We start from the raw sequence: 144,179 nt of genomic DNA, 5'->3' as shown, positions 1-144,179 counted from the left end.
TTCGAAAATAGATTTCATTTTTTAAAAACTCCGGAATTTATGCAGATTTGAAATAGTTTCTCTTTTCTGGGCGAGTTTTTTTTTTCTTTCTCTCTTCCCATGCACATGCAATATTCAGTTGAAACGATGTCTGACATTAGTCCGGTACTAAGTCATACGCGTGCCGTGTTTATTGATTCGAAACCTCACGCTGGAAAAAACACACATTGGATCTAGAGTCCAGACTCTTGAAAACATTGACAGGAAAAAGTACTCTTGATTCAATCGGATTTTTGCTTGAATCAAAACGAAATCCGCTTAAATTAAGAGGCTTGGTTCTTGATTTAAGCTGGATTCTGATTGAATCAAGAGTACTTTTTCTTGTCGATGTTTTTAAAAGTTTGGACTCTAGACTTCAATGTGGTTTTTTTTTTTTTTTTTTTTTTTTTTTCAGTGTACAAGGGAGGAAAGCCAGAGGAGTGACGAATGGTATTCTTTGGGACCAGACTACATTCAAAGTTAACAAAAACAACATAATGCATGACATTTTTACGAGTCAGTTTTTCTGGTATGGGTGTGTGCTATGTGACAAACTACAGGTTGCCCTAAGAAGGTTCTGGATTGGGTGCTTTCTGGCAGAAAATCTAGAGGATGCCCTGCCAAATCGTGGGTTGAAGGAATAAGCACTGGGAAAAAAAACACATTGGATCTAGAGTCCAGACTCTTAAAAACATCGACAAGAAAAAATACTCTTGATTCAATCAGATTTAAGCTTAAATCAAGAACCAAGCCTCTTAATTTGAGCGGATTTCCTTTTGATTCAAGCTTAAATCTGATTGAATCAAGAGTCCTTTTTCTTGTCGATGTTTTCAAGAGTCTGGACTCTAGATCCAATGTGTTTTTTTTTCCAGTGAGGCAGGAAATTAGGAGATGCGATATGCCGGAGGAGCTCTTTCATATTCCTCTGGGTTTTGGGGCGCTGTGAAGACTCCAGCACAGAATTTCACTCCAAAATTTTAACGGCGTAGGTAGATAGAAGCGAATGGACCGAGAGGGCGGTTGTCTACTCCGCCGTGCTAAGGAGGAACGCCGTATGAACCATCGTGCGTTGTCAAATTCCTTTCGGAAAAATACGAATTTTCAGGGAAACTTGTGAAAATTTTCCGTCGAATTTTACAAGGGATTTTCTTCGCAATGTGATCCGAAGTATCAGAGAATTTCAGATGGGAATATTCATTATTCGCCTCAAAAATTAATGTTTTGAGATGAGAAAGGCAACTCTCGGATGTTCATACGGCTTTTTTCCTAAGCACAGTACTACTGTGCTAAGAGAAAACGCCGTATGAACTTCACCCGTTGCCAAATCTTTTTTAACAAAACACAATTTTTTGGGAAAGTTCGCAAGTGTTTGTCCTTCGATTCTTCAGAGAATTTTGTTCGCACTTTCATCTAGCTCATCGGAAAATTTCAAGGGGAAACACTCGTAACTTTCCTCAAAAATAAATATTTTCCGAGAGGCAATTTGGCAACACTTGAATGCTCATACGGCGTTTTTCCTTAGCACGGCAGAGTAGTACTATCGAGTCCTCTTCTTCGGGTGTGAAATTCCTTCGTTCCACGTGGCAAGGCTGAACGCCGAACGGGAGTAAAAATAACAGATCCTCCACGACAAGTCGTGGGTTCCGCTCTGCTCCCCCTCCCCCCTCCCTCCCTCCCCCCAGCTTGTAGCGGGAGTCGGGAATCAAAGGACCCGCCTCCCCACCCTCCCGTTCGATTCCGGTTTACTAATTACGAGAGGGCAGGTAAGGGGGCGGCGGTGGGCGGGGTGAATCTACCTAGCAGTTTATTATCTGGTCCCCCGCGACTTAGCGGATCCTCCACCCTGCGCCCCCCGCCCCCCGCCCCGAGGCGCGCGACCCACCTAGCGCCTCCATTGATACATTTACCGGAACGACCTCGAAAAAGACCGCGGAGGCGGGACTTGAGTTCTTTCCTTTCATGAGCCAGCGCTCATGTCGTCTCGCTTGACTTGTCCGGAGCTTTCCGGCTTCCTGGAGCTTCCTTGCGGATGGGTTCCTGCGTTTAAAACGGATTTGAGGCGCGCGTCTCACACGATGGATCAATAAGCCAGGTGCGAAATCAAGGATTCTGATATGGGCTGTTTCCTCAAAATCACAAAGAACACTAGGAGTGCGCGGACAGTTCTTCGGCCTATACGCGATTCCGAGCAACCGGGGACTCAACCTAAGCATTATGACCTTGGGTGCAGGTTTGCAGTAATTTTCACTGAGAGATAGCGCGTTCGCAGTAATTTTTACTGAAAATAGGGAGTTCACATTAATTTTCACTGGAAATAGCGCGTCCGCAATAATTTTCTGAAAATTCAACGCCTCCGCAGTAGTTTTTCCAAATGCAGCTCTTTAAACAATAATTTTTAAAAAGTTCATCTTTTAAGCAGTAATTGTCTTTAAAAAAAAAAAAAAAAAAAAAAAAAAAAAAAAAAAAAAATCAACTCTTACGCATGGTAGTTTTCTCAAAAATTCTACGATTTCAAACTAGTTTCGTAAAAATGAGAGCAACCCCACTAATTTTTACAAAATATGAACATCCTTGTCACAACTTTTCTTAGAAATCAGTGTCTTGAGCATTCACTCTTCAGAGTAAAACATATTTTTTTATTCGTGTACAACCGTACTTCTTTCATCAGTTCTTTTAACCTGATATGTTCGATTATACAAAAGGAACGTTCGGTTACACGGCCTGAAAGTTGAGTTCGACGAACCAAATAGTTGGGATGATATCGGACACCATGTTCCCTTTCATTTTGTGGATATACGATTTTATTTCTTGAAAGTCAACATAGTTTTATCACGTGTTTCGCCCCTCCTAACTTTTCTACCCCGCGTTAAAGTCTCTGAGTCACCCGAAAAGAGTTCACGTTCTCCTTCATTTCGTGGACATGCAACTTTACCCTCTTGGAAGTCAAAATAGTAGTAACTAATCAGGCGTTTCGCCCCATCGCTCCCATATGGCACAAAAAGGGGGGGGGGGAGGGTGAAGTCCCTAAGTCATCTAATGTTCAATGGATTTGTATGTTACGTAATTTTTGGCACTGACTATATAAGATGTCGTCCAAAGTATTTCCTTGAGCTCTATTCAGTACGTAGATCTGTTACAGCACATCATTACTGTTCCTCTTTATTTTGCAGTGTAACTAATAACCGTTTTTCTAGGAATTTGCGCAAAAATATCCTTATTCATTCCACAATGTTTTCAGCAAATTTCAAGAGGGCGTTTTTGGGGTATGTTCTTTAAGAGAAAAATTAAAAAACCAGAGAATTTTAAACGTCAAAATGGAGTTACACATTTTCTTTTCTTCAATTATTTTCTGTGGGTGTGTTTTCCGAAAATTTCATGGCATATTAAGGGTTTTTCGAAGGTTTTTGACCCATCCAGAAAAATTCATGGTGAACTCCAAGTGGACCAGACCTGCAAGAATGTTCACTTTCATATGGACTTCATTTTGCAATGAGGAACTACGATTTCCGGCTCACCTGTGAAAAGACTTATGTGCATGAGGAGACTGATGGTACATTCGTTATTTCTAAACTGTGCCAGAAATTGTGATGCCTAATTGCAAATGTAGCCCATATTGCCCATTGGTTCTAAAGTGTGGTTGCGTGTAAGGCCTTATTGTAAAATGCAGTTCAGATGAGACTGGAAGTAGTATGTTATTACAGTGGCCTCAAAAGCATGTTAACATGAAAGGTTATTAACTTCTGCGCCAGACTTAGCATGCCCTAATCATTTGGCGATAAGGTGAGCACAGATAGTGATTGACTATCATGTGCCAATTTCTGAGGTGGCTATATAAACATTGCATAACAGAGGATAAAATTGTAATTGAACTCATGCAGGCGTAAAATGGTTCCTAATTGGCCTGAACGCAGTATATTCCATTATGACTTCCCACTTCTTGCGCCGTTGTCAGTTAGGCTGTGTGGACAAATTATGGATTCTCAAATGCAGCCATACATACGACTTAGATTTTTAGGTCACTCTTCAGATACTTACAACTGTCCCGAAAACTAGTCGTCCCATTTTTACGATGACGGTTGGTAAAAAAAATACCTGAAGGTGATTCGACGGTTGCCATTTTTTGTGTCAAAGCGACGTGCGATTTATCGCATCAATTCGTTCCATAATTTCAGCCACTTGTCATTTTTTTCGAATTTGGAGCTCGCACCTCTGTTGTCATGAGACTTAGTTAGTCTCATGACAACAGAGTAGTCTTTGAATATTTTAGTCTCAGAGACTAAAATATTCATGTACCAAATTCGACAAAGGAATTCAAGGTATTAAAGGCAGGGTTTTTTTCAGAGGAGAAATATCGCATTCGAGCAGTGCAGTTTGAATTTGACTAAATTACTAAATGACAGTAATTACTAAAACCTTATGGTTTTAGTAATTTTTGGATTTTGAATACACTCTTCTAGAATTCATAAAAGTTCCACTTACCTCTATCCTTTAAGATACTCCTCAAATTTGCAATCGCAATTTTTTAGGGATTCTACATTTCGAGCTCCTTGCAACTTGGGAGAAAACGGGAAGTTTTCAACTCTCATACCTTTCATGGTAACTTTATGTAAGGACATATTTTTTTATTTACTAACTTAAAAACTCAAGTACTACAACAGTACAGGAAAACAGGACCGGATTTATCATACGCCTATATAGACTATAACCTTAGGGGCGCAAATTTTTTGAAAATTCCAAAACGTAAGTACCTACGCGTCTTTTGTCACATTTCACTTTTAAAAAAAAACAGTTCTTTTTCCTTGCGTTAAACTGTTCGAAACGGATCGCCTTAAAATATTTTGAAATCGTGTTTTTTGATAGTAAATTAAATATTATAGTAAATTAATATTTTGAAATCGTGTTTTTTGATAGTAAACTTTTTTCCTATTACCTTACATCTTCCATCTGGGGAGGAGAGTTGTTTTTCGGACAACCCCCCGCGATAGCACCTGCCTTTAGGGGCGGCAAAGAAAGTTCAGCCTATAGGAGCGATAAGAATGTAGATCCGGCCCTGTATGACAGTGTGGCAACATGTCATCTTTTCTTCGATAAAAGTCTGCAGACATTATTCAAACTTTGCGATAACCTCTTCTCAAAAGTTGAAAAAAGTGGAGAGGGTCATCATGACAGTAAAAATAGGACCCAATTAGTTGAATAGAATGAATTCAAAAACTTGTTCTCGGCTCTAAGCATGTGCGGGTAATTTTAAGATAGCGGGAATGGTAGTGTCGTCAGTTTGATTTTTAATGATTAAAAAAATGTAAGGCACATTAATTGAAATCGTTGAAAATTAATAATCATCGTTAAAAATTGTTGAGGATAGTGGCCTAGCTTGGGTCATAAGTTCATGCAGAAAAGTGAGAGAAATAGTCAATTGGACTGCATTTTGCAATTTGGACCTATAAATTCCGGCCCGGTTTAAAAACAACGTATGTGCCATTAGTTTCCCTATGCACATAAGTGTTTTTTCAGATGAGCCAGAATTTATAGATCCAAATTGCAAAATGCAGTCCAATTAGTCAACGCAAATCGACACATTTATAGATCACAAAATGTCCTGTCAGTTACGTGTAATTAACAGAAAAAAATTGTGTATCAACGTGGTTACCGACTTTCCTGGATTTCATTAAGAAGTCATTTTCTTCAGAGGTAAAATTATTTGCAAAGGTAATACAGTTATATTTTTCAAATAATTTAAAAGAATCAAAATTTTCAGCGTCCTCACATTGACAACGATGAAAAATCAACGCAGTCAAACTATGATACTGATTTGACTGGTGCACTATGACCGTAAATATTATAAAAGGATAAAGAAAATTGATATGAAAATATAAATTGATAAACAATGTATTTACATAAAGTAATCGTAAAAAATATATAATACATAAATCGCAGGTAAAATTGTTCTCTTAAGGCTAAAAATTGATCGTCAGCACAATTTGCAATGAATTGAAAAAAGACAAACAGAAAAATAAAATTGTACAAAAATTTCTCGCAATTATATTGCAAAACTTATAAAATAAAGTTACAAGTTCGTTCTTTACTTCTGAAAGTAAAAAAGTGAAACAGTAACCGAACTAAAACCTAATTAATTTTATATTGCCACACAATAATTATTCTGATGAGTTTTTGAAACCAAAAAATGAAGGAAACTTTTAAAGGTTGCCATAACGCTGTAACAATTTCACTGTAAGGGGCACGGAATAATTCATTACTTTGCATTGTTTCGAATAGCTAAATGTTGAGTATTTATGGGGTCATGCTCAATATGATAAAAGTTGTACAGCAACATAAACTAAACGTAGCATTATAACAGAACCGAAAATCGATTTTAGTGAGGCAAGCTACTTCACCGAGAATCGATTGTTTTACATACATTTAAATGGTGGAAAAACAGAGTTTCCAACCAGTGGCGTGGCGTGAAGGATCGATTATCGATATTTCTCCATTTGAAGCTGTAGTATAGAATCGATTATCAAGGTGTTCGTTGAGAACACCTTGATAATCGATCTTTTTCTATAGATTCAAATGGCAGATCAATCGATGTATCGCAAAGCACGCCACGCCACTGTTTCCAACCCTTAAGAATCGTCCCTGATTGAGCGCAGCGTTTACAAAAGAGAACCAGGCTCTGGGACCAAAAAGGTCACCTTCGTCAGGCAAGGAGATCATAGGTTTTTATCATAGGTTTTTATGGGTTTTTATTTTTAGGTTTAGGTTTACAGTGGCGTGACGTACTTTGCGATCTATCGATTGATCTGTCATTTAAACCTATGGTAAAGGATCGATAAACAGAGTGTTTGCGACGAACACCGTAATAATCGATTCTTTACCATAGCTTCAAATAGGGAAACCTCGATAATCGATCAATTACGCCTCGCCACTGATTCAATGAACAAGCTGAGTCGGACTGAGAAGAAGGTTCCTCCATCATCATCATTCAACTGGAGATTCCTAATTATTAAGGATCATTCATAAAATAATTACGTTGGGATAATGTTGAAAATAAGAATTTTAGATCCCCCTTTCCCTTCCCTCATTTGCATCACGAACCTACCTCGCGGCTGTGCATCCCTCCTGAAAAATTAAGTCACTCTTTGATGGACCCATCCCTTCTCTATTAATGTCATAAATCGGTTCTCTTTATGGGAACTTTCGCTGTTCACCGACATACGTGGTTTCAGAGTTTAGCAATCAACATAATTAAAATGAACGAATGTCAATCGATGATTTGGCTCCCTTACTGGATATGAATATCTTAGGACGTTAAAAAAAAACTTGGTCCCAGAATGTAAAATTGTAAACTACGAAGTTTCGGACAAACCTTGTGTTTATCAAGTTGACGTAGAAAGAAATGCTTTGGATTGGTGCATTCAAAGAACAAAAAAAAATCTCACATAAATGCATTCATCTAGAGTTTAACGTATAGTGAGCAATCTGAGCAAGGCTTTTCATCAAACGGAATTCCTGGTCATAAGGGTGTTTCTATACATTTAAAAGGGATTTCTGTTGGTGGATTAAGTTTTAGGGCATTTTACCACCTTCAAGTCACTAGGCATCAGTCACGGGATGTTCAATAACTGTCCTAAAAAACAATACCGGGGCTCTCAGGGAAACTGAACACTTTCCTCAAGGAAGAATGATTGAAAAGTGATGGTGGAAAAATTTGCCTGTCTTTTGTTGAAGTCGTTATTCTGCTAAGGTAACTTGTGTGATTTTTCGACGTTTCACACAGAAGGAAGGGACATTGAGTAAAAATAACCGATACAATAAATTTTTCAGAGTAGATATCCCCATAACTTAAACCAAACATAGGCAATTGAAACGTGAAAAATTAGTAGGAACCTTGATAAAGGGTACAACTTTTAAGAAATAGAAAATAATCAGATCTGAAAAGTCCACAAGTCATTTCAAATAAGAAAGGCCGTAATCTTGCAATGATATTCGGCCTGTATTTATAGCTGTGGTAACTTTACGGTCTCTTTAGGCCATGAAAATACACTAATTAAAAAAACATCAAAGCTTAACGGAAAACTATGAAAACAGCTCTAAAGCGATCGATACAGATCACTTTAAGGCACACGTAAGGTCACTTTAGGTTTTAAATCTCCTATAACATATTCGTTTCAATGTTCGAGTACACTTTGGTAAACATAGGCGTAGCTAGGCCATTTTGCTGGGGGGGGCCTGGCCCCCCACCACCGGGGGGTCTGGGGGGTATGGAATACCCCCCAGGTCAGCGGGGGGTCCGGGGGGCCTCCCCCGGAAAATTTTTGAAATTTTAACTCTATTTGAGCGCATCTCGAGGCACTTGTGGCGTTAATCTTCCTTCAATTTCTGCATAAAATTCACCCAGTTTTATGCATTTTAAGGTTAAAATACTTTGAAATTGTTGCATTCAACAGGTTATTCCATTTATTTTCTCACTTTTAACCACTCATTTGTGTGAAAATTGCGAAATAAATGTTTAGTGAATGCCAGAATCATTGTTCTGTATTAGGAAAAGCCCATGCAAAGTAAAATATAATATAATGAGCAAGACGTAACTATGAACGAATGAGCATTTGTCATGTACCAAAAAATAAAGATATGAATTATGAATTAGAAAAAAATCGATTGCATCCAGATTTTTTAGAGCAATTCAACTGAATAATGAACAGAGAAGAAAAAACTAACCGTTCGAGCGCGAGATTTTAAGTAAAAACTATGTGCATTAAGAGTGATAAATTTCATTGATTCATAATTTTATTTTACACTCTGATTTTTCCTCGTTAATTAGAGGTAATTGAATAAACAAAGCAGGATGGAATTAATGTTAAAGATGTTAAAGATGGTGTTTTTGCACCATCCAGAATTTCTGGGGGGGGCCAGATGATACTATTTCCAATTTTGGGGGGGGGGCAGGCCCCCCCTGGCCCCCCCCCCCTTCCTACGCCACTGAAAAAACATGTTGATTTATGATATGTTACTCTGATGCAATCAGTTACTTACGGATTCAATATGAATATGATGTCTTATGGGACTGGGACCTGAGAAACAAATTCGTTCCAGAAAATAATCGTAGCAGATTGAATGGATGTTAGAAATCATAGGCGGATCCAGACACCACAAAGGGGGGGGGGGGAGTCAAGGGGGCTTCTCCAGAAATTTTTCGAAATTTTACAGCATCCGATATGCAGTTTGAGCCAATTTTGACAGGAATATGTATAAAATAAGGGTCAAATATAAGGGTCCTTCATCTCTCCTTTGTTCCTTACTTTTTTCCTCGCAATCATTTTTCTTTCTCATTTTATCAGGCGAACGGGGGGAGGGGGGCCCCACTCCCCCTACCCCTCTGGATCCGCCTATGTTAGAAATACTGTTCTTAACGTTGGAAACTGCAAGACAAGACTGAAATTGTGTCAACGTTGGATCAACGTTTTGTGCATTTGTTTCATTGGGTCGGTGAATCGTTTGCTCGCAGATATCCAATAGATGCCGGTTATTACCGATCCAATAGCTTTCGGACCATTCAACTAGATGAGAATTTCAGATGGGGACGCAAAGTAAGAAAATTAACCAATCACGTTACATCATTAACAGTTAAATCCTATCACGCCTTACCGACAAATTTTAACTTTAGGACCTGAAATAGGCCCGTTTTCAGTTCTGATGAAACTCAACGGGGATTCTACCGATGCTTGCCTTTAACAACGACCACATTTCGGTTTTAGCCTCGGTGGGACCGCAACGTCGCACTCTCGTGCGAAGGGAAAACGCGTATAAACATTCGAATGTTGGGTAATTTACTATGATAAAACACATATTCTCTAAGAACTTATGAATATTTATCCTCCAATTTTTCAGAGAATTTCCCTGGTAATTTAATCTGAATCATCTAAAACAGTCGCAGAAATCTATACTATAAGCTCCGAGACCTCCTAATTTTACGAAACTGGTGACGCTTAGTTCCAGCGTTCTACCGGGCCGATTTTCATGATTTTTGCGGCAATCGACGGGCAATTGTCTCTAGATTAGCCAACTCTTTTCAGATTTTCAAAATATGGCCCAGGTTTTTTTATATTACGTGGTAAAGTTGCGAATTCTCTCATAAGAACAATGTAAATTTATACTTTTTGTCATAGTTCGTTTGAGCGTTCTACCGGGCCGATTTCCATGATTTTTGCGTAGATCGTCAGGTAATTGGCCCTAGATGTGCCCGCTCTAATTAGATTTTGGAAATAGGACCCAGGTTTTTTCAAAATCACGTTATAAAAGTGAGTAACTTTACAGAATGCTCCGGGACTGCTGCCGCTATGCGCGGGAGGATGCGCAGTGGTCGAGGAGGTTGCGCAGTAGCTGGGTAGCCTGCGCATCAGCTCTACACTTATCTACACAAGATTCGCACCTACGACTTCATGGCGAGCGGTGGCCGAGTCGTCTAAGACGTCGAATGCGTAATCTATATCCGCAGCGTGGGTTCGATCCCCGACACATGAAATCTGAATTATTACCTGACTATCATTGTTCATTGTTTTATTGCAATATTTCATCAAGCAGTCATTCCAAAACGCGTCCTTTTAATTTTAAAGTAATTTAAAGTAAAGTTTAAAATTAAAGTATACCTCATATCGTATTTTTTTAGGAGAAAAATAAAACTAACACTGATAGGAGGGTAAAAATGGGGCCGCGAAGCGGCCCATTGATGGCGCGGAGCGCCTTCAGGGGGTTGGGCCGCGTAGCGGCCAGGGGGCGTAGCCCCCTAGTATTATCATAATTTCCTTGAAAATGCTCTCTTCATCGAGAGAAATTCGGCAACATTCGAATGTTTATACGGCGTTTTTCCTTGGCATGGGAGCACAATTCTATCGAATTCTCTTTAGCCTGGGTCACACGATCAAATTAAAGTTAGTCAAACAAGCGAGGTTAGAGTTCTGGTTGGTTCTGCGAATACCAATCAGAGAAATTGAAACGCTGGGTGCAGAAAGGGCATTTCCTGATCACAGTGTCTCAAAATCTCAGCTAAAGTTTCATGCATTATAATGAAAGCAAATGTATGTAATTTGTCGCAGCAATTTTACAGAATATTTTTTATGATTTTACAGTGCTGAAAATGTAAAATTTCAGAAAATTCACTCAATAGTTTTTTCTCTAAAATAAAAATTAGCCTCGGAGATTCTGAAACACCGCAACCAAGAAATGTCCTTCCCCCAACGCCTCAATTACTGTCCCCGGTATATTTCGAAAGTCTAGAGATCTCAGATCGGTATTCGCAGAACGAGTCAGAATCCTGGCCTCGCCGGATTGACGGCTCAGTTTGATGGTGTGACCCAGACGTGTGTTTTTCTACTGGTCGGAGTCGTTATCACAAAAGAAGGGGGAGTGGTACCCCTAACTAGGAGGCGGCGCCTGATTAAGGTACATATGGTGGTAATAATTCTGCGGACTAGTGACACCGGGCTCGGAGCAGAGGTGCTGCTGCTGATGGTGGGCGAGGTACTCGGACATGGCATGCGCGGAGTTGGGCCAGTAGGGGGTGCGGATGGATGAGCTAAGCGAGGGGGCCATCCCCATGGACGTGGGCGAGTGAGCCGTCGGGGCGTAGGGGTTGTACGTCGGGTAGATGGAGTTGTAGATGGCGTGGTGGTGACTGTGCTGGGCCACCTTGGAGCCGATCTTGTTCCTCAGGATCCGGCTGATGGAGGAGACGGAGGGGACGTTGGTGCGGTCGCAGATCCCGCGGGAGAGGAGCCGGTCCCGGATCTCCCAGGCGAAGATCCCGGAGTCCTCCTGCTTGAGCTTCTTGATGAAGGCCACCACTTTGGGGGTGGTGACGCGGGGCTTGCTCCCGCCGATGGCGCCCGGGAGGATGGAGCCGGTCTCGTGGTAGCGGGCCAGGATCTTGGAGACGCACCCGTGGGAGACCCGCAGCTGCCGCGAGATGTCGCACGGTCGGATCCCCAGGTGGGCCAGCTCCACGATCCGCCGTCGCACCTTGTTCGGCAGCGGTCGACCGTTCACGAACAGGCCGCCCAGTTGGTTCACCTCGCCATACGACTGCCCGCAGCTATCGCCGTTTCCTGAAACAAAATAAGAAAAAAAAACCCGGTTAAGAATATCATTACTGAAAGCTCTTCGGACCCCTAAATTTTTCATTTCATTTTCATCACCGTTCAGTGCATCGTTCAGTGGAGCTCTTGCAGAAGGCGCGATGCGGTCTGTTTGTTCCAGTGGCGTGGCGTGAATTGCGATATATCGATTGTTATGCCATTTAAACCTATGAAAAAAGATCGATTATTAGGGTGTTCGCAGCGAACACCTTAGTAATCGATTCTTTACCATAGCTTCAAATGGCGAGATATCGATGATCGATTATTCACGCCACGCCACTGGTTTGTTCGGCCGCGCAGTAATCAGGAGGCGTACCCAGGGCCGGATTTACCGACTTGCCGCCCTGTATTTTACCGCCCCCGTCTCATTCGTTAAGTGAACGTGCCGGTGGGGGAGGGGTGTATGAGACGCGTTTACTGGTGTTGGGCACGTTTTTTGTGAAAGCCCTGTCAACACTAACAAAAGTTCACGGAACATGATGCGAAATTAAGTTTCGTAAACCCATCCCTGCTTGGACAAGGTCTTCTATTTATAACAAACGAACGAAAAAATTATAAAAGAATAAACATAAATATGGTTTAATAATTTTAACTTCCGCCGCTGCGCCGACCGCACTGTGTTTGGCGCAATGCGTGAAGTATTCATGCAGTCTTGAAGGCGCTATGCGTTTCACGCCGACTACTGCTGACCGCACTGTTTGACGCAATGCGTGAAGTATTCATACAGTCTTGTAGGCGCTATGCGTTTCAAGCCGACTGCTGCGATCGCAGCGCGTCGAGGCACTGCGTGCGTATTCATCTCAGTCCTCGTCCTCATTGCTCTCCGCGCGCGCCGCTCCGTTCCAGGTCAAATTGCGTGTTTGGATTTTAAAGTGATTACTGAGATCAAGCGCTAGGAAATCAGTCGCCAAAACTGTTGAAGAGCTTTACATGTATACAGAGGATTCAAGGTTAAACGGCCAGACTGCATGAGCATGTTCTATGGTTCAAAATAAGACTTTTTTGATGTATAAAGGTTTTTCCAAAAGTGCCCCCAGGTGGAGCTACGCCCCTCCCCCACCAAAAAAATCGAAAGTAAATCGTTTTTCCTGAATTTTGGCAACGGTTGTGAACCAAATCTCACAAAAATGTATACTCCCCTGTGCGTTTATGCCCTGAATTCATGAATGATCCAAAAAAATTCGAAATCTCAATTTAAAGAGGGAGTTTGGGGGTGTTTCGGCTCCTGCAATCTGGCCGTTTAACCCTGGATCACCTTGTATACACTGGCAGCTAAAATTTTATTTCAGAAAAGGGAAGGGCTCCTGAAGCAGCTGCAATGTCTTTCAATTAAAGTACAAAACGGTGGAACCGTCATAACCGCCGCGACGCCACCAAGTTGTTGTTTTTCATCGCCAGGAGAGCGCCAGTTGCTGCACGCAAATCAAATTAATAGTCAGGCAATAAGTTGTGAGTGCAAAGTTGCGATAAATTAAAGGTGCATGGTCCATTGATAAAAAGATACGTAAATGTGAGAGGAGCGGGTAACGAGTGAAATTCGCATCAATAACCCACAATGACCCCTGGCCGCTCCCTTCCCCGCGCATCCTGTGCCTTGACCCCCTTTTTCGTTTTCACGAGTTGCTGCCTTTGCGCTCATCCGTGATCGTTCTCTGATCTCGTTGCACCTCTGCCCTAAGAGCGTATCTCAATTGCCATGTGAGCCTTAATCTCCGCATAACTCTATATGCTTTCCGCGGATCATGCTTAAGTAGAGATACGCTCCTTATGTCAGAGAAAGGACGTTGTAAGCTGCATAGTGTCACTCTTTCCTCTCATCTATCCCCTCCCCCTCTCTACTATTTCCTCTCCCGGTTCTATCTCGTACACCTCCACTAGACTCCTCGTTCGAGATCTCTGTGCTATGCTGCTTTAACTTCCGGTATCTAAAGTTATTGCGCTAATAAGAAATGTAGATGCTCTCAATTATTAATACGTACCGCATATTCCACACGCAGCCGGATCCGGACACCTCAAGGAGGGGGGGGGGCGGAGGGAAGTTCCGGGGGGCTTCCCAAAGAAAATTTTTCGAAATTTTAAAGCATCTAATACGCAATTTGAGCCCATTTCGTCGAGAACAATTTATCCTTTGTCTTCTTTGTCTATTGCTTTCATAGGCTGATCCAGGGGACAAAGGGGTGTCATACGCCCCCCCCCCCCCCCGCGAAAAATGACACAGAAAAAGAGAAGGAAAAAAGAAGGAGGGACCGGAGGAAAGACGTTTACATTTGGTCATTATTCGTGACAAAATTGACTCAAATAGTGTATTACATGTTTTAAAAATTCAAAAAAATTCTGCCCCCCCCCCCCCCCCGTTCGAAGTGTCTAGGTCCTCCTGATTGCGTTGCCTATCAATTTCAATGATCAAGAGGGGTTGGGAACAATCAAGTAAAGTCCATTTCTAAGTGTTTTTTCCAAATCTGATGTGAGAAAACCCCTCTGCCCCCCCCCTTCCCTTCTTCTTCTTCCGCGCGAGTCGGACACACGAATGTTTGAACGAGGATATCGCGCGGATGAATCGCCGTAATCCATTAATAACTTGAACCCCACGAGAGCGTAGAAATACACGCTCACCAGGGGTCACCATTCAGTGGCGTGGCGTGAATTGCGATATATCGATTGTTATGCCATTTAAACCTATGGAAAAGGATCGATAAACAGGGTGTTCGCAGCGAACACCTTAATAATCGATTCTTTACCATAGGTTTAAATTACATAACAATCGATGTATCGCAATTCACGCCACGCTACTGAGAGTGTCGTCACGTCTCTTCAGCGGGAGAGGAACGCAATGAGGCGCATCAATCCACGAGTGAGCTGACTAAACAGACATCATCGTGGGTTTTACAAATTAGAATCCATGTTTTATCGAACGGAACCTGTTCGGGTTTTGGCGAGGAGCGGCGGAGCGGGCAAGGCACCCGATTTAGAGGGCGGGCGACCAGCGGCCCGCCTCCTCCGAACGGATTCAACCGCCGTAAATCAGATCCGAGGAGTTTGAAGAATGGCTGCTGTCCTGTCTTGTTTCTTGTTGCGTCCGTCGGGCCATGCCTTCGGACGTGCTGTTGCCGTTCCAAGACTCGTGGAACGTAATCGGCACTTGATTTACACTGAAAGTCGCTCGTTTTTAAATGAAATGACAGGCTCAGAAGTTGGAGCTGACGAGAAAAACCTCGTGCGTGGGACCCGAAGTTTAGGTCATATGGATCCCTGATAGTTTTCGGATTGAGCATCTGAACACTTAAGGTCTAGCTGTCGAGGTTCGGATCACACATCTGAAACTTCAGTTCTTACATCTGAAGTACTTCAGATGTGAGAACCGAAGTTTTTCGGATGTGAAACCGAAGTGCTTCAGATGTAAGAACTGAAGTTTCAGATGTGTGATCCAAACCTCGACAGCTGGACCTAAAGTGTCCAGATGCTCAATCCGAAAACTTCAGAGATCCATATGACCAAACTTCGGTCCCACGCACGAAGTTTTTTTTCTCCGTGTAAATGAAATGACATGGCCCAGAAGTTGGAGCTGGGTGCTTTCCCTCACTGGGAAAAAGTATCTCAGATCCAGAGTTTTAAAAAAATTGACAAGAAAAAATATTCTAGATTCAATCGGATTTTGCTTGAAGCAGAAGGAAATCCGTTTGAATGAGAATATGTTCGGAAAAATTTTAATGGGGGGGGGGTTGCCACGTGGTATATTTTTTAATTTTTTAAAAGCGTTAATTTACAATTATTCTTGGGTAAAGTTTACGCGCTGCGTCAAACTGGGGAGTTTTCGCGAGATGAAACTCACGCAGTTAGTAATTAAGCACCCCATTACCTCAATAACCTATATCCGGAAAAAAGTGTAACGGGTTATCCCATTATTTGTTGGATCATATATTTGGACATTTCCAATTAATTTTGGTGGTACCGCAACATAATTGGTTTATCGCAACATTTGGGGTAGTAATCTAATTCATTGGGGTGCTAGGTACCACAATTAATTGAGATCGCATTTTGCAAAAGGAACTAAGAGCATTCCATATGTTGCTAGAATTGTGCAACTTACATCCTTCGCAATAAAATTACTGAAATCATGCAAAAAATGAAATTTGAAAAGGTAAGTTTCCTTTTGAATTTATAGTTTATTGGAAGGAAAGATGAAACTTGTTTAGAGGATCAGTTTACATTTGCAAGGTAAAAAAGTTGCACAATCCTAGCGACATGGGTATGCCCTTTTTTCCTTCTTGCAAAGCGCAAATGCAATCCAAGTAGAATCGTCCGAGTTGGAACTTACCAGTACCTCCTTTTTTCCGTGAAAAATATGAAATTTTCATATTACAAACCTAATAGGTTTTAATTTTAATTTTCAATAATTTAATTTTTAAATTGAATTTTCATCTAGCTAAGCTAATTTGAAAACTATAAAATGAGGGAGCTTTTCCGCACAAGCTGTCACGTAATTAAAAATTTAGAAAAAAAATAAATAAATTATCTCACTTGCGACGAAATTCCTTGGTGACGGCAGATACGTTTCGAGCTACGGCTCATCATCTGTGCGACTCGCGCGTGGTCAACGCGCGACACAATGTCGCATGCGTCTGCTGATACCAAAGAACTTCGCCACAAGTGAGTTATAATTTTTTTTTTTAAATTTTTTAATGAATTCGAAAGCGTGCATGAAACGACAACAACGGCTCTTGCCCACGGTGTGAAGGGTAGTCTCTGTGCCCGGACCATGTGCCGAAAAATGTGTGTTGGCGCGAAACGCAGCCGCAGTTGCCGGATCGGCCCCAAAATTCGAACGATCATCCGCGGAGCCAGGGATTTCCCAGGGAAACGTGGCAGGGGCGGGCAGGAGGCAGGACCAGGGATCGCGGGCGCTCGGAAGGAGATGATAAATTAATTACGGGATCCGGCTCCCGGGCTCCCGTGTCTGTGCGAATGTTCCGATCCGTGTCCGCGCCTCAAACGATGCGCACATTTCGCACGGCGAAACGAAAACAACCCACTTGCATACTGAAACATAGTGTAGATACGCGGTTTTGGTTCGGTTCGGCGGAATGTTCCTTGGTGAACCGGGCGGGCGGGACGGGTAAACAAGAGGTGCCCACAAGCGTGTCCCTGTTTTACGGCTCGTCAGCTCCGAATCCAAGATTTATCAGGCACTTGATTTCGTCTCCTCCGGCTCGATATGACAGCGGAGTGGCTGGCGTAGGGATTGCAGCAAAGTGGACTCGAGACTGGAGAGAATACTGTCGTGCTAAAGAAGAACGCCGTATGAACATTCGAGAGTTGCCAAAATTCCTTTGATAAAACGTTTATTTTTGCGGTAGGTTATGGATATTTTTCCTTGACATTTTCAGGAACTTCAGGTAAAACTGCGAACAAAATTATCTGAAAAATTGGAGGAAAATATTCATGAGTTTACCAGGAAATCCGTGTTTTACCATAGGAAATATGGCAACGCCTGAAGGTTCATGCGGCGTTCTTCCTTAGCACGGCAGAATACTCCCGTGCTGAGGAAGAACGCCGTATGAGCCTTCAGACGTTGCCAATTTTCCTCCGATATAAACCGAAACTACTGCGAAAATTGCGTGCATATTAGTTTCCAAAATTTTCAGAAAATTTTGAACGCAATTAATTCTAAAATATCTGAACATTTCAAGTAATTGTGAGCATTGATGTTGTCAAAGTAAATGTTTTATCAAGGGAAATTTGGCAACTCTTGAATGTTCATACGGCGTTCTTCCTTAGCACGGCAGAATATACGTAGACGAGATCATAATTGAATGACTTTCTTGCCGAATTCGTCGTTCTCCTCGCGAAAGAACGTAACTACACTTCAATGTTGCCGAATTTCCCCTCGCAAATTGCATTTGTCCCAGCAGAATTTAGGGCGTTTCTGAGTGAAAATTTCACTGATTTTTTCTCTGATCACATGCAAAAATCAGAACAATTTTGGACGAAAATTGCACAGGTGTATTCTTGTAAGGAATCAAATTGTCTCGGTCAATTTTGCAACCTTGGAATGGAGTTGCGTTCCTTCGTGCGGGAAACGCCGCATTGAGGGTAAGGACCGGAGACAAAGAGAGACTCTTCACTGGCCTCTGGACGATAGATGGAAATTTTTTCTTTCGGGGGAAAAAACTTCCTTGTGGACAGTTATAAAGGTGCAACAAACGTCATCGCCCTTTTTTCAGCTGATGACCTACGCACTAGGTGAGTCAGACCTAAAAAGTGGAAAAAGAGGAGGAACCGAATGTTAAGAGAATTATTTCAAACAACTACACCTAGCGATCCCAAGCAGGGTTAAATTGACCAAAATATGGTGCATACGAGCTTTAAATAAAAGCCTACAAATACAAGCCTAAAAAAGAATCAGGCATCAAATTGGAGAAAAAATAAAAATAAAAAAACGAATGTCAACACAACCGAGAATAAGAGAGACGTATTCAGACCTCGTTTTTAAACATTTCTCCGGGGTCTGAGCGACATCTCATCGGCAGTATGGAGCGAGGCATTGCGGGTTCACGCATGCCGGCACGCCTCACGCCATCGCGCCTTCAATTTCGCAGATGCAACAAGGACATCCATCAAGCACGAATAGTTGTATCTCTGCGCCGGCGTCAGCGCAAGTCCTTTCTCTTGCTCTATTTCCATGTTGTGTTGGTTCAGTTTGTCTCAAATTAGTATATACTTCCACGTTTTTTATGGAGGTCAATTTAATGCGCCCGCCTGCATTTTTTTTTTTTTTTTTTTAAATGTTTTGAGTCTTGTTTGCTTGAAGGACGTTTCAATTTTCCTTCCTTTTAATCTTATTGAACTTCCAAAATTTTACCTAACTAATTTATAATTTATTTATGAATACTTAGTTAACATCATAACATCACTTACAGATTCTTTGTGAACGAATGCATAGAGTTAAAGTTTACCTCTACATAAAGTGCATACAAATGTCGACAACTGAATTACGATTTATGCGAATCTTTCAAGCAACGCTCAGCTTGATTTCTCAGTAATGTAAAAAATCAGAACTCGCCACGAGTAGATAGCCCACATCTGCTTTAATTTTGACTCAAGATTAACATCACTACGGCAATTTTATATAGTACAAAAACTATCGGCTGTCATACGAGTTTTCAAGCAGCGCTTAAATTAATTTCTCATTAAGGTAAAACATCAATTACCAGAACTTAACACAAGGAGATCGCCTACACCTGCTTTAATTTTGACTCAAGATTAATACTACGGCAATTTTAGTAAGAAAATTATCGGCTGCAGTTGTAGAATTTTGCGGGCTCCACGGATTGTAAAAGTTTGAGCGAGCGCAATCAGAGTTGGGCGTTAATAAGCGTACCAGTGCCCCATTAGTGCCGCGCGCTAATTGAGTAATGACTACGGGATCGTAATGGCTCGACTCTAACGAGCCAATCGACTGGAATATTCGCACGTTCACGCCGCGAGTGCTTACCTGCAACAGCCGTTACGAGTTTTATTCGAGGATTTTATGATTGAAATACGGCGTTTTGCCGATCGATAATAGTGCAGCGCCCAGCCACCGGCCGGACTGGGTCTCAGATTAGGATTAGACCTATTGAAAGAAAAACACGGCTTTTCTCTACCAAGGCTCCACCTAAAGTGACTTTAACCTATTTAAAGTGGGATTTATTTTCGGCAATTTTCGGAAATTCAGTGCACCCATTACATGTCCGTCAAAAGTTCCGGAATTCGGAACTTTTTTGTTTCGATTTCTCCCACACTGGAAAAAAAACACATTGGATCTAGAGTCCAGACTCTTGAAAACATTGAAAAGAAAAAGGACTTTTGATTCAATCAGATTGAAGCTTAAATCGAAAGAAAATCCGCTCAAATTAAGAGGCTTGATTCTTGATTTAAGCTTAAATCTGATCGAATCAAGAGTATATTTTTTCTTGTCGATGTTTTTAAGAGTCTGGACTCTGGATCCAATGTGTTTTTTTCCAGTGCATTCCATGACCGTCAAAAGTTCTGGGATTCTTGCTAATTTTTTTCGAAAGCTCCAATAAAGTTCCGGGAAATGCGAAAGATCCGGAACATTTCGGGAATTTCAAAAGTCCCGGGAAAAATTCCGGAAAATCTCGAAAGTTCCGAAACTCGGTGCTAGTTCCGGAAAATGGGAGCACTGCGGGGATTCATGAAAGAATGTGTTGGATTTACAAAGGCATTTCCGGTTCAGAGTAGAAATAAAGCTAATTGGTGATACATTTTATGGAGAGCGAAGGTTACTTTATTTTTTTGATTGCTATTTCTACCTCAGTTTATGAGGTAGGCAAGAATAAGTCCTATATCCATGATACAAAAGAAAATAAATTCGAAGAAATGCAGGTTGCGTCGTTCTACGCTAATAACACACGACAATATGACATTCTCGTGAAAGATTTGCGGAAAATTTCTAAACTGGGCTCTTACTCAAAAAAATTAATCGATATTTTTCAAAACTCTCAACCATCTCAAGAAAATGACCGAAGATTAGATATTTACATTTTACTATCCAAACTAAATTAAGTTTTTCCTTAGTAAAATTTGTAAAAAAAATTGAGCTAGAACAAATAATAACAGAGCGTTGGGCGTTGGGGGTAGTTCATGAATTGTTTAACGATTTATGGGAGAGGAGGGAAGTCTTACGCCTGGGTTACGGGCAGCATCACTGGGTAGTAAGCGAGTCCAGAGCTACGTTATGTACCGCTAAAGTAATTTTTCGAAAATTCAAGATGGAAACTCGACGCCAGGAGGCGATTTTTCATCCGAAATTCATCAATTCCAAGGGAGGAGGGTGTGCGGGACAGAGCTTTCCGTAATTTTTTTAGAGGGGTGCTGTCTTGTTTTGGCACAGTTAAAAAAAAAAATACACAAGCTTAAGTTTATACGGGAACTGGGTCAAATGATTTCACAAGCCTTGTGTCAGCGTAAAAACTCGCACACATCCCCGAGTATATACTTGAACAGATTTGTGTTAAAATAGTCCATACTTTGATATTCATACACATCATTGTAAATGTTTTTTAAACAATTTTTTCCACAATTTTTACTCGTGTTCCAGAAAAAAAAAACCCAACCCTGTGAATAAACACACAAAAACACCGAAGTTTATTCCTAGTATTGTGTTTTTAGAAATAGTCATTGAGTTTGAATAAACTCGGAAGTTGTCGATTTATTCCTAAACTCAAGAGAAAAAAAATACAAAATTTGAGTATAAACGCTGATCATTTGTGTAAATTCAAGCGAGTTTTTTTTTCAGAAATATGCAAGGCTTGTGTAAATATTTGACCCAGTTCCCATATAAACTTAAACTTTAGTTTTTTTTTCACATCGTTGTGCAAATTCCACTGAGCACAATGGAAGAAGTTAGTGTCCCTCCAACAGTTATCAAAGAATTTCAAACATCACAAATTCGTATCATACTCATAAAAAAATCAAACAAGTTAGACTATAGAAACAAATCTTTGGATAGAAGATAGCACTACAATAGTAAAGGCGTTCTATATCTATCGAATGTTCAAGTGTTCAGGAAGCAATTAAATAAATATTCACCATAATCTTGAGATTTATTTATTCAACAGTGCATACATAGATGCCGCCAAATGACGGCTATGATGCATGTCAAAAAGCAGGCTGTGTTAAAAGATTAAGAAGAACAATCACCTATAAGAACTCTTTTGAATCTTATGCATTTCCTACTAAACAGAACGTTTTCAATTGATAGAAAATTGCTACTAAGTTACCTTCACGAGGTAGATCCTTAAAATCATTAGGAAGAGAATTATACATCTGTACACAGATAAAACGTGTCCGAAAAATTTCTAGGTTCCGTCCGGATGTACGCTTCTCCAAACTCGACAGTGTTGCCATGTGGCTACACTGTTAGAAATTTTAGAAGATTCCGGGGTGAGAATCACTCTTACTTCGCCTCTATTTTGCCCATGGAAAAATCGAGTGAAAATACGAACGAGTGACCGACGGCGCGGAGGGAACAACACTCCTGAACTCGGCGTGTAATGCACCCCGACCACAGGGTGCTAATCACCACACAAAGGAGTGATTTCAGGAGAGGTGAGGGGAGGCTCGAGGAAGGGGCAATATGCTGCTACAAGAATTCACGCGACGCTACCGCGCAGGGTTTCAAAATTTCACGAAATCACGCCGATAGCGCTATCTGTCAATTAATGACTGAACTACTTTCTACGACATACTCAGCGCACGCTGTCAAATAGACATGGAAGTTCTTGCCATGAACATTAGTTACGGGTTTCTACAAGTTTATCACAATTGAAATTCGGATTACCTTAGTAATGACAACATTAACCATTTACCTTAGATCCTGCGACGATTTGTAGCGTAAAATTCCGAGCGCTCCCGTGTGGATTTGGACCCGAGCCGCGTTGGTGATAGTCCAGTGCTCTGCCACTGAGCCTCGAGGGTCGGATGGTTGATAAGGCTGAAATCACGCCTCTTATTCTCATGGGTCGCGTTTGTGCAGTAGTGCGCGCAATGGCGCACTCTCTGCTCGGGGTGAAAATCACTCCAGGTAAAAGTGGGGAGTTAACAACTGATTCGCTGCAGCGACATTGTCTCGCTATCGCGGCAATTCACTTTCATGGAGAGTTCCGAACTCCTCGACGGAGTGATTTTCACTGCGCATCTCAGGTCACTCCGCATTTCACTCCGGGTTTCCCGAAAGATTTTTAACAGTGTATGCTAGTTGTTCATTCGTCTTTCCATTCGTAATCACTATAAATCACTAAGTATAAGGCAGCGGAGCCTTTTCGTAACGATGCTATCGTTCAAACACAATAAGTATATCACGCAATGGAATGCTTAATACGTTAAAAATATACAACGGAAGAACACTCGACCTGGGTTGCACAATTCACTTGGACATGGGTCTCGCGGATCGCGCACGCTCTAACTGAGGATCATGGGTATCTGCGTTGCGAGACGGGGACTTACTGCGCATGCGTGAACCAAAATATATACACAACCACTGTGTTTTTACACACGAACAATGAGCATTAACACACAGAGCTGTTAATTTGTGCACAAACTCGTGCACTTTCATATACAGGGTGATCCAAAAGTCCCTTCCACCACCTCTAACTTTTCACCTAATTGAGGTAAAGATTTGAAACTTGGGGGATATTCCTAGGTCAAAGGGAGCTACTTTTTGGCCCCCCTAAAATTTTCAGGGGGGCCCCCCTTGGGGGGGCAACGGCCCCCAACTTTTAATTTTCAAATGGGAAGACCCCCTTTGTGATAGCTCGTTCGAAAGAGCATAAAAAAAGAAAACTTTTCGCGCAAACCCGAAGTCAATATCTCAAACCGTTTCAAAATGGCGGCCGGTTAAAGTTCAAAATGGCCGAAAATTCACACCGGTTATTTGTCGATGGATTTGCGCGAAAATCGGTATGTAGGGGTATTTTGACACGAGAAAAACGAATTTGACGTTAGATTTTCAAAAAAACTGAAATTTCCAAAATGGCCGCCGGTTAAAGTTCAAAATGACAAAAAATTGATTTTTTTAGAAATCTAAGTTCAAATTTGTTTATCTTATGCCAAAATACTCACAAATTCCAAGTTTTAGGCAAATCCATCAGCAAAAAACCGAGGTGACAATTTTCGGCCATTTTAAACTTTAACCGGCGGCCATTTTGGAAATTTCGGTTTTTTTGAAAATCTAACGTCAAATTCGTTTTTCTCGTGTCAAAATACCCCTACATACCGATTTTCGCGCAAATCCATCGACAAATAACCGGTGTGAATTTTCGGCCATTTTGAACTTTAACCGGCCGCCATTTTGAAACGGTTTGAGATATTGACTTCGGGTTTGCGCGAAAAGTTTTCTTTTTTTATGCTCTTTCGAACGAGCTATCACAAAGGGGGTCTTCCCATTTGAAAATTAAAAGTTGGGGGCCGTTGCCCCCCCAAGGGGGGCCCCCCTGAAAATTTTAGGGGGGCCAAAAAGTAGCTCCCTTTGACCTAGGAATATCCCCCAAGTTTCAAATCTTTACCTCAATTAGGTAAAAAGTTAGATGGGGTGGAAGGGACTTTTGGATCACCCTGTATTTGTAGTGTGTTTCTTTACATCATTTCAGAACTTAATCATACTAGTAGAGTATTTTTTCTCCCAATTGGTTAATTTATTTTAACACACAGAGGTTCTGGTGCCCAACCGTTTTGAGTTTTTTTCTCGAGATTGCCTGTGTTTTATTTCTCTTTGCACCATGATGTTTTAGTCTACGAGTGTGCAAAACAACACCGACGTAAGAATATTTTCTTAGGACCGTAAAAACATTCTCTCTCGTTAATGAAAAGAAACACAGAGTCGTGATATTATTGTGCATCTTTTCTTAAGAGCTCAGAATATGTTGCAAGTGTTGTGTTTTTATTTTGAAAACACAAAGTTCTACGATTTCACTCAGTCAGAAGAGCCCTTGAGTAATTTTTGTATGCATTTTTTTGTTATTTGTGTTTATTCATCGAGATTGTGCACTTTTTCTCCACCTCGAGTATTTTTACTCCAAGATTTTCAGAAGAAGTACACTGAAATTTCTAAAAACAACTACACAATAATACACAAGTCCATTTTTTTTAACTGTGTGCGGGTACGCGGGGAAGGGGGAACAAGGAATTCAATTTTTGGCATTATACCCATTTTACGAATGATGCACTTCTCCAAAGGAAAATGATGCACTTCTGAGTGGAAAATGCACTTCTCCAAAGGAGAAGTGCATTTTTCCACTTTTGTATTTCAAAACTTTAGCCCGACACTTTGATGCTAATTTTACGAGCACGTCGTAGAGAAGGAGAAGGCGGTTATCATATCCAGACACTAACTTGGCCACTGTAAGACTTGGTCGCGTTAAGCAAAAAGGAATCAAGCCACATCAGCAATTGCCAAGTTTATTGAGCAATTCAATTTTTTTCATGAAAATGGTTGTGCGGATTTTTGTGCAAATTTCAGGATATTATCTGCACAGTACGAAGCAAATTCCTTAAAATTTTCAAAGGGATCCGTACAAACGTTCTCTTGTAAAAAACTAAATTGTCCAGTTATATTTGGCAATAGCTGATGTGGCTTGGTTTCTTTCTGCCTAACCGGTCCATTTCAAACTTCTCAGAGCCTCTCTGCCGTGCTAAGGAAGAACGCCGTATGAACCCTCAGGCGTTGCCAAATTTCCTTTGATAAATCACGAATTTTCGGGAAAATTTTCGAATATTTGTCTTCCGATTTTTCAGATAATTTTGTTCGCAATTTCACCTAAAGTTCCTGATAATTCCAAGGGAAAACATTCATAACTTTCCTGAAAAACGAACATTTTACCGGAGGAAATTTGGCAACTCTCGAATGTTCATACGGCGTTCTTCCTTAGCACAGCAGCTCTGGCCTCTTGCACTAGATCCCCCTCAAAGTCTTCCCCTCGTCAAAGTCGCTACGCTTCTTGCACGGAGAGCGCACGTCAAAGTCATAAGCACAATTTTGATTCATTCGCGGCGTCTGCGGAAGAGGTGGGGGCGGGGGGCCCCTGTCTAATTCCGTTTCCCACGCTCGACTTGACGCCGGGATGACGTCCGACGTCAGGACGCGAGCCGGGTTCGACGTGACGATGCGTCGAGCTAATTGAGATGAAAGAGCGGCCGAATAAATAAACGCACCGAGATTTCGAGGCAATTTGTTCGGCGATTTGGTGCCCCCCCCCCCCCCCCCCCCGCTCCCGCCCCGCGACGCCGCGACACACGACAAGAGACATGAGACATGGGACATCATCTCCACTTCAAACTCGAGCTCCGGATGAAACCTTGTCATGTATAACACAGATGACACGCAGTAAACTGAAACAATATTCCTCCTCTGCGCGGGCCTTCCCGATGTTGCAAAATTCCTCTCGTTTAATTCGAATATTTTTGGTGGATCTAAGGAGGGCCGTGGTGGCAACCCCCGCCCACCATTATCACCACCACCCTCTTCCTTACAAAGGAGAGAGAAGGGAGGGCGGGAAGTGGCGGATCTAGGGAGAAGGGGCATTGTAGCACACCCTCTCCTCCTCCCCCCCCCCCGTTCGGTCGAAAAAGGGAAAAAAGGAAAAAGGAGAAAAGGGGGAGAAGAGAGCGAGAGAAAAAGAAAAGGCTCCTATAAATTTACTGGAATGGTTTGAACTGATACCAAGGTGTGAAAAATGTATCACAAAGAGAGGAAACTACGTCGAAAAAAGCCGCTGAAAGGTTTGTGCTACGCTTAATAACTTTTACAATTTTGCTCGTGGTCCTTTTTCTTTTGTTTTTCATGCAATTCTCATGCACCTCGGAGGTGGCGGGAAATTCTTCGAGGTGGTCGCGGAAAAATGCAGTTTCTGAGCGATTGGTTAGTCAAAAAACAAAAACCAATATACCGTTAGAAAGCTGAAAGTATAAGCTTTTCAGCCATGTATTTATCATTTGTGTAGGTTTTATAGTTCTTGAGAAAAAAAAGTAGAGAAACTTACTTTCTGAACGACCCTCGTATATTTAGCAATTATTAGGGAATTTATAATTCCTGCCCCATCCGTAAACACACTCGTGTGCGTAGGGAAAATAATGGTAAATACGTTGTTTCTAAACCGAGCTAGAGATTATAATTCCCAGTTGCAAAATGTAGTCCAAATGATGTGTGATGCTGTATGTAGATATCGTGCATTTGCATCCCGCCTTCAATTTCAGCGTATAGGCAACATATCAACGGCCCGCGCGCGGAGCGCGATAGTTATCTATTCAGAAACTTACAAGTATACACCTCCATAAACTTTGAGTGGTAGATATTGTTAAATTACATTCAAAATTAGGCAATAAGGCAAGGCTTATGACACTGAGAAAAATTGGATTCATTATGAAAGGAAAACCCATTTCCGTTACTTTTTTTCGTTAATTTGAGGAAAACACTTGTTGCATTAAAGCAGCATCTACGCAACAAGTCGGTTCCTTGTTTTCCCCCGCCACAATGATAAAGTATCATGCACGGTAGAAAAAAACTTCATATACATGGGACCCGAAGTTCAGGTCGTATGGATCTCTGAAGTTTTCGGATCGTGCATCCAAAAACTTGAGGTCCAACCGCCAAAGTTCGGGCCACGCATCGGCACTTCGGTATACGTCGGTTGACTCCCTAAAAGCTCCAACCGAAGTACCGAGGCACTTCAGATGTACGATCCGAACTTTATTGGCAGCTGGAAATCGAGTTTTCGGATGCGGTCGGAAAAACTTCAAAAATCATTCTGACCTAAACTTCGAGTCCCATCGCTGAACTTTTTTTCCGCGCGGAAACTGGTTTTTTTGGTACGATGAATCCAATTTTACTCAAAATACCTTATTTTGACCCGAATTTCACCAAATTCAAAGCTGAATCCAAATTTTTCGTAAAACCGGTTCGATCGAACTCGACTCGGGATTCCTCCATAGATTCACCTCGAATCGATGGCGGTGTTTTATTGTTCTGATCTAGGTTGTAGAACGGCAACTGTGATCAGATTGGTGAGCTTTGCCGGCTACGTGCACGGCGAGGATACAGAGGGGGGAGGGGGGGCAGAGGCAGGGTCCCATAAAGTATTTGTCTGAGACAAGGCATGGCGTGTCTATTTGTCTTGGTGATCAAAGCTCCGGTCCTCGCTGCCAGCGTATGACACACCTCATTTAATTCCGCGGGATCCCGCTGCCCGCCACCCCTTGTCCCCCTTCGACCCCCTCTCGACCCCCCTTCGACCCCCTCTTCACCCCCCTTCGACCCCCTCTCCATCCCCCCTCGGACCCCCTCTTCACCCCCCGCCCATCGCCCGCGCGCGCTGACTCTCGGAGCTAATCGGAAAGGCAGTTTTTTTAAACGCCCCGCGAATCCCGATGACTGTGCCGAGATTTATGGCCGCCCCCCCCCCCCCCCGGCCCGCTCCCCGGTCTCCCGGGCCTCCTTTCATCAAAAATGAGTTATTAAACAAAACCGACGCCTATTAATTATCCGGCCGCGGCTTTTGAGCTCGGCTCTTTTGTTTTCGTGAAAATATTTTTGAGAACGCGCGTTCGCAACCACCAAGCAATGGTTCTTGTCCTCCCCGTCTCGGACCGGTGGCGAGTCGTGTTCGTCGAATTTGGCAACGTCGCGCGGATGTATTATTCGGGTCCCCCTTTATTTTTACTCCTACCTTGCGGGCTCCCGAGACATTTTGACTGATGCAAGTTTAAACTGCGCCCCGTGTTTCCGTCTTCATTATCGCCCTTGTAACTTTTATTGAAATAAGTTCGGGGTCTCCACTCCTCCGTTTTGTGCTTCTCACTCTACTTAAAGTCTCTTTACTTCTCCGTGAATCCGCCGCATTCAAGTCTATTCCAGCATTCTTTATATTTCCTATGCTCCAGTAAGTTCATCATCCTGCTTATCGACCCCCCCCCCCCCCCTCACCAGATTAACTCCCTGAAAATATGGATTTTTATGGAAAATAGGTATGTTAGTGTCGAATACGTGTCATATCGGAGAACCGTTATTCTTTGAGGTGATTTGATGGACGCCATATTTTGTGTCAGAACGACATGCGCGATATATTGCACCAATTGGTTCCATTTTTTCAGCTACTCATTTTTCTCGAAGTTTGAGATCGCAATTATGTTGTCAGGAGACTGAAGAATTCACGTACCAATATTTTTACAAACAAATTTTACAAAAAACATTCAAGTGCAGTTTCGATTTCAGTATCGAATGCTATATTTTTCCTCTGAAAAATCCACGCCTTTATTACGTTGAATTTGTTTGTCAAAATTGCATGGTAAGTGAATTTTTTAGTATCCTGACAACAGAATTGCGATCTCAAAATTCGAGAAAAATGACGAGTGGCTGAAAAAATGGATCCAATCAATGCGATAAATCGCAAGTCGCTGGGACACAAAATATAGTGTTCATCGAATCAACCTGACATATGTTTCAGCAATTTGAATTTTCAACTGAAAGAGAGGATTATAAAATCATTTTTTAAAATCTTGAAAAATCAGTTCGGAATTTGCAAAAAAAGCTCTAAAATTATTTACCAGAGATCTCCATTTAATCCACAGTTACTTGCGCGGTCCCCTTTATTCAATTTGTGCCCTTTTTTTAGTTATTCTTTGTGATTCTGAAACTTTTCAAACCAATCAAACGATGACAACAAACATTAATCACCAGAATAAAGAAATCGTTTCTTAATTAGCCTGCACTGGAAAAAAAACACATTGGATGTAGAGTCCAGACTCTTGAAAACATTGACAAGAAAAAGGACTCTTGATTCAATCAGATTTAAGCTTAAATCAAAAGGAAATACGCTCAAATTAAGGAGCTTGGTTCTTGATTTAAGCTTAAATCTGATTGAATCAAGAGTTTTTTCATCATTTTTTCTTGTCGATGTTTTTAACAGTCTGGACTCTAGATCCAATGTGTTTTTCTTCCAGTGTGGGAGAATTTCCCAATGAAGGCGCTTGAAATGTACCTAGATTCAGGAATATCCTTTCTCTCCCGTTGAACTATCTCATAACCAATAGTCTGGATTCAGAAGCATCTCCCAATTCCGTAATCCTCGTAAGATACTACCTACGAAAAATCATCTTCCATCAATTCTAGAAGACCCTGAAAGCATGACAGCGTTGTATCTTTGTACGATTTTAATGAAGCGCGTCGTTGCTTCATTCTCAGAATAGACAACGTCGAATTAAAATAAGCATTTTATTTGTGTTTTGGCTCGTTAGAAAGAAAGTTAGAGCGATGATCAGATACTGAATCTCTATAAATAGACATTCTGTCTTATGTAAACTTGGGTTTTCCTTTTCTTCCCGACAGCTAGTTTGAACCGATCATCAAGTTTATGGTTACTTTTGATTACTTTGAGGTCATTCGTTCTTCGTCCAAAAGAACCCCGGGTAGAATTTTTCGACGAAAAAATTTAGATATTTTGAAATAAAGTTGCGATTTTGTTACGATTTTTTTGCGATCAGATCGCTAAGATCATCAACATCTGAGCAATTATCCTCAATCTTGTCTGAATATTATCTCTGTAAAATCAAAACTTTCTCTAAATTTGTCATGATTTTTTGTCCAATATACTGCTATCGTCGTTAGTGCAATTTCATTGCAAAATGCGATGAAATTTCAATTTATTTCAATTTTTTGTCCGATAATATTATACAATAAATCTACATCGATTAAATGGCGATACACACTCTTCGGTCAAATCGCAACTTATCGCGGTCACTGCTACTGGGGACTTGGTTGATCGACAAAAATTTTTGGTCAAAGCGATCGAAACCGTGAGTTACTTTGAGACATCTTGGGATGAAGAAAATGCTCCGCTAAACTAATGTACTCTTTTTTTCCTCGATGTCACTCAGAGGCTTTGCCACCTAACTTCACTCCTCGATTTTTAACAGTGCACAACCCAAAAAACAATAACCAATAGTAACCCTACGTCTAGGTGACTTTGAGTTCCACTTCCCATAAAACACAAAATTTCTTTTACTTTTTCTTACCATGCACTCATGAAAAAGGATCTTTTTTTTTAGAAAAAAAATATGCAATGGCCTCATTTCAGCCTTGAACACGCACATCTGACCTAAGTTCCATTTCGCTCTACTAAATCCACTAATGCAATCCAAAAGTTGCTACCTCTGCGTTGGCGTGTCATTAGAAAGCAAGCCAGTTATGCGTATAAACAAAGAGCAGTTCATCAATTGTCATCTCCGAGAGGCAGCGGGTCTGTGGAATGTGAAATGTTCCGATTTTCTCGGGGGCAAAGTCGAGGGCGAGTGGCATCTCAAGGAGCAAAATTAAGAGTCAGCTGTCGGACATCCCCGAGTGCGAACCTCTTTCTCCGCAAGGGATGGTGTCAGTGTCGGTGGCTTCAACCTGGCAGAGACGACATGTCCTCGAAGGGACAGGGACACGTGGTAAAGGTGAGGCGACTTCCGACCTCGAATACTACCCCGCTAAGGAAGAAGGCCGTATGAACCTTTAGAGGGTGCCAAATTTCCTTTGACAAAGTATGGATTTTCAGCGAAACCTTTGAATATTTTCTTTCGAAATTTTTAGAGAATTTTATTCGCGATCAGATCTACATTAACTGTTCATTTCAGGTGAAAATATTCATAATTCTCCTCAAAAATAAACGTTTTACAGGAGGTAGCTTGGCAACTCTCGTATGTTCAAACGACGTTTGTCCGTAGAACGGCAGAATATCCCGGAATATGTTGGGTATGTCGCACAATTAACGCGTGGCGCGCCCTCGCTCTCGGTGTGTAATTAGTGACAACAGGGGTCACGAATGTAAGATAAATGAAGAATCCCTGATTGCGTCCTCGAGGTATTTTTCTCCGCGGAGAAGATCAGGCGTTCGGGGGCCTAAGAATAGAAGTCATCGTTAATTTGGTGATACCTTCAGCAAACGCTTCTTTGAAATATGTATATTAACTCGGAATATCTGTGTAAAAATAAACAGCTCAAGTAATTTATTTGGTCAGGAATTTGAATTCGTCAAAATAATTTTAAGCAAAAGTATTATTTTTTTAATATCTAGCAAATTTTTCTTATCGCCCACTCTATGGGTGAATTTCCCCAAAGTTTCCCCCAAATAGTCGAAATTTTTATGTCGAACTCAGACTCAAAATCAAAGCTGGGTCACTCATGGAATATATGAACAACAAAAGGGCATTATACACCGATAGCCCGTTGGTGAAGAACACACATTTTTATTCACTCTCAGCAGTGCATAACTAACGTTTAAGGACCACCCGTTGCAAATTTTTCTTATAGCCCACCCTATAGATGAAAGTTTCCCAAATAGTCGAAATTTTTATGTCGAACTCAAAATCAAAATCAAAGTTCGCTGGATCATTCACTTAATAGACAAGAAAAAGGGGCAATATACACCGATGAACCGTTTGTATAGAACACCAATTTTTATTTATTCTCAGTGCATCACTAACGTAAGGATCACCCATTGAAAATTTTTCTTGTCACCCCCCTTATGGACGAATTTCCCCAAAGTTTCCCCAGGGAATCGAAATTTTTAAGTCGGTCTTTGAAGATAAACAGTCAGTCAGCTGCAATATCAAAACACTCAGCTTATTTTCTTATTCTACGATACCTAATCAGGAGAGTACCGCGTAAAGCTTAACGCCTCAAGCGCGCGACGGAGAATTGGACCGCGAAGCAGTCAAGGGGCGTAGCTCAATAGTTTCCTCATCAAGTGTAACTTCTACTTCGATAATTACGATCAAAACTATGCACCGAATTATCAGACCGAAAGTTAAACCGAATCAGTCAACATTTTTCCCGATCTGCGTTACCCGCGCTTTATTTAAAAGCGCGTTAATAGGCTGGCATAGCGTCTCGCTGAAGTCCATTGGAAGCTGCGACTAGATTAATGAAGGCAAATTGTTAAAGTCAAGTGCGCTATCAACCGAAAACGAAGTGCATTTTTCGGCCGGTTAATAATAGTAACTGCACTGCAGTAGTGAATGCGGACTTGAAATTAACATTTTATTGAACTGGGTGGGTACGGTTAAGTTTTGAACTTCAATTTAGCACTCTAATCACAGTTTTCTGCACCCTCATGGCCAATTTAGACGTCATTCAAGCGGGGTGTAAACTTGAAATTGCGCTTTGTCATTTGACCGCAGCGTGAAGCTTGTTAGTTGCACCTTTCCTCCCCGAGAACACGGATTTCAGTAATGACTCCTCGCTCCATTTTGGCAACTTTACGAGCAGTATATTCTTTCATCACCCTACACCGATAAAAATTGGGTGAGAAATTGCTACTATAGTGGTCAGCATTATGCTAAATGAAGAGTTATTTACAACTGATTCGTTTGGAATGCTATTACGATCGTGCACTTTTAAGATCAATATGTTGTTAACTTGTTAACCGAATAAGCGCACATGATTTTGATCACAATGGACCACTAGACAAGGTACGAGTTTAAGCATTCTAATACATGTTTCTTACCCAGAATTTTACGTAGAACACGATTCGCGCAACGAAAATTACTGAAACCAACTCCTAATGGAGATATTAACATTTTTAATTCACATTGGTTACGAGGAATTTGAACTGCCTGCTCACAAGAAACTCAAAGCTCTGCGTGAGTCAAAACGCGCACTACAACGGTTTCGGCAATCTTCTCAATCGAGCAATATTCATTTCTCACCATGTGTTTTTCAAACTATAAGTAATTTGCTATAGCTGAGCCAAAGTGTCAAGATTGAGGTTGCCAGATTTTTATATCGCAGAGACAGTCATGATAACGTTTAGCGCGCGATGTGAATCACGCAGAGCATTGAGTTTTCATGAGCGGGTGGTTTCAATTCACGCACCAAGAATCATTAAATATCTTTGGATGGAGTCAATTTCGGTAATTTTCGTTGTGCGCATCGTGTTTTACGTGAAATTTTGGTGGAGAAACATGTATCAGAATGCTAAAATTCGTACCTTGTCTAGTGGTCCATTATATAATAAAAAAAAAAAAAAAAAAAAAAAAAAAAAAAAAAAAAAAATTGATAAAAAGTAGGATTTTTTGAAGGGGAACAGGAAGAGTATAATACCTTCAAAAGGAATATAGAGAAAACATAAAAGCCGTACGAACCTGTAACTGGAAGCAATACTAATTCTCCTTTTTCCTGGGGGGTCAAATCCATTTTTTGAGTAACATTTACGATTTATTTCATAAATCTCCAAGCACAAATCTGGAACATAAAACGTGAACATTGTGTTTGAAACTTTTGGCAGGACCAAATTAAAAGAAAAACATGTTATTACATATTTATTGCTAAAAATTATTATAGAGTGTTTAATAACAAAATTATTTTTGGTTTTTATGATGTCCTTGGCGTACCGATGAAGTTAATAAGTTGAGAAGTTAGGAAGTGAGTTAATATAATAATTGGCCAAGTTCGCAATCATGTTCCCCCTGTCGAGATTTCGAGACAAACAGCTGCAGTATTTTATGCATGGCATTGGCGTACATTGCGTCTTGGGCGCATTTTCAGTGTGTTTCCCGTTCTTTGCTCTATTTACTTCTAACGCTTCCGTGACAAAAGTTAGAATTCCATGTAAGAATGGCGTGTAGCGCTGAGCAGAACCCTGTGCCTCACTTTTCATGGATTTTTCTACGGAAAATATCTAAAAAATAAAACTTCCAAAATTTTTGAAATTGTTAATTGACCCTGGGTTTTAGCCCCTTCATCTCCTCCCGTAACGAATCGTAACGCGTAGCGACGGTGAAACTACCAAACCACGTATCTCGGTTTGCGACGTCGCAGACTTCCTGTCATACTTTATTTTTTAAATGAAAAACTACTTAACGTCCAATCTTGAAAATTTCTGTGATTTTTCCTCTTCGTGCGGAGAAAATTCTGTGAAAATTTCAAGGAATGATATTGATTTGGTCTACTTCAAAAAAATAAAATGCGAGCGTAGATTTTTAAACACCGCAAACGAGATACGTGGTTTGGTAGTTTCACCGTCGATAGTCAGATTCCACGAAGTGCCTTCGTAATACTTGTGTAAAAGCTGCCCCCGGAAAAAAATAAAAAAATAATAATTATTGGTCTGAATGGCAACATAGGACGAATTTTAAAGAGGTCTTTAAAATCGAAACGTTCACAAAACGTCAAAGCAGGAACACACCCAGCCCAATTCGTTTAGCATGTCGTATAAATTTGTAATTGATACCTAGAATTTACGGCCAAGAACTTAGATCTGTATTTAAAACTGTCACATCGAAGAATAATGAAAACAACGGTTCGTAAAAATTTTATGCCGCTCAAAATGAAGAACGAGTGGTCACGCTCGAGTAGAAGTCAAAGCATCAGTCGTAAAAGTAATGAAATTAAAATTGTGAGGGAACCATCAAGTGCCTCGTCTCAAACGGAGAGACAATAAAGACCCACTTGTAAGTGGTTGAGGCGAGGTTATTCGGTCGTTCAGGCCCTGGGGATGAGACTCCAGATGTTTCAAGGCAGTATCAGAGTGAGTCCCTCATTCCGCGTCTTGTTCTACCAAAATCAAACATAACCACCTGATTGTGGGATTCGAGTCATTCAGTGTCTGATTAGTAATGATTCTCAGCAAGATCAGTCGGAAGTATACTTTACAATAACTTTGACAAGTTCGCCTTCAAAAATTTGATAGGCAATACAAGCGTCTTAGTAAAAATTGTCAATTTTGTAGTAAATTTGAGGTAAACAAATCGTCGCTTGGCTGACATAAGGGCGTAACTACACATTGAGGTGAGCCCGGAAAAACATTGAGATGAGCCCGGAAAAACATTGACTTGTATGAAGGGCAGGGTTCATTTCAGAGTGGAGTTGTGCTCCAATGTCAGGTAGGCAACGAAAATACTACTGCCGGCTACCATATAAACGAACTCGCTTCATTCCGAATATTCATCTCTTGATCGTTTTTACCCAAAATTAGAATAACGTTCGACATCAAAATAAATGATTATCAAATAAAGATCACATTTTCCTAAAGTCCACGGGGAAAAAAGGTTACGGGCTATCCCCTAAAATTGGATGAGTACTACACAAATTTGTTGGATGATATGGACATTTCCAATTAATTGTGGTAGTAGCGCAACTCAAGTTGAGATAATATCGCAGCATTTGGGTCAGTAAACAACTAATTAATTGGGATATTCAACCCCGCAATTAATTGAAAATGTCCATCACATCCATCAACCCCGTGCTCTTTTTTCCAATAGTGTCGTGATCGTTTTCCATAAAATTTTCATCGACTTTCTATCCTCGCATATAGTGCGTGACTTTTGCCGTTTCCCCACATCGCAAGATGGGAGCTGAAATGAAGTCATTCATTCTGGAGTGTTGACGCCCGATTTTTTTTCAGTCATGTTCCCACGCAATTCGGATTTCAGCGTGTTATCAGAGGTCCCATTAGGAGTCTCCCGCCCCCATAATCGCCGAATTTTTTCCCCAAAAAGAGCACTGAAAAAAAAAAACCTGGACCGTGGAAGGAAGCCGTACTTACGGGCTATACAGACATACCGTCCGCGTTCCGGGCTCAGAGGCCGAATGTTCCGGGCCTAGCATCGAGAGCAATTAAAGCTACGGCTCCAGCACCCGTAACCTTCGGCGTCTGAGCCTGGAACGGACAATATGTCAATATAGCCCGTAACATATTTCTAGTGAGTCTATCTTTCTACGATTTTGGAATATTTAAAACACTGGGGGAAAAAAAACACATTGGATCTAGAGTCCGGACTCTTGAAAACATTGACAAGAAAAAATACTCTTGATTCAAGCAGATTTAAGCTTAAATCAAAAGGAATACGCTCAAATTAAGAGGCTTGGTTCTTGATTTGGATGACGTTACACAGAAAGGAACTAAGCCACATCAGCTGTTGCCAAATTTAACTGGGCAATTTAATTTTGTACATGAAAGCGGTTGTGTGGATTTTTGTGCGCATTTCAGTGAATTATCTAGATAGTGAGAAGCAAATTCCTCAAAATTTTCAAAGGAATCCGCACAAACGTTCTCTCGTAAAATATTAAATTGCCTACTTAAATTTGGCAATAGCTGATGTGGCTTGGTTCCTTTCTGTTAAACGCGGTCCATTTAAGCTTAAATCTGATTGAATCAAGAGTATTTTTACTTGTCGATGTTTTTAAGAGTCTGGACTCTAGATCCGATGTGTTTTTTTTTCCAGTGAACCTTGGGATTTCCCTACCCCTTAAAAAATGTTTGAGGTTATACCCCCTTTTCGGGAACCCGACATGGGTGCCAAGCCATTGGCTGAGGACCATGTGCTCCTATTTCCCTGATCGGAAACGGGAAGCTCCGGTCCCGGTCTCGGCTCAGGAGTTTATGATTATATAAAACACATGCGATTCTTTTGAGTTGAGCCGCAACCACCTAATTATAGCAGCTCCTCCTGCAGAGGGAAAGACCTGGAGAAATTGTCTCCGTTAGATAAATGTCTGTCGTCAAATTAGTCTTCCTCGAGTCCAGCGCGCCGCTGCGGAGATTTATAACGCTCCTGCACTGGAATCCCCTCAAAGAGCCGTTTTTGTGAACATTAACTTTTTAATCAAACACTTTACCCATATTCTCGCCCGTTCCAGGCGCCCTCTCTTATTCTGTTCTCTTCATTAGTGCATGCAGTGTCGCCAATACTGCCGTTCTAAGGAAAAACACCGTATGAGTCCTCAGACGTTGCCATATTTTTTGCAATAAAAAAAATTACTTCTTAATTAAACACTTTACCCATATTCTCGCCCGTTCCAGGCGCCCTCTCTTATTCTGTTCTCTTCATTAGTGCATGCAGTGTCGCCAATAATGCAGTCCCAAGGAAAAACACCGTATGAGCCTTCAGACGTTGCCATATTTCGTGCAATAAAAAAACGAATTTAGTGGGAAAATTTTGCATTGTTTTCTTCAAATTTTTTTCGCAATTTTGTCTAAAATATCTGAAAATGTCGGAGAAATACATGAATTACGTCTCTCAAGAAACATGTTCTAGTTGGGGAAACTTGGCAACTCGTGGATATTCGCTGGGCGTTTTTCCTTAACTCGTCAGAATAATTGTATTAATAACATTACTGTTGACCCACTATCTCTTTACTATAGCGTATATCGACGGTGAAACTACCAAACCACGTATCTCGTTTGCGGTGTTTAAAAATCTACGCTTACATTTTATTTTTTTGAAGTAGACCAAATCAATACCATTCCTTGAAATTTTCACGGAATTTTCTCAGCACAAAGAGGAAAAATCACAGAAATTTTCAAGACTGAATGTTAAGTAGTTTTTCATTTAAAAAATAAAGTATGACAGGAAGTCTGCGACGTCGCAAACCGAGATACGTGGTTTGGTAGTTTCACCGTCGATATAGCGTATGACACGTCCCGACTTCGTGGTATACTCTGACGCGTTAAGGCAGCACATACTGTATTGGCCTTCAGACGGAGGAGGGGGGATGGGGGAGGGGGAGTTCCAGACCTCCTCCCCGGAAATGGAGAATAATAGGCGTGTAAGATACCGGGGGTAATGTATCAAATCCGCACCTCTGAAAAAAACATGATTTTAAAAAGTTAAGAGTCATGTCTCGCCTTTCATTGAAAATTGTACATGGATTTTAATTGCTCATTGATTTTAATAGATATTGTTGGTTGAGTAGGTAATCTTACTTCAATTTCAGTTTGAGAGGCAGGGGTTCTGTAGGGTCCACGTGGGCTGTACTCCAATGCCATTACACAGTGAACTATCGTTTTTACCTCTGTATGTAGAGTTTTATGGCGAATCTAAGCGCATTCCGAGAGGGAATTTCTATCCTTAATTTGAAATTAAAATCCTAACTAATTTAACATTTAGATTTGGACCGCGTTCGGCATAAAGGAACCAAGCTACATCAGTTATTGCCAAATTTAACGGAGCAACTTAATTTTTTACAAGAGAACACTGGGAAAAAAAACACATTGGATCTAGAGTCTAGACTCTTAAAAACATGGACAAGATAAAATACTCTTGATTCAATCGGATTTTTGCTTACATCAAGAACCAAGCTTCTTAATTTGAGCGGATTTCCTTTTGATTTAAGCAAAAATCTGATTGAATCAAGAGTATTTTTTCTTGTCAATGTTTTCAAGAATCTGGACTCTAGATCCAATGTGTTTTTTTTTTCCAGTGAACGTTTGTGCGGATTTTTTGATAATTTCAAGGAATTTAATTCGTACTTAGCAGAAAATTCACTGAAATTTGCACAAAAATCCGCACAACCGTTGCCATGTAAAAAATTAAATTCGGCAATAGCTGATGTGGCTTGGCTCCTTTCATGCTTAACGCGGTCCATTGAAATTAAACCTCCGAAACCTCCAAAGCCCACACTGAAAAAAAATTATCGGCGTTTTTACCTACGTCCGTTGGTACCTTTACCATCTCATTTTTTTACCAATTATTGGTAATTTTAACAAGACAGACTGGTAAGCTTATACCTAAAAACCGGTATTTTTACTGCTTTTTTCAGGTAAGAATACCACTTTTATTGGTAACCAATTTCCGGTAACTTTGCCATTTTATCTCGGTAATTCTACCACAGTCGATAAAAAATATTGGCGTTTTTACCAAGATCCAGTAAAATTACCAATGCCATAAATGGTAATTTTACCAAAAAAACTGGGATCAAATTGAACCCTGATTTCTTGGTAATTTTACCCTTTTCTTAGTAAATACACCGAGACTTTTTTTCAGTGCAATCGTGGATTTAATTGAAAGATAAAATTCGCAAGTTGACAGCGTCGGAACTCGCCACTGTTTTAATAAGCACTCCTCCTAGTTCTAACTAATTTGCTCTCTGATTAGAGCTCGGGCTTCTTGCAGCCTCTCACTCGCCGCTTATCGTCTCATAAATCTCCCGCGAGGAAATTTCAGCCCGGAGGGTGTAACTCGGAACGGCGGTAAATTGGCGCCCGAGCTGCGAAAATTAAATTTTTGCCGTCGCTAAACAGGATATACTCCCCTCATTTTCTTCTTTTCGCCAAACGCGTCGTCAAACGGATTTTTCCAGCGCAACTTGAAGTACTTTGTCACTTCGGAATTCCTAATGGAAGGTAGAGGTTTGGTTTTGGCTTGTATATACGCAGCTACACGCTGTACAGAACAAGCGGCATGGTGTAACGTTAATTAACAGCATTTGTTTGTTGTTAGGACGATAAATAAATAACGATATATGGATATATAAGGACTTTTCTGTAACAATGGCGGATGTGAAAAATTACCTTTTCGAAACACATTCAAAAAACTGTTTTGGCATCGAGAAAATTTTGAGAAAATACTTGAGATGTGATCTTCGAGATCTGTGCTTTACGCCAGAGCCAAACATATTAAATTTTTGTGTGAACAAAACAGTTTTTTAAGCGTGTTTCTAAAAGGTAATTTTTCGCATCCGCCATCGTTACATATAAAGCCAGTTCAGGAAATGTCTTCTGATGTGAAAATTTTCAAAATGTTGCGTACCACAGTTCGCGTCAATTTAATTGGATACATACATTGAAAAATGGCAATACCAAAGTACGGAACGTTGTTGGAAGAAAAAGGGAGCGCCAGACAGTGGATCGAGTCAATGCGAGAGGTCGGACAAAATTTGGAAACTTTAAACGCTTATAACTCCGTTAATACAAAACTCTGAGGTTCTAAAAGTAGTTCCATTGGTTTCCTCGTGGGATTTTCTCTAAGAGCCATGCACCCCTTTTTAAAATGTGACGAGATGAACATCAAAATTTGCAGTATCAGTCGAAAATTTCATGTCCGATTTCTTCAATTGACTCGATCCACTGTGCGCCGCTAAAAGTTCAGGGATAGTCTTTCCCTTTTCTTTCTTCCTAAGTATAGTTTTTAGGGGCGGTCTAATTTTAACTTTTTCAGGGAATATATCTATAGACTCTGCTGAGAGAAGGCTTGAGGTCTTTCCTGCTAAAGGTGAAAGGCTTAAAAAATCCTGAAAGGCTTTGCAAGATTTTTTTAAAAAGTACCAAAAGGGAGGTCTCTAATTTTGCCTAAAGAAGACCTTACATGCAAAGAGCTGGAGGAAGTCATCGCCCCATTTAGCCCCCGCATATGAAGATGGCATTGAATGGAGATCAAAATTTAGAACGGATTGTTGAATGACGACAAACATGTTGTTTATGATGTAGAGAGGAGAGACCAATGATGTGGAGAAGAACTTATATATACGATATTACGATATTCGGGAAATATCGGAATTTAGAGAAGATTCAATTCTCCGTCAATCCATGGTTTCCTGCGTATTTTGGCTGCTGGATCCCGAGCTGACCTTAGTTTTTCTCTATAATGCATATACATTTTACAGATAGTTGAATTTTTTCTAGTGAAGCTCGATTTTAAGGGAAAATTCCGATTTTTCCGAGAGAAACCAAACTGATCTAGAATAACGGAGCACATTTTCGGAATTAGCGCTTAAAAATCTATCCAGAATCAGTTATCAAATTTTGGGCAGACCCCAAAATGACTTTAATTTTCCTCCGTAATGCACAACTTTTACAGAAAATTGAATTATCTCTGGAAGAACTCGATTAGAAGGGAAAAGTCCGATTTTTCCGGGAGAAACCGAACTGATTTAGTGTAACCGAGAGCATTTTCCGAAATAGCGCTAAAAAATTTACCCAGAATTAGTTACCAAATTTTAGGCAGATCTAACAAAACAAAAACAAAAATTGTTTGACCAGCGTCATATTCTCTTGGTTTATCCATAAACTTAAGCCATTGAAACACGATTCTATGACTCTACGAGTAGTACAACTGGACTATATTTTTCAATTTGGAACTATAAATTCTAGCCTGGTTCAAAAACAACGTATAAGCCATAAGTTTCCCCATGCATATAAGTGCTCTTCCAGAAGAGCCGGAATTTATAGTTCCAAATTGCAAAATGCAGTTCAACAACTGACCCATCTTATTTTTTGAGCGGGCGGCAACACGGAGAAGTAATCGGATTCCAGATGAAACAAAGGACGGCTGCTACCGGTTGGTGCGGGGCCGGGGTTGGGAGCGGCACCGATTGTTTGCCAGTCGCAGCCGCGACGTAATGCAGGTCACAGACCACTCGAAGCGAAGGGGCAGCGCAGCGCCGCCGTCCCAGCCCTCGCTGCGCTGGCTGGCGCATCCAGCTAAACGCGCTAAGTAGCTGCGTCTGCGTTTCCTAGCGAACACTCTTCAAAGAGAAAACAAAGGGGACAAGCAAACGGAGGCTACTGGAGCGCAGTGCACAGGTAAAGCCTCGTTTACCGCCGCGCTAAGGAAGAACGCCGGATGGACATCCTCATGTTGCCAAAATTCCACCGATGAGACATTGATTTTTTAGTCAATTTATGAATATTTTTCCTTGAGATTTTTGGGGTGTGTAGATGAAATTGCAAATTAAATTCTCTGAAAAATTGAGAGCAAAATCTTCTTAAGTTTCCTTGAAAATTCGTGTTTTATCAGACGAAATTTGGCAATGACTGAGGTCTCATACGGCGTTTTTCCTCAGCAGGGCAGTTTAAATACTAACGCGCCCCGCCGCAGCGAGAACGTGCCATTGGACGTGCAAAGATTACAGAGCGGCATTGCTCTGGCTACCCGATTCGGGGTGTCCGGTTACGCCTGGTTAATCTTGATGTTTTAAAATTGGGCTCATTCATGCCAAAAGGACCTATAGGAGCGTTCATTAACGAGACGTAACGCATTTTGCGGCATTTTTGACCCCCCTCCTATCACCTTTATAACGCATCAACCATCACCGGACCCCCTAAATGATTACGTAACGCTTAATGGACTCCAATATCCCCCAAGGCCCAAAAACTTGTGGGAACCTGTTGAATATATAACTCGTATATTAGCAACTTGCTATGCAAAGAAAGTTGCAACTTATTTCAATTTTATTGCAATAAATTCTAGTGTCAGGTGTTCCTTCAATCAATAGATATGCAAAATACACAACACCCTGATGCAATAGCAATAATTTTAGCATGCAATTGCAATTTATTGCAAGGGAACTGAGTGCGAGTTGGTTTATAGTTCAACCAATTATTGGAGGGTTCATGACAAAATGACCTAATCTACTAAAATTTGGTTATTTAAATGGGAAATGCCGCCCGATTACTTTACATATGGATACATTTTCTTACTTTTAAACCTACTTTTCTACAATTCCCTCTTTTTTTGAAAAAATTAAAAAAAAAAATGCGGACTTAGCTCATTGAGCACTCTATGGATGGCACAATAACATATTTTAATGAAAATTATCCATTTGATGTAACGAAGAATTCTACACGATCCACGACCAGAGGGCTGATTATTGAAATTAATAGACAAATCGACAGACGAATAGTCAGGCAAATGGAAAATGGAAATGGATCTCGTTGATGGAAGTGGTTGAAATGGATTTAGAAGGTAAGTAATGGACTGACTAACGGCAATTCACGATTCATAGCACTTCCTGACGCTCTACGACTCCTGATCGCCATTTCCCCTTTTCGAACCACAACCTTTTGGGAATTGAGCACATTGAAGTTTCTGCTTCGATCTCATCCCTCCACACAATAATAATTGAGCGCCCTTTGTGCCGTCTCCAGGGGGAACCCAATCCAGAATCTTCTTGCTTTGTCGCCTTTCGCTATATTATGTCTATCAATTCAAAAACCAGCCCGGTGAATAAGTTGTAACCTCAGCTGATGACGAGTGTCGGTCGCCGGTAATGTAATCTTTGGAGCGGTTTCGGGAGAGCAAACAGGAGGCTAATGTGAAGTCGAGGGCCCGGGCGACGGAGACAAGCGTTCGACAAACAGAAGACCGGAGGCGCTCTCCAGTCATCGCTCCATTTGTAGTCCTTTAAATGACAAACATACCCCACAGAGTCGGACTGGCGTAAAAAAAGTTAGGCAGCTACTAGGATTTTGGGCCCCTGACGTAAAAACTGGGCCCCTATGGGGGGTTTGGGGGTCGCCCCCTAGGAATGGAGGAGGGTCCGGGGGTCCTCCCCCGGAAAATTTTGAAAATTTAACCCCTGAAAATAGAAGTTTTAGGCTCTTTTCGCATTGAAATTTGATAAATAGCGCCTCCGAAAATGTCACCTATTTTTTAGATATTTTTGAAAATTCGGCGATTTCTCTTGTTGATAAAGAAGCACATAACCTCCTCAAACTTTACGCAGGGGCCTCTGCTGGTATCTTTTCAGAGGCCCCGCCCCTGAAGTTCCCTTCTCCCGGCTGCAGGGCCAGTAGGGGCGCCTCAAAAAAGAAGTCATCTTAAAGTGGGTAACCTTCAAAGACCGGAAAAAAGATCTTTCGAGACCCGGAAGGGCCCCTGAAAGTGAAACTCTTTTTTTCGAGCCCAGGGTCAGGGGCCCCTGCTGACATCTTTTCAAGGGCCCCAGAAGTGACCTTCTTCGGACTATAGGGGTCTCAGAGAAAGAGTCATGCTGTTTAAAGTAAAAAACCCTTAGAGGCCGGGAAAATATAGCTTCGAGGGCCGCTCCAGGGCCCTTGAAGCTCATATTTTTCGATCGCTGAGGGGCCCTTTCAGGGGCCCCTGAGGTTACCTTTTTCCGGTCGTAGGGGCCTCAGAGAAGGTTTTATGAGTTAAACCCTCAATGACTGGAAAAAACGAGGTTTTTCAAGGATTTATTTCATTTATTGAAGAATAAATTCAAGGATTTTTCACTTTTTCATGGATTCATTTCATTTATTGAAGAATAAATTCAGGAATTGTCGGCTCAGGGGCCCCTTCGGGGCCCCTGAGCCAACAATTCTTAGGCAGCGATAGCTGCCTAGCTGCCTTAGCCAGTCCGGCCCTGATACCCCACCCCCTCCCGACCCTTAGTCTCGTCCGACGCAAACATACAAATGATCGTCAACCTATATGCTCCTATGCACCGATGCCTTTGCTCAAAACACACCTTCGTATGTCACCGTTGCAGCGCGACGCGATGTTTCAGAATTTCCTCTCGACTACGACTGACTTGAAAAACGACAAGACGCCACGGGTCGTGCCATCAGCAGGGTGAATATTGAAATTGATAGACAAAGCTATAGACAAAGAGGAGGTTGGGCGATTCTATGGGTGGGAGCGGGTCGTTGCAATGGACAAAGGAGGCAAATATAACGGAAACCCACGGGAGACTCTAAAGTTAGTCCATTGTTTTCCCCCTGAGCAGAGCCGGATCTGAAGGCAAGTGCATGAAGTACACTTGCACTGGGCGGGAAGTTATGTTATTTTTATTTATTTTTTTATAATTTATTAGAATTAAGAGTATGATGTCTTCGCCGAGAAGACGACAACGTGATTCCAATTTGTCTGTCTTAAAGTATAACCTATTAAATTATTCGGTTTGGGGGGAGGGAGGCGCAAAAAAATTTCTACACTTGGCACGAAAAGACCTAAATCCGGCTCTGCCTTTGAGTCCAAAAACCACCCGTTTCGATTCATAGGATCGATGTATACTCCCTGTGTCTTCATTGTCTTTCACTTTGTCTACCAATTTCAATGATCAGCCGGCCGGGCCTGATTTAAGAGGGCCCAACGGGCTGTGGCCTATGGTATCAAATTATGGATACACAACGGCAGATTTCAAAAGCCCCCCCCCCCCCCCCCAGCAGTCTTCAATCTAGTCCCTCGCAGGCCCGCCACAAGGGGGGGGGGGATACTGGGTCCTTGGTACCGGGGCCCGGGCCCTGGAGGGGCCCGTGACGCATGGTGACAAACCACTACGAATTCATGTGTAACCCTTGTCTCGTAGGGAAAAGTGAAAAAATTACCCTAAAAATTCCGCAAAAGGTGAATAAAGTTTCAAAAACACGCTAGGGCACTATAACATTTTTCTTACTTTTTTAGAGATTTTCAAGATTTTGAGCATATGTAGAATGATATTTTTAGTAACTATGTTTCATTTTCTTCCGTTGTCGGATGCTAAGAGGCTCCTTTCTGGGCATCCTCGACTTCAATGGCTTAACTCCCTTGCCATAGACGTACGAAAGGGGAGTCCAGGGGGGCCCGGCTCCCCATAGAATTGAAAATTATCATCTGCCCCCTCAAAAAAAAATTTATAGATGTTTTGAATGCAACAATTCGAAAGTTTTTGGTGCTGAAAGTAAACAAAACGGCGTAATTATTCTGCAGAAATTGATGGAAAATCTCCATCATAAGAGCTTCATAATGCGTCCAAATAGATTAAAATTTCAAAAATTTTCCGGGGGAGGCCCCCCGGACCCCCCTCCCCCCTGTGCTAGGGGCCCGGGCCAGAAAATTGGTACCAGGGCCCGAGATGGGATGTGGCGGGCCTGGATCGGTATCTCGAGGTGACAAAACAGCTGATCATCGTCATCGGTCAGCACATTGAAAAAATTAAGGTGCATTTTACCATACTTTGACACAGTGATACGAACACGAGTATGATAATAAACAACAAACTCAATGGTCGCATCTATCATGTCATGGTAAGTTTCATGAGAGTGTTGATGAATACCACCATAATTCCGGTTATTTTCACTAACTAGTATCACTGTGTAAAAAATCAAGTAGCCTTATAGTTATAGTATGTGTTACCATAAACACTGGAAAAAAAACACATTGGATCTAGAGGCCAGACTCTTGAAAACATTGACAAGAAAAAGGACTCTTGATTCAATCAGATTTTTTCTTAAATCAAAAGGAAATCCGCTCAAATTAAGAGGCTTGGTTCTTGATTTAAGCTTAAATCTGATTGAATCAAGAGTATTTTTTCTTGCCGATGTTTTTAAGAGTCTGGACTCTAGATCCAATGTGTTTTTTTTCCAGTGTACTTTTTTCAGTGCGAGAGAATTTCGTTCTTTTTTGAAAAGAGTGCAGTGCTGGAGGGAAAGTGAGCGCGACTCGCGGAAAATTTACTTTCGACGAGGCGCAGAATGCCCCGATAAAAATGTTATAACTTTATAAGCGAGTTAATGGTAGTACGATCGTAAGTTCACCACCTCAGTTCCTCGTCCATGGGTATCACCTAGCGAGCATTGCTCTATGCCTCCTCACAATGAGGCCATAAAACTGACGCCTCCGAGAGGTATTTGTGGCAATTCGTCGCCCGGCTGACAAAAGGGCGTAACTGCACACTGAGATGAGCCCGGAAAAGCATTGAATTGTATGGACGACTGGGTCCATTGCAGGGTGTAGATACGCCTTTATGTCGGGAGGGCGACGAATTATTGCACACCAGAATAATCAAATCCCCTTCCGCGTGCACCAATCTTTTTACACCGACATGATAAGGGGCTTTCATGAGTCTGAGCGGAGAAATTGAATCACTAGCCGCGGATACAGCAAATTGGCAACATTGTCTCTCCATTTAAGCCTATGGAAATGTATCGATTCTTGGAGGGGCCAGGTGCTCCGACAATCGATTAATTAGCATAGGTTTAAATGGAGGAAATCCGCAGTTGCCAAATTGCTAGATCCGCCTGACTGTCCGGTCGTTCTCGCAGCCGTTCGCCGTCACCGCTCCACGCACGATCCTGTTTTATGCCCTATGCTCTGCTGTCGTATCAAGAGGAAACTTGGTATGAACTTCAAATGTTGCAAACAATTTTACAATAAAAGATTTATTTTCGACGAAAGTTATGCATATCATACCTCGACACTTTAAGATACGATACTCCGGATTAAATTGCTGATAAAATTCTTGCAATATTGTAAAGAAAAATATTCAAAAGTTTCCTAAAAAAAATACGTTTCTTATTAGATGAGATTTGGCAACGTCCAAAGGTTTATAAGGCGTTTTTCCTTAGCACAGCAGTCTGCCTCCAAGTTCATAGTGCTCTTGCAGGTGGTTTTTACAACCGATATAGTTGAATGACACGGGCAATGTTGTGACGCGTTTCCTATTCCTGTACCGATTTAAACTTTCAGCTGTTTGAAACTATGTGGTCACTAAAAATATGATAAATATTTGGGTTTCAGGTATTTGAGATTTATGAAAAGGTTCAACCAAATGCAATGTGAATACCCGGGCCCCTGTGGCGGTCTTTCAGCTGGAAAAATAGGAGTCCAATGGGTCTCCGAAAATGTCCAAAATTGAAGGTACCAGAGATGCAATTTTGAGCTTACTCAATGTAAATTTCAAGGGCCTATCGAACATGACTAAAGAGAATTAATAAGAGAGGAAATGGGCTAATGGGTCCTTGTGACTACGAGAACGAGAGAGCCCCCAAATTTGAATCAAACGCAAAAAGTGTGCTCCGCTCCGAGACGGATTAAGAAATATTTCCGGTGCCTCAAAAATTTTAGAGCCAGTTCGACCATGGCCACTGTGAGCATAAAAGTATTCAGTGTCCATAAAGTTGGATCAAATCCACGCTAACCTTTTCAAAAGCCATTTTTGCTATTTACTCTACTTTTTTTGAAGTAGGTAAGTAGATAGATACTTCAAAATATGACATATATAAAATCGCAAATGTATGATTGCTCAAACTTGTTGTCTACTTTTCAAAACTTTGACAAAAGTGACATTATCATGAATCAGCATCATATCAGGCAAGATTTGTGCACTTTGAAAAATCAAAATTTATGAAAAAACCCGCAAAATATCCCAGCGGGCGGCAAAATTGTAAGCGCCAGCGGGAAGCTATTTTTTAATTATATTTATTATTTTAGATCAATGAAAATAAATATCGACTGAGTTGCCGTAAAACTGAAGTTGAAGACTTTCTACTATACTTTTCACCAGAACTGAATATTTTAAATGATCAAAGTTTCGGATTTGGTATACAAATATATGTTTTTGAATGCAACGAATCAACCATGAATTCACAGCTCCGAGTCACATACCTACGTTATGTTATTTGTGATTGATGAAATTCAAAGGAAATTCACAGGTCATAATTTTTGTAATAGTTTATCATGCAAGAATGGCAGGCAGCTCCATGCACAGGACGTTTAATAATTCATCCGAGAGGTGAAACAAATCAAAATAGAAATTAAATAGGACGTTAAAAAAAGTTTAAAAAAATTCCGAACAGGTAGAGTAATTAGTCCGATCTTACTGTGGCATCAGTTGATAATTTTGCGAGGAAAAATGTTAAAACTGAAATTCAAAGTTGAAAGTATGCTTACAAAAATAAAAATTTTTTGAGAAATGTGTCCATTTTTCTTTCTTTTTTATATATGTCATGACACTCTTAATTATACTCAAAGCTTTGATTTAGAATTAATTTTAATTAAATGAATAAAAATTCCACAAAAACATACCGCACAAAGAAGCAATTAAGTAATAAGTAATCATAAATTAACTGAAGTTGCACGCACAGCATGTTCGTATACACCACACATCACTGACATTGCATTATTTGCATCGCTGCATTATTTTGTCGTTACATGTCAAACTATTGCACTTTGATTATGATGCCTCAAACTCTCCTCTCGGGTTTCAAGTTTACGGAACTAGCAAAGTCTACGGTTCACAATTCAAGGTGGAAAAGAATATCATGACTTCTAGAAAAGAAAGAAACGAAATCCAGGAAAACCATGAAGAGCAAATCTAATTTTTAGTAATTTTGTGAATCGTTGAAAGGAAGCACTGGGTAAATTCCTGGAACACATATATTGGGATTCGCGGGTTAGGGATCGCACTCAACATCAAAGAGACCTAAATTTTTTCGGGTAGGTACTAAGACGTTACGTACCTAGAAATTATTAGATCGTGAATAAGTGAAAAATTTTAAAAAAAGAAGAAGAAAAAAGAGATAATAGTCGTTGAACCGACACCTCGGACTAAAATGTGCGCACGTGCTGTTTTGGGCTCATTGAAATTGATATGCAAGTAGGTATCGCACATGTTTTAAGCATTCAATTAAATATGAATGGAGAGACTTGAGTAAATGTTACGTACTTAGATACATTTTCAGTGGATGCACGATAAAAGTTTTGATCATTTAAACCACGAAAAACTGCGAGTGCGCGTGAAAAACGATTGCCACTGTTCTCAGGAACCCTCTTCTTTTCCTAATCCGCCCCATACTGTTCAGATTTGTTCCGCCGCGCCGCCTTAATGCGGAAACGTCTCATGACAACTGACAACATCTATTCGTCACGATGGATTCAAGAGTATGTCGTTTCCTGAGCGGCCAAGGACCTTTATCAAAATATTGCAACTGACGAACAGAGAGATATTTCACCAAAGGGATAAAAGGGAAAATATAAAATATAATAAAAAGACATTTTTTATCATTAAATCACGGAAAAAGATTTTCGCGAAAAACAATGATAGCACTGTACTCGCGAATCCTTTTTTCTCCTGATCGGCCTCATTTGGTTTCAATGTTGAATTTGTTCCGCACCCCTTCGAAGCGGAAAATGTCACATTGTCACATGCATGCATGACAGCATCCAGTCACAATAGGTTTGAAAGTATGTCGTTTCCTGAGCACTCAAATACTTATTTCAAAATGGTGCGACTGACGAACGGAGAGGTAAGATATCACTTTTACGCCAAGAAGGGCAAAGAAAAAATTTAATAAGAAGAAGGTTTTGATCATTTAATCACGGAAAACTGCGAGTTGGTATATGTATGCGTGAAAAAACGATGGTATCACTTTACTCACGAACCCTTTTTTCTCCTATAATCCGCCCAATTTTGCTCAATTTAAATAATGTTTCGCACCCCTCCATGCGAAAAGTGTCACCATGACAGCAACCAATGACCATTGGTTCAAAAGCATGTCGTTTCTTGAGCACTCAATGCCTAGGTCATCAAAATGATGCGACCGACGAACAGAGGGGTAAGATGTCACTTCGACGCAAAAATGAAAGAGAAAACAGATCGGGAGGACACCCCCCAAGAAGGAGGAAACGGTACAAGACGTGCATGCGGAGGAGATAACACAAACATCGACCACCAACTAATGGGTTTAATTGGGTGGAAAGCATTGAAAGTCTGGGCGGTGTCTGGGTCGAAAGCTCGTTTGAACTTGATTTGGCAAAGTTGTACAAGCCTCAAAAGGCGCTGCGAGCTCGAGCTGACACTGGTCGCGCGCTGCAAACGAGGCGTCAGCTCCGTCGCCCGAGCGTGTAACCGGCGGCGCGGCGTGTAATTCGCTAATTGATCGAATCGGGAGCGGAAGAAGGGATTAAGCAATTAAAATGATCGACTTACGAACGGCAGGAGCAACGAGGCTCGTCCAAGAGAGCGGGAGAGAGAGAGAGAGAAAATCCGAATAATCGGCCGATCACTGGGCGGGAGAGAGAGGGGAGATCACTACTGAGGACGCGAGCGGCGGCGCTTGGCCGGAACCGTATGATGCGAGGCGAAGCGGGAAGGAATGCCGCTCGGACCGGCAAATACCGTGCGGGAATAATTCGGGGCCCTTGTCAACGGCTCCCGGTGACGGCTTCACGGTTGGCGCTTCGCGTTGGCAGCGAGTGGAACTAACCGGGGTCGGCGGGACCGGGCCCGGGGTCGAGCCAACCGCGCGGGAGGCTCCGCCTCCCGCGGCTCCAACATGGCGCGCGCCGACCAATCCCGGGCCGCGCCCGCCGTCGCCCCGCCTTCCGCGCTGCCGGTGCCGACCGCGGGTCCGAGACCGGGCCTCCTCCATCGCTGATTTGACATCGGCTACGGTGTCGTATCCTTTGGTGGCAGGTGGCAGGAGATAGGGAGGGCATGGGTGAATTTTCCGGATTCCCGATACGTAATTACGTAACGCACAGGACTGAATTAGCGACCCCTAGCTGACACCCCTGCTCACCTGATTTTTTATGTTTTTGTTTTTGTTTTTTTAAAATAAAAAATCACATGCTGTAGAGGTCCTATACTGCTGTGCTAAGGAAGAACGCCGTATGAACATTCGAGAGTTGTCAAATTTCCTTCGATAAAACATGTATTTTTGACGAAATTTATGCACATTTTTCTCAGATATTTTAGAGTAAATTGCGTACAAAATTGTCTGGAAATGTTGGAAAAAAATATTCAAAATTTTCTCAGTAAATTCGGTTTTTTTCGAATAAAACTAGGCAACGTCTGAAGGCTCATGTGGCGTTCTTCCTTAGCACGGCAGTACAGGAGTCTAAAAAACAGATTTAGGGAGGCCCTTATATTTTAGGACTTGGAGCCCCTCATAATCAGCACCGCGGACCCCTGAGCGCTAATCCAGCCCTGAACGCGGAACCGTTCACAGAATACGTGACGCTGAATTTTGGATATTTTGACCCTCTCCTCATATAGTTTGTTACGCTTTTTTGACGTAGAACTCTATCCTTCGATGCGTGTAAAAAAAAAATGTCGTCGCCGCTAAAAACGATACCCCTGCTGATCCGCCTATGCAACTGGCAGCGCCCGTAAGAGTCGGTAGGATGCGGAAAAAGTATCGAAACCATTTTAAAGGGGGAAAGCGAAATATGATTTGAAATTTGAAGCGTCTTCACGAATAACTTGTTATTTTTTATACACCGCATGAAAGTAGGAGTTTCGAGAAAGAAGAAAAAGGAAAGCTGGCGTCGGCAATTGTGAGAAATTGCATTCATCTCTAGTCTAGTCGATGTATGCTTTACTTTGATCAGAAATTGGCCATTTTTGCAGAGATATGAGTTTATACTGTTATGAGTCTTGCTTTTTTGCTGTGATAATCACATCATAAATTTGCAGGCCCTCGTTGACAGGTGCGTTGTGAGAGGAAGACAATCAATTTTATGACTCGTGACCAATCACTTTTGTGGGATTGCGAATACCTGCTAGTCGTCATCGATGTTGGTATACCTTACACGTATCCATAACAGGATGCCAAAGCAACCTATCTCGGCTTCCATACAACAATCACAAAGAAACCGTTTAATGAATACATATTTGGTTATAAAATGGTATATATTTAAGTAATTTTGTTTCGGGCCGAAATATCAGTACTCCAGGAAAAAAACCAAGAAGCAACGCAATCTTTAGTTTTAACCAATTTGTACATCGATCTTTTAGAGTCACGTATGTCAAATTTTGAGCGTTTGGTTGCGCGTACACCTCGCTGCAGCACAATAAAAGCACAAAATGTAAAAGAAAAAATTAAAGTGCTTTGGAAATCATTAAATTTGACACGGAACCACCAATATTTAAAAAAAACACACATTATATTATAATTCTACTTTGATAAACTGCGATACATAATTTTTTCCCATCAATTTAAATGACAATAATCAATGCAGAGTGTGCAAACATTTCAAAATCCTGTGTTAAAAAACGCTGACAATGCGAGTATAAATATTAAAGCCTAAGAGAGCGGAGCAGGCGTGCTGCCAGCGCGAGAGGCTCACTGGCGCCTACAACCTAAGTGGATACTTCACGCATTGCACAACTGGAGGGGGGGGGGTGCATGAGATGCGTTTAATCGTGTTGGGCACATTTTTGCGAAAGCCCTGTCAACACTACCAGCAAAAGTTCACGAAACTTTGCGCGAAAGTTAAGTTCCGTAAACCTATACCTCTGTGTACAAGGCCTTCCATTTATAAGAAATGAACGAAACAATTATAAAAGAAAAAACATGAATGTGGTTTAATACTTTTAACTTCCGCCGCTGCACCGTGCTGACCGCACTGTGTTTTAACGCAATGCGTGAAGTATTCACGCAGTCTTGTAGGCGCTATGCGCTTCATGCCGACCGCTGCTGACTGCACTGTGTTTAACGCAATGCGTGAAGTATTCATGCAGTCTTGTAGGCGCTAATATGTGTTACATGCAAATTACGCGACCGCCGCGCCGAGGGCTTTTGGCGCGTATACGTAGTATACCGCCTTTGCGATCGTTTCGAACCCTGCTCGATACAATAACCGAGTCCCTTAGTTCCTTACCGAAAAGTGACTACCGCGAACTTCTGAGATTTTCCAAAGCGTGTAAAAAGTTTATTTATCCATCAATAATTATGATTTAAAGTTGTTTCTCATTCTGGGGGTCTCTAGTTTATGTGCAGTGAATACCAAGAGTCTACGTTACTTGGTTTTTTTAAAAAAAGCCTAAGAATGCGACGCGCTGATTTAAAATATGCATATATAAGAAGAATCAAGCGAATTGATTCGAGGATGGCTGAGCAGGTCGGCACTCTCGGAATGAGAATTTAACTCCTCCGTTTTGTTCAAAACGTTGCTTTGACAGATCTGTAACCTCGGTTATACTTTTCAAAAGTTGGTACCCGTGCTCTGATAGTGCAATCTGTGTAAGTGCAATCTGTGATGAGCCTCGAGACTCATTAGACCATTAGCTAAACGTGGCTCATACAGGAATCCACTTACCCTTCTCTTCCCCACGCTCCTGCTCACTGCGTCGGCGTCTCGACGAACAATAGCTAATGACGGTCGCCAAGCGACGATCCTCAGCCCCTCGCCCAATTACTTACGCTTCATTAACCATTTCACCGTCACGCTAGGATTCGTCCAATTTTCAAAAAAAATTGTTTCGCGAGTTTTTAGCAATTTTTTCCTTCCTCTCCGTTAAAACACGAATTAAAAGAGGTCTCATTCATAAAAATCGGCCAAATAGAAGAGAAGTTACAGTATTCGAAATCCGAAGAAATCAACAAAACTTCTCCAAACAAAAAATAAAATGAAGGGGGAAAAAAGAAATGTATAAATTACAATTTAATATGATTGACCTCAGAATGTGACAAGCAATTCAATTATAAAAAGGAGAAAAAATTGAGTGAAATTACAAAAAATTAGCCTCTTGCACGGGGCTTCCTTGTATGAGTTTTGACCTGAAGACAAGTAAATCCCGTTATATTATTAAAACGAAATTGACTCCATAGTTTAATGCCTTAGTTTCTTGAATACAATTATTTTAAGCACTCGAAAATTTATACCAGCAATTTTACCCATGGGGTGATTTCCTAAGAGCTGATAATATCACGAATTTCTCATAGAGCCCTTCAAAAATGGCTTGCTTTTTGGGCAGCCGATTCGGCCATCAAACCAGAGTTTAAATGGAAGCTGATTACAACACAAAGCTCTGAGAAAAATTTTGAGATGAGTATAGGAACGGTTTGTAAATTACGAGAAGATGCGAGCATTCTGTTCAGCATATCGATACATAAGTATTTTCACACGTAGAATTTAATTTTCACGTCAGGGAGTCGACATATTTTGATTTTTTTTCGATTTTATACGGAAAATTTATGGTTTTTCGGGATTGAAATTACTAACAATTGTTTCATGAAAAATGAATGCACCCAAAATGACTATAGCATTTTGACTTTCACATACGTGCACTCACTAAATCGATTGGTAAATTCAAATTCGGGATGTGGATTGCTTACATTCAATTCATGAATGAATAAAGCATGGACATGGTTGAGCTTCTTTGCATGAAAAGGCGTTTAAAATAAAAAAATCAAGACATATTTAATACAATTGCATTTATATCGAGTCAATTTCTTTTCAATAATATAACGGGATTTATAATAGCGGTGATTTGCGTATTTTAGCCCCAAAATACCTTTAAATCGACTTTATCTTCTAGGAGTTCGACAGAATTTTTCCTTTCTTCGCTTAAATTTTTCCGTAGCACTTTTCTTCAAGAATTTGATAAGATTTTGCTTGAGGCAGATCAAAAAACTTAAATTTGTTCGAATAGCTTTCTAGATTCACAATACACGGTCTCGTCAAGGTGCGTCGTTGACCTTGCAGTGTTGGATCGTGAATTCTCTTGTTGTGCTGCTTGCCTTTTTTGAAATCTCTGTAAATGAAAACTAAAGGGTTTGATATGTGCGAGTTAATGACGCGCCTTATCAACACATTGTGTTGGAGTTCACTGCTTGTTTTTTTTTCATCTCAAGTCCTCGTCATCATTGTTCTTTGCGCCGCACCATTCCAGGCCAAATTGCGTGTTTGGTTTCTCTCTTAACTCGACTAATTAAAGGTGCTGTCTCTTGTAGCACCGAAAGACGGCAAAATTAGAAATTACTATACTCCCAGGAAATGAGAGGTTTTGTCGCCTTTTCTCGTTTGCAATTTTTTTTTCTGAATCCGATTTTTTTTTATACTTACATTTAAAAAAATTGCAAAATTTGCCGCCCCTTTTGCAGCCATTGGCCGCGGCCCATATGGTCACCCCCTAAGTCCGGCGGAATAAAATTGTCTGAAAAATCGGCGGCAAAATGTTCACAGGTTTCCCGGGAGTTTCTTATTTTATTGAAGGAAATTTGGCAACGTCTGAAGGCTAATACGGCATTCTTCCTTAGCACGGCAGTACATCTAAGTTCTTTTCCCTGTCCCGATCACCATGCATGATTGATATTGAGAAGAGGAAGGGGAAAAAATGAGTAAACGTAAAATTTGCGCAGAACAGGATGATAGAGGGTAAGAGACGTACGAATGGACGGCAGACGCAAAATTTTCGTTTCCATTACGAAAAGGCGAAATCACAATCAATGTTGCCAAATTTACCTTTGCAAATTTCATTTTATCAGGAGAATCTTGGGCATTTCTCACTGATAATTTCACTGATTTTTCCTCTGATTCCATATAAAAATCAGAACAATTTTGGACAAAAATTGCACAGCTAATTCTTTTAAAAAATTGAATTGTTTGAGTGAATTTTGCAACCTTGAAATGGAGTTATACGTTCCTTCGTCCGAGAAACGACGAAGGAAATTCGCCTCTGAGAAATATCTATTCGTCGCCCCCGGACGAGGAAACCTAACTCTATTCCAAGGTTGCCAAATTGACTCTAACAATTAATTTATTTTACTAAAATATACCAGTTCAATTTTTATCAAAACTTTTCTAATTTTTTGCATGAAATTTAAAGAAAAATCAGTGAAATTTCCAATTCGAATTGCCCAAGATTCTCCCAGTTAATATGCGATTTGCGAGGGGAAATTTGGCAGCAATAAAATAAAGTTACGTTCTTTCGAGAGTGAAACGATGTATTAAGGATGGAAAAGGGTCTGAGCCCGGGTATATAAGAGAAAAAAGGAAGAGGGTAAGGGACGTAGAGAGGAAGAAAGGAAGAGCGGAAGAGAGAAAGAGAAAGAGGAGGGGGGAGGAAGGGAGGTAGAGAGGAGGAGGACGCAGAGACGATGGAGTTTGAGGAGGAAGAGAGAGAGAGGAAACAAATAGTAGAGGGAGAAGTTCTGGACTGAGCAAGCGTTTTTTGCACGCTCAGTTAACTTCGGCACTAATAAACAAGTTACAGCTAAAAACAAACGCAACAAAGCAGAGCGGCGGCAAAGCACACTGGAGCGATGGCGGCGCGGGCCGCGGGCCCCGGGCAAACAGCCGCTCAAAATTGAAATCAAGACGCGAAGCAGACCGTGAAATCAACTTATCACCTTGCCGAGAAAAAAAGGAAGAAGTAAAATAAGATCGACTACGACTCCGGCTTCTTGGATTGCTTGGGCAGAGCCTGTGTAATTGGGCGCACGCTGCACCAAGGCATAGTGCAGTCCCGGCTAGAATGTTGCCAACCCAATTTCCACCTCGGAAATTGGGTCCGGATACATTTATATCGTTCTTTATCAAACGCGTGCCTCGCTGGCAGTGGCGTGGCGTGCTATGCGATGTATAGATTGATCTGCCATTTTAAACCTATGGAAAAGGATCGATAAGCAGGGTGTTCGCAACGAACGCCTTAGTAATCGATTATTTCCTAAGCTTCAAATGGGGAATATCGATAATCGATCCTTCACGAATCACGCCTCGCCACTGGCATGCTGACCGCACCTGTGATTATTTCATAACCTCCGAGAGAAATTGCTTTACACCCAAATCGTCGTTTTCCTCATGAAAGACCGTAACTACATTTGAGGGGCTTGGGGGACAAGGCGCATAAGTGCAGTTTTTGAAAAATTAAGATATTAATGATTTCAAGTAAAACTTGTCTTAATGCATATTCTGAGAAAAATTCGCTCCCGAATTCCAATTCTTAAGCATCAAAAAGTCAGTTTGAACTTTCCTTTCCACCTTCCACCATAAGGATCCATGTATAATTTCGAAACCTCAAACACGTATTTCTCGAAATAGCGAAAACTGCACTTAAGCGCCTTGTCCTCCAAACCCCTCATTTCATGTTGCCAAAATTTTCGCTTGCGAGTTGCATTTTTATTGAGAGAATCTTGGGCATTTTCAACTGAAAATTTCACTGATTTTTATGTGGTCTCATGCTAAGATCAGAAAAATTTTGAGCAAAAATTGCACAGGTATACATTCTTCAAAATATTGGATTGTTTGAGTGAATTTTGCAACCTTGGAATGGAGTTACATTCCTTCATCCGGGAAACGACGAAATGTGGCCAGAACGTTAAAAATCTCTCGATAGTTAATTGTTCTGGTGTGAAATTGTGAGCGGAAATGATGGAAAATTACCCCAGATACTGGCGGAAAAAGGAAACGCTCTTAGTAGTCGTAAACAGAAAAACTAGAGTAGGTATCTATTTAGAGTGTACGGAAACTGATGAAACTATATCTGATAGGCTCAACCATCTTACGCTCCATGGAGCTCTTAGGATTAAAATAATGGTGGACGTTGGATACATAATATGATTGAAAATGATAGAACCTGAGGGGTTGTATACTTCTATTATCGTGGGCTCTACTTTAATATCTAAAAATAAGCGATATTATGCAAAAACTAAGTGAAATACGCGCGGTCGTGGTGCACGAAGGATGGGTCGCAACAATCTTAATAATAAATCATTCTGAATATTTTGAGTTCATAGGTTGGCCTTACAAGCTTCATGGCCCAACCTCCAAAATTACCGACCTGTCCGCCCTCTCCCCATTTTTACATAGCGTCACACTTCTCTAACGTAAGGGCGTTTCTCGATTTCCAAGTGAGCCCTGGCGTCCATGCTACTCCATGTTCTCCGGGCTCATGTGGAAAGATGAGATACGCCCTTACGTCAGAGGATCGACGATAGGTACTCCACTACACCAGTCTGTTATGAAAGATTATTGAGTGTACAAGGAGGTCCGCCCCCTGGGCCCTGGCCGCTGCGCGGCCCAACCCCCGCACAGGGGATCGAGTCAATAGAAAAGATCGGACAAAATTTGGAAACTTTCAACGCTTATAACTCCGTTTTTACAAAATTTTGAGGTCTTAGAAGTGGTTTTATTGGTTTCCTCGTAAGATTTTCTTCCAAAAATACCCCTCAAAGTTCAAAATGTGACGGAATAAACATCAAAATTAGCAGTTTTAGTCAAAAATTTCATGACCGACCTCTCTGATTGACTCGATCCACTGTGCCCCGGGACGCTGCGCGCTCCCAAGAAATCTCAGACGAAAAAAACCACAATGTTATTCAGAATTTAAGGGGGGAAAAAAAGAAACCCCAATCAATCCACTTATGAAAATTTCCCACTTATGGACGTTGCAAATCCCCCTCTCACTCCAGCCCATCGACCGTCTCACTCCCCTTCCTCACCCCGTCCATCGAGCGCCTTAAAAATGATTTTATTAGAACAGAGAGGACATGTTTTTACATTAAACGAGAATCAGTGTAGCAACGCTGGAGTGCCTTTGCATGGAAATTAGTTTCATCGATGGAAGGATTGGAGGAACGGGCGAAGGGAGGAAGAGAGAGAGGCGGAGGCAGAAGGAGGAACGGCCAGAGAATGAAAGAGGAGGGCGGCAAATGCAGCAAACGAGAGAGCAAGCGCGCTGCTCGTTAGGAGCGGAGCAACGGAGTCATTACTCAAGTGCGCAGAGCCATTAAAACCAGTGGCGTGGCGTGCTTTGCGATATATCGATTGATCGACCGTTTAAACCTATGGAAAAGTATCGATTAACAGGGTATTCGCAGCGAACACCTTAATAATCGATTCTTTACCGTAGTTTTAAATGGCATAACAATCGATACATCGCAATTCACGCCACGCTACTGATTAAAACCCATAGATTCTGGCCTCCCTTTGGCCTGCTCCTGTTCGACAAGCGAGGACCGACGACCGACAAGCGACGAGTGACGGGGCGATGGTCATAATCGGAAGCCATAAAATTTATGGGCGTGCTGCTCAGACTCCGAGTGCTCCGGGCTCGACCCTAATTACTTAATCTCTGCTCTCATGTCACATGCAAATAATTTCAGTCATGCGTGCCCACGCCTTCGTTGTTCCGTCTGTGCAGACCCCGCGCCGCGCAATCTGCGTTGCGGCGCAAAAATAAAAATAGACGGCACGGCACTGCGCAGCCCGAGCACAAAAAATTCCTGTCCCCGCCGCAACACGCTCGAGTTTTCGCGGGTGACTGGGGAGTTGGGGGTGAGTCTGGGTCAGCGAGAGGCAGGGTTGCACCGTTGCACGGGTGAAATGAAAAATAAGAAATATGGGGCCGAAATTACGTAACGCTCTGGGGGGGGGGGGGGGGGTCGAGGAGAGCGTTACGCCATTTTGTTTTTACACGTTAAGGATAGGGACCTGCGTTACAAAAGCGTTACGAGAGGGAGGGGGGTCATAAATGCGGAAAAGTGCTTTACGTAATTTATGGACAGCTCCTATTGAAAATTTCCGTGAAATATTTCATAAATTTCGCAGAGTTGTGAAAAATATATTCTCAGGGGCTGGGTATGCAACACGCACTTAGGAACACCAAAAAGCAAAAACCAGTCGCCTCTCATTTAATTTTGCATTCAATTTCGAAAAATATTTTCCATATTTGTCATATTTTTCTGAAATTTCATGAAATATTTCATATGGAATTTCAAGATTTCATTTTTCGCATTAAAAGTTACAACTCTAAGAAGAGGTGAGGATAGGTATAGCAAACAAGTTCCAATGCACTCGTGCTCAGTATAGGTAAAGCCTGCGTACCTCATAATGATTATTTTTATTGGTTATTTGCAGTATAGACGAAAAGTAATGTGCAAAAATCGAGTTTTCATGTTAAAGAGGAAGGGTGCTGGGTGAAAGTACCTAACTATGTTTCATTGACCGCAAATGTCGCAATGTTATGTCTCATTTTACTTCTCAAAACATAGGTCGATCCAGAGGAGGGGGAGGGTCATAGCGGGGCGTAAGCATTCCCTGTTCGCCCGAAAAAAAGAGGGGAGAAACGGAGAAGAAAGAAAGAAGAAAGGAACGGAGGAAAGGAGAAGGAATGCCGCGCTCATATTTGGTAATTATTCATGATGAAATTGACTCAAACTGCATTTTGGTTGGTTGGTGGTTGCATTTAAAATTTCAAAAATGTTTGATGGGAGCTCCCCGGCCCCCTTCCACCCTCAACCCCCTCGTTGGATCCGCCTAAAAGTAGTCCTGGTCATTGCTATTGGCACCAAATTTCGTTTGCTTTTGCTTCGTCATGTCGCCAATATTCTCTGAAAATGTTGCGCAGAAAAGCAAAGCAGTGTTCCTTCAAGGAAATAAAATATGAGCAAAAATTCCAAGAGCAATTGAATTATATTTGGGGGTGGTGGCTGGAGGGGCAGGGGAAATCCCCCCCCCCCCCTTTCACCGTTTTGGACCATCTATTCGGACTGCTTGACTCAATTAGTAGCATGAAGCTTTTTTGCTTCATTTTAGTCGACTTAGACTTTCAATTTTGACCCGAAAGTTTTAGTTCATGTAAATCCTGTCGATTTTTCTCGACTTTGGGCGGGAAAAAATTTCGAGGTAACCAACCTATTCCTACGCAAAAAAGAGAAAAGAATCGATTACTCATTCCCGAGGCTCGGGGAAGCTCGCCGATTCGAGAAAGGCTTTTGACTGCATTGAGCATGGTGATTTTGATTTTCCCCCCTTTTTTTATTTCTTTTTAAACCATAAGTTGCAAATAGCCTTTTGGCTAATCCCACGCTTATTACCCCAGCCCCAGGGAACTAACCGCGCATAAGCTGATCGTGAGAATGGAAATCGTGAAGCGATTTGAACCAAAATTTGAACTCCTCAACTCGTTCTACGGGAGACTTGCTTCATTTCAGCCGAATCAGAGAACTTTCGATTCTGACCCCAAAATTTTACTCCAAGGAACTTTAATTCCTCTTCTGCTTGCTCTTGTCTTTTCCAGCTTACCTACTCTTTCCTGTTTTTACTTCGTCCTTCCTCCCTGTTCGCCTTTCTCTCTCCATCAATGTCCAGTGCTGTCTACGACGATTCCGCCGACTGAAACCGCTTTACCGTACTAAGGAGGATGATACCACTATTCGACCACGAGGGAGCTCGGGTTGCCTACACAAAAAATTGAAGGAAAACTGACGGGCCGCGGCTTCCTGCGTCCTGAGTCAAGAAACTTTTTTTTTTTTGCAGGTTTTGAGCATGGTGCAGAAACTGCGATTATGCTAATTGCGAGGACAGGTCGATTCGTTGTGCATTTTGGACTGGAAACTCAAACTCCTCAACTTGTTTCACGGGGGAATAGCTACTAAGAATTCAGGGTCAAAATCGAAAGTTCTCCGATTGGGCCGAAACCAATTTCGTCCCCTCAAGTTACCCCAGGAGCTCCATTTTCTGGTCTAAAATGCTCCATGAGTTCACTATATAGTTCACAACTATGGAATACGGGCGTGATTCCTCAGAGACGGTCAAAACAGTCAACAACGGTCAAAAAAAAACTCGTTTGTTCGGCTCAGAAGTTTCGCCGAGCCTCAGGACCGTGCGCGATCGATTCTAAAAAAATTTCCCACTCAAAATCCAGACAAATCGACAGAGATTAGGTACATGGACTGACGTTCTAAGGTCAAAATCGAAAGTTTTCCGATAGGGCTGAAACTAAGAGAGGGAAATGGCCCCCTGAGTCCGATTCTTTGGTCTAAAAAGTCCGATGGTTCGCGAAAATCGCGCATTTGGTGAACTTTCAAAAACACTCTTTTTGACTGTTTTTCGGCTGAAAATTCGGGGTCAAATTCGAAAGTTCTCCGATCGGACTGAAACCAAGCTAGTCCCCTCGCTCGGAAATGAGCCGCTGAGTCAGATTTTTTGGTCTAAAATACTGCACGAGTTCTTTGAAGCTCATAACTGGCAAGTAAGGGTTTGAATCCTCGAACACGGTCAAAACAGGAAAAAATGGTCAAAACCACTCGTTACTCGGTTCAGAAAGTTTCGCAGCTTTTTTGGACTATATAGGCGCAATCGATTCAACACGTCAAATAACCAGGCTGAGCCCATTGTTTCGAAACGTTTTTTACCCGTCTGAAATCGAGAAAAACCGATGAGCTTTACTTGGAGTAAATTTCAGCTGTCTCAGAGAACTTTCAGTTTTGACCCTAAAATTTGGGTCCACGTAATTTTACTTTTTCTTTATCTTTCCTCTTTCTGCCCTCCCTACTCTACTTTCTTTTTCTGTCGATGTCTCATGTTGTTTAGAACGATCCCGCCGACAAAGAACGCCTGGTATACGGAGGATGATACAACTATTCGACCACGAGGGAGCTGGGGTTGCCTACACAAAAAAGTTGAAGGCAAACCGACATGCCGTTAAATTGGACTCTTCCCGTATGGTAAAATGCCATATCACTGAAGTTTTCTGGGTAAGGCAGCGAATTTTCGATGATACCATTACTACATATTTTTCTCTCTTCTTCTCCCTCATACGCAAATCTTAATCTCCTTTCTCATTTCTTCTTTGATTTTCTCCCCCATCTTTCTGTTTCCTTCATCGTCCTCCATTGCACTCTCTCCTTTTATTCTCTATTTTTTCTCTCTCTGTTGTCTTCATGTTCCCTCATCATCCTCCTGCATTTCGTTCTTTCTTCTTATTCTTCTCTTCATCGACCTCTTCCTCTCTCCTTTCTGCTGCGTCCTTCTCCTTCTACTGACATCTTGTTCTAACCTTCATCCTTCCCTTTTCTAAACCTTCCTCCACCTATCCTCTTTTCTGTGAACTCCTTCCTCCTTCCCCTCTCTACTGCATTCCTTCTTCCTCGCTATTCTTTCCCTGCATCTTCTTTATCTTTTCTTTTACTTCTTTTCCTTTTTTTTCTTCGTCTTATGGTATCGTGCTGCTACTGATTTCGCCTATGGGGACCGTGTGACTAATAAATGGTGGATGATATGATACCAATATACGACCATGTGGGATTGTGGGGGTCTGTGTTGCCTGAAAACTAACAGGACGTTGATTTAACCACTACTCAGGGCTGGATTAAGGGGGTGGCCACACGGGCCGCGGCTCATGGCGGCAAATCTAGGGGGCGGCACATTTTTTTAAATGTAGGTATAAAAAAATTTGGATTTAGGAAAAAAATTACAAACGAGAAAAGGCGACAAAATCTCTTATTTCCTAAGAATAAAGTAATTTCTAATTCTGTCCTTTTTCAGTGATACAAGAGACAGCACCTTTAATTAGTCGAGTTAAGAAGAGAGAGACCAAACGCGCAATTGGTTTGGAACGGCGCGACTGAGAGAGAAATGATGACGAGGACTTGAGATGAAAAGGAGAAGCCCTCGGCTTGGCGGTCGGTATGTAACACATATTAGCGCCTACAAGACTGCACGAATACTTCACGCATTGCATCAAACATAGTGCGGTCAGCGTGAAACGCATAACGCCTACAAGACTGCGTGAATACTTCACGCATTGCGTCAAACACAGTGCGTTCAGCAGCGGTCGGCGTGAAACTCAGAGCGCCTACAAAACTGTCGGAATACTTCACGCATTGCGACACGGTGCAGTCTGCGCGGCGCCGCCGCGTCGACACATCAGAGAATAAAGAATTGAACGATTTAGGTATAAGCTTGTAAATTCCAACTTCAGACGACCGAAGTCCACTAAATGAACCAATTTGGCCACTAAATTAATTTAAAAAAGGATAGAAGGTTGGGTGTTCAATTCTTCTTGGAAAACTTAAAAGAGCTTGCACTAGAATATTTGAACAGAGTTTATCAGAAAGGAACCAAACTACATTTTCGAAAAAATTGAGTTACGAATGTTTACGAGTTCTATTAGCCGTATATTTTCTCCTGCCAAAAACTGGAAGTCGAAAAACAGAGATTAGTTCTGTAAAATGAGGGGTATGAGTTTACTTCCTACATTGAACCTTCTGCAGAAATAACACTTCAAACCCTTTTTTCTCGGTTTGAACTTAATGTGGGTTGGTTCTTTTCTGATGAACTGGGTCCATTTCTCTGAAAAACCTCTGTCCTGTTGCTGAACAATTGATTAGCTTTCATTGACCAATAACAAGTTCATTGATGGACTAATTTAAAAGTCAAAAATGAAGGGTTATCTCCTCTCATTTGTGAGATGATTCAGGAAGTTTTCTGTTTGTTTAGCATTTTTAATTGGTAATTTTAATGAGAGAGCACAATGATGGCTAAAGTGCAAAGCCACGAATCTCCATTGCGTGATTCAAAATGTTCAATCCCGCATTTTATTTTTTTGAGGAGAAAAAAAGACAACTGTGTATCTTGAAATTTTTACCGAATATTCTACTAACGGAGAGAAAAAATCTGAGGTTTTCTAGAAATCGTGTTAACTAATTTACCAAGGAATCAATGAAGTATGACAGGAAGTCTGCAACGTTGGCAACTGAGATAAGGTTCCGCATTTTGGCTATCGATACCTCATGATACTTGAATTCGAATATCATTATCTCTCAAGTTTCGTTTCACTCGAGGTTTTGCTGGCATGGCCGATACTTGGTTAAGAAGGATTAAGTTAGTTTGAAATTAAATTTAAATATGGCTTAATAAAAAGGTATTAACATATTAGAAAATAAAAAAATCAACACGGGTTAGTTTGAAGGGTTTGATAATTTAATTAACAACAAAAATTACGGTAGATTTTTCAATACATTTTAATTATTTTTCGCACTTATTATTTTTTCCTTTACTTGAATTCATAATACTGCAAATACGATCAATCAGAAATGCACTTATTAACTTCAAAGAAACTAAAGAAACAAAACCAAAAATTTAGAGATGTGCAGTTAGATCTTTTTGATTAGATAAATTACACAATGATACAGAAAGCATCAGGCAAAATAAAATTAAAGAGTCAGGATAGAAGTACAAGTATTGAGGATTAAGAAGTACTGATTGCTCTTCAAAAGAGAGTTGGAGATCCTGTTAGGAGAGGATTAGAAAAATATGTACGACTGATGATGAAAGGTCAATTGCTATCTTAATCATTTTAACACTGTTCTGCTCTTAGGCTTTCAATGGAATAAAAACTCCTAAACCGGTATTCAAAATTACTTGAAGTTTAATTCTTGGAGGCAATGCTTCGAGACAAAACCCCAAAAAATACTTATGTAATGTTCACATAGAAACGTAAAAATAAAATATGCAAATTTACTTCTCAAAAAAAAAAAAAAAAAGGAAAGAAAAAAGAAAAAATAAGAGATAATTATGGGAAAAAAATGAAAAAAACTAGCATTGCATGTAAGTTGCTAGATAGACTGGTGGAAAAATAGTCTTTGCGCTAATGAAAAAGACAGTTTCTTAAAATAATTGATTTTGAACAGCTAACATGAACTCTCCTTAATTCTTGCAAATCAGTAGAAGTTTTAGTTAAGCTTATGTATAAGAAGACTAGATTATTGCACATCTCTAAAAAGAAGAAAAACAATCGAAAAAAAACTACTGAGAAATTTTTTTTTAAAAGGCAAAGATTACATCAATACATCCAACACTGAATACAAGGGTCGCTATACATTGACATTGTCATGGGCATGAGAAACAACGCTAAGGTTTGTTTACATTTGGCGAAGAACTATAAATTTGGAAATGCAATTCAACCATGACAAAGAAAGTGGAGGGGGAACAGCCCTCCACAAAATACACGTTCGTCAGCCAGAGGAGGGGTTTCCAATAATTGAAAAAGAGATGAAGGCCAAGGTCAAACGGGATGCTACTCAGCTTCAACACCAGATTCTACTATAGTCCTCATTCTTTCACAGGGTTGATTTTCGAAAAATTTTACGATGAACGGATCAAAACAATACATAATTCGAAAGCAATCCGTCGACAGAAAAATGACCAAGAAAACCTACAAAATTCTGCTTAGTAGATAATGGTATCCCCACCAACAGGAAAGGCGAGGATGGATTTTGCTGTTACTGTTAACAACTGAACTGAAGGAAATTATTTCCGCTATTAAATTTATTGATACAGCTAAGGTACATGAAGTAACTATTGATTTGAACAAATACCTCAAAATCTGAGTACATTAATACGTATTACCATACATTAAACTTTCATCTTCCAAGAGGAAAGGTGGATATAATATATCAATTCAAAACAGATGTTCCACAAAACCAATGCAAAACATATCCTATGATCACCAGACTAAAGAAAAACTATCCTGGCGAATTAAGACAATTCTTTTAACTTCTGACAAATATTTAGTAAAATTAGAATAATTAACAGGACGTTGAAGACACTTTTATTCCTGCTGTTTAATATCACTATTCTTCTGCAATTTTTTTTGTACATGTATCCTATTTCGTAAAAAATTGAAAAACGATGAAAAAGTTTTTTTCCTTTTTCTTTTGGAACGATAAAGAAAATTATCTCTCGTTAAACATACTTTCAGCTTCTGAATTGGGTTCAAGATTAGAAAAAAGATGGGTTATCCATGAAATAGGTTTGAAATCAACATATAAATTAAACCACCATTTGACCCAATGCAGTGAAACAATAGGTATTCCTGTGCCAAAATGAGAGGCCAAGTTTAGAGTTTAGATACCCACGACTCGATGGTCGGAAAATAAATATTTGGATGAAAACTTATTGGGTATCATTAATTATTAGAAGCTTAAGACACAAAATAATAGTTGAGGATGTTTGTTTCAAGTAAATAAGGAATATTAAAATTAATCAGTCTTTGAAAAGAATGGAAAGGGGATTTAAACTGAAAGGGCAAAATGCTGTTCATACATACGAGAGAAAAACTGATCGTGTGTAGTCATCGTTCTTGGTTCGTTTGTAACAGCTCCCATTAAAATCAGATATTCAGTTGCGGAAGATAATTTCCTACATCTTGTCTAAACTCATCAAGTTTTGTCTCTAGCTAAAAATTGCTTAAAAATAGTGATACATAAAAAATGAAGTCAGAGCTACAAAATTCTAGTTCTGCAAAATGCACACTCGCGTTAAGATGGAGACAGCAAACGCGAATCGCTTTAGAGATACTACAACCTTTCTCTTGGACTGTACGAGTAGAAAGATGAAAAAAAATCCTATTTGAATTTAAAGTTTAACGTTTAACATTAGTCAATACATATAATATCACAGTTTCTAAGTGTAGAACAATAACAAGCATAATAGAAATTAATTTGCGATTTCCACAATTTAAATTCACAGCCAGACATGATATAAAATTAACGTACATATTGGTATGTAAATAGAAACATTTCTATACCAATATATTATCATCTCGCTCGTACAAAACGTTTGAACAAAAATAAATTGATAATTACATTTTATATACATGAGAAATATAATTATTTAAATAATTGACAACAACAACAATAATAAAAATAGTTGAGTTTATGTTCCAGAGAAAATAAAATGAAAAGAACAAAATGCAGACAAAGAAATACTGCTTCTGTTCAGAGAAAAGAAAAAAAAAGAAACTAACAAAAGAAATCAAGTTGAAACTCGAGGGCGGATGAAAAAAGGAAAAAAAAAAATATTTACGTTGTCAATTAGTCAAGGAACAAAAAATGAAGAAATAAAAAAAGAGGAAAACTCAACATTTAGTTGATTTGCACGAATAGAATTTCCTTCTCTTTCAAGTGATGTTTGCTTTTTCATGTCATAGAAACTAAGTTCGAAAAAACTTTTAAGATTTAACTGTGAAAACACTAACATCAACGGCTATAAAAAACAGTGGAAATCACAAACAGTAAACAGTACAATTGAAATAGAAGACAAAAAATATTTCAGAGAATCAGTTGTCTCATACATGAGCACAGGGCTGCCTTATAAGTTTCATTACAAGTCAAGAAATGTCAAACTGAGATGGAAAATGGAGTAGAAAGATATCAACTCGTACGACCAAGGACCACAGATGGAGTCAGGATGTAAAGAGGTAATAGACGGATTAAATGAACGGTAGCTTGAAGGTCGACCTATGTACAATATTCAATGAACACGTTTCCGGTATTTATAATGTAACAATCAGAAACAAGTCTTTGGCTTTATAACTATCAAAATTGGCCAAAAACTGGCTGTACACATGACTCAAGCAGACACTAGAACAAGAGCTCCACATTTAGTCAATTTTCATTTAATTAATATGATAGAGAGTTCCTTGAGCAAGGTTTGCAAGAAATACTTTTTACTTACATATTAACGCATGGAACTTTTTACAAAACCAACCCTGTACTTCGACATTTGTTTTTAAAAATACTTGAATTGCAAACACCTTTGAAACAATTTTAAAAAAATAAAATCAGTATCTTAATGGATCTCAAACAATATTTCTTGAGAGTAAAGAAAAGAAATTTTTTCCATTTACGAAAAACACCAGATGAAGAAACTGCAAAATTCTCTGCCGAATATAAAAGACATTAAAAACTTCCGACTTGGTTACGTCAGCTAAGTACAAACAAATTTTGATTCATACAAAAATAAACTGAGAAGAAAAGTAACAAAGACCTTCAAAGATGCAATTATGATCTCAATGCTAAAAATAATGTTGAAAGAGAAAAGAAAAAGTACTGTTGAAGAGATTTAGATAATGACCGTTTCAAGACTAAAATAATCATAAAACTGATAATATTTCAAGACTCAAAAGGGGTATAAATCACCGATGTGAAAAAAAAAACCTTACGAGTCTCTATTTTCAATTTAGACTACTTCCAAGCTCAAAATGGAGAGTATGAGATAATTCGAAAAAGAAATGCATTTACAAATCACACTAGTCAAGTTACAAAGAGAGTAAAATCGAACTGACTTTCACAAAAATAAGAAAAAAGGCCTCAACGTTTTAGCTTGAGGATGAAGAACTTGATATGTCAAACATAAAAATCTAAGACTAATGTGGAAAATAAATGAGCTTTGCATTAGTTGATTAAATTCGTAGAACTTTCATGTACGAACCTGTATGATCTCCAAAAAAATGTTTGCACGAGAGTAACCACTAGATTATCAGTCAGAGAGTCAAAGACAAAAAGGAAAAAAATAAAAGTAAATGAATGATCGACAGAGAATTCGTATACCTTTCCTTCTTCTTGGTAACAAAAGTTATACCTACGAGCAAAAGAAATGAGGGCTACCCACATGAAAAAGTTGTTTGAAAAATTAACGCTAATTTCCTTCATTTGAGGGGGGGAAAAAGCACGACCCTTGAACGGTGGATTTATTAACTAAGAGATATTTAACCATAGCGACAAAAATATTACATACAAGACATTACGATATTTGGTACTGGTTTAAAACCAAGAGGAACATCAAAAATGTTTCAACAAAATAAATTTCATTTTTATAAATAATCTTTCTTTTTGTTAAATACATTTCGTTCATTCTAATGACCAGAGAAACCGTTTTCAACCTCTTTCCATTACCGGAACATTTTGAAAATACCAACTAGTTAGATCTTGCTTTTCATAAATCTATGAAAAGTTCATTTAACGTATCACAGACCTTACAATATGAACCTTCTTCCAACGCAGAAAATGGTTGCAAATCGCTTACAACGGTTTCAACAGATATCATGAGACTAGGCATTAAAATAATATGTGAAGAATTTTTCTCTTCTGAAGTACACGACAAGAAAAGAAAAAATATTGAGAAACAATGAACGATGAAGTTGGCTCTACGGAAAACGGAATATCGACTACTTGGAAGTTCCTCTTAACAGCACCAAAGGGAAAAAAAATTAAAATTTAGGGGGCAAGGGAAATGAAACTGTGTGATTTCTGGCTTTTAAAATTTAAAAATTGATCAATTTTATGTGCATTTCTAACCAACATGATGGAGTTGAAATTATCGACTTTTCATCCTACATTAAAGACTGAGGAGTAAAATAGGACTTAGACAAGACACAAATCTGGAATGTTAAAAAAGTCGAAAAAGAAAGGGAGAGCTTAGTTATTCAAGTTTATCTGAACTTAGAAAGAGGGGGGAAGGCGATAAATAAAAGAAGCGTTAATGGAGTAAACTAATACACAATTACTACATGTAATGACATAAATCCCACACCTAGATTTGAAAAAAAAATAAAAAATAAAAAAATAAATAATGAATGAATGAATAAAGTGCACACATTAAATAATAGCCATAGAAAGAATAGTAATTAGGAGAAAATAAAATACAGACGTGAGTTCTTAATGAAATAAGAAGTGGTTATACTTCAAAAATATCAAGGACAGTTCCTTCACTGCTGAACTGCTTGCGGTTGGCTGAAGGTATACTGAGGGTACGACATGGGCGCAGCGAACTGTGGGTGGTTGTAGCTACTTTGGAATCCACATGCATTCATTGGGGGTGGACGGTTGGGTTGGAAAAATTTGTGGTTCACCAGGGAATTGACTGAGTCATCGTTGGATTGCACCGAGTAAGATGATGCAGATGGAGGGGGCAACGAGTACATGTCACCACCATTTCCGTAGTTCGAGTTGTTTTTGCGATTGTATGACTGCCTAGGTTGGTAGTTTCCATTTGCATATCCTTGAGAGCTGTTTCTCTGGTAGCCGTTTTGAGTTGTATCCACCACCAAAACCGCCCTAGAACAGAAGGACCAAATCGGAGTCATAAATGCTACAATGTTGAGTGGTTTTCCGAATTATTCAACAATGAAGAATACCTTGGTGGCGCTCGACGCGACTCTAGGATAGTAGACAATTGATCCTCATAAAACAAGTACCAATAAGAGCTAAGAGAAGGTAGAGACAGCTGAAATTCAAAATTTTTCACCACCATAGAGTCCTTACAAGAGACGTTAGTTAGAAGTATACGAAAACCCAGTGCCTGTAGTTTTCTGTAAAAATAGGGTTTGCTCCATTGGTTCATGATGTCAAAATAGTTGGCATTGACATTTCGAGTTATAGAAATTCAATTTCTGTCAAGATGTTAGCGGTTGTCTCAATATTTGCCTTTGAAAATAAACTTCAAATTGGTTGAGGAGAAAAACATAGGGAGGGATGAGGAGACCAGGTTGTTCAATTATTACTTGTGACATCATGAGCAATTCTTAAAAACAAAATTAGTCTTCTCTATGAAAATTCTCAAACATATTTGAAAGTATTAATAGCTTATTTTTCAGAATTCCAAAGTTGGCAAGTGACAAAAAAAAGTTAAAATTAAGTCAAGAATATTCAAGTGTTTTCAAATAGTAGCTCAAACCATAATTACTTACTTCACACTATTGAAATTGTATTAATAGAATCAAAACTCAGAGTGATAGGACAAAAAAATTAAGAAAATTACATACTACTGGACATTGCTTTTGTTTTTTATCAGGTTAACTAGTGACAGTCATAATTTGAAATAAAATGAAAAATAAGACAGTACTCCGAAGAAACGGGGAGCCGTGCTTCAGTTCTTCAAATAAATAAAAACTTGGTCATTGGCAAACTGACACATGATGGATGGATCTTCCTACAGTATTACATTTTTGTAGGTACAGTTGAAATATCTCATTCTTTTCTTCTTAAACCTTTGGATAGGTACCGAATTTTAAGATCTTGCTTACCTGATAACCGGGTTGATTGCCAGAATTCTGATATGAATTGTTGTATCCGTTGCCGTTTTGGTACGTCTTCGGGTACATCTGATTTGGAGTCCTTTGATTTTGGTTGTAGCGCTGTGGGACTTGTTGACCGTTGTTGTACCTTGGGTTTTGGTATTGGGGTCCATTACTCCAGTTATTTCCTTGGCCGTTAAATTTGTTGAAAGGACCTCCTGGTCCGTTTTGCATCTTGTTCATCCAGGGTTTGTAGTTGTTTTCGCCGTTCATTTCAGGTCGGTTGCGGTTGTTCCATCTGTTGCGGCCTGCAATAACGAGAAAAAAATAATTCGTGAATTCTACAGAGAAAAAGACTCAGTAAAAATATGGGAAAATAAATTTAGCTTTGTGAATCATACATTCCGATGCCATAAAAGCAAAAATTAATTTTAATATGATAAAATGTGAGGAAAAAAAACCAAGTTTGACAAGGTACAAGGGAAATTAGAATAAAAAACTGGTCATATGACTGAGTACAAGTCTGCTATTGCTAAACGATGCTCAATAATTGAGGATTCATGTAAAAAACATTTCTCTAAGACCAGGAACACTCAGACATTCTATTAATTAATGATTGATTAAATTCAGGGTTGCCACAGAATTTAGAGAATGAAATTTCTTGATTTCCTTGATGCATTTTGGTAAAGTTCTTTGACAATCTAAGATGCACTAGATGGTTGAAAAGACATAATTTGAAATAGTTTCCAGGCAAAATTTGTTGTTCAAAACATCAAACCTATTCTAGAAAGCAAATAAAGATGACTGGGCAATTTCCTTAACATTTTGAGGTTTTCTCCGATTTTCTAAAATACCCTAACTAGCAATCCTGTTAAATGCTTTGTATTGGGACTCTTTGCAGATATCTACAGCTCACCTGTCAAAAAAATTGCAACAAAAAACAATTTACTTCATCATTATTGTATCACATAGATTGAGGCAATCTGGAATGAACAGACTAAGTAGGAGGTAAAAATTTCCATGATATTTTACACCTTATAAAATTGCTGAAATTAAAAAATTACATCATTATGAAGTAAGGAAGAAAACGTTCACATACCGGAAAGGTTGCCCCGCGAGTTACTGGCCAGTTCCATTAATTTTGGGTCTATTTGTTGATTGGCTTCTTGGAGCACAGCGATGAGCTCTTTAGCCTGGCGTTGGTTATCAGGAGTGAAGAAAGTGTATGCTGTTCCACTCTGCTCACAGCGCCCGGTTCTACCAATCCTATGAATGTAGTCTTCTGACGAGTTAGGGTAATCAAAGTTGATGACATATTTGACATCTTCAACATCTGCAATACAAAAAGCTTAAGTTAGTAAGAGAAAGTTCTTACAGAGGATAAAGAGGTATGTTGTTAGAGTCCAGCAAAGTAGTTAAAAGAAAGGGATCTCTTTCCAATAGATGATATACAACAATTAATGTAAAATTTATAAAAAAATTAGCAGTGGCTGAAACTTTTCATGAGCTCATTTATGGGGAGGTTTAAAGGATTTAAGATTGATACAATGTTACACTCTACTCTAGGGACAAGAGCCTACAGAATCATGACAAATTTAATCAATGGCTCAATATAAGCTTCATTGCTCATGCCATGAAAATTCAACAAAATTTTACATAGAGGAATGAATTGAGGAATTTAGATTTAATAAGCTCAACTTATTGTTAGTGATCTACTGTTTAGAATGTATACTTGTGATATTAATGATAAATTCTTACCAAGACCTCTGGCTGCGACATCAGTAGCAACCAGTACGGCTGCTTTCCCACTTCGGAATTCATTCAAGACGAAGTCACGTTCTTGCTGGGATTTATCACCGTGAATACCAATAGCAACAATTCCGTCACGCTTGATGACCTTCACGATATCATCGACTTTCTTCTTCGTCTCCACAAAAACGATTGCTTTGTAGGGGCCGTTCTTGCCGATTTCTTTCAAAAGACTGATCAGTCTTTCTTCCTTTTCGTAATCTTGGATTACTTCGACAACTTGCTTGATGTTGTGGTTAGCAGATAATTCTAAGGACCCAATGTTGATTTGGATGTAGTCGTCCAGGTATTCTTCAGCCAACTGACGGACTTCTTTTGGCCAAGTTGCTGACCACATCAGAACTTGACGGTCAGGCTGCAATAAAAAACAAGTAACTTATTAGATCTGAGTACATCACTTCATAATTTGCTCACCCAATAATTTGTGAAAAATTGACACTGATAAAGGTTTACGCTGTTATATTGCAGATGTCACTAAACAAAAATAGTCAAAAGGAGAGAAATTACAGCGGCACCCATAAAAAATAAGCCTGTTTAAATACAGGAAGACCTGTTCTTGGGAAGATATTTGAGAAATTAAACAAAATAGTAATTTTCAAAAAGGTTTTCAACAATCAAGAAATGAATTCTGTTAAAAAAACATTTTTGAGCTCTATAAAATAAAAAGTCTTCATGTTGATACATTTTCTTTGGAGGCCATCACAAGAAGGTGACATTTTTTTTTTATTTTGAGTCAATGAATTTTTTCACCCCACTTACATGTTTCAGTAGTTTACATCTGTTGGATATGTTTTGGGTAACATACATAAAATTATGTTCATAAATGACAGGCACAATGCATCGAGCCTGGCAGATTCAAGTTGACAATTAAGTAAAGTGATTCACCATAACTTCAAAGCACAGAAATATTGCACTTCTAATTGAAAATTCCAAGAAAGAAGAAGTGTAGAGGTAAAGCAATTGCATACTTTCTGCAAAAAATACATTGAAAATTTTGACTAGAAAGAGTACTCACCCTTATTTGTTCAATGATCTTGCGAATCTGGGGCTCAAAACCCATATCAAGCATTCTGTCAGCTTCGTCAAGGACCAAGTAGGTGCACCTGCTGAGGTTGAATGTACCGTGCTCCAAGAAGTCCAATAATCTTCCTGGTGTAGCGATAACAATCTCAACACCTCTCTCTAAATCCTTCGCCTTGAGAGAGAATCAAAAACAAATACCGGTAAGAAAACAATGAACTTGCCAAAAAGATGGTTAGTAGGCTGCTAAAATTCAGTAGATTCTGCTAGTATTAGTGTATTTCATGGAGAGAGGGAGGGAAGGAGGGGCAGGGTCTTGAAAAAAAAATTGAATTTTGCAAATCGGTGCTCCCCAGACTGAAATTTATTCTCAGGTATGTTAAAGAACTCAAAACAAAATTTCAACCTAAAAATCGAATTTTTAAGGGTCCTCCATCAGCCCTATACATTAATGCTAAGAACCCCATAATTATTCACTACAAACAATTCAATAGTGGTTTGTTCTCTGGGAAAGTCTTGAAAATCATGTTGAGATTGTAAAGAATATTCATTTTCAGAAATTATTTTTCATTCATTCTTTTGAACCGACAGGTATCACACTGATATAAACAAGAGATATTATGATGTCAATAGTCTTTCTTATGTTTTCTGCTCACTTTGAATAGATCCCTTGAAGACGTTCTGTGATTTAAATTTTCTAAAAAGTGGATTAAATCTAAAGGCAGTAAATATCGCTGTCCCTGAGAACTCAAAAAAGAAAAGGGTAAATTACCTGCGGCCCTTTGGGGGTTCCACCAAACAAGCAAGTGTGCCGGAGGTTTCCGAACTCTCTGGCCACGGACTGAATTTGCTGAGCTAATTCTCTTGTTGGTGCCAAGATAAGTGCTATGGGTCCATCCCCACGAGAAATCTTAGGTTGATGGCTGATGTGAACAGCAGCAGGCAACATGTACTGTAACAACAAAATATGAAAATTAAAAATAGGGAAACTTAACAGAGGAACTATCTTGGCTAGGGCTTCTGGCATACCAATGTCTCCTGAGGGAAACTTGCTTGGTTTTGGAGGACGAACGCATCTTCAAATAAAATACTTTGCTGGAGGCTCTAACAGCTGCCAACAATAGTGACTCCGATTGAACTGGGGAAATAAGAGATCGGCCACTAGGTGCGTACAGATACTTTTAAAACAGATCAGATAGAAATTAGATTTTGAATTATGACCACTCACCCAATGTTGATCGTTAACTTTCAAGTATTAAGTAGGAGTTTATTGTCAGACTCCCTGTTGTGCAATTAGTTTTTCTCTCAAAACAGTTGGGGGAAAACCATGCTGTGTGGTGTTTAAATTGCCTTGCTGTAAGGCCCATTAAAATTAATTACAGAGTTCTTTATCACGGTTACTTAATAGGCATTACATGCTATCCTGATCATTATGTCCAAAATTGTTTCGCCAAAAATAATTGTTACATCTGATAAGTAGAGAGTTAACTTACCGCCAAAGTCTTGCCAGAACCTGTCTGAGCAATTCCAACAAGATTCCTTCCGCTGAGCGCGATGGCCAACCTTGTGCTTGAATAGCTGTTGGCTCAGCAAAACCCTGCTTCATGATTTCTCGCATGACAGATTCAGGGAAACTTTGTTCCGAGAAAAACTGACTTGGCTTGGGAATGTTGTTACCTTTAACAGTAATTTCTTTGCACTGCCTGTAACTTTCTACTTCTTGATCAGATCTGTGAACAGAAATCAATAGAGGTTAGAGAGCATTGATTAGTCTCTAGCTTTGATGATTATTTCATTTTTTCTATTTAAAGTTTTACTTTTCATGTAAACTAACTTGTAACCCAAGGTGTACATTATAATAAATCAATTAAGCGGTCCATTCAGTGTACTTTTTCGGCATGGGTGGTGGTTGTACGAGGTGCTTTCCTTGTTGATCTTCATGCAATTATGTTCGCCTCTTTGTCCCCCCCCCCCCCCAAAAAGTAAAAAGAGACTCCCTTGAGCGGTTACGAGTGACAACCATGATTGAATCACTTAAGATCAAGTATTGTAAATTCAAGAGCTTTATAAAATTCTTTGAGAGAACACTTAGGACGAAGACGGGTGTATTGATTTCCAATGGAAAATGAACTGAAAGTTAGTGACAAATATGTTTTCCAGTTATGAGATCCCCGGAATACATTTTGACAGAGAGACTGCAAAACTTCTTGTTGTACCTAACTGGTTGTCTAATGGCGAAAATACTACGTCATTTTATTAAAATTTCCTTGATTTCTCTGCTTAGATAGTGTGAGGAATATTCCTTGGGAATTTCAAATGATGATGTTGAATTGTTCTATTTTTATTAAATTAGATGAGGTCGGAAATTTTGAAAAACCTTAATTAGAAACACATTTTTCCTATATAACCTTTCATTTACGACCATTGGTCTTACTTGCAGCACAGTTTCTACAGTTCTAGAATGAGGTGTACCTGTTGGCAACAGTCAATGCTGGTTGATAGAAGTTCTTGGGAAAGGGGGGAAGGGCAGATAAATCCCAGATCGGTTTTTTCAATGTCTGTCCTGGAAATGAGCCCTTCATCATGGGTCCTTTGTTGTTGAAATTTTTCTTGAAAGTTGGTCCGCCAAATTCTACTCCATTGAAGCCATTCTGGTTGATCCACGTTCTTTTCGGGTATTGTTGTTGGTCATTTGGTCCGCGATACCTGAAACAGAGATGAACAATTTGAGTGACTGAAGCAGCTACATTAACTGCTTTGGAGATTGCCAAACTTAACATTGGCTCTGTGACTTGTGACTTCAAGCTTGGTGCTAGATCCCAACTTTTACACAGCCACTAACTCCACATAAGTTTCGTAAAAACCATTGAATACCAACTATTTCATTCCTTACAGTGTCGGCTTTAAAGTTTAAATTTACTTTGATATCGCAAATTTCCTTATTCTAAGGTGTTGTTCATAAAATCACATCCTACTGTTTCTTGTCTTCTTCATCAATGAAATCTTCTCAACGAACGGATTAAACGTCTTCAGCTCCTAACGACATACCATCAAAATCTCATCGAAATGAGAGGTGTGTTCAAATCATCAGCCCTAAGGTCATTACTCCACGTTATTTTCAGATGAATATTGGCAGTAATATTTCTGACTGCAGAACAAGATGAATGGTGGTAAGTACGCCTTCTTTATCAAAATATACTAGGACACCAAATTTTGATCTCGGAGGAATGGTGTCTGGTGACACAATGATCAGAAGATCTTAGGTACTGCGGATTCATCATTTCTAACATTCAGATAAAGTTGAGCAATAAGAGAGCAGGGCGATGAGGAAAAATGGATTTGCAAGCTCTCTGATGGCATAATAAGGAACAATCGATTTCAACAACAAATCTTGACTCATTTTTGAACTTTCCACTTAATTCCGGGGAGGATCATAAAAACAGGTGGGATGGGACTGGCTTGTAAGTATGTCCTATTTTGTGAACTTAGTTTCAGTTCGAGTGTTTTCATCATAATCCATCCGGGGTATGAGCTCAATTTCATTTAAAAACTGAGACCATTAGGAGCTTAAGATATGAGGATAATATCAATCACTTGTTTCTTAAAAATACTTTATTAGTTACTCGTGTACGGCCTTCCTCTCTACTGCACTTTAAGACTTACTGCAGGCAGTAAGAAAATGCATGGTTTAGTTTCAGAAGTGTCTCCCCTCTGAAATTCACTAAATAAATTGACGGAAACTCCACTAGGTAAATTCAAAATTTTCACAATATTTGACCAAACAAGATTGCTTCCTCATAGTATCAGTTATGCATTCTATGAGTTTTTATGCAGTCTGAGTTTAAATTTATCCCTTCCGATTATAATCTATCTCCTTATATCTTATTTCTGATTCTTCTATATACGTTTGGTAAACAGTTTTAGAAACTGGAATTTTAAGTTCATTATTTTATTCCCCATTTCTCTATCTCTCTTTCTCTTTGCAAGGCTCACATATCTGAAACAATTGAACATATTTATGATATAAGGAACTATGTGCATAGGAATAGCGACTAACACTGTTTCTTTTAGCATAAATACGTCCTATGTGTCTAATCTTGCTCAAATTTTGCAGAGAAATCAGGGTTATAAAATACTTAAGCCCTACATACTTCCAATTCTTACTGATCATATTGCGAGGGAGCTGTAGACCTCTCACATTGCTAGTGGCTGTAGTAAGAGGGAGGGAAGAGGGGGGGGGGGTGGCATATTTTCTATATTATTTCTTCTACATGCTGAACTAAAACTGCTGAACCATTGAAATTTTGCAAAAATACTTCCCTAAGGTAAAATGAATCCTAATTTTCACCAATCTCAAGCTCCACTATGTGACTTGGAATCAAAAGTCATTATTTTCCTGGAAGAACCCTATGGTACAACTTTACGAGTATTTATGACTCACTTCTTGTCTGGGGGGAAATTTTTTTATTTATTATGATACCACTAATCAATGAAGCCATCTGAGTGCATGCAGAGTAATTCAAGATCACGCACCACCCCGAAGGATCCTTGTCCTTTTTCAGAGTGATCCCCGAGTCATTCCATGCTAAATCAAACCAAAATTTGACCCAACTTCTTCAGAATTTGATGAAATTTGTACACTCACTCTACTCATTGACCTGATTCCAAAACTTTGATTTTTTAATGTTTTCGCCCATTAGTTGAACTTTAATTGAGCTTTAAAGTTCGAGTAAAATAACAGAGGTTATCCCCTTCAATTGCCTATATTTTTAGAGCCGTTCATTCGATCTGAATTGTTCTGGTACAGTTTAAAAGCTCTTGAAACAGTCTTTCCACGTACATAAATCAAATATAAGTTCAACTTTGATACATAGTAAGACCGTTTCAAGAGCTGTTAATCAGCACCAGAACAGTACAGATCAAATTAATGGCTCCGAAAATACAGGCAATTGAAGGGGATAACCTCTGTTATTTTACTCAAACTTTAAAGCTCAAAGTAAGTTCAACTAATAAACAAAAACATTTAAAACTCAAAGTTTAGGAATCAGGCCAATGAGTAGAGTGAGTGTGCCAAATTTTATCAAATTCTAAGAGGTCAGGTCAAATTTTGGTTTGATTTGGCATGGAATGAACCCCTTAAAATTTAAGAGGCGGGGGAGGGTCCCAATAGTAGTTTCCATTGACCTAGGTGCAACCACAAAATTTCAAGTTTCTATCTCAGTTTGCTCAGAAGTTACAGGATTGATAGGTGGTGTAGGAATTAAGGATTACTCTTGGCACTCAGCTGTCGCATGGTAATAACTTAGAGCCAATCAGTCAGTCAGACTGATTTTTGTCTCAACGAGTGAGCTTGATGATGAATCGCTTAAAAATATTAGACTACCTAGAGCAGAGTCATCATACGTTAAGACCAAAGTTAAGTATTGTTTATATCACCATTCATCAGTGCCATCTGATTGCATGAATTGACCTGTTGAGTGGTGCTGATTTAGAGCTGATCAGAAATTGACATTTGTCTCAACATAAAATGACTCTGCCCTGTCTTGGGTGGGTTGGCCTCTCAAGGCAAGGGCAATTGGAACGGGGGAAAAAAAGAATGGACAAATGTCACATCAGAAAATAGCACTGTTCAACAGAAATTTATATGTAAGCCAATGGCCCGACTGATAACTGATGCATTCAGGTTGATGTGACTTTTGTCGAATCTTTTCTCTCCCCACTTTTGGCTTGTTCGTTAAGGCAAGGCAGAGAAAAAACTGTTGAAGGATCCATTAAATGAATGCTGAGATAGCTCTCCTTGCTTGTGGTATGCACAAAAATCAAATTGATAAAGGGACTGTACTGATACAAATAGACCAAAGAATGAAATCAAAAGTTTTGGCTACACATTGTTATCAGAAATAATGTTTGCTTCAATAGAGAACAGTATGACTTAGAAAATTGATCATTCTGTCAAGCAAGAAGCACTACCATACACACAGGTTCTACAATCATCATTCTTCCTAGTGATATCATAGAGGAGTTTAAAAAATACGAGACGATTCAGGTGATGCCTGTGAAGTCGGAGAGTCATGTAGACTATAACTTTGTGAAAGTTACCTCGTCTACCTGTTAGGGTAGGTTTCATGTGCTTGCAAGCCACTTATCAGGATTAGAAAAGTCAACTTGCAGGACTCTTAGGGGTCTATAAGAATATAGTTTGTTTAAAAAATATGCAAGGATTGGTTAAGAGGGGAAAGCCACGATTCATTTGGATACTTACTGGTTCCAGCATTGGACAAAGCCTAAGGAAGGGAAACAAGGGAATCACCCTGCAAGGAGTAATGACCTAATTAAGAGGGAAGAGGTGCTGAGGGAGGCTTTCCTAAAATTCTGCAGAATAAGTTCTCAGAACTGAATTAGGAAGAGGACTGGAACTTCAGATAGGTGTAAAAAAGAGTTCAGGATTCAGAATATTGCATAACAATACAAAAGGTCATCGGCCGTGCCCTCGGTACCAATGAAGCCAGATTACCTTAGGCTCCAGCAACTGAAGAGTGAAAGAGGAAAGATCTGGACAAAATACGCAAGTAACTGAGAAAATGAAGATTGCAGTGTCAATGAGAACACTTACATGGCTCCGTTTCGGTTGGGGTTTTCGTAGTTGTTCCTATATTTCATCATTTTGATACTTCCACGTAAGCTGATACTTCAGGCAAAAAGAGATGTTCCAGTGTCCGACCACACTATCTGAAATTCAGACGAGAGCAGATGAAACACAGTTTTTCAGACTAAAAATCACTACGGAAGGGTTAAATGAGAGAAAGAGGCATTCGAGGGTCAAAACTTTAATCGAAATATTTAGTAAAAACTTAAAAAAGTGATCGGTCGCTTTACCTTGTTCTAGAATCCTTGGTAGAAAATGGCGGACTGCCTGAAAATGTAATGGCGAAATTACGGGAATAAAATGCCCAAACGGGTTTCCAGTTGAGAAGGGCGCTGGGCTGCTTGCCAAGTTGCATGCAACACTACAGCCAATCAAAAGCGGGGATTAGCAGTTTCACAAAAAATGCTATAGAGAGCGCTAGAACTCACCCACGCCACATTCAAATTTTTGGCGCGCTGAAGCGAGACCCGAGGTGAGCATTGACATCTGATAATCTTACAAAATTCTTACAAAATTCCCATTCAGACCCTGCTGAATTAATTTGAGTGACAAAAATTAAAAAGTATATTGCTCAGCGTTACTGTCACTAAGAAATTATTCTAGATCTGTGAAACCTTAAATGCAGCAAAATTGAGAGGCTTGAAGGACAAGACGCGAAGTGCAGTTTTTGACAAAACTGAAATCGAGTCCTTGCCAAATAAGTTTACGTACGCATTTCTACACTGTGACAGAAGATCGTCTGACGTCACTTTTATTTGGTGTGGACTGGTGGTTCCAACTACATAGAACTACAGTCTAGATAAATATTTTACGGAAAACTCACCAGTAAAATTCAATTTTCACGCATCAAAATATTTTGATGTTTGATGAGGAAAGTAAGTTTAAACTCATATGTATGAGTTTAAACTTACTTTCCTCCTCAAGGCTTCAAGTAATTTTAAGACATAAGACATACATCTCTTGAAATAGCAAAAATTGCACTTAAGCTCCTTGCCCTAATAGTCCCTTAATTTAATAAACCATTAAAAACTTGATAAAAGCTACTGTGTGAGAATCTACGAACTTTTTCATGGACATATGCCTCCTAAAATAATTATAAACGTTATTTCTGGGGTCTAATTACTTATATTCTCGTTTATACTGCGGTTGCTGATGAGAGCACCTATGACTTGCAGAAAAAAATTAATGATATGCAATATCTGAATACCAAATTAGAATCAAAATGAGTAATTGCTGATTTCTTCGATATATTAATTTAGATGAGTGGCAATAGAAAGACGGTACTCTTTATTAGAAAATGTCTAATAATTGAGGCCAAAAATTTGACATTTTTTTACATTTCACAGCCTTTCAGATAACTGAGAGGGCCTAAATAAAGTTCTTAGAACCTTCACTTGGTTCTATATCAGAAGTACGACTGCAAAAATGCGTAACTCGGTTGCAATGTTTTAAAATCTCCACTCCTATTTTACTCTTTAAAGAAGATCAAATAAACATCATGTCTGAAAATTTTTATAGAAGATTCATCAATAAGAGAGGGGAAAAAAATCAGAGAGCTTTAAAAGAAATGATGTTTAAGTACATAGCAGTTTTCCATGTTTTTTTTATAAACAAGCCAAAATATCAATGGGAAATTTTCTGTGAATTTTTTATACCTACAGGAATGTTAAAGAAATCTGTAGGTTAGTTGTCTTTTTATAGAATTAAAACTCATTATGAGAGATTAGCAATATTGCAAAAATGTCTTGCTCGAATCAAGGACTTAAAGAACTCATTAAGTACATCCTACGCTTCAGAAATCTTCCCATTTTAAAATTGGACATTTAATGTAAAAATTACAAAGGTGTGAGCGTGCAATGAATTAATTACTGAAGTATTCCTTAGTATTTAATTTCATCAGTTTCATAGGGAACAATCACAGGAGATAAGTAATTGAGCTAAAACTGAAAAACCTGTAACCTTCCTTTCTTTTCACCTCTTTTTTGTAACTTCGACTTCTGGCTATTTTTATCCTCTAGTTTCTAAAAAAACTTAGAGCTACAATCCCCCAGAATCTCATGAACAGGTTGCGTGGGAATATTGGAAGGAAGGAAGGGGAAAAAAACTTTTCAATAATTAAAACTATTTATTGGGTACTACCAATAACTTTCTTACAAATATACAGACGAAACAAATGGTGACGTAAATGTTATTCTTTCAGTTCAAAGACGATGATGATCGAGATATGCTGCACATATAAAGACAGTAGACTTATGCGCGGGTGAGAATTTTGGTTAAAAGCGTTTTCCGAGGTATTGGCTCCCATTGTTAGAAATTATACCTCTGCTGACGGAATTGGAATTCAAATTGTGAGATCATAAGCACTTTGAATAGATAGCTTTATCTGGGCTTTCCTGTTTTCTCATCAAACTTAAACTAACAATTGGACTGCATTTTGCGATTTGGAACTATAAATTCTGATTCTTCCGGAAAAATGCGTATGTGCATAGGGAAACTAATGGCACATACGTTGTTTTTAAACCGGGCCGAAATTAATAGTTCCAAATTGCAAAATGCAGTCCAATTACAATTCATTCAAGTGCAACTTTGATTAAAACTTCAAACAAAAATAAAAAAGAGGACAGATTCTCTTACTACCTACACAAATCGGATAGCAATACAGTTTCTTACCACTCTTGAATGATTGTAACATTTATATGAAAGACTGATGTAGAGTTATTCATAGAATTTTAATAGGTTGATCCTTATTTACAACTCTGATGAATATATTCATGAACTTAATTCAAATCAAAGGCTTTGATGGATGACCAGCTGTTCACACATCATAATTTTTCAGGCTTTCAAGTTTTTATAGCAAGAAAATTGATGAAAAATACCCCATGTTACAGTTGACACAATCAAATTACAGAAGGAGAAATACATGAATAAGGCCTTTAAGAGCACCATTAAAACCTAGGAATACATATCTGAGTTTAAGTTTAGATTCCAAATTTTCAATTTTTTTGGACTTTGTTTTAGGCACTTATTTTATTATTTCACTGAATACGATTATTTTCCTTCCTTACTTATCGATTTTGAGAAGATACAACTGGTCAGAAAATTCTGGTGTTTCTCTTCAAATTAAGAGTATTTCCTGTTCTGGCCATCCTACAAGCCTGACATTCAACATACAGTAAAGAGGTGAGAGAAAAACATGCTTAAACTTTTAAGTTTTGGCTCGGTGAGGTAACATTTCTCAATTTTTTTATGTTGTAATTACCTTCCTTCTGTTAATTTAATCGTATGGGTAGCAAGCAAGGACAGAGGTACAAATGTTGATAGCAATAGAGAACAAGAAAAAGTGATTTTAAAAATTTCTTAGTTGATAATCTTATAATAAACCAAACTTAAAACTAGCTTTTGAGGTATGAATTAGAAACCTCGTTAGAAGTAATGAAATGAAAATTAAAAAATTTAAAGCACTCCATTTAATGGTGAAAAATATTGAATTATGTTTACAAAAGAAAAACAGCAAATAAAATGAATCTATATATCCTTGGGAAAACTTAATTTAAGACAGATAAAGTAATTGTGCTACAACTCTGAGTTCGTGGAACCTTGTGCCATTTGGGCACATTCGATGGATTCAGACTTAAAATGAGATGAGGCCTGCATGATGACTAAAACATGAATATGTAGTTCAAAGGATGATGCTAATATAACTGTCTGAGCTTCTGAGCTACATTTATACAGAAAAATAGGGAAACTCAAAATAAAAAGGAATGTGATATTAAATCAATATAGAAAGAAACCTTAGAATTTTAAGTAAAAGTGGAGGAGAATCTGATATCAAATCCTCAAAACAAAACTACTGAAAAACTGTCATATGTTTAATAATAATGTGGAAAAGAGAATTTCCCAAAAAACAGATAAATAATTGACAAAATCAAGAACCATGTTGACCTCCATACTGAATAAAATGGAGCATGATCTGAGTTGTATGTACATACACGTTTTAAGAGAAAAGATACTGAAAATAAATAACAATTGATAAGAAAGTCTGAGAGACAACAAGAAGAAAAAAGGTATAATGAAGCAACAGGATTTCAAGCTGATAAGTTTGTCATTTTTCACTCAATGGTTTCTGTTTTTGTCAGATACTACCAGGTGTAGTTGTGTCTGTGAACAGAAAAAAGGGAAAAGTAAGATAAATTATATGGAGACTGAAGAGAGAAAATGTTCCCAATAGATCAATGGCATAACGTTTCTGCAGGGTGTTTGACAAATATTCCGACCATAAAATTTCATGGCAAATCATAAAGTTCATTAAAAAGTTGAAAAAGGCACTTCTAAAGAAAAAAAACCTGATTAAAATCTGACCGATTGTGCCGGCTTATGCGGGTTTCCGGCTTATATGAGTACCGACTTAGTAAGGTTTCACTATAAAATGCAATTGAAGCAAATAAGATAATTGATAGGATAATCTTGTTGTATAACTTTCAATTTTAGCCATAATTTCTCCACCTCTATCTCTGGAGACTTGCATATCATTAAGTCATGAGTCATGATAAGAAAATAGTATTTGTGGGTTTTCCTAGTTCACCCATTAAAAAATTATTCGAAGAACTGAAGGTGTACAATCCATCTACTTCTGATTCTGACTGAAGAAAAAACACACTTTCTTACATGCCTCCGTGAAATCTTCGGAACTAAGCTGAAAAACAAGAGTGTTTCTTGAGCAGTGATAAAATGATTGAAACAATTTATACCTTGTCTACTGATGCATCATCATCATGTAGCCGTTAGCTAGATGAGGCGGAGGAACTGGTCCATAGTAGTGATTTCCGTTCATGGCTTTCATCTGCCCAGATGCATCGGGGGGCGGCGGAGGGGGTTGCTGGAAAAACATGACTGGATGGACAGGCATTGGTGGAGGGGGAATGATCATCGCTTCAGGGGGAGGAGGAGGCGGTCCGGCTGGAGGTGGACCAGGGGGAGGGGCAGGTACTGCAGGGGGCGGTGCCGGCGGAGGGGCAACAAAATTATTCGTTGGCACAGGAGGCGGGATTGAAGTATCAGATTTTATTACTGGTTTGGTCATGGGTGGGTTGCTGACGGGCTTGTTTCTGAAAAATGCAAAATGAGGATGAGAATTAGTCTTGATAATATTGCTTAGAGAAATTGGAAGGATCAATTTTAATTTGAAGCTAGTAGAATTCAGTAAAATTTTACAGAAATCTTCCAAATATACATTCAGACAAAAATTATTAGGATTGATTTTCTTCCCCCCACTGAACTACTTTTTCTAGATGTCTATCATCTAGAATCTTGTACGTATTAACTTTCAATGCTAGACTGAGGACAATGCTGCCATGCAACGCAAAAATGCTGTAAACGCCATTTTTATTCTTTGGGAAAAAAGGTATTGTAGCGGAAAAACTTGTGTACCTTGGGGCAATGTCTTTACGGAATTCTTTTACAAATATCATCAAGAACTTAACCTGAAAATTCGAGGTGCATGGGTAAAACAGTTTTTATTTTATAAAAAGTTAAGTTCCAAAAAAACGAGAGAAAATCTTGATTGATTTACAGCGTTCTTTCTTAGCACGGTAGAATGATCTTCTGTTGCACTCTAAGTGCGTTGACTAATTTGGCATAGGCTCTATTCTTGGAACATTGCTTCATTGACTCGAGGAATAAAAATTCCCACCGAGCAAAATGGTTTGTGTGCTGGCAATGACACTTATTTATTGAATACTCCGTAAGTCTTTAACCAAAGCTGTTGGTCGCTGATTTTTAGCTTTCTTTAATGACACTCACAGCAAATTCTTGGTGACAAATATTTTAGCCGTCAAGATATTTTATTTTTAGAATATTCACCTGGGGGGCGTCGGGCTCCTGCTGCGGCTGGATTTGGATCTTGATCTGGAGTCCCGCGATCTGGATCGTGAGTAGGAGCGACTAGAGTTTGAGGATCGTGAGTAGCTCCTGGAGCGACGTCTCCTCCTGCGGTCCCACGAGCGACTTCGAGACTGGCTCCTGCGGTTTCCTTTCCCACGATCTCTATCTCTGTCTCGGTCTCTACCTCGATCCCTATCACGGTCTCTACCTCTGTCTCTTCCCCTGTCACGATCTCTATCTCTGTCCCTATCCCTATCTCTATCTCCATCTCGCTCTCTACCTCGCCACTTGCCTCGACCTGGAAGAAAAATAGAATTTAAGTATTATCTTTCATAATCTAGAGGGAAAAAAACTGCAAAAACGAGTGAGTTCATTATTCAGAAAATAGTGCTCTTGAAATGAGAGCACTGGGATACATAATGATGCAATATACAAAAATATGATAGGGTCAATGTAATGATGCCACTGTCATGTGTGTCTCAATTTTTTTAAATGTATACATGTTTTCTCTTTTAGAGTAAAAAATCAACTTAATTTTACTGATTCTCATAAGAATCAAATACATTACTTGGTAAATTGCACCCCCAAGGTTGCAAGTCACCTAGAAAACCTGATAAATAGAGGTGTACGGTAATTTTGTCGCTATTTAAAGAGTTCAAGGGAATTGTGGGAATTTCTCAATAAACCGTAAAAATGAGAGAATCTTGGATTGTAATACACAAGGTATAGAAAAATTTCGAGTAAAACTTTTAAAAAACGTTCTACTATTGACAGAATTTTTTTAACTGGTTCTCAGAGAGGTTTTGTGAGTATGCTGAGAATACAGAGGAGAACTCAACATTGATTCCCAGTGTTTTTGACTGAGCTGGCTTCCAATCAGAAAACAGCAGAAAATTAAGGTCTGGCCAGTAAGTATTTATCATGCTTCTGTTGTTACAGAATTTTGTTGAAGTTAAAACTTTGAACAGCTCGGTCAGCGGGTTAGATTTTGTGGGATGGAATAGGTAATCGCGGAAAGAAGTAGGTAAAGAAAAACAACAAAAAATGGTTAATTGGTGGTAAATAAACCGAGGGAGGAATTGCAAAACATATCAGAGAAAACTGCACAACTCAAGAGAGATAGAACAGAAAGATTATCGGAAAAAATTAAAAACAACTTGACACCGCTTACTAAAGTTATCAGTAAGAATCCTTTTTTGTTTTTATCACTAACAAGCTCACAATGTAGTAAGTTAAAAGGCAGTGAAGAGATACCACGAGGTCACAGCTGCATATTTAGGGGTCACGACCACTGACCTAGCTTGTTGAGGTCAAACGATTACAAGAGAAAAAAGAAAAAAAGAAAAAGAAAGAAAGGCGGGAAAAACGTGTCGGCGGAATTCTTGGAGTTTCCATGGAAGATGAGGAGGAGGGGGGGGGGGGGGGCACAATTTTGACTCCATGGCATTTAAAAGATCAAACGAAAAGCAATTGACCTTTAATCCCTCATGACCTCTTTTCAGTTGGGCCAAAGTTGCCAACTTTAAATTTATTAGGGGTAATTATCATTTTTGACATGATGTACAATCAATTAGAACATAACTTAGGAACATTATTACTTTCCTAGTTGGAAAAGTTGCAAAATTTGTGACTGTCTTCTGCAGAATAGAATTTTATTGGCTTTGGACTACAAGGAGTAAACCTTCCACCCAAGCATGAGTGCAATTTTGCATCCAAAATAGGATGTTTACTAGTGTATCATGTAAGAATGAGTTATAATCCATCACAAGTTTTAATATGTGTAACAGTTCTTCCAATCATACTTTTCTATTATTTTTATTTTCGTGAACTTGAAGTTCAAAAACTAGATCAGGATTTTTGACTTATTTAATGTCAAAGGAAAGACAGAGAAAGAGAAAAGTCAATTAAACTTCAAACTCACCTCCTCTGCCAAAGCCGCTAGGGCCATTATTTTTCCAGTTTTCAGCCACCTCCAACAGTTTGGGATTAATTCTTTGCTTTGCCTCTTTTAATACGTTGATCAAATCAGCTGCCTGTTTACCATTACTTTGAGTGAAAAAGGTGTAAGCAGTGCCTGTATTTTTCGATCGCCCCGTGCGCCCAATTCGATGAACATAATCCTCCGAATTATTAGGATAGTCAAAATTAATGACAAATTTAACATCTTCCACATCTGAAAAATACAATTTCACATAAGATGGTTGCTTAAAATTAGGTTTCTAAGACTTAGAACAGAAATTTTACTTTTTTTGTCTACTAGAAAAACTCTTGTCCATAAATTAAACTGGAAGTCTACAATCCTTAAAAGGATTTTGAAAGTTGATTTAGGGACGGTAAAAAATAAGGGGGACCACCAGCGTACCCAGATAGTAAGTCTCAATTCCCAAATGTAAAGCAAAATTACGGGTACTGAAAACTATATCTCTTGGGAAAAAAATCTTAGCCACTTGATAAAGTCAAATAAAATTTATTGGTGGGAGAGGGGAGGGGGGGAGGCATACTAAAGGACAAGAAAATAAATGAGAACAAAAGACCTATTGAACTTATAAAGATACATGCATTAAAATACTTAAAAGTAATTCAATACTTTGATCTTCAGAGTTAAATCATTTCAATTGATCATAATAAATTAAATTTGATTTCTCTCCTGTCTTTCTGTTGCACTTTTAAGTGCAGCATGGAGATAAATGCTTAGGAGAAATGATACTAAGATAATGAGCGTTTGTGACTTGAAAACACTGAGGCAATTTTTTTTTCATCAAAATAATTTCAAAATATCTGGAGGAAGAGCATGTGCACAACTTAAAAACAAGATATTTAGTTAGAGCAATGCGGACTCTCAACTAACAATACGTAAACTCTTTTGAGCCTGGTAAACTATCTTTAACTGGACAGGAAACGCTCAGGTAAATTATATATCCTTTCAACACAAAGCAGGCAAAACCAGTTGATATAAATTTCTGAACTTTAGATGAAGCTTTACTTAGAGCACGTTTCTTTGACTTCGTTTTTCTGATAATACTAAAAATGGGACTGGGAAAGGTTTTGAATTGATAAAAAGTGGATGACTCATTGGGGTTGACGGTTGAATTTTGAGTGTAAAATAGCTATTGGACAATAAGTATCAAATACTTAGTGGGATTCAATGGCTGAAATCACATCTTTCATTTTAAATATTTGGAAAAAGAGGGAGAGTGAAAGATGATGAGGAAGTCAAATCAAAAGTAAATCACGAATGAATTTAAAAAAAAAAATCAAATACAGGATGATAAATTCATGATCCTCATACAGCATGTTCAGGAAGTGCAAAATTTTAATTCTCCACAAATTTGAGCAAGATAATAACACTGCCTATGAAGCAAAAGCAATTGGGAACATTCAGAAGGCCTCACTTCTTGGCAATCACATATGTAGAACTTCACTCATGTATAAATAATTTCAGTTTCTCAATGTAATCCACATAATCCATCTACATGATAAAATCGTAAAATGTTAGACAGCTATATTGTTTTTAGAGCCACTAAAAGTAGTTACTCTGGCTCAATGTAGTACATATATCGTAAAATTCATTTTTCGATTAATTAATGGAAGCTTTAAATATTCTTTATTGTGGACGTATTCATGAACACCACAAAATTTCGTTACACCTTGGATGTGTGATTTATTTTCATGAAACTTGGTTGGAGAAGAAAAATTCTGCACTCCAACAAAATGAGAGAAAAGAAATCAAAAAAAGGAAAAGTGATAAAAAAAATAAGGTAAAAGTTTCCAAGTAGTTTTCTCCAGGCAAATTATTTGACTACTAATTGACACTTAGAAAATCTGACTGTGTGATGTCAAGTTGTGATGCATAATGGTAAAAAAAAATTCATTTTAGAGTGATGCCTATAAATTTGGTCAATTTTTTCTATTTAGGGTATGGATGAAATTCAGATGAGCCAAAGATGATGACTGAAAGTACTGCGCTAGTGAAAGATAAAATTTTCTTTTAAATCTAGAGATGTTAATTCATTCATTTCTTTTTGGCACACTTAGGACAGACCGTTCAAGATCTGTTTTATATTCTTTACTGGTTTACAACTTCATGAGACGAAACGAAAGGGACAATTGGGTAAGCTTGAATTGTTCAATTCTACTGTATAGTTCAAATCACGAAAGAATGAGGGAAGTTTTGACCTGTTCCTGTGATCATAACTTTTCGACATAGAAGTGTTTTTTTTTTTGGGGGGGTAAAAGTGATAAATCAGCACGCATGTATTTCTCTATATTATTTTGACCCTATCTCTGTGATTGAACTCTCAGTGAATTGGCTAACAAATTTCAAGCTACCTTGAGTCCAGCCAAAAGTTGACCACACTTTAGACTTCGCTGATTTTGTCTTATCTGAACTGAAACTAGTTAGTCAATCTGATAGAACACGATTAGTTGACTGTGTCCGGCCATGACCATCTTCAAGACCTGTTATAAAACTTATTATGTACTTTCCATAAAGGAAAAAACTCTTTGTACAATTTCTTGGTCTATTCTGGAATTAATAAATGCTTTGACATAATTGAGTCTTTGGGTTATGTAATCAGCTGCCGTGTGGTAAGATGGCAGAAATGAAAGAAATATTATGATAAAAAGGCAGAGAAGGATAAATGAATTGAGAAAATAGAATGAGCATTGCTGAGAGGATATGAGATGATAAACTTAATAAATAAATAATATAAGGCACCCTTGTAATATAAAATACATACAGAATGATGTAAGAAACAACAGGTATCAGTCGACACCATTGTACACCATTGTCGAGGGTCGTAAAGAGACAACCCCTCAACAGACGTGGAATAATGCAACAACGAACAGGTGAAAGTTAGCCGGTGGGCGGGCAAGCATGGACGGCAGCGCCTTTGCCGTAGCTATGCTGCAAACTACCCAACCGACCGCGGCGAAAGAGGCACACTCAGAGCGACAATGCACGCCAGCACACTCTGGTGGCATTATCACCTAACTATATGTGCCTCTGCAAGCAACAAAAAATCTGTTTCAGCCTGTTGGCAATTTTTCAACAAAATAATGTTGCATTTGAAAACGAAGAAAGACAACCTACAAGAATTGCGTGTTTACTTGACCCAACTGGGATTAATCCATTCTATAGTACTTTGAAGGAGAAGGATGCAGGCAAGTATTACTTAGTTGCATTTCAACTGGTTAATGTAGGATCAATTAACTTGAAAAAAGCATTCAGTCTAGGACACAGGAAGGAAATGCAACTCAAACTGAAGTGTTGGTGACACATGTAAATGGAGCCACTTAAATGATGCGAGAGCTTTACAAAATATACATGCACTACTGGTTTGTGTTCGTTGTCTTTTTAATACATTTTGATTTATTTTGCGTATACCATAAATTGAAAAATCTCTTTCAAAGAAAATTAGAATTTAAACAATGTTATTTTGTTCACTGAAGTTGAACTGAAGGAGCTGTATTTGAATTGCAGATTTCATTCAAATTGACGAGCTTGCCAAATATATTTAGCTGACCTTGCTGCATTCAACTTCCACTTTTTGGGTACTTCGGATGGAGGTTTGAGGACGAATCGAAGTTAGGTCATGTAAGAGACGCTCAAATTAGACATATTAAATAAGACTAGAATGCGCAAAATAGCTGTTTTTAAAATAAAAATTATGCATTTAAAAATTGTTTACAGAGCAAAGTTTCTTCACTCTGCGAGACTTAAAAACGTCCATTTTATAATACTTCATTTTGAAATAGAGGCGTGGACGAAAAAACATTGGGAACTATGCTATTACTGGTATTCGGACAGCTATTTGCATAAAATTAATTTTTAGATCAACTTTTGAAGAAATGATGAATCTAACTGATTCATATCTAAGCTTGTTGGAAATTTCTATGGCAGTTTCAGGTTAGGTTGTAATGTTAATATGAATTTGCAAACATTTAACATTAACAGCGCTAGCTGGATTGTGGTGATATAACAGAGATGGCTCCTCGATTATTGATGAGTCATGCAAAGGAAACTGCAAAATATTTCTCTTGGAAGTTTTTCTCTTTCGTAAAACTTGGAGCTGATACCATCTTTAAGAGATGAAAAAATATTCATAATTATTGATATTAGTGATGAAAATAAAAAAAAATTTTTTAGTAAGATGATAAAACCGAATCAACTCAAACATCTCGATCATCAATATTGGTTAGATTGAATGATATATTTTCATGAACTCGGTCCTTGTTGTGATTTGAAAATTACTCCTCAAATGAGTCTCTTCCCACAAGGCAGAGAGAGCTTTCCCAAAAAATTGAGAGTAAAGTAACAAAATATATTATATATATTAACTGAAACTCACCGAGACCACGGGCGGCAACATCAGTTGCTACCAAAATTGGAGACTTCCCATTACGAAAATCTGTAATAGATTAAACAAAATGACTCAATTAAACTGACCTGCAAACTATTTCACAAACATTACACAATCACAAAAAGAGGCTACTTTTGTTCAATTGTTGTTCTTATTTTTTAAATGATATATGTTGGGTCATTCTTTATTTTGTTGATTTATTCAAAATCGATAGTGATTCTTTGAAATGCAAACATAGTCTTTTGATGACTTTAACTCATGTCTCTAAATTGAAATAAACCCCGCCCTCCCCCTCCAAAGGGAACATTGAGTTAGGAAAAGATAAAACCTTTATCTTCTAATTTTCAATATCCAATTGTCACTTTCTTATAAAAGTTGGTAGAGTCTATGTAAAATAAGTTTAGCACTTTCAGACTTCGACAGAAGATCATCAGACCTTATTTTTTCATGGAAAGTAAATGCAAAAATCAAGATGGTGGATCTTTTGTTGCAGTCTAAAAGTGCTTGAACCTAGTTGGCGAGGACTCTAAATGGGGAACAACCCTAATCAGTACAAAATTTACATTTGTTGTTAAGTGTTTGTTGGTATCTGATAGAATTTGTCTTGGTTGTTGTAATTTTGATACCGTACATAATCTTAGCTTATGTTTTTAATTTAAGTGTAATGAATCAGTTCTAACTTTCATTATCTACAGTTTCATTTTCTTTGTCTACCGTTTGAAATTTTTGGTCTAGTTGAAAATTTTTCACTCTACGTCCACAAACTAAAATCTGCATTAGTTGAAATTCTGAGAAATCTTAATGTTGAAAATATATGTAAGTGAAAATATGTTTATTAGTAAAACTTGATACAGCACATACCTTGAAGAACATAGCCTCTTTCAACTTGATTTTTATCACCATGAATACAAGAGGCAGACCACCTAAAATAAGAGATAATATTCAGTCGTCACAAATGATACAGAAATTTAGATCGGACAATCGTCTTTTCAGGGGTAAGAGAGCTTTTTTTATTTTTTTTAGGATGATCAGCCTGATTACTATTATCCCAGTAACTAAGTCACTCAGTAGGTCAAAGAGCTTTTAATGTTTTTTGAATGGTTAGTGATATTTTCAAGGTTTAATTTAGTTGCCAATCATTTTCCATACTCAGTATTGAGTAAAAAAAAAAAATCATAATACTTAATTGAAGATTACAATAGAATAAAACACTAAGTTTATTGAGTAAATGCGCCATAAAGTTTGAGACTCATAAGTCCTGGGACAAGAATAGTTGTGCGGCTAATCAAAATATTTAAGAATCATTCAACCGAGACAGTCAGGGGGACGCATCACCATACAAAGGAAAAGTGCCATATGAACATCAAGAAGTTGCCAAATTTCTTCTGATAAAATGGAATTATTCTGAAAGGCTCATGTTTTTTTAAGAATTTTTCGGAGAATTTTACTCAGAAATTAATGAAGCGTTTCTAAAATTTCGGAGAAAAAACATTTTTAACTTGTCCTGAAGATGAATATATCATAAGAACGAATCTGGTGATATTTGATTATTCATACAGCATTTTTCCTTGGCACAGGAATGCATTAGTGATGATCTTTAAATGCGTGCGGAATGGAAGTAATAGCTTTTAATATCTTGAGTGGTAAGAGTGCCACAAAACATCAGTAAGTTACTTGTTTTTAAGTGAAATAAGAGCTTCTAGGCTTAAGAGATCATTTTCAGATTCTAAAATTGATTACTTCCTACCTCCTTCTCCCGACCTGTCTGACATCCATAAAAATCCTATGGATTCCTTAAAACTTCATGCAATCTTACTCAAACTTTGACTCCAACCTCAAACTACCCACCCCTTGAATTTATATCGATGCAGTACAGAGAGTCGGATTACCCTCGATGAGCCGAACTGACTGACGGAAGTAACTAAAATCAATGGCAATTCCATAATATTCTGCAATGTTCTCTCTATAGGAGGAAAAGGATTGAAACTGCAAGTGGTGCATTTTTAAATTTAATAAGAATAAAAGAAAGTTCGTACCCTTCTCTTTTAATTTTTTTTGTGACCTCATCTACTCGTCTTTTTGTTTCAATGAAAATAATTGTTTTGTTTTCTTCTTCAGCCATGATTTCCTTTAGAAGGGCACACAATCTAGAACAAAAAAGAGGACATAATCAGTGGGTGAATTTAAAACCAATGTGAAACTAAAATATGTATCTTTCTATCTTTTTTTTAAAGTTACAAAGGAAGTTTAACAGAAATATCATTAATCATTAATCAATTAAAAAAAAGTGCTACAATAACTGGAGGTAAAAGAGTCAAAACAGATTGTAGAACCTCTTTAACGTGTGGTATAAACCCATAAATGCAAAGATAAAAGGCTTCTGGATCAGTGAGAATATCACATTATTTTCTTGAAAATATTTCCAAGTATCAGTCATTGATTTTAATGTATTTTCTTGAAATCTATGATTAAAGAAAAAAAAAATTAAACATTAATGATTGAATTTTCTTGGGGAGAGAGAAATTTCAACAATTTTGAACATTATTTCATGATTTTTTTAGGGAAAACACGAACTGAAAAGGCAAATACTCACTTTTCTTCTTTTTCATATTCTTGACATACGTCGACAATTTGCAGTATATTGTGATTAGCGGCTAGTTGTAGAGAACCAACATTAATTTGAATGTAATCCCTCAAAAATTCTTCAGCTAAAGCTTTTACTTCTTTGGGCCATGTTGCAGACCACATCAAAACTTGTCTATCAGGCTGAAATAGACAAAGTGAAAAAAAATTAAAATTGAAAGGGTGCTGACGATTCAGATTTTTGAGGACTTGTACCAAATAAATTAAGAGAAATCAAACAAAGAGCTGGTGGGAAATTCTTAATTAAAGGGGGAAAAAAAGTTTTGTAGGCAGTGTGGACAATATGCACGGTTATTATACAAATCTGACATTTTTGTCGGCATGGCACCTACAGACTTATAGGGAAAAAATTTCTTAACTAAAGTGACAAATTCTGATTTTTTTTTTTATCAACAATCTTGCAATGCCCATTGGCCCAGTTCTTTAAATTTAAGAGCATGTGTACTCAATAAAGGCGCTCTGGGACAAATACTAATAAATCAGTAGACTCGTCATGAGACTCGGCCCTAATATTTTTGTTACTTCAGTCATTTTTTGACAAAAGGTGGTACTCATCAACACATATATTAAACGCATTATGAACCCAACACATCTCTGTATGTAAGTTTTTCTCTCATTAAATAATTTGGTTTCATCGTAAACCGATACTTCATCTAATTTTTTGTAGTGATTTTGCTTTAATTTTGATTATGCCAGACGTAAAAAAGCAAAATAAAGGATTTCTAAAGCTGTTCTTTATTATTCTCTGACAAAAAACATTTTGAGAGTTCAATGTCCAAGTTTCCAGCATCATTAGATGAGAATTACCACGATTCAGAGGTATCCGAAGTTACTGATTATAGCCCAATTAAATCAAAAAGCTAGATAATAAAGTGGTTTTGGTAGTGTGACAAGGGTAATCAAATTTTTTTTTTTTTTAACACTTTTACTCACATACTGCATACGAGGAGGTAGAACAAATAGTCATGCGAGCATCTTTTGATAGGTACTTACACGAATTTGTTCAAATATTTTCCGAATTTGGGGTTCAAAACCCATGTCCAACATTCTATCAGCTTCATCAAGAACTAAGTATGTACACCTTTTGAGGTTTACTCGACCAGATTTTAAGAAGTCCAATAATCTACCAGGAGTGGCTATGACAAGTTCAACACCGTGATCTAGTTCCCTTGCCTATGTTTGCGCACAAGAAAAAGAAAAGAAAAGTGTTAAATTCACAAAAGAAATGTGAAGATTTGGAGCATCTCACGCACTTCAAAGATATTTTTCAAGGCAATATTATATGTAAAATAATGTCCAATTTCTTTTTAAGATTGTTGAAAGTATTTTTTCTACATAAATATACATACTTCCATTGTCATGTGATTTTTGCTTGATCAGTCATACTTTACCCCCCTTCTGTAGAATTACATAAAATATTAAATGTAAAAAGGAGTGGCAATTTTGCATGAGTGAACCACATACTCATTCAAATTTCCTGAATTTCTGCATTAAAGTATATTTGGGACACAGGGATACCTCCTATCTTTCTTGTTTGTAAGACACATAGCTCTGAGGCTCTCTTTTCGGTAGAGCGTGATATGCTTTTTGACCAATTTTATAAAACTTTATCAAGCAAGAAATGAAAAATAAAATTACTGAAAATCCACACATAAAAATATCAGTAAGCCAAAAAAGGGTCAGTGGCTCTGAAAGATGCAGCAGGTGGAGTAGACTTCAAACAGGTAAAGTCTCGCACGTATTGCCGTTAGCAAATTAGAAAAATGTAAAATTGACGCTTTAAGGTGCAGTTTTATTAGCCCTTGCCCCATATTTTCAAATTTCCTTCTTTAGTTGATTAATATAAGTTTTATCAATATAAGTCTGTAATATACTGCAAATTTTTATTTTGAATATCTGATTTTCAAGCTAGAATTTTTAATTAGATAATACCTGTTGGCTTTTGGGAGCACCACCATATACACAGCAATTGATGACATCAGCAGGTTCACCAAAATCAGTGGCGACTTGCTGTATCTGTTGAGCTAACTCTCTGGTTGGGGCCAAAATCAGTCCGATAGGTCCATCGCCTCGGTGAATTTTTGGTTGATTTTTGGCATGAATGATCGCAGGTAAAACATACTACAAAGAGAAGAAAAAACTCATGAGTCAGAATTAAATTTGTCACTTTAATAGACAATTGTTTGTTATTCTAGATACCACTGTTGAAACAAAATTCAGAAATGATGAGATACGCGGGTCTAGGAAGTTTTTAGCCATCACATTTATCGAATCAGCCTTAAAATTCCAGACCTTTTTTGTAAAATTAATTAAATAGAGTGCTAATCTACTTGAGAATGTTCAGTTGCTTATCTCTTTTTCTGTTAAAGATCTCAAAATGTATAAAGCTCTAACTCAGCAAATTTTTGATGAAATGACCTCAACAAGGTTGCAGTAAATAGCTGATGAAATGATCTTTTAGCTCGTACAGCTTATACTTCTCTAGCAATATTCGCAAGCTTGTACATGCATCGGTGAAAATATTTTCAGTATACACAATGTACGATAAGTGTAATGACGATACATACTGAGAAAGTTTTGCCAGATCCTGTCGACGCAATTCCAACCATATCTTGACCACTTAAAGCTATCGGCCAACCCTGAGCTTGAATAGCTGTGGGTTCTTTAAATCCAGCTCGTCTGAACAAACAAACAAAAAATTAGTAATTAATAATCCATCAATCAAAAATTAAACAGAGTGCAAAAAAGAATATTTCTAACTAACACAGCTAGGGTGCATTGTGAATCAGGGCCAACATTTTGTAGCTTAAGGTCAGTTGCAAGTTTGATTACTGTAAGCTGCATATATAATGCTTTTTTTGGTATTCCATCAATGTACCATCATGGTACGATTTCCCTCAATATATTGTTTTTCAGGCTGATTAAAAGTAATAGTCTATCATTTATTTGTTGGTTAGCAAGAGGGAGCAGAGAAAAAAAGAATTCTCTGATTAGATGGAAATTTGCTGGTAATTGCCTGCTACATTAGAAATGGGGGGAACTTTACATACATTTTTCTAGCGGTCGCTTTTCTCAGCAGTCACAACTTTCTTTCAGTCAAACTGAGCCTCAGGGTCATAATCAATATTCATGGTCATTCCTTAAATTTTGAGGTTTCCTCAATCCATGCATTTCTTATGACTTAAGGAGACCTTAAGTCCTATGAAAATGAATAACTATGAATACGACCCTACGTAAAGGTAAGGTTGATAAATATACGGCTCTGCGAATGATGCTTTCCATATTTCGATCTCAAATTGACTTGCATAATATTTTAAGCACGGTCAGGTATAGAATTATCATGGTAGGTATAACCTAAAAACAAACGGACATCCTATCATGTTAGAATAGTAAGGACGGAAGAACAAAATGAGTTTGTTAACTCCTCCAATTGAGAGCAATCAAAATGAACTAATAAAACTATTCAATTTAAAATGAATACTTACTCAATTTCTTTCATTATATAGTCAGGGAAACCACCTTCTTCAAAAGTGAAAATAGGATTAGGAATATTTCTGCCTTTTAAAGTTATTTCCTTTTCTTCTCTCCATTTATCGATGACTTCTTTACTCCTGAAAAAAGGGGAAAAAAGAGGTCAATTTAGAATTCCAGACGTGATACAGTATCATGCATGGGAGTATCTTTGTTGGCAAATTTAGAGAAGTTTCGTAACATTTGCCCAGGATCAAAAATTGACTTCTTGAAGTGACACAATTGTTTTCAAACTGTGTAACAAAATTTTCTTGAGCATCAATTACATTATCACAATTTATAATATTTTGAGAGATACTTAGAAAATTAACAAACTGAACTTACATAAGCTTGAGATTTTGATGACAGTCGAACAGTTATAGTAATTGAAAGTTTTTGAATCTTGTATTTCGGGTAATCAACAAACAGTTTGAAGTGCCAGGTCTGGCGCGTATTTCGGGTAATCATTGAAATACAGCTGCATCAGCATAATGGGTAGTTAGCGCAATATCTGACCAAATAATAATAGCACTAAGAGTGCAAGAATTTTCCGCTACACTCATTTGGCACTTGCCCTCCTATGGTGGGATTTAAGAGGAAAAACCTCTTTCATTTCTGAACTCCATCAGCATAATCAAAATTCATGCTTTCAGCTCTAGCATGGCAGTCAAAAGATTACAAAATGAATGGTAGTCTTGTAGAGCTACTATATTTTGGTACAGCCTGACCACTCTTTGAAACTACCTAAAATGAGAACATTTTTGACTTTTATTTTCAATGACGAAGGAATGCTACAATGAGTAACTACTAAGGATTTTAAGTAATGATTATTATATGCTAATATTAAATATCTGACTGCATTGCATCCACAAAAGAGTTCAGAGAACTGCAAAACACTTCAAAAGTTGATTTCCTCTGGATTTAAAAAGAGGGTACACAGAAGTAGATTGCACAATTATGTCCCGCAATGCTTGAGCGGGCGCATCGCAGTACTGTTTAGGTCACCACTCATCAGTAGTGCCATCTGACTGAATGTATTAACCTGTTGAGTGGTGCTGATTTGGAGGTAATCAGAGATTGACATTTGTCTCAACATACGATGCGTCCACTTTACTTCGACAAATAGGGAAGTTAAGTAGGAACATTCACAATACCTTTCTGTAACAGAGGCTGATGGTATATAAAAATCTTTCTTCAATGGCTCCAGTCGAGTCAAATCCCAGCGAGGTTTGCGCAGTCCTGAGTCATTGAAGCCTCCTCCGCCACCTCGTCCACCTCTACCTCCTCTGCCACCACCAAAACCTCTGCCTCTGTCTCGATCTCTGCTTCGACTTCGGTCTCGCCTACTGTCACGGTCCCGTGATCGACTGAAAAAGAATCAAGGCTCCATGAGATAAGTGTGGTAATCATACTTTGCTGCATTACAACAGCACAGTTGTGCTTTATCTCTAAAAGTTGTGAGCACAGTAACAATTCAGCGTACCGTTTGCGTGATTGATGAAGCAAGGATCTCACGTTGGGAAAAGATCCTATTTGATAGTGACAATGTTTTGAAAACATTTCAACCAAACTGCAGTTGGCTAGGGAAAGTTTATGGCAATGAATTACAGTGTGGGTGGCATACTTTCACCAAAATTGATACAGTTCAAATATGTAGATGCCTCATCAATAGGTTATGAAACCTTCCTTCAACTTCGGTACATTCCAGAGTTTCCTTGACAAGCAGCAAGGTAGATGAGTGTAAAGATAACTTCTTGGAAATCAAGGAAACAAGAGTGCTTCATTTGCCAAGTAAGTAAGTAATGGTTGAGATGTAGTGTCTGGAAAAGATAAAACTGAAACATACCTCCTCCTGTCGTACCTCCCCATCAGGAAGTAATGGAACTATTGACAATCACGACAAACTGACCACTTAGAGAGTGTTGCAATGATGGTAGAAGACTTATACTTCATTTAAAACAAACTTTATATGAAATAGAATACATTCACACGAATTAAATTACAAAGTTCAAGTAGATAGCGAGCCGAAAACAGGCAGAGAGAAGCCATCAAAACACAAGGAACGAAGGAACGCTTATGATAAGGAACCAAAGCGTTCTATTGGCTTTCACTCGATTCAATAACTCGTTCCACGTTTGCAAGAGGATACATTGAGGATACATCAGAATGGTAGGAATAAATGGAATTTACCGAACCGGAAATGAAAGCGTAGCCGGAACCGGAAATTACCGGAAAGCTTCTGCCTGATAACGCGGGAATCTCAACATAATCGAGGACGTACCTATCGATGTACTCGCTGTTCTTTTTCGTCGCTAAATGTCATTCACGTAAATTAATTAACCCTGGCATTTCACTTGGTGAGCTCTTAGATGCTCAAGCTAGCCGAGTCAAGTTGATTCGAGGCTTGCTAAAACTACGTGCCCTGTGGGTTGTCACAGGGGCTGGCGCGCACACGAGTTTCATAAAAAGCACCAGACATCCAATTTAAAAAAAAAGGAAAAAATCTAGTGTCAGGGAATTCTTTTGATAAATACCCCCACAAATCCCAAGCCGGGCCAAATTGGTTCATATACCTCTTGGGGGCCGGTAAATACGAGCCCCAACAAATACAACCTATAAAATAATCAGACATCGAATTAAAAAAATAAAGAAAAATCGAGTGTCAAGGTCAACAATAGCCGAAGATAAGAGTGACTCGATTAGGCCTCGTTTTTTTTGCAAAACTCATCTCCCGAATCTGAGCGACAAGTCTTGGAGCGCGAGCGGAGCATTTCGAGTTCACGCCTTACGCTAGGGCGCCTTCAATTTTTCAGACGCAACACGGACATCCATCAAGCATGAATAGTTGTATCTCTGCGCCGTTTGCAACATGCTGCCTTTCCCTCGCTATATTTCCATATTGTGTTGGTTTCGTTTGTCTTATTTGTTGTAACGGTGCTTCGAGATCTACATGAGCAACACAGCTGAAGTTAGAAAAGACGTAGACGGTTTTAACTTGTTAACTTCTCTCCCGAATCCAAGCGACACCTCACTAGCAACATAGAGCGGAACATCGCGAGTTCACGCCTTACGCCATCGCGCATTCAATTTTTCCTTGGGTATGTATGTAACATGGGCTCTAGGAATTTGATTTTAACTTTAAGGATGCAACAGATGTGAGACACCCCCTCCCCCCTCCACTCTTCTTTATATTTTTCAAGTGTTTGAGTAAAACAATTTCTGAGGCGCAGAAAAACCCACCTTCCCCTTAGGTGGCTCCCTCCACCTAAGAATGACAACTACTGATCTGAGTGTTAATATCTATTGAGAAACACTGTCGGACGAGAAAATGCAATAAACTACGAAAACGTAAAAATCTAAGGGCCACGAATCGGCATACCTATCATCAAAAACTGCGTTAGCAAGCTCCATAAAATGTATGTATTTTTCACAGCCTTTCTACCCCTTTAAGAGGGAAAGAAGCAAAGTAAATAAAGGAAGTAAGTGACTAGTATAATTTCACGAGGGTTTTAATAGAGGTGACGAAGACTTTCAAGAACTAATTTTGTTTGACTGGGTATAAATATAATTAGCTTTTTATCAATCAACTAATGTTATTAGTAGGTAATGAAGGAGGAAGTAGGTGCAATTGAATAGAGTAAGGGGAAAAAAACTAATCACACGACATTATCAAATCTAAAATCTAGTTCTAGATCGTTCGTTCGAACAATAAATGAGTATACCTACAAACTTAAATTTTTACTGCAGTTTACACTGCTCCACTTCGAGTTGATTCCGCGCTGATAGCCCATACAATGTCCGGCACCATCTCATTACAGTAACTCGTGTCATACGAAATTTAACGGTTTCATCTTTTTTTTTTTTTTTTTTTTTTTTTTTTTTTTTTTTACAGTTCAACACTTTGTGAAAGACCTTGAGTGCTGACAGTGTTTTTACATGAACAACTTCATCTGAATATAGAAAACTTACAGGTGCCAGGTATAGTCAAATTTGAACGGATAACCATGATGGATCCTCCGGGTAAGTGCTTGGGTCATTTTGCCCACTAAATGTCAACTTTTTTTTTCGATTGAATGCGAGCCAAAATCGACAGAGAATATAAAAATGGATGGCTAAAATCTCAAAATCTTTGTGTTTATTTTTTTCAACCAGAAAATAACCAAAATAGCTCCTTAAAATTTCTTGTAAATGTAACCCAACGACTGAGATAAATTTAGGGAAAAGTTCAAGAAAAACTATTAATTACATTTCTTATTAAAAGTAAAACACGAGTGGAGATTAGTGACATCGCAATCGGAGGTATACTCGCACGCACGCCGCCTTCGTCCAGGAGGCACCCTATTGCGAAATTAACAAATTTTCGGTTTATCAAATGGGGGGGGGGAGGAGGGCTAAGGGGATTGCTATTCTTTTTAAAAGAGCATAAAAAATATTAAAAAAGAAAACAAATTAACAAGGGGGATAGAGGCACTTTCAAAATAAAGGGGTGGCAAATTATGATTATGGCGTTTCACGCTGATCGCAGTGTCAGCCGGAGGCATAATTTAGTACCTATACAATAGTGTTTGTTTCTCCATAAAAAACGTCTTCTGCAGTATTATAAATGGGATGAAGTAGTTTCATTTATGAACGGGAATGAGATGCAGCACAAGTCGGCACAAGTTCAAGCACAAGTTCAGTTTATACCTCGGCTATCGCTCGATACCCAATGATAACGCCTTGATACAACTATTCGTACTCAACGGCTGTTCGGGTTGCATATACATGAAAATTAAGGCGGTCTGGTTTTTCATGTCCTCAGGGAGATGTGTGCAATGCCCGGGGTATTATTAAGTATCCGGCATGATTAAGCTGCAATGAGAAAGAAAACGCATAAAAAAGGGTCAGAGAAGACAACCGATCGCCCTCGGTATATTTATGAGAGTCTTTGCGAGGGAAAAATTACCTGATCCAATGAGCGCAAAAAAAAAGTTCAATACTGAGGCAAAATCTGCAATTTTTTTCCGTTCTTGAATTTATGTAGGAACACTCATCATTAGAAAAACCCAACATTTATAACGAAAAAAACTGCATGAAGAATGATCATATTTATTTTAGAAATTCGCAACTTAGCCCCCTGTTCAAATAATTGTCTAATTTTCATTCCAGACACAAGCTCTCTGTCTTGGTTGATCGGCACAGCATTTTTTATATTAATTATGGCGACAATGGCAACGGTGCTCTCCTGGATTGGACGCACAACGGAACAGCAGACCGTGAATCAATATTTATTTGGTGGGAAGAAGATGTCAACTTTACCTATTGCAGTTTCTTTCATCGCAAGGTTGGATCATTTCGAAAATAGTTCCTACCAAAATTAACTCGATTTACGACTAAGGAAAATACGCTAAAAAATGTGGTTCGAGCTGTATGTAACAATGTGGTAAAATTGTGCTGCGTCCACTCGTTAGATCTCAAAAATTGTTGACTCTAATTGAAATTTCTGGCCTTGCTTTCCCTGCAAAAAAGTGTGGGCTCAGCACTACTTTATAACTACTGATGAGGTCTAAATAGGCCTAAAATGTTATAGAATCTCTCGGCGTGATTCCAGCTTAATATTCCAGTGCACCTAAGGCTAACCGCCTCAGGGCTAAACACATACCCCCCCCCCCCCCCCCCCCCGTCTTGTGCTGATTCTCTTTAGAGCTCAAAACCTTTTGGCTCTATTTGAAAATTTTGAACTTTTTGGTCTTCCCTGCAAAATAATGTGGACCCAGTGCTATTTATCACCTTTACGATCAATAAGACCTCCAAGCCAAGGATGAAATTCTTTTTATTAGATTTTGGTGCGGTAGGTGTGGACTGGAGTAGACAAAGCTATGGCAAGAGGCGATTTTGCAAGTTGGCATCACTGATTTTCCTCCATTTACATCCATCAAAAATATCGTTTTTAGGTGAGGCGAGCTCTGCCTCACGGTGAGGCCATCACCAAGGATCGACTGTATAACGCACATTTAAATAAAGGACAAATAGTAATGCCAACTTTTAAAATTGCCACTGGCTGTAGTAGTCCATACTAGTTACGCCACATCGACTTAAACGCTACCAACTGAGTTTGATTTTAGTAGTTACACGTCTTTTTGTAAAATTCAGAATATAAGAAAAAGAGGACAAAGAAATAGGAGAGAAGCAGAATAGTAATATCATTGGGAAGATGCATATTCTTACGCAGAGAAAACACAAATAAGCGATTTTTAGTTTTTACCGAACAGGGAGAGGTCACTTTCACGCCATATCAGTTTGCCTTCAATTACGGTGTAAGCAACACGAGCTGCCGTGTAGTCAGAACGCATCCAAACCGAAGCTTTCCACAATTTTACCAAACTAGAAGAGGTTACTTTAATACCATGTTAGTTTGCCTCCAATTTTTAGTGTACGGAAAGGTAACACAAGCTCTCACGTATAGTCAAAGAGAGGTATACCTTCACAGTCTGTCTCACTTATATCTTATTTTTACTTTTTATTTTATTATTTATGGGGCAATTAAATAGCGAACGCCTTTTTTATTATTTACTACAAAGTATTTCTTTTTTTTTTAAAAAAAATGGACAGCGCCGTTTCGAGTTTGCAATTATTGGAAATTCCGATGGAGGTATATCTCCATGGGACGACGCAGCTGCTTAGTGCCTTGATCTCTCTGTACATTGCAATAATCGTCGTCATTCGTTTCATCCTCCCGCAGATACACAATCAGCAATATAATTCATTATTTGAGGTAAAAGCGCACGTCCATTTTTAGTGTTTTTTTGTCCGTCTGTCCTAACACACACGAAGAAACGTAGACTTCATTACTTGAAAGTTTGAATTAATGAATGGAAAAACTGGGTCTTTTCGCTTAGCAAGATGGGGGAGATTTTTAAATGAGGACTAAAAATCCAAACGAAAAATTAATCTGAAATGCTGTCTTTACTCTAGTTGTCTAGGGTTATTTAATTGATCAGTACTTAAACCTTAAGGGTTAAATGACTTTTCAAAAATGGAATGTCCTGTACTAATGAGGCGTGCTCAATCAGGAAGAGGGTTTCTAGGTGTCTGATTTATACTTGAAAAATAAGCGAATAGGGTAATTTTTACGGAGAGAAAAATCATTTCCTTTGCTCCATGACCACTAATATAGATTGAGGGTTGAAGCCGTTCATAAATCATGCCACAATCTAAAGGGGGAGGACAGATTTTGTGGTTACATAACAACTGGAAATTACGAGATATTTCCTTGGGGGGGGGGGGGGGAGAGAGGATAGCAGTGCGTGACATCACGCTTAATACAATTTTTTCAGTTTTTCGGCAGCTTTTCGATTCGTTTGCAGCGGGTTCATGCTGCAAGATTAAATTATGTCGTAGATTTCAATCAATGCATTTCATAATTTTCCACTGAAAAGTAATACATGTGCTCGTAGGATGCCCGAGGCACCACATTTGTAGATACTTTTTCTCTCGTTTGTTTTTTTTTTTTCTATCTCTCTGCTTGTTTTGCTGCTAGAGTCTTTGCGACAAATTGGTCCCATCCATATGGGTTCTTTTAAATACAACACTCAGTCTGGCCACAGAAGAAAACTGCAGCGAGTAGTCGCAATTGGTATAGAGCGAGAGCTGCTCTTGAGAGGGAGTGTTTTTTCTACTTTTGAGGGAGGGATTGTTGGGGACAACGCGCCATGAATTTTTGAGAGAGAAAGGAGCTTACCTGAAGTGCAGGTGCGTGAGGGGGGGAGGGGAGGGGTTCAAAAGCCTTATTTTTAGTTTGAAGTACAAATTGGACTCTTAAGTAAGCTGCCAATAACTATTTTTCCTCTGTTTTTGTTTGTTTTTCCACTTCCAGTTTCTCGAAATTCGTTTCAGTAAAAATACCCGAGCCATCATCGCTGCTGCTTTTGTTTTAAAAACCGTAGGTACTAAATTGTTTTACGTTCAAGTTTTTAATAATTTTACAATTTCTTCTTTGTGTCAAAAAATTAGTTTTGCTTGACGTGGCTTGGTACAGCAATAGCGTCCAACAGTAGGAAAACAGTGAACGCATAAAAATTTCGAAGAGTTACAAAGTTATTGACAGAGCGACCCGAGCATAAACATTATTAAGAATAAGTTCAAGAAGATGGCAAACATAATTTTACCTCAGATTTTTCGAGGTTGAACAGTATTAAATAATAGCATGAAAATTGTAAATATCGATTATGTATGAACCAATCGATAAACATTAAATATTTAAGTTTCCCTGGTAAAAATTGGCAATAGGAGCTACGTTTCAAAATACTATAGGAGTTCTTATAGTCGACTGAAGAGGGCGATAGAAAATCATATAGCTGGCCGTAGGAAGTGGAAAAAATCATACGGCCGGCTACACGAAGCGATAAAAAATTATACAGCCGGGCTATAGTTCCTATCGCCGGGCTTTACACTTTATCGCCTGGCTGTTGCTTTTTCGTCATCGGCTATAAAAGGCTATAAGAAATTGTGTAGAAATTCTTGTGCTTTTTAAATCCTTAAATTTGTACGGAATCACCTTAATATTTACAAAACGCACATTATATTTTCCTTTACTACATGATTTTTTTCATCAATTAAAATGAGAATAATCCATACAGAGTGTGCAAACATTTCAAAGTCATGAGTTGAAAACGCTGACTCCGCGAGATTAAATATTAGAGCCTAATATAAAACGGAGCGGGGGCGCATTGGCGCCTACAAACCTAACAGGGATACTTCACGCATTGCGCAATGCGTGAAGTATCCCTGTTAGGTTGCCCGCGCTGGCTGCCCGCCCGCCACGGCGCTTTAAGCAACTATTTCACACCAGAGGTATTGCACAGTAACATACGAAACTGAAGGCGCTCCAACATATTAGGAATGGCAGGCATCCTTCAAAAGTACGGAGCTTTCCTCGCAAATTAAATCTAGATACTGCGGCCCAAAAAGAGAGCGGTAGTCCAAAAACTCACTAAGTCCTAGCATCCGTAATTAGTAACGTTTAGCATACACTTTATCGCCAGGCTGTTGCTTAGTGGCCATCGGCTATAAAAGGCTATAAGAAATTTGTGTTGCCGGCTATAAAAGCTATTGGAAATCTTACAGCCGGCTGTAGGTCTATGGTATTTTGGAACACAGATTCTACTGCCAATTTTTACCAGGGTTTTGAAGTATTCTCGGTTGAAAGATGTTTTTGACCTGACCTGTTTTCATTTAATTTTCCAGGTACTTTACATTCCGTTCGTGATCGCCATTCCAGTGGCGAGGTTTAGCAGAAGTAAGCTCTTTTACATAATTTTTGTAATACTCGTACATTCATAAGAAATTAAAGTCAAAGTAGGTAATGCCGGAATCACACTGAATTTGGCAGCTGAATATGGAAGTCAACAGTCATCGCTCAACGGCTGACATTTCGCAAATTCGACTTATTTTCATCCAAATTTGTATGAAATTTATTCGAATAGTTCAGACCAATCCGACATCATCCGATGGTCGCTGAGCATCGTTGCTGAATTTTGCGCGATACGCGCAAAATTCAGGCATCGGGCCGATGACTTTCCACATTCACGCCACATTCAGCGTGTGATTTCGGCATAAACAGAAAGGAGGGACTGAAAAAATACTGTTCTTTCCTTTTGTAACAGTAGATTTCTCGAATTGTCTTAGAATTCACCATTGTACTTAATGCAAAGTGATTGAGACAGTTCGCCATTTAATTTTAAAGGGAAAAAAATTAACACGCATCTTGTATAGCCCCTCCCATGATGTCTTGCACAATGGACTGCATTTTGCAATTAGGAAGTACAATTTCCGGCTCACTGTAAGGACATCGTATACGGCATTAGTAATCCTATGTAGATAAGTCAGATATAGAGTTCTTAATTACAAAATTAAGTCCAAATGACGAAAAGATAACAATACTCGGGTTTCAGCTTTCAGCCGTGCCTATGAAATACACTGAGAAAAACCATATTGATTCAAACAATTCTCAGCTGATTCAGGCATCACCTCAATGGATCACAGTGCCAAAAAATTTAACATCGCTTAAATTAATTCGAATTTTTGGCACACGTCGAATTGCCCACTGAAAGGTGGCACGATTCAGCCCCATGGCAATAACTATAGGAGATCTTGTACATACCATATTATGTATGCTTTTGTACAGTCCTCGTGTCTTCGACATTCTGTTTCTCGAAAAATGCATTTCTTCCATTGCGACGTTACAAATCTCTGCCATTGTTTTGTTTTGTATTCGTTTTTAAGAAAATCAACCAACAGTTATCCTTGAAAACTTGGAATTTTCTTTGCTTATTCGAATAAATTTACAGAAAATTTGAAGGAGATATTTTGGAAGGTTTCCTTTTAAAAAAGTAAAACATAATCCTATATTTTGAGACGTTGCTATTAGCCAGATACGCATTTTTGAACTTTAGCCATATATATTGACGGTTTAAGTCGGCAATCACATAACTCGTTTGCAGTGTCTTAAAATCTCCACCTCTATGTTATTTTTTCTTTAAAATGAGAACAAATTGACATCATTCCTTGAAGTTTTTGCAGAATTTTCTTCGCACAGAGAAGAAAAATCACGACAGTTTTAAAGAATTGTCATTGAGTAGTTTTCCGTTTAAATAATAAATTATGACAGGAAGTCTGGGACGTCGCAATTATGTGTTATGTGATTGCCGACTTACACCGTCGATATGCACTTTCACAATACGTCTACGTCTTTTAAGTACATGACAAGCAGTAATCGCAATTTGCAATTATAAAAAGTTGCACCGATATAGTAAAGTCTCTCGGGTGGAGAACCTATATAGCACGACGCACGACCTCGAGGCGCCTTCAAATTCCGGCGATACTTCCTGCTTTGCCAGGCGGGCGATTGTAATTTTGAATCCTGTTTCTTTTTGTACGCTAGTTGCAGCGGTATCGCCGAAACCGGTGCTGATTCTGCTAAATGGGCTGTGGACTTTTAATCTCGTACTTGTAAGTACCGTACTTTGTAGCCTACTTTTTCACGGGGTCTCCGAGGTGATTTCTAACAACTAGATAAAAGCTACACTGAAAAAAAAAATCTCGTTGTATTTAATAAGAAAAGGGTAAAATTACCAAGAATTCATGGTCCTATTTGATCCCAGTTTTTTCTTGGTAAAATTACCATTTATGGAATTAGTAATTTTACCGAGAAATCTCGGTAAAATTATCGATTTTTCTCGGTAAAATTATCGATTTTTCTCGGTAATTTTACTGGACCTTGGTAAAAACGCCAATATTTTTCATTGACTGTAATAGATTATCGAAATAAATTGGCAAAGTTACCGGGAATTGATTACCAATAAAAGTGCTATTCTTCCCTGAAAAAAACAGTAAAAATACCTGTTTTTAGGTAAGCTTACCAGTCTGTCTTGGTAAAATTACCAATAATTGGTAAAAAAAAGTGAGATGGTAAAGGTACCAACGGACCTTGGTAAAAACGCCGAGAATTTTTTTTCAGTGTACGTCAGCGGATTCAGCCACTTCGAACGGGAGGGGCGCAGGGGGAGGTGGGTCCAGGAGGGGTTCGGGGCTTCCCTTCGAAGATTTTCGAAATTTTAAAGCATCAACAATGCATTTGAGTCAATTTCGTCATAAATAAGTACCAAATATAAGCGTCATTCCTTCCCTCTTCTATATTCGCTTTTTCTCCTTCCATTTCTCGGGGCAAACGGGGGGGAGGGGGTATGCCCCCGAGAAACTGGGCCTTTGTAGCCTCCGGAGGGAGGGACGATTGAAGGATAGTTATGTAAAGTTTAGAACTTAATCGTCATTTTTCCACGCTGGCTCAAAAATGAACAGGGAAAATTGAAAATAACATTTTTAAAAAGGACAAGGTAGAATAAGACATAAAAAGTAAACGGTGTTTGAAATAAAATTTAATGCAAGAAAGAAGACATAATGAGAAGACATGTGCTTGAATTAAAGGTAGATTATTCATTTGAACGATCTTGCAATTGAAGCCACAAGAAAACAAACCTTGTGAAGTCAGGATATTTACAATGAGTGACCACTGTAGATTTACGACGGACATTCTGTATAAATTTCAAGTCAAAAAATTGTCTAGTTCCTTCTCGAAAAAATAAAAATGAAGCGAAAGTTTTGAAACACCACAATGAAGGTACGTGGTTCTGCACTTTGGTCATCGTAATGATGAACCAGGCAATCAAGATTTTGACTGATTTAACTAGACAGTTCCTGCACAGTGCACACGCACAATGTGTGAAGAACTTATTTTTTCTCTTTCCTCCTCGTAAAAATCACCAAACCCTAATCATGCAGATAAATTACGGGGCTTGGAGGACAAGGCGCACAAGTGTAGTTTTTGCCATTTCGAGAAATACGTGTTTGAAGCTTCGAAATTACATGGATCCGTATGGCGGAAAGAAAGTTCAAACTATCTTTACGATGCTTAAAAATTAGAATTTGGGAGCAAATTTTTCACAGAATATGCATTAAGACTAGTTTTACTTGAAATAATTAATATCTCAATTTTCTCAAAAACTGCACTTGCGCGCCCGGTCCTCCAAGCCTCTCAATTGTGATTCCAGAGCGGATTTCAGAGCATTGTTTGGTGCCAGTGCCTTAGCATGATGTCCATAGTGGTTGGCTTGGCATTCGCGATTTTCATCGGATGGCATAGCGTAGGCGGCTTCAATGAGGTGCTTGAGATTGCAAGTAGTGGTGGACGCCTGGAAATTTTCGAGTAATTTTTTCAATTTACCTATATTTTTTAACGTAAAAAAAACCCAGTTCTCTCATTTAGTCTAACTTTTAACGGTTGCCTCATCCTTGCGTTTAATGATAGAACTTGGAACTGCGCTAGCATGGAGAGTTTTGGGGCACAAAGCGCATAAGTGCAGTTTTTGCTATTTCAAGAAACACGTGTTTAAAGTTTCCAAATTACAAGTTGCCTTATGACGGAAAGTTTAAACTCTTTTTCATGGTCAAAAATTGGATTTTGGAGGCAAATTTTTCATTGAACATATTTTAAGACTAGTTTTACTTAAAATCTTTAATATTTTGATTCTTTCAGAAACTGCACTTATGTGCCTTGTTCTCCAAGCCCCTCAGTGGTAGTTAATTGAATAAAAGTATGTCTGAAACAGCCTGTTGAGCTCAGTTGATTTTTTTTTTCTTCTTACGTATTATGGCAGTTGACAAGAGAGTTGAATTTCACCATTTAATATCTGTATTCTGGGAAAACTAATTAATTAAATCTAGGTACCTGATATTTTGTTTAGGTTTTCCAAGTTATTGTTACGATTTTACTCTATATCTTACAGTGTCCATAAAATGACTTTAATTTATTACTTATATTTATTTTTCATGATTTTCCCCTACTTATCATTTGCATTTCATTGTTTTATTGATTTTTTGCTTACATTTTGTGAAGCATAAACCCAAGTCCGTTTGCGTGGAGTACTTTCTGGACAACAATCATTGGAATGAGCGCCAGTTGGTTGTATTACCTTGGCGCAAACCCGGGGTCATACCAAAAACTTATTTCTATACGGAAGGAAAAAAATGCTGCTGAGTAAGTTCCATTGAAATATTTTCTAATTTATTTATTCATTTCACGGGGTAAACGGCCGGTTATAATCACATCATCTTTTCCTCCTTTACAAGTAATGTGGACACATGCAGCGAGACAGAAATATTTTTCATATCACATTTCTCCGAGCAAAAAATATTAAAATATTTTATTGGGCAATGACCTGATATTAGTGTCCGAGGACTTCGTCAAGAGATAAGCGAACCAGCAGGGGTTGGTTAGATTTTACCAGCTGTGAGGCTTTATTAGAGAATGAACACTGACAATGAGTTAAATACTATTCATGCTTCTCTTTTGCCTATCCGGCAATTTGAAGGAACTTTTTCTCATAGAATCAAATCTCGTTTTCGACAATGTCCATGCTGTGGTCAAGTTTGGCTCTTTGGTGGCAGCCAATTCAATATGTATAAATTGGACTACATTTTGCAATTAGGAACTATAACTTCCGGCCCGGTTTAAAAACAGCATATGTGCCATTAGTTTCCCTATGCACATAAGTGTTTTTTCAGATGAGCCAGAATTTATAGCTTCAAATTGCAAAATGCAGTCCAATTGTATTATGCTACCTTGCAATCCCGACGTTTCGTCACATGGACTGCATTTTGTGATTTGGAACCATAAATTTTGGCTCTTCTGGAAAAACACGTATGAGTATAGGGAAACTAATGGCACATACGTTGTTTTTAAACCGGGCTAGAATTTATAGTTCCAAATTGCAAAATGTAGTCCATATGATTCTGTCTGGTGTTTATTTGCTCCTCAAAGCTAGCCAATCCTGAACCAAGTCGTTGACACAGATAGGAAAATTTTGGGAAACGCCCTTTTTTGGAAGTAGCGAGTTTGGACTCCCAATAGCAAATTTTTGAGTACCATAGAACCTAGTGAAGTGTAAATAAGGTAAATAAGGTAATAGAGGTAATAGAGGTAATAGAGGAGAGTGTGTTGATTTATTTCAATACCTTCTCAAAGATTCAATAAAAGTATTTAATGCTCGGTTATTTGCTGCATTTTTCCAGAGCTTTGGTGTGGTTTGGAGTTGGATTGACTTTCGTGAAACTCTTGATGGTGTTCCTAGGGCTCACATTATATGCTGAGTTTAGCGACTGTGATCCTCTTTCGAATAAGGTAACTTAATCGAATAGCCACCGGCATTAGTTCATTTTTGCGATGGTCTAATTCACAGGGCCGGATTTAGGGGATGGCCACATGGGCCGCGGCCCATGGCGGCAAATTTAAGGGGGCCGACAAATTTTGCAATGTCTTTAAATGCAGGTATAAAAAAAAATCGGATTCAGAGAAAAAATTACAAACGAGAAAAGGCGACAATATCTTTCGTATTCTGATAGTATTGCATGTGATTTCTAACTTTGTCGTCTTTCGATGATACAAGAGGCAGCACCTTTAATTATTCAAGTTAAAAGAGAAACCAAACACGCAATTTGGCCTGGAACGGCGCGGTGCAGAGAGCAATGATGACGAAGACTTGAGGTGAAAAGGAGAAGCCCTCGGCGCGGTGGTCGGCATGTAACACATATTAGCGTCTGTGAGACTGCATGAATACTTCACACATTGCGTCAAACACAGTGCGGTCAGCAGCGGTCGGCGTGAAACGCATAGCGCCTACAAGACTGCATGAATACTTCACGCATTGCGTCAAACACAGTGCGTTCAGCAGCCGGTCGGCGTGAAACACATAGCGCCTACAAGACTGCATGAATACTTCACGCATTGCGCCAAACACAGTACGGCGAGCGCGGCGCGGCGCGGCGATGGAAGTTAAAATTATTTAACCATATTTATGTTTGTTCTTTCATAATTTTTTCGTTTATTACTTATGAATGGAAGGCCAAGGCCTTGTCCACACAGAGATAGGTTTACGGAACTCAAGGCGGGGGGAGGGGGGGGAGGGCTTCGAGACCCTGGAATTCGGATTTCTTGCAGTTGATTTCTTCGCCATCCTTGCCGTCTTTGACTTCGTCCGACCAAATACGGCCTATGATATCCGATTAAAAAAGCCTGGTGAGGGTGGTCTGGGACATATCCTGTACATGAGATGAATTTATTTTCGCAAAATATTCGAATTCATTGACCAGCATTGATTCCTTACGACTCAACTTCTGTTTCTGACTGCACTGAGTAAAACTTGCCAGTTGATTGATTATGCATTTTAATATACATAATATAACAGTTCAAGTCTATTGTTGCAGGAAGTCAGCAAAGCGTTCCTCGTACTTCACTATATCTGGAAAATATCAAATGAGCGTTACAATTATCTTGCGTTAATATTTATGATTGATGTTATGTGTGTCGCATACAGGTAAAACATTATACTTTAAGTTCACTAAAAATATCGACCTCATAATAAAACTTCTATAGTTAACCTACGGGAATTTAGCATATTTAATCATTTCTAACTATAAAAGTTGATTGGATCATGCTAAAATTGAGAATAAATAATAGATGTCTTTCTCCAAGGAGGTAAAAGCCTTAATGAGGCCTTTTATATGGTGGCAGTGAGGCTTTCCAATAATTGCACGGAGACAAATCTGTGCTGTTCTAGTCATACCTCCCATTCCGAATGAATTTGAAGAAACGACTCTATAGGAGTGGGAAGATAGTTTATAGCTTTGCGTGAAAAAAGATGGAAGACATTTTGAAAAAGATCGAGAAGCTGATCTAGTCATCCTGTGAAGAAAACTGACTGTCATTAAGTTTACGTTTGATTTTGTAATTTTTCTCGGCATAAAATTTATTTACTTGTTACTTTTCTCCCCTCCTACTCGAGCAAGATAAAAAAGGAAAATAAAAATTAATGATGCTGAAAATCCTGGAAGGGTAGATTGAACATACTGTTTTCAAAACTCCGCCAATCAGTCAATTTTTTACTTACCTACACAGCTCTACAACATCTTATTGTAAGGGTATCTGAGAGGACATTAAGAATATGCATAACTTGCATTTTAATAGCTACTTTAATTTTCTCAAAAAACCAAAAGGGATAGTACTCCTTTGATAGTTTTTGTATCTATCAAGTTTGTGCATAATGTTTGGAACGCTAAATTGTAAAAAAAAAAAAAAAAAAAAAAAAAAAAAAAAAAACCTACACGGAATTTTTATCGGTAAATTTCCTCGATACATTGATCTAATTTTCATAATTTCATAATAATTATTGGATTCTCCTTAACTAAGAGAGACGGTTGCAATTTCCTAACATCTAACTCTGATGACGCTCACCAGGATTAGAATTTCAATTCTTCACTCATTAATTATTCGTCCGGTTACTTTGTTATTGTAGGGGAGGGATGGTGGGATGTATCCGCAAACCTTCTTCAAAGTAAAATTTTTTCTCTCATTCAACAGTTTCACATCATCAAGCCTGAATACAGTGTCGGGCATCATATATGAGGATTTCGCTAAGAGGTCTTATCTTAAAGAACCTACGGAGCAGCAAGCTACCACTTGCATCAGGAAAATCACATTTTTACTAGGGGCGTTGGTGACAATGCTTTCTTTATTCTACAATGATCTGGATCCAGTTTTATCTCAGGTTTGAATGTGTTTGAATTGAATATGAAGGTTGAATTTTCAGTGTTTTTGGACCGTTCTTTGGGTCTACGTGGTCCAATGACGTTCTTCTTACGTGCGCATGAACCTTCCTCAGTGAAGTTCGGGAGAAAAAAATTCACGCGACATTCTTGTGACATGGTCCTTGTATAACGTGGAAGACTAACATTTTCCATATAAGAATCAATAAGACTACTTTAGCCCAACAAAACTTTTTCATGGACATCGAAGAGTCTACACCTAAATTTTATGAAGATATGAACTTATATTTCAGTTTTCGCGGCAAGAAGGATTTGTCTCTATGACTTAACGTAGATTTACGTATTGTTAAGGAGGAAATACAATTCTCTAAACAAAAATCGATGAAAAAGTAGAGTAAACATATTTTTTTTTCTTCCGGCGAGTCCATCATTTCCGGTTCATTTGCAACCTGATTCACACAGTTTTTTTATTTTCCTTACTTTACGTGAAATAAACACGTGAAGAAATTAGTAAATGCACATCGGATCTTTGTAATGCAATGCTAAAAATTAATGCTGTACTTTCATTCTTTCAGCTCTTGCTGAGTGTTCTCAGATTCACTGATGGTGTAATAGTCGCAATATTTTTCATCGGATTTCTTCGGATTCGGATAATGAGATCAAAGGTGTGTAAGTCAACGTAAAATCATAGACCTAGTAATGCCTGCATTGAAACTGATGAGATTGGAAAATGGAAAAAGAGCGTCAGTTTTTGCACGGTTTATGAATTAATTTAGTACCTATACGAGACCATTCATGCTGCCTAGTTTTGCTCTGAATTGAGCTTATGCACTGAAAAAAAAGTATGGTAACATCTACTAGAAGCCTACTTGATTTTTTACACAGTGTTACCATTTAGTGAAAATAACCAGAATTATGGTAGTATTCACTAGAATTCTGTTGATACTTACCCTAGTATAGTAAATACTACCATACAGTCCAGTCTTTATTATCATACTGGTTTCACTGTGTCCAAGTTTGGTAAAGTCTACTATATTTTTTTTCAGTGTGGTACACAAAATTCTGATTTACCTACTTATTTCACCTCACTTAACGCTCTGTTTAGAGTATTAATACATTTGTTCGAGAATGTCATCAAAATTTACAGGATTTTTAGGTTTCTTGAAACTGGAGGAAGCACCACAGGTTCCTGAGGGTAACAATGATTGTGCCCTCTCAACTATGAGGACAGACTTGAGATTGCGAAAAAATTATGAATCAATACCTTTGATAATAATCTTTGTCCTCAGGCGACTATTACAGGCTCCTGGCTCCTGGCAAGAGCATGTGCAACTGCTTTGATTGTTTACTGTGTCTTATGGTCTCTTGAATCTGGTGACATTCAATTCTCGACAAAACCTATGTCAACAGTGGGCTGTCCCGGAACATACAGAAGAATCCACTCATGAAACAAGTAGTAGAGGGAGGTGCCAAGCCTCACTTGTAAGTTGAAAACTACTTCAAGTGTATGCATTTTTAAAGTTCTTGTTATTGCGATAGGCATAGTATATTACTCTATATAAAGCTCTTTATAAAGAGATTTTGAAAATTTCAAAATCCAAGATGGCGGCCGTGGCCTAAAATGCTATCTCGGCTCCTCTTCAATCGATTTTCATGAAACTTGGTATCAGGTGGTATTTTTCGACGGGAAACTCGAATTTTTGGTGAAATTTTCAAAATGCCAAAATCCAAGATGGCGGATGTGGCGATTTCTTTTCATTGACACTTATTTTGATTGATGTCCATTTTGCCTTCACCAGCCTCAGCGCTGATTTACACTAATTTTATGTTACTTGGTACTGCCCTTTACACTAGTATTAAATTATTTAGGAAGGAAATTTCAGGTGGAAACTTTTACTGTCGGGAACTTGACACTTCCTCATGGATAATCATAGGGGAGTAACAGTCATTATACCTACTTGGTGGATGACGAGCCTCGGGTAACGTATAATGAGCCAAACAAGCTTGCCAAGCTTCGGTATGTTTGCGAAACGAAATGCCCAACACGTTATTCAACATCCACCTAGTAGGTAGGTTAACAGTTAAATGTTGGAGTCCCGAAAGTAAAATCTTCCACTGCGGCCAAGACACCAAGGGTCTCTTGTCTCTGGTCCTTCTGCACAATTATACTAACCATATCTGTACATTGCCAATCTTTTACGATGCAAATAACTTGAATTTTGCACCATTTGTGCAAAAAACTACTTTTTTCATAATAGATAGCAATCCAGCTGCGCGACTCACGGGCACTCTAATCTGCAATGGACTTGTCAGCTATTTTTACCAAGAGTCTATTTTTTGGCAGAGTTCTCTTATTACCATATCGACGGTGAAACTACTAAACCACGTATCTTGGTTTGCGACGTCGCAGACTTCCTGTCATACTTTATTTTTTAAATGAAAAACTACTTAACGTCTAGTCTTGAAAATTTCTGTGATTTTTCCTCTTCGTGCGGAGAGAAAATTCACAGAAATTTCAAGGAATGATATTGATTTGGTCGACTTCAAAAAAATAAAATGAGCAGGTAGAGTTTAAACACCGCAAACGAGATACGTGGTTTGGTAGTTTCACCGTCGATATGTCATTCGATAATTCTAAGTGCTAAATTTTTATGCTGGAATTTTACTTCAGATTGCACGGAAGTGGCGAGGATATTCAGCCCGCATCGCACGTTCCGCGACTTTCTCGGTGGTCACTCTCCCACTACACTGCCATTGGCGCCCTCGTTTCTCTCGTGGTAGCCACCCTCTACGGTGACGTCATCTACGCGTCTGGCCCAGACAGGACACGGACAACATCGTCAAAGTCGTTGTACCCACCTCCCAGTTTAAACACAAAAATGCCGCCGGCACCACACATAGCATTGCCAGCAAACCGAATGCTCTTCTCGACAAAGAGATCGGAATGACTTCCATCAAGTGCGAACAACAGGTGCCTAGAGTTCATGAGCCAATGAAAGGCCGCCGTGGAGAAGCGAAGAAAATGTGACTGGAAAAACTAATTTATTAACGTAACTTTTGGTTTTGATGCTCCGGCCGACGACGCGACGTTGTAACACCGCTTTCAAGTTACAACTTGTATAATTAAAAAATAAATTGATTTTTATTGAAAAATTTGATATTATTAGATCTTATTTTTGTGACCGGTAAATTATATGTTAGTGTATTGTATAGTTGAACAGAATTTCACGCAAAGTCGCAATTTGGAGCAAAATGTGTTGGGATTAGTTTATTTGAATTCAATTATAGTCGTTTTTATTTTCTCGCCAAAAATCCGAAGTCGAGAAGAAATATTTTGAACGTGAACGTAGTTTTCGAGCTTTGTCCTTAACATTGAGTCAACATAGAGTAACATGGAGTAATGCCTAAAGCTTCAGGCCCATTTTTCTCGGTCGAATTTCAATGCGACTTGGTGCGTTTCTATAAATCTCAGTTTCAGTGCATTTATGAACTACACTGCCGTGCTCAGGAAGAACGCCGTATGAACCTTCAAGAGTTGTCAACTTTCCTTCCATCAAATTTTTATTTTTGAGGAAAGTTATGAAAATTTTTCAGTGAAATTTTCAAGAACTTTAGATAAAATTGCGAGCAAAATTATCTGAAAAATTGGGAGAAAAATGTTTACAAATTTTCCTGAAAATTCGTGATTTACCAACGGATATTTGGCAACGCCTGAAGGTTCATACGGCGTTTTTACTTAGCACGGCCGTACAGCCGATCTAGTCATATCTACCCGGCGAGGTAGACGACCCGCAAAGCACGACAAAAATGTAAACGGACAAAGGGTATCTGTGCATCCGTGCGAGATATGATGTTCATCACGAAGTACGCGATAAAATTGGTTATCTAACTAACATAGCTTCCCGCTGCTGCCAAGAGCTCAACTTAACAAGAATAAATATCCAACGCATATTTGCATAGGGCATATACGAAGTTTCCTCCACGATTTGCCAGCTTTGAATTTATAATATAACAAGAATCAAGAAGTGGGAAGCCGGGTATCGATAATTGCCGTATGAGTAGGACTACGCAAGTGCCCTCCGGGGGAACAGTTTAGTCGTTCTGTTAAGTTTTAGACGTGTTGTTATTGTCGAGTATCTTTAAGATTTAATTGAGAATGGCGCCAATAAGCGGTGAGTATTATTGAATTTTGATTTTTTAAAGATACCTACGCGCTTTCTTTCCTGAAGATGAAACGGCGAGCAGCTTAAAACATTACGTCATGATAAGAATCATTGGTTTGCTTATTCTGCCTTTTGCGTCTTTTATTGTGTGAAAATAACCACAATTGACATCGGCGAGTTGTGGTAATGACTTATTCGGCCTAAATTAGAAAAACTTCAGTGCCAGAATGAAAAGTTAACGTTTATATACCGGCGGGTCGAAAAGTTTAATTTTTGGAAAATTATTTATTTACAATTAGATATTTTGTATTCAATATTGCAGAAACTAATAAATTGCATAATGCATATTATACGATGTCAAGATAACAATCGATGGGTGGGTACATGCGAGTGCGCTTGGAGAAAAATCAGATTCATCTCGACGAAAATAACTGGCTCCTGGGCTGTTTCTTGTTGCAGTAAAGAAAATAATATTTTTACTTCAAGTAAAATTTTAGTTGCAACAACGGAACCATCAGTTTCTTTGGTTGTGGCAATCAGACAAATTTTATCACTACAAAGAAACTTCGGTCCTCACAACTAAAATTTTAGCCGGCGCTGTGAATTTCCTCCTTGACGCAACGAACGCTCTTAAAAAAGCTGGCAAGGAAACACTTTTTTTCTTCAAGATGAGTCAAATTTTCCTCAAAGTTCACAAATAAACGCATACAGACACACATTCATTTATGAAAAAAGTCTGATATAAACATTGGACTAAAATGAAGGATTGAACCTTCGAATTCAATCTATTCATAATGGCTCATGAAAATTCGATCAGGTTGTTGTGCAAAGCCAAGTGGACCTGGGTACAAGACGCCGGCTGATGCCATGAAGGGTCCCAAAGAAAAAATCCTTTATGTTGCCTGCATCCAGCCCTACCCAGAGGAGAAGAAATCTCCCGATTACATAGCCACAGTAGATGTCGATCCTTCCAGTCCATCCTATATGCAGGTTAGTTTACTATACAGACCCTCCAACCCTCTGGCAAAGGAGACTCATTGTAAAAATTTCTGCGTAATAATCTTGGAATAAAAAAAAAGTAAACCAAATCTTAAACAAACACTCTTACTTACAAGGTACGGAAATAGTACATACATGGTAACCTCAGGCCATACATTGGGCTGAAACCGAGTTCATGCAACTATTCGAACTCAAGGGACGTCCGCGTTGCGTGCACACAAAATGAAGGCGCTTCACCGTTCTACTCTTACAGCTTTACACCTGGCTCTGAGTCAGCGTGGAGACGGGCAGTGTCCCGATGGTGAGACCGAGATACCACGCATCTAGTTTAAAATGACGGTATTTTAGCTCTTATATTTAACTATTTTTACAAAGAAGTGACAGCTATATCTGTTGGGGATTTTTTAACTCGGAATGATGAGTAATGACATTTGAGTATCTTTCCTTTTTTTCGTCATGTTTGATACTATTTGGGAGTTTAAGCTCAAAAATATGAAGGTTCAAAAGGCTATAGTGATAGGTACTATAATGATCTAGATTCAAGCCCCAGATGCGTGCTCTTCTGTTTTTTGAACTGGAGAGTGTATGTGTTTAAAAAAAATTTCAATTTGATGCTATACAAGCTTACAATCAGTTGTATTTAAACAGTGTATAGAATATCTAATTGTATTGTTAAGTATTATGTATTCGAGCGGACCATCAAAATTTTCATACTGAAGTAGAAAAAATACTGAAGTCTTGAGTCAAAACCTATTTTATCATTTGAGAGCTTTTACGATTAATTACCGATTAATGATTTAAATGCAATATACGCTAAAGATATGTTCTTTCAATGCTAACGATGAAACCTTCGATGCGATGCACGAACTTTTGGGGGAGGGTAGAGGGGTCTGATACGGAAGGGAGGGAAGAGGACGCCCAAAGAGTAATAATTAATCCACTGATAATCCATTGATATAAGATTTTAGCGAGGAAATCTATCACGTCAGTGAAAAAATACCAAAAGAGGGAAATTCTAGGAAACGTCCAACGGGAACGTTTTCATTAATATCAAGAGGGTAACTCACAATTGTTATCAATTCTACGTTTGATAACAATGGTTTCCTTTTGTAAGTAGCCAATATGAGTTAAGACATATCATGACCAGGGGGGGGGGGGGATAATTATTATCATCCTTGAAAAAATAATCGGTTTCAGCAGCTCCATTCTCGAAACAAGCAATGACAGACGTGAAATATTTGTAACGTACACCTCCATAGGTATTTAAAACTGCACCAACTGAGGGAGGAACGCCAGATACCTTTACCAGGAGTAATTTATTATGAATAATCTTAGCGCAGCTCTCTCTCTCTACAGTATGAATGAAGTTGAGATTTTTTACTTTTTCAGATAATCCACCGTGCGTATATGAGCACAGTTGGAGATGAAATCCACCATTTTGGATGGAACTCATGCAGCAGTTGTTGCAACGATGCAACAAAAAAGAGGAATAAAATTATTGTCCCAGCTCTAGGTAGCGACCGAATTCACATTTTCAGTGTGGATGATCCCAAGGCTCCGAAGTTGATCAAGGTAAAATGGTAAACAATATTACTAAAACTTGGATGACCGCATCGGAGACCACTAACGACGCTATGTTTAATATGGGTTCCTTTCCGTAAACCTCTCGCGGGCGGGAGACGTTACCGGCGGGGGGAGAGTCATGTGAAGCGGGCGCATCGGTTTGCGGCGCGGGTCTGTCATTTCCGTAAACTGCTCGCGCGGGAGACACATATTTTTTTTATTTGAGCGCGGGGGCAATATGGCGCCCACGTCGGTTTTTATCTATCGAGATATCGATTCATCCTCGACGTTGCCAAGTGCTGTTTTACTTATGTTTTTGAGACAGACGATACATCTTGTTTATGTGCTTCGAAAGATATCTATCTGCAGTTATATTGGACGAAAATAATTAATTTTGGACGAAATACGTTGATCATCAGCTATATGTAGACCATTTTGGTAGCAACATCATCGGTATCTATTAAAGCATACAAAGAAGCATGACCTTAAAATATGAATAATTGAACTCATTAATATCTCAATTTTTTCAAAAACTGCACTTGTGCGCCTTTACCTCCAAGCCCCTCATTTGAATTATAAAAACAGAAGATAGTATTGTAGCCTTGATATCGAGGCTACAATACTATCTTGTGCTTCTATTCATAGACACCTATACAACCATTGGCTTAAACAAATATATTTGAATTACATATAAGTATTGAAGTCTTACCATGTTCCACAAACTGTTTGTCTGCGGGTTCTGCAAGTTCAAGTACTTCAAAAAAGTTCCGACATGAGTTCTGGCTAGTCAACAAACCCAACTTTTACCATGCTTCCAGCCTGTAAGTGTAGTGGGTTGTTTCAATGTTACTGTCTGTCTCAAAAACATGATCGATCACCAAATATTAGTAGATCACAAAATATTAGTAAAACAGCACTTGGCAACGTCGAGGATGAATCGATATCTCGATAGATAAAAACCGACGTGGGCGCCATATTGCCCCCGCGCTCAAATAAAAAAATGTGTCTCCCGCGCGAGCAGTTTACGGAAATGACAGACCCGCGCCGCAAACCGATGCGCCCGCTTCACATGACTCTCCCCCCTCCGGTAACGTCTCCCGCCCGCGAGAGGTTTACGGAAAGGAACCCATAGTTTTATTACTTCTCATTTATGCCATTTTCACCCGATAATTCAGGAGGTAGAGAGGTAGAGGCCGTAGTGGGGGTGAAAATCGTTTGGCCGGGGGAAGGGAGGGGGAAGGGTGCAAAACTTCCAACAATCTCGTAAAATGCCGTCAAATTGAAGAATAAGTTCCCCCGAAAGCAGAAACAGGTCCGATCCCGAATTAACTAAGGCTGACACGGGCCTGAAGCTAAAGTTGGCTGCAAATGTACAGTATGGATATTATCTGTTCATCAATACGCAATACCTTACCCCTCGCTGAAAGTCATATTGATTTCCTTGTTAATCATGGTAGCTAGCAGTCTTGACCATGCTGATTTCCTGATTTTTAGGATCTAATTCCATTGCGAGGAACCGAAATTTTCTCCCTTTTCCCCGGATTTTCTTGGGAAAAACTTGATAACTCCCCGGAGTTCCAGATGTGAATATTCGAATTTGTTTCATCTTTATTTCAGGCGACTCTTTGGAGAATATTCAAATTTTTAATTCCAAAACAAAACAAAACAAAAAAAACAAAAAAAAAATGCCTGATGTTTATATAATCTCAGTTCCAATATCATCAAGCGACAGAAGCAGAGATTCCTGATTTCTGGAACAGGATCCCTGATTTTCCCCTGATTTTCCCTGCAATATTTCATTCACCGATGAATCCTGGTTTTTCCCGGTCTCAGACAATATGTCGTTAATCAATTGTTTTCTCGGTTTGCGCGATGAATTTTCACTTTATCTTTAGCACTATTGAGTTGTCACGGCCAATAATGGGAGATTTCTTGTTTTTTCATTTTTCTCAAAATTAAAATTTCCTTGACTGTTCCTCTCCTCTTTTTCGTTGACTGATTCAGATCCGCGTTACAGGTGATCCAGCCGGAGGAAGTGCATGCCTTGAATGCATCGGCCTTGCACACGACGCATTGTCTTCCGTCAGGCGATATCATGATATCGGCAATGGGGGATGCCACAGGAGAGGGGCTCTGTAATTACATTCTAATCGATAATGAAACCAACTCTTTGAAAGGTATGTCTCGAGCAGCTGACTGCTGACAGTTGGCCCAGTTTGAAACAAGTTGAAAAGTTTGGTCTTAAGAACAATAAATACGGTGTTCTATACTGCCGTGCTGAGGAAACACGCCGTATGAACACTCTAATGTTGCCAAATTTCCCCTGCTAAAACATTTTTTCCCTTGATATTTTCAGATTTTTCAGATTAAATTGCAAACAAAATGGTCTGAAATATTGAAAGAAAAATATTCTCAAATTTCCCAATAAATTCGTATTTTATGGGAGGAACTTTGGCAACTCCTGAAGGTTCATACGGCGTTTTTGCTTAACATGCCAGTATGCCGTGGGTTTTCTTGGGATCACATATCGATGGCTTTAAAGGGTGACACCACGTATCTCCATTGCAGAGTTTCATAATCTCCCCTCCTAGTCTACTTTTCCGGAGATGAAAAAGTCAACTTTATAGCTTGAATTTTGTACAGAATATTCTACTGACGGGGAAGGAAAATCAAGGAAGTTTTCGAGGAATTACTTTGACCAGCTTTCCAAGGAAAAAATAAAGAGTGCCTGGAATTTTGCATCGTCGCAAGCTTAGATACGTGGTCTTGGAGTTAAGCCTATAATCGTAAATTTAGTATAACCACCACACTAACATTATTTTATAGATGTAAGTATATGCGGTAGCGTCATAGTGGATGTATTTCAAGTGCTTACTGGAGCTATGTCAGAATTCAACTTACAGTCGAGATAATAGGAAGAAATTGGCTCACTATTATTTTTAAGGCTATGATGATGTCACTCAGTACCGGGAAAATGCTATTACTTTGAGAGTACTTTAAAAAGTATACTTCGGTTAGTTATTTATTTCGATTGATTTACTGCTCATCGGTGGCATTTCAATTCATTGAGTTATCTCAAATCACCCCACAAATGAACAAACACTCTGCTGAGATGAGCAGCTTTTCTCGCTAATCAAATTCATTTTTCTCGGTATAGGGAAAAAAGAAAGCCCAAATGTTTATTTAATTAATTAAGTTGATTGCGAACTTCGATTCAAAGATGTTAGGATGATGCACTTAAAATCTCAAGAGTAATTTTTACAAGTAAACAATTGAAACTAGGTATTTATAACGGGTCCTTTTTTCCTCCTTTCTATAGGTGTTTGGACTGACCAAGAAAACATCAAACCAGCAAAGTTCGGTTACGATTTTTGGTACCAACCGTACTGGGACACCATGATATCGTCAGAGTGGGGCATTCCAAATAAATTTAAACCGTGTTTCGTAGAGGAACATGCCCTGGATCCAGGTGAGTTTTTACCTTCTGAACAATATTTCAGTCGAGGAGCCTATCTATAAAAGGGCCTTTTTGTACCTCAATTTGGACACGCAGGGGCAGGGATCTCGTTTAAATCCGTCCTAATCTAAACCTTATGAAGAATTGAAGAGGCAATCTTCCCATGAAAGTTTTAGCTTGAGATCAAAACTCGTTTTGTCATCATACATCATTGCAAATTTTGTAATTTTACTATTAATATTCCTAATATTTTGAAGTTGTTTGCGGTTTTTTTTATTTAAAAAAAAAAAAAAAAACTTTAATTAATTTTTTAGTTGATTTTATGGGGCTAAATTTCATCAGCTGTTCTTAATTGGGAAATTAAAACTATCGTTGACACTATAGGATCGAGCTATCAGGCGTAATGAAGCGTTGCAAATATTATAGAAAGCGTCACAGCACAGACCACCTTAGTCAGACTTTTTTCTCGGTAATTTTTGGTCAGTTGATGTTTTGGATCAGTGGATTAAATAGGGAATGGATCCCAAGGGGAGCTGAGGGACTTCGAAACCATGAAAACCCACTGAAATTTTCCAGATCAACGTATAAGTAAAATTTTCTATAAAGTTTACAGCCAAGAAAAAAAAATAGTGAATTTCCTTTGGAAAATGCACTGAAACATTAGTTCTCTGAGAAATGTGTAAATTCGTTGAGCAAATTTGACAGCGAGTAGATGTAGTTCTATCATATATGCACATAGAGTAGCATCGCATTGTACATCTCATGCGAGTTTAATTTCAAATGAAAATCTGCGTGTTACCACGATAGTTCATAGGACATCAGCGTGAGGCGACGGAAAATAAAACGCCTTCAATAAATTGAATAGGCAAGATGAGCTCCCAGGAGGTCGAATAGTGGTATCACACCCTACAGCGCATATCTTATGATTTTGTAAAATAAACCGTGTAGTTTTTTGCTGCAAAAGGAAAAACGCCATGCGAGCCTTCAGATGTTGCCATATTTCCTTCAATAAAAACGTAATTTACTTGGTAAATTGTGAATTGTTTTCTTCAAATTTTTCTGACAATTTATTTGCGATTTAATCTAAAATATATCTGAAAAGTCCAACGAAGAATATGCATAACTTTCCTAAAAAATGAGCATTATATTGGAGGAAATGGGCAAATCTTGAATGCTTGTGTGACAGCCTGAGTGATTTTTTCGGCAGTTCTGGTGTTCTTTGTCTCTACAGAGGACCGATTTGCGGCGGAGAAGAGTGCGAACTGTAATTCGGAAAGCTGAGATAGCGGGTCATCTAGTGAAAGTTACCAGAACGTCATAAAAATCGACCCTACTTAGATCTAGATTATGCATTTGTGTTTTTTTCATGCATCTACTGTCCTGAAATCACTGATTCATATCATTATTTTATTTTTATTCATATATTATTCTCAGTGGCGTAACGGACTTCCGCTGGGCCCCCCGCAAACATTTTTCTAGGCCCCCCCCCATGTCGATAAAATTCCAAAATTATCCCCCCTCCCACCCCTTCCCATTTTTTGGCCCGAGGCATCTAAAATCACGGACTTGGTCTTGGAATGCCTCACCCCTCACCGTCCCAGATCCCGTACCCGATTATACGGGACCCCTAAAGGATCAAGGATCTAAAGGTTGGCGGGGGCCCAGCCCAGACCCAAGGATCTACAGAGGGGCCCAGGCCCAAGGATCAAAAGGCCCCCAAGAGCCTTGAGGGCCCTTTAGATTATTGGATCTCCCAAAGCCCGAAATACGAAAAGTGACAAAAAAAGAAAAAAAATTTAGTAATCACTGAGTGGACATTGGAAGGCAAGGGCCCTCCAGCAAACAAGAAGTTCGGAACAGTCCGAAAGAAGTATGAAAAACCCCGAGCTAACAATGAAAATCAAAGGAAGAAGCCCCATCTCGGTAAGTAAAAGGCCCGAAGTTTGAAACCAAAGTTAAGCATCAAAGAGAGAGAGAGAAAAAAAAAATTCCGGTGGCCGAGGGCCCCCTTGGCGCCTGGGCCCCCCTGCATAGCAGGGTCTGCGGGGGCGTCCGTTACGCCACTGATTATTATATGCGGGCTGAGTTTGCATCCATAATAGAAGAATGAAAATGAAGGGCTTGGAGGACAAGGCGCATACGGCATGAGTGACATTTTTGCTAATTCAAGTCATTTGTACGGGTTTAAAGTTTCAAAATTACATGCAGCCTCACGGCAAAAAGGAAGTTTAAAATTACTTTTTGATGCTTAAAAATTGGAATTATGGGGTGAATTTTTCTTAGAGAATGCATTGAGACTAGTTTTACATGAAATCACTAATATCTCAATTTTTTTTCCAAAACTGCACTTATGTGCCTTGTCCTCTAAGCCCCTCAATTTGGGGAATTAAAAAGGGTGAGGTAATAAATTTTATAGTTTAGAAAGCTCGAAGCCGAGACAAATGTTCCTACTTTCTGAGGGCTCGTTCATAAAAAGAAGTATATCTCGAAGCAAATGGAGCTAAGTTCATTTTGCCGATGAATCCCGCAACGCTAGAATTCTTAAGTGATATGGGGATCATAGGCAAAATGGACCTAGATTACTTTGCTTAAAGATGATTTAAATACTTATCTCTGAGAATCGGATTTGTTTTTTACTTACCCTTCTCCCGTCACGCAAGTCTGCAACACCTAAAAATTACGTGACGCTCTGCCGCCCCTCAAATTGGGTTTTTAAAATGAATTTTGGATAAAAATTACCTACTCTCATCGATTTTTTATCTTAAATTTTCGGAGATTCATTTGACCCAGCTTGGGAGTCCTTCTCTCCTCTGTAAAGCCGGCATCAGACGATCGAAATAAAGCTCTCAAAGTGGAGTCATGTGGGGTCACGTGACCTCAATGAGGCAATGAGAGGGCCAATGGAGGGTCACGTGACCCCATTTGACGCCATTTTGAGAGCTCTACTTTGATCGTCCGGATACGGGCTTAACGCATCCATGACACAGGTTGAGACCCCTCTCTCTCCCTTGGAATGTTGGGCATTGTATAGAAAACTTCTTAGTGTACTAGGATGATTTCTTTTGCAGAAATATACGGCAGATCTCTGAACGTTTTCTCATGGTCAAAAAGGAAGCTTACACAGATTATCGACCTGGGGCCGGAGGGGATAACGCCGCTAGAACTGCGGTTTCTTCACGAGCCCACCGCCGCTGAGGGATTCGTCGGCTGCGGTTACCCAGGACATATTTTCAGGTATTTGTCATTTGTGGAGCTTGGAGGACAAAGTGGATAAGTGCAGTTTATGCTATTTCAAGGAAAGTTTGTTTTAAGTTCCAAAATAATTACACGAAGCCTTAAGGTGGAAAGGAAGTTCAAACTCACTTTTTAATTCATAAAAATTGGATTTTATCCGTGAATTTTTCACAGTATATATTTTAAGAATAGTTTCAGTTGGACGTATTTCTGTCAAACGGAACTAAGCGCCATAGGGGGAGGAAGGGAAAGGGGGGCTTGAAATGGCGGCGGAATCGGGCGTCGGGCTCATTCCGTCCTACACTCGCAATGCTTCTCCGTGGCGCTTAGTTCCGTTTGACAGAACGGGCTATCCGGCATTCTAATTTCCTCAAAAAGAACTCAAATCGGCGCTTAGTTCCGTTTGACAGAAATACGTCCAGTTGAAATCATTGATAGCTCAAATTTGTCAAAAAATGCACTAACGTGCCTTCTCTACGATGGGACTACCAAACCACTTTTCTGTTCAAAGTAGACTAGTTTTCGTGAAAAAAAAAAACTTTCGAGATTTTTTATATGATCGATGCAACATAAATTAATCGGAGGTCGATTCGTCTATATTTAGACTAACAAGAGCATTCCAATGTCGCTAACCTTGCAAACATAAACGATCATCCAAACTAGTTTCACCTCTCCTTCCAATAAACTATGAATTCAAGACGATAATTACCGTCGCTAAGTTTATTTTTTGCAAAGAATGTACCTAAGTTGCACAATCCCAGCAACATTGAAATGCTCTTAGTTCATTTTTGCAAAATGCGATCCAATTGGTTGTTGCTGCAAAAAAATAGTTTACCACAACCTGCTATACAATGCTCCAGTGATCATGTAAGTTGGTCCGAGCACTAACTTTTCGGGAAGAAAGCCTTTCCCCTACCTGGTTTCTCACTTAATATCCGCCCGAGTTTCGCATATCTTCCGTTTCTCCTCATCGCAGCTTCCATCAAACCGCAATTGCCCGGAAACTAGTGCCTTGTCTCCACGAGCCGTTTCACGAAATTTGTCCCAGGGAAAAATCCCACTTACGAAGTTGGGAAAAATATTGAGTTAATCAATATTTTTCCCAGTACCAAGTATGGTACTTGTAGCACTTGTACCCCTAGGACCCACTGAGAGAAGAAGAAGAAGTGAAAACGAATTGTGCGATATTTTATTCATTACTACATTGTTAATGTTTGTTTAGTTAAAATAATGTGTCTAATTGTCAATTGAGTGCAATTATTATTTTAATTCCGGTTAAACACTCGACTTTAACCAATTTATCTTCCCGCGAAAACTAGTCGCAGGACTGTATGAGCCCCGTCCCGTGGAGACGGTAACTGGGAAAAATCCCAGAAGTTTCATTCCTGCGATTCGAACTTGGGACAAATCCCATGAAAACGTCCCGTGGAGACAAGGCCTAAGACCGCACATCTTATCTGATAAAATCGTTCGCCCTTTAGACCGATTCTGGGGGGTTAGGCTAGACTAGTCGATGAGTCAACTGTTGATCTAATTTCATTACGTGAACGTAGAAGAAAAAACGGGGTAAAAAGTCACTAATGTGTGATCAATTTTCAAGGACAATTCTGTAATTTCTCCTACGATTTTAAATAGATTAAAACGCGTAATATCCAAAATCTAAGCTCAGATTCGGATTCCTCGTGAAAAATTGATGAGATTTCATGTATCATATGTTAAAATAGCGTGAAGGAAAAAGGTTTAACGACGCGTATAGATTCTGTCATACTGCCCCTTTGAACTACGCCGCGCCGGCGCTTACGTTCGGTTTCGTCCCGAGGAATTCCTCACGATAAATTCTTATTCTTCCTCCTCCGCTGACCCACTGAGCACTACCCATGTTGCCACGTTGCATTCATATGCTCGAATCAGTATGCCTACGTTGCGTCTGTTTCCTCCACGCTGTGCTCGGGTATGATACATGAAATTGCATCGATTTTTAACGAGGAATCCGAATCTGAGCTTCGATTTTGGGTATCACGCGTTTTAAGTAAAATTTTTCAACTTCAAAAATCGGAAATGACTGAAAAGGCTTAAAATGCCATCTCGGCTCCTGTTCGATGGATTCTCCTGAAATTCGGTGTCAGGGTATGATACATGAAATCGCATCGATTTTTTACGAGGAATCCGAATCTGAGCTTCGATATTGGGGATCACGCGTTTTAAATCAAAATCTGTCAAAATTCAAAAAATTCAAAATTCGAAAATCCGAAATGGCTTAAAATGCTATCTCGGCCCCTGTTCGATGGATTTTTTTTAAATTCGGTGTCAGGAGGTATGTGTCGACGGGAAATTCGAATTTTTAGTCCATTTTTTAAAATTCTCAAATTCAAGATGGCGGACGTGGGCTAAAATGCTATCTCGGTTTCTGTTTGTTCGAGTCTTGTGAAACGCGGTATCACACCGTATTTTTCAACGGAAAACTCGAAATTTTAGTCAATTTTTTAAAATTCTCAACTCCAAAATGTTGGATGTGGCCTAAAATGAGCCCTGGTTCGCTGGCCTCCGTTTTTGTTCGTTAGAGCTTTGAGAACCGCGGGATCAGGGGTACTTTTTGACGGGAAACTCGAATTTTTAGTCGATTTTTGAAAATTCTCAAATCCAAGATGGCGGACGTGGCCTAAAATGCTATGTCGGCTCCTATGTTCGCTGGATTTTTTTGAAACTCGGTGTCTGAGGGTATTTTTCGACCGGAAACTCGAATTTTTACTATGTTTAAAAATTCTCAAATCCAAGATGGCGGACGTGGCCTAAAATGCTATGTCGGCTCCTGTTCGATGGATTTATGGCGCCCCCTTACTACATGCCTACTCTTGTATTTCTGTACAGCCGCAAATTTAGGGTCAAGGGGCGCCTGACCGTCTATGGACCAGGTGGAGTTTTTGTCCTGAAAATTTACCTTTAGACGGCAATTCTCTTTATATTTTGTCTATGGTTTTTATGCATCCCCCCCCTTCTCGCGGACTCTCTTTTCACTTTTTTTGCCTCCTTTTTCCTTCCATTTCCCCCCTTCTTCCTTGCTTTCACTGCCCAACCTTGTTTCCTTTTCCTTTTTTCCCCTTGTCCTTTCTTCCCTTTTTTTCCTTTTCCTTTTCCCCCCTTTTTTTCCCTCTCTTCTTCTCTCGTGGCGTCTCCCAAAGGCTGGCGCCCGTGTGCGCCGCACACCCTGCACACGCCTTAAGTCCGGGCCTGAGACTAACGATACAGAAGCTATTAATTTGTTTGAAATTTTTCTATTCACGATTCATTTTTGACAGGTTTTTCCGGAAGGATGACGGATCTTGGGATGCAGAAAAAGTCATACACATTGCAAAGAAGAAGGTCATCGGTCACGCAGAGCCGGAAATTGGAGGTAAGATAGACAGTAAAACAGCAAAAATCCACTATGAAAGGTGCAAAACATAAAACATACGATGAAATATTGGGCAAAACGCCTCCAAATTTTGGAATTCTCAAAACTTTTAGAAACAAACAAATTGGTTCATTTTCCAAGGAAAACACATTATCCCTCACTCTCCATTTATGAAAAAAATTCACGAAGCGAACTGGAGTAGAAAAATCACGGAAGTTTTCAAGAATTGAAGTTGAGCAGTTTTCCATTTAAAAAATGAAGACTGGTAAGAAGTGTGCAACGTCGCCAACCGAGCTACGTGATCTGGTAGTTTCATCGTCGATCTGTGTTAAATAAACTGCGTTCATGCTAAAAATTTCTCTTAACGGAAAATGCACGAACTTGAGGAATATTTTGCATGAAGAAAAGAAAATGATCACAGTAGGACTGGCGTGCTGTAAGTTTTTTGCTGTGCAAGAAACAAATAGTCTGTCAAAAAACTGCCCTTTTTTTGGAACCCCGGGGATTTTCTTCAAATTTATCCCAAGCGAAACCTTATTATGGATGAGACAATCCTACAATGAAAATCTTAGCTTAAGATTAGATCTCGTCTTGACAAAACAGTGCTAAAAAGTGCATTTCTTGGTCGCAAGTTGCTTGAACTTGCATTGACGGTCACCATTCACCATAAGGTCTTGATCAGAGTAGACTTTAATGAAATCCCTGCGTACGTTTTTAAAAAAAGACACATATAGGCCCTTTCTTTGACAGATTCTTTACGAGCTGAGAATATGTCCTTTGCGTTTTGCAAATTTCTTTTGCCTCCGTACAAAATTAGATCTTTCTGCTCGTTTTGCGAGTTTATAATGATAACATTCAGTGCCCTCTATATTTCGAGGATCAAACTTTTCAGTTTGAGAGGGGCACATTAAGATTTTGCTTGATACTCAGTCGAATTATAATTCGACTGAGTATTTAACATTTTGGAGATTGAGGCTTTGTTTTGCAGTACCTGATTTCAAAACACAATTAATATTTCACACCAGGAATGACGTTGGATATCGTGATTTCAATGGATGATCGTTTTCTCTACACAAATAATTGGATGCATGGAGATATTTGCCAGTATGATATTACTGACACGCGGCACCCTAAACTGGTCGGCCAAATTTTCTTAGGTGGTAAATTGTTGAAGGATGGGCCGCTTAAATTAATTGATGAGGTCTGTATCGAAGTATTATTTGTTTTTGTTTTTCTTTTTTTAAGCATAATTTTTTTATTCGGCTTATTAACTTTCCTGAAAAGATATCATGATTTTTTGAACGAACGTCCTTACCATCTATTCACCTGAAATCGATTAAGTATAATATACTCAAATGTGCTATCAACTTGCAAAAGGCTGCGATAGCATTGCGCGAATGCCCCCTCTTTTGCATTTTTGGATATGCAAAGGATTGCGCGAATTTTTCTGGTACTGAAAACTCACATATTTGCGCGAATATTCAATGTTCAAAGGGGAAGCGTTAATCTGGCAACCTTGGTAGTTTGTGGTAGATAGCTACATTGCGGAAGACTGTTCATTTCCTATTCATTTACGGGCATGTCGCTCTTCGATGGATAGCCCTCGCAGCACGATTGGCTCAGAGAGCTTTCGCAGACATTTAAAAAGTGAATTAGGGTTCTCTGGCCACCAACCACTGAAAAAAAAACCACACGTAAAAAATCGTAGAACAACAATGTTCAAGCTTTTTAAGAGATGGATGGATTCAAAACACGACGGGTACGCCCGAAAGAAAGCGTATATTTATCTCTGATTGCAACGTTATGCACCAATTTCATGTTTTATTTTTAATGTATGTTTTTAAAAAGCTACCCACAGTTTTTCTGAAAAGTTTCCGCGAATTTACCTAAATGATCTCAAATAAAAGTATCGAAAATTTCGACGCGATGTTTTCGTTCCTTCTATTTTCTTTTAATATAACCAAAACAAAATTAAATCTCATCTGAGTTTATAAATCGTTACAATGAGGATACATATTTTCCGTTTAATTATGGTATAAAAACTTGAGCAGATAGTCAAAAATGATGACTCGCAGTCCAACAGCATTCCTATACATTTTTGTAGGCGCTGATATGCGGTTCAGGCCAACTGACCGACTGCACTGCATTCGGCGCAATGCGAGAAGTATTCCTACAGTCTCGCAGGCGCTAATATACGTTTAACACTGTTGGCTGCACCGTTTGACGCGATTATCTGAACTCCCGTTACAATAATCGCGGCATCGAATAATAGAACTTAAAAGGCCCATTTTGTATTTTGACGCCGCATCAGCATTTCAACGTTGCCTTGTTTCTCCCGAGTAAATATTTTTTCCCGAGAAAAATTAGGTAAGTTCTTTATACCCTCGACCAATATTCAATCATCAGAGGGTAAGACATCGATGATTTGTCAACAAACTAACCTTAACTAGCGTAACATAACAATGCGTTTATTTTCCATTGTTTCCTGCTTTGCCAAACTTCTACCTTAAATTAAGTTCATTTTAAAATTCTAATTTATTGTCTGTTTCAAAGGAATTTGTTGAAAGTTTAGCCCATTCTTAGATTATTCTATTATGAATTTTTAATTATCATCGTTACTTATACAGGAGCAACCTGAGCCAGTATACGTGAAGGGAAGAAAATTAGACGGCGCGCCACAAATGATGCAGTTAAGTCTTGACGGAAAAAGATTGTACGTCTCCACAGCAGTATTCACACCCTGGGACAAGCAATTCTATTTGGAGCATGTCAAGTAAGTTGGGGCCTTTTCTCGCAGCAACGGATATGTAGTGCAAAAGATTTGCTTACGGTACAACAAGCGAGCAGAATCGCAGTTGGAATAGACTTATTTTAAAAGAAAGAGTAGAATATTGGAACTTACATTTTTATTTTTGCATTATTCAAGAATATCGTACACAATATACAATATATAGCCAGCAAACCTAGGACATTATCATCCGATTTGAAACGAAGCAAGAGTTTTAATAGTCAGCCGTAATAAGTAGTACCCAGTAACAGATATACAGATCTTTGAAAAAATTATCTTCAAACAACTCTTAAATCAAACTTGATCTTACTTTAATCTCTGTGGGCAATTAAGAATGCGTGCCGGCGTGCGGGCTACATCGTACATGTTTCAAGTAGTTTTACGTCTTTAATTTTTTGGTCGAGTTGTCCGCAAGCATTTTCATATAGGTGAACGGTAGAACAATTTCCTCTGAAAATTGTTAAATCCTCATTTTATTTTGGTTGTTCTAGCAATGGATCAACTATGGTGAGAGTCGACGTAAATACAGAAACCGGCGGTCTAACTCTGGACCCTGATTTTTTGGTTGATTTCGGAAAAGAACCAAACGGTCCGATCTTAGCTCATGAAATCAGGTAAGTAATAATGTTCATATTTTATCCAAGCTGTGGGTGCTAATTTCAATATTTGACACAGTATTATTATTTAAATATACATTCATACAGAGAGCACGGACACTTTGTGTTCGTACACGAAGAGGCGATGTTTGATCAACATTAAATCAATAGTAACAAAAGAATAAATTAAGAATAAGGTAGAACTTGATCCCTGAGAGAATATTTCCATGTTCCGCCGGGACATTCTCAACACGGATTTGACCGGCACATCGAATATCTAATTCAAATTCATTAAATCCGGTAAGTAATGTAATATATAGATCAGCTGCATGAGCACACTACTACACATCACCCTCCAGTCCCTTCACCGTTCCAGCCAGGTCAGTCGGGCAAAAGCTGAGGATGAGGGCGGAGCCCCCTAGAAGCGTCCAAAGAAATTATAAATTTGTGCATGGAAGGGAGCCCATTTAAAATATCGTTTTCTTATCATTTTGTACTTACCTTTCATCGATACACGTACTCGGGAAGTGTGTGCCTATTCTCTATACATTTATTTATTACATGATCATTCGGTTAATCTTGCTGTTTTTTTTAGGTACCCTGGAGGCGATTGTACTTCGGACATTTTCATGAAACAACCAGCATAGGTTAACTCCAAAACCGAAATCATCAATCATGTGCTAATTCAGGAATTTTAAGTCATTAATAATTAATTCATTCATACTTGGTCTTGAGACGTGAAGATGGCCAGGTTTGAACATGCTTCAATGGCTAACGGATGATGATGACCGATTGATCTTAAGGAAAAGCTTTGTGAATCTAACATCGTATCAAATAAAAATAATATATGCGTACTTCCTTTCATTCTTGATGTAAAAGTATATTTAAAATTATTCATCGTCCTATGGAATATCCGATTCATATATCTCAGCTGTAATAAGCAACTGCTTCATTATTATTTTGTTTTTCAAATTATTTTTGTCGTTTAAAGGCAACATTTTCAAAGAACAAATCCTGACGAATCGCACGGAATTCATAACAAAGACGATAACCATTCGCCCCTCGAAAAAATTGAATGCAACAGGAAATCAGTAACATCAAAAGCCTGAGTTTACGTATACATGATTTCCTAGGTGCTATGGCGACACAATAGCACAATAAAGTTGATAGATGTTGGTGAAAATTATATTATGTTCTGCTCTTTGCCTCCTGAAAAGTGGGATGCGTCTAGTTTTTTTCCTATGATTACCTCTTGTGAAACGGATCCACATTACGGCTCTAACTTTGACTCTATCAGCTCGTGTGTGAGTTGATTTTAGAAAAAAACTAAAAAACTGTAGTTTTGCTTGCAAAATTTCTCTTTAGAGTGGTAGCTCAAATTCGTCGCCCTCCTGACGTAAGGGTGTAAGTTACTCAGTAATGAACCCTGTTTTCCATACTATTCAATGCTTTTCCGGGCTCATCTCGGCGTCTAGTTACGCCGTTTTGTCAGCCAGGTGACGATTCGCTAATACGTTTTATATTAAGTTTTATAATGTTTTCAAAAATGGGTACGCTGGATCGAGTGTGGTTATTCCTACGCATGTGTAAAACAACCGTTCAAAGAGGGATAAGCCGATTTTTAATTAGGTATTTATTGAAAAGGTGGCTGTATTGTGACAACGTCGCAGTTGAGCGATGCTTGCGGCATACAGTGGAACGAGATCATAGAAGAGGTTGGACATGAAATTTTTGGCTAAAATTTCAAATTTTAAAGTTTATTTCGTCGCAAATTTAATCTCAAGGGGTGTCTCTGCGGGGAAATTTGACGTAAAAACCAATGGAACCACTCGTAGACATTTTTCTTTCATATTATCAAAATTATTATATAGCTTTCTAAGTTTCCGGATTTTATCCGACTTCTCCAATGGCGTGGCGTGAATGATCGATTATCGATATTTCCTCATTTGTAGCTATGGTGAAGAATCGATTATTAAGGTGTTCGCTGGGAACACCCTGTTTATCGATCCTTTTCCATAGGTTTAATTGGCAGATTAATCGATATATCGCAAAGCACTCCACGCCACTGGACTTCTCCTGATGGACTCGGCCAGTGTGCGGTTGGAAGAAAAATCGAGGCGAGAACAGGGACGTCCTATTACAGGACCCGTTCGGGCGTAAGATGCTCAATGATTGACTGCCGGAGTTGACTTCTCAGCCCTCGAGTTCGAATTAGAGTTCCGCTCTTAAAGAGGGGTCCTAAAATTCTTAGTTTCCGGCCGGAGCTTGTGACACGAGCACTATCCACCCCATTTAACTTGCTCTCGGATTTGTCGCCTCGCCCTCGTGACACAGCTACGGAAACGTCCCCATGCTCGGTCGGTTGCCTAAGCTCCAAGGCGCTTTCCGCCCCGATAGCCATGAAGATTCTGGCGAGCACAGGTCGGAATTTCAATGGTTTCATTAGCGTCTGAATTAGCGCACAAAAGCTCCAAGCTTCCCTTCTGAATCGGAGCTCTGGCGGTTTCGGAGGTCCGAACGCCGTGGGCCATTTGCTTTTACTTCATACAAGATTAAAACTCGCTGTGACGTAATGAAAAAAAAAATGCAAGCAAAATAAATATGGTTGTTGTAATGTATTTACGAGGGACTTATATCTTTGACTGTACCTTTGACCTGTTACTTGTACGTGTACCTTTTTTTTTATTTATTTATTTTTCACTTCAGTTAAAATTCAAAGTAAAAAATTAAGCTGTAGCTGATGGTAAAAATATTTAAGTTTTGAGTGCTGGTTGTAAATCGTTGGTTTCCAGAGTGACACATGGTGTCCGTGCTTTGTGGCACCATTGCGCGCAGTTCCGATTCAAAACTATAAAAGTTTGTCATCATGATGTTATCATCTTTTTGACCGAGAAAAAAAATATTTTTGTTTCCAGCAGGAATTCGAAATTATCTTTTTAACCTCAAGCTGGGTAAAAAATAAAGAAACGATTCCGTTCCAACTACAGATCTCTTGAAAAAGCTCGAAACTTAAATTAGAGATTTACACCACACCGTCCGAAATATCTAATATGCGTCGTATTTGTCACTGTATACCTTTACTGAAAAACAACTTTCCAAACTATAAGACAAGATTTCTAAGGAAGAGGTCAGAGGAATTAGTATTTCCGTATATTTTCTCATATTTTCCAAGTAGCAGTGATCGCCATAAATAGCCACTTTAACGGCTGGCTATCGCGGTTATATCGGTGGCAATATATGGATATATTATCGCATTAAAAATTGTGATGTATGGCGATCAAATCGCCACACATCGCAATTTTCGGTTCGATAAAATCGTGATCAATTTTCGTCTATCAAATAATCGAGACTAAATCGTCATTTATCGCGATTTTTTTCCGAAAATATCGTGATAAATTGCCTGACGATAATTTCGAGAATAATTAAGACGTTGAGGATCTCAGCGATTTTATCGCAGATAAAATTGCAATATATCTCGATTTTTCCGTTGAAAAATGCTACTTGGGTAATTATAGTTTTATTTATTGTTATCACGCAGAACAAAATTGATCATTTACATATTTCAGAATGGGAAATTTCAAAACTGACAAAATACAAATACGTGGAAGTAAAATGCATTCAAGCAAATTACTATGTAAGTATATTTCAATTTGGGGTAATTTCCTCTGAAACAATCCGCTGAAGTCGTGAGAATCGTTTGACGCCCCTTTAGCATGAGCAATGTCGATTCCAATCCTGTTTTTCGTGTGATAAACGAGCGGTTAGTGTTCTTACACCATCTGCAACCTCCACAGGGAGTATAATTTTCCTCCTTTGTTAAAACCAAGGGATATCAGTCAGCTCCCTGCATCCCATCCAAACCTCGAGGCACGCAATTAGTGGAGGCCGTTAATGAAATAGATACAACTTTGCAAACATTTGTCTCTCGTTACTCAAAGCTGTTAATTTTGCTCATAGCACAAATTGCCTGGTTGCCAGCACATTTAATTGGGGAGCAGTTTATTTCAACAAACTTGCAAAGTAATTTAAATAGATCGCAAAAGTAGTTACACTAAATCTTTATTACGTCGTTTCAAATACTCATCTGATGTTTCAGTAGAAAACCAACTAATACCGAATTACTTTCACCTTATTCCGTGAGCACTTATCAAGATGAAGAATGTCCGGTGAGTATTGTTGCAAGACTCTACGTCGGTAAAGCGGCCAATTAAAGCCCACCTACCCCAGAAGTAAAAATAATGTCCTATACCTGAGATTTGGCACGCATAGCAACTTGAATGGACCAGACCTAGCGTGCCTTCATTATTTTGGGTATGCAGCACACACAGCCGTAAAGCAGGTATAGTTGCGTTCAACTGCAGCAATTAATATCATATTCTCAGTTGTGAGTTTTTTGGCCAACAACGTACCATCTACCGACAGCAGTGCATAATTCGCAATGTATAATCGGGTAATGCACGGAAAAAATGGATTGCGAGTTAACAATTCAATTGTCACAAAATATGTATACGACATGCTTCAAAAGTACATTTTACAATAGTGGAAAGCTGATTGAACCACGGGGTTCGGTAAATTATCATTTTTTAATCGTAAAATCTACATTGAAACATGTCGGATACTTTTTTAACTACATAATTGATAAATCAGCAATTTTATTTTTTCCGTGCGTACGCCCCTCCCCTGCTGCTGTGTCAGGAAGCGTTTTTGGATCTGGAAAAATGGTAAAACAAATCCAAATTTACACACGACGAGTGCTAGATCAAAAGACCAAGATAAATCAGCCGTCAAAATATACTCACCTGAATGAATGCATGAGTCTTGGGATGGTTCCTCATTAGAAAGAGCGCGCAGACAGCGTCCTAAAATGTTCTCGAGAAATTTATGAAATGTTCATTTTCCTGCTCTGCTTGTCTTTATAAACAGGGACTGGCAACAGGGATATGAGACGTGTCATTCTGTCTATACGGAGGAAGAAAAAAAGTGACAGAATAATCGGTTAAGTGCAAGGTGAATAAATTCTAAGTTTATATAATTGGTATATCTTGTAGACCGAATTTATTTGCTCATGATGCATTTTTTCTCGTTTGGCAGATTACACGGATCAGTACAGAGTAGAGAACGATGATAGAGAAAAAGATGAAGAGTGAGAGGTAGCATAGGAGATAAAAAACAAGACGGAGCAAGATGAGAGGTTCCCACGACATTAGGTTCAAAGTTTGATTAACGTATTTGTATTTTCGTCAGTGTATAAATGTTGAGGAGGCCTGGTTGCCACTATAAGCGCAGATGTATTAATTTACTAGACTCAGAAATGTGGCATAAAAAGCTTCTCACTACTCAATTAAAGTCCGATTGATCACATGGGAGAGATGAATCATTGAGCCATCTTCATAGATAATTTTGAGTGCAAGAGCAAGTACCTACAAAAAACTATAGATTCAAAAAGTTTCCCGACGAATGAAGAAAAGTTTGAATAAGTTTATGTCCGCACTTTCATTGCGCCGGCAACTGAGCTTATTTGCTGCTTAAGATCCACAAACAAAGATTTTCTCGAAGCCAAAAGAATGTTGCTAATGATAAATGAATACCTATTCAATCACAATTCTGGAGCCCCACAGTTAACAATCAATCGGTCCAAAATATATTCGGATTCGTACTTAGTTCCGAGTTCTAAAAGAAAATATAAGGGCAGGCTGCCACCTAAAATATTTCATTTTAAATTTTCCGTCCATTCAAGTGTATTGCCATCATTCGGCGTAGGCAAAATGACTTTACATCTACTGGAGTTGGTACACGATCATCAAGGGCTATATCGGTAAAAGAGGAGGAGATCACTCGCTCTTGTCTCCGGGTCGGTTTTTGTACAACAGTGAATGTGTTTAACTTTATCCAATTTCTTAAAATTTGAAGAAGCTCTTGAGAAGAAGTGTGTGTGTTTTTCTATCTAGTCGATTCAATCACGTGAGGGCTATTTGTGTCAAGAGCCAACTGTATTCAGTTTACCGCGTGTTCATAACCTCTGTAAGTGTTATAATTGTTTGACGTGTAGATTGTGTTCCGCTGAAATTGATGATTTTCCAAAGTTTTTGCACTGTAAACTAGTGAAAATAGTACTTTAGATACTTCCTCAACTGATTTTTGCATTATTATTTTTCCAATGAAAACTTTCTTATGAGCGCTTTTCCTTTTGATTTCGTGATAAATAGTTGAATGCAACTTCGAATTTGAACACAAAACATCAATTTTTCCAACTTAGTTTGATGTTAAGAATCTGTCTAAAATTAAAGGATCTAAAAATAGGGAACCAACTGATTGACGTCAGTGTGTGGACACTTTCGTATGACCACTTCCCCTTTTGATTCAGTAATAAGCAGTTAAATGCTGCATCGAATTTGAACATAAAACACCAATTTTTCCAACTTAGTTTTGTGATGTTAAGAATCTACCTAAAATTAAAGGATCTAAAAATTGGGACCAAAGTGATCGTTATGACGTCAGTGTGTGGACTACGCAGCTCGCAAAAGTTAAAACAGACATTTCTTATGGACCTATAGAAAACGTCTTTTCTAACGGATCTTTTATCAGTCTCTTAAAGGACGAGAGAATAATCAGCGCGAGATAACGCTTGCATAAATGCTTCCCGGTTGGACGGGGCGCTTTCTGCTGAATCGCGTGGCGAAAAGTTCCCGCGCTCGCTGCCGAAGCAACTTCGGGTCTGTGTGAGTGATGGTGGTTT

At 39.0% G+C, this 144,179-nt stretch overlaps 5 protein-coding genes across 9 annotated transcripts; 2 read left to right on the top strand and 3 right to left on the bottom strand.

Moving 5' to 3' along the window:
* Positions 1–10,808: 10,808 nt before the first annotated feature.
* LOC109043352 (paired box protein Pax-1) lies at positions 10,809–51,127 on the bottom strand. Of its 2 annotated transcripts, none has more exons than XM_019060542.2 (3): positions 50,866–51,127; positions 33,822–33,921; positions 10,809–12,116 (listed from the first exon to the last, which is right to left on the bottom strand). In XM_019060542.2, exons 2-3 carry the CDS (start codon positions 33,871–33,873, stop codon positions 11,428–11,430), a joined length of 741 nt encoding a protein of 246 aa, XP_018916087.1. In that variant the 5' UTR covers positions 33,874–33,921; positions 50,866–51,127; the 3' UTR covers positions 10,809–11,427. The 2 variants fall into 2 exon arrangements, with proteins under 2 accessions (XP_018916087.1, XP_072155674.1); XM_072299573.1 differs by lacking the exon at positions 50,866–51,127 and adding an exon at positions 49,603–50,245.
* Positions 51,128–70,961: 19,834 nt separating this feature from the next.
* Positions 70,962–82,095, bottom strand: LOC109043421 (uncharacterized). The gene is given in 11 exon segments (XM_019060616.2): positions 70,962–71,287; positions 72,256–72,554; positions 73,346–73,579; positions 74,005–74,410; positions 75,071–75,250; positions 75,848–76,027; positions 76,569–76,630; positions 76,633–76,805; positions 77,548–77,781; positions 81,689–81,804; positions 81,952–82,095. Coding segments are annotated over 10 exon segments (1,902 nt in total). The 5' UTR covers positions 81,739–81,804; positions 81,952–82,095; the 3' UTR covers positions 70,962–71,203.
* Positions 82,096–83,826: 1,731 nt separating this feature from the next.
* LOC109043423 (uncharacterized) lies at positions 83,827–103,634 on the bottom strand. Of its 2 annotated transcripts, none has more exons than XM_072299569.1 (14): positions 103,496–103,634; positions 101,271–101,483; positions 100,092–100,217; positions 99,174–99,285; positions 98,539–98,727; positions 97,600–97,779; positions 96,557–96,729; positions 96,000–96,110; positions 94,825–94,886; positions 93,952–94,011; positions 89,523–89,774; positions 87,581–87,899; positions 86,470–86,826; positions 83,827–85,879 (listed from the first exon to the last, which is right to left on the bottom strand). In XM_072299569.1, exons 1-13 carry the CDS (start codon positions 103,525–103,527, stop codon positions 86,475–86,477), a joined length of 2,181 nt encoding a protein of 726 aa, XP_072155670.1. In that variant the 5' UTR covers positions 103,528–103,634; the 3' UTR covers positions 83,827–85,879; positions 86,470–86,474. The 2 variants fall into 2 exon arrangements, with proteins under 2 accessions (XP_072155670.1, XP_018916164.1); XM_019060619.2 differs by lacking the exon at positions 103,496–103,634 and adding an exon at positions 101,963–102,184.
* LOC109043422 (sodium-coupled monocarboxylate transporter 2) lies at positions 103,056–120,410 on the top strand. 3 transcript variants are annotated; one of them, XM_072299570.1, is made up of 15 exons: positions 103,062–103,214; positions 104,009–104,136; positions 105,265–105,439; positions 106,708–106,870; positions 107,972–108,037; positions 109,342–109,393; positions 111,038–111,105; positions 112,704–112,858; positions 113,549–113,689; positions 114,724–114,832; positions 115,915–116,024; positions 117,068–117,254; positions 117,828–117,917; positions 118,542–118,734; positions 119,924–120,410. In XM_072299570.1, the coding sequence occupies exons 2-14, from the start codon at positions 104,121–104,123 to the stop codon at positions 118,698–118,700; spliced, it is 1,491 nt and encodes a 496-aa protein (XP_072155671.1). In that variant the 5' UTR covers positions 103,062–103,214; positions 104,009–104,120; the 3' UTR covers positions 118,701–118,734; positions 119,924–120,410. The 3 variants fall into 3 exon arrangements, with proteins under 3 accessions (XP_072155673.1, XP_072155672.1, XP_072155671.1); XM_072299572.1 differs by lacking the exon at positions 117,828–117,917 and having other exon boundaries at positions 103,056–103,214; XM_072299571.1 differs by lacking the exon at positions 109,342–109,393 and having other exon boundaries at positions 103,061–103,214; positions 107,972–108,041.
* An 857-nt stretch (positions 120,411–121,267) lies between these two features.
* On the top strand, positions 121,268–138,297 carry LOC109043479 (methanethiol oxidase). Its single transcript, XM_019060686.2, has 11 exons — positions 121,268–121,424; positions 122,233–122,405; positions 123,804–123,986; positions 125,995–126,154; positions 127,297–127,446; positions 130,503–130,668; positions 133,965–134,059; positions 135,085–135,260; positions 136,687–136,832; positions 137,339–137,461; positions 138,039–138,297. Exons 1-11 carry the CDS (start codon positions 121,409–121,411, stop codon positions 138,088–138,090), a joined length of 1,440 nt encoding a protein of 479 aa, XP_018916231.2. The 5' UTR covers positions 121,268–121,408; the 3' UTR covers positions 138,091–138,297.
* Positions 138,298–144,179: the final 5,882 nt, after the last annotated feature.

Source organism: Bemisia tabaci, chromosome 4 (genome assembly GCF_918797505.1).
Source record: "Bemisia tabaci chromosome 4, PGI_BMITA_v3".
Taxonomy (NCBI): Eukaryota; Metazoa; Arthropoda; class Insecta; order Hemiptera; family Aleyrodidae; genus Bemisia; species Bemisia tabaci.
Note: the sequence above shows the minus strand (reverse complement) of the source record. Positions and strands in the feature narration are given on the sequence as shown.

What these genes read in the sequence shown, in the direction of transcription:
- LOC109043352 (XM_019060542.2), bottom strand. Translation starts at nt 33,873, where the DNA reads ATGGATTTGACCCCCCAGGAAAAAGGAGAATTAGTATTGCTTCCAGTT. An exon ending in AGTATTGCTTCCAGTTACAG is followed by an intron (nt 12,117 to 33,821) that starts GTTCGTACGGCT and finishes ATTTTGTTTCAG; the next exon opens with GAAACGGCGATAGCTGCGGG.
- LOC109043423 (XM_072299569.1), bottom strand. Translation starts at nt 103,527, where the DNA reads ATGGAGCTTGCTAACGCAGTTTTTGATGATAG. An exon ending in AACGCAGTTTTTGATGATAG is followed by an intron (nt 101,484 to 103,495) that starts GTATGCCGATTC and finishes ATTCTTTTTCAG; the next exon opens with TCGATCACGGGACCGTGACA. An exon ending in TCAGCCTCTGTTACAGAAAG is followed by an intron (nt 100,218 to 101,270) that starts GTATTGTGAATG and finishes CCCTTTTTTCAG; the next exon opens with GAGTAAAGAAGTCATCGATA.
- LOC109043479 (XM_019060686.2), top strand. An exon ending in CCAGTCCATCCTATATGCAG is followed by an intron (nt 122,406 to 123,803) that starts GTTAGTTTACTA and finishes TTACTTTTTCAG; the next exon opens with ATAATCCACCGTGCGTATAT. An exon ending in TGAAACCAACTCTTTGAAAG is followed by an intron (nt 126,155 to 127,296) that starts GTATGTCTCGAG and finishes TCCTTTCTATAG; the next exon opens with GTGTTTGGACTGACCAAGAA.
- LOC109043422 (XM_072299570.1), top strand. An exon ending in GCAGTTTCTTTCATCGCAAG is followed by an intron (nt 105,440 to 106,707) that starts GTTGGATCATTT and finishes AAAAATGGACAG; the next exon opens with CGCCGTTTCGAGTTTGCAAT. An exon ending in GTTATGTGTGTCGCATACAG is followed by an intron (nt 116,025 to 117,067) that starts GTAAAACATTAT and finishes CTCATTCAACAG; the next exon opens with TTTCACATCATCAAGCCTGA.